Source organism: Triticum aestivum, chromosome 7D (genome assembly GCF_018294505.1).
Source record: "Triticum aestivum cultivar Chinese Spring chromosome 7D, IWGSC CS RefSeq v2.1, whole genome shotgun sequence".
NCBI classification, from domain to species: Eukaryota; Viridiplantae; Streptophyta; class Magnoliopsida; order Poales; family Poaceae; genus Triticum; species Triticum aestivum.
Window position 1 is genome coordinate 233,588,739 of NC_057814.1, and position 144,179 is coordinate 233,732,917.

General features: G+C 47.5%; 1 long non-coding RNA gene and 2 other non-coding genes across 3 annotated transcripts in view; all 3 read right to left on the reverse strand.

The window, feature by feature from the left end:
- LOC123164171 (uncharacterized) overlaps positions 1 to 124 on the reverse strand; it is a 91,192-nt gene extending 91,068 nt beyond the window's left edge. The window contains exon 1 of the long non-coding RNA XR_006482197.1: positions 1 to 124. This exon is cut by the window's left edge and continues 339 nt beyond it. This is a non-coding gene — a long non-coding RNA (uncharacterized lncRNA).
- Positions 125 to 2,279: 2,155 nt separating this feature from the next.
- On the reverse strand, positions 2,280 to 2,351 carry TRNAN-GUU (transfer RNA asparagine (anticodon GUU)). The gene has a single exon. It is a non-coding gene; the product is annotated as a tRNA-Asn (tRNA).
- A 2,113-nt stretch (positions 2,352 to 4,464) lies between these two features.
- Positions 4,465 to 4,545, reverse strand: TRNAL-CAA (transfer RNA leucine (anticodon CAA)). The gene has a single exon. It is a non-coding gene; the product is annotated as a tRNA-Leu (tRNA).
- Between the last annotated feature and the right edge of the window lie 139,634 nt (positions 4,546 to 144,179).

Here is a 144,179-nt window from a genome sequence, read left to right on the forward strand (position 1 = left end):
AAAAGGATCTTTCGTGTATAATCCTGCATAATCTCGAATGTTATCAGTTCCGGTACGTAGACCAAATAATACAATGCAAGCAAAAGTTCCTAGATTCATGGAGATATAGAACAGCATATAAGTTATCATGTCCTTCCTTCCTACAGCTGATAGGGAAAAATCGTTGTTTTTACGATCCCTATGTAGAAAGCCCTTTTTTCTAGTATTTACTAGAAAATTTGATCCTCTCTTTTTTTTCTATAGTGGAGATAGTCGCACGTAATGACAGATCACGGCCATATTATTAAAAGCTTGCGGTAAGAAGGGGTTTCGTTCTAGTGCCCGGAAATAATATTCCAAAGCCTTTGTATGCTCTCCATTGCTTGTGTGTATAAGGCCTATGTTATAGAGTATATAACTTCGTGCTTTTCCAGCGATATGTACATATCTAAGTAATTGTCGTTCTGTCAGACCATAATGAAAACGCAATTTCTGTTTTTCTTGAAGACGAATACGATATTGCTCCTTTTTCCCAGAATTGAATTTTTTTTAAGATTACTTCCGGATTTAGGTGTTTTTCTAGTGAGTCGTGTTATTGCTCTTCGTCCTGCTTCTATCTGTCTCGCCGTGATCCAAGCGGGCTCAAGTGCTTGAAGAGCATATCTAGAAATTCTCTATAGCAAATTACTGTGGTATGTAAAATACACATAGAGGAAAAAAGAAAAAAGGATCCTAATCCTAGGGGTACTATATCTAGAAATCCCCGTCGATTCCTCATTGGCACCTTTTCGAAAGTTTCTCAAATTGATAGAGAAAGCACCGTAAAGATCAATTAGTGAGCGACTGGGTCGATACAACTAAAAAAACTGCTTACTTATCCCATGATATGGGGCAAAATTTAGGAATCCGCTGACTTAAAGATATTTTGGAGGCTCACAAGGGCCCATTTACAGGACAAGGCCATAAGGGTCTTTATGAAATCTTAACAACGTCATGGCATGCTCAATTATCTCTTAACCTAGCTATGCTAGGCTCTACAACCATTGTTGTAGCTCATCATATGTATTCTATGCCTCCCTATCCATACCTAGCTACTGACTCCCTATAGGGCGCGGTCAGCGAGAGTTAATTATTGGGGACAGACAGACTGGCAAAACAGCAGTAGCCACAGATACAATTCTCAATCAAAAAGGGCTCCGCCTGGGATCATGTTTTCTTAGGTTTATTCTGGATGTACAATGCAATTTCGGCCAATGCTTCCATAGATTCGATCCTGGTTTATTTACAATTATAACTTCCACACCTATTCATTTGTCATTTGGGAGAATTTCCCATATAAAGAAAGAAAAAGAGTCAAAGAAAGGATGGGAGATGTTTCCCATGTCAAATCAAAAAAGAGAGGTGAAAGATACTATAACAATGTGTATCATAAAATAAAAATAAAGAACTCTATTTCAGAACTATGAGACAGAATATTCTGTTTTCTTATTTACTCTTTACTTTATTTTTTCTAACTAAAAACAAAGAAAACTTTTTTGCATGATTCAAATGAAAAAGCTTTCTGAGGATCTTCCTATGTTATACTATATAACTCTCATCCGTGAAATATAACTCTCATCCATGAATTGATTTGATAGATCCGATATTCATAATATTGAATTGATTCAGTGATCTTAAGAATGCTGGTTTTAAGAACGAGTGATTGCCCTTCTCCGACCCTTACTGCCCAACCGGAGAGCGGACGGCTAATGTGTTCCACTTATTGAACGAAATAAGAAAAAGATCCAAATCTAAAATGCAAAGGTCGTCTTATTCAAAACCTCAATCATCACATCCCCTCTCTCCCACTTCACACCTCGGAACGCACTGTTCTTATAGAGAGAAAGGCGCTTTCCCATCTTCTTAACCTGAAATGAAGGGGTACCCCCGGGAAGAGATCCAGTGAAGACAGCTAGGCCTGTAGCTCAGAGGATTAGAGCACGTGGCTACGAACCACGGTGTCGGGGGTTCGAATCCCTCCTCGCCCACAGCCTTCCAAAGGGGGAAGGGCCTTTACTTTCCCCCTGAGGGTAGGAAAATCATGATCGGGATAGCGGACGTAAAGCTATTGAACTTAGGTATGCTCTTTCCTTTTGTCGAAGTGGAATCGTAGAACAGAATGTGATACGATGAGATAGAATGCAATAGAAATAGAAACAAGGATAGCGAACGGGTTACCTACTCCTAAGGGTCAAAGCAAGCCCTTTAATTCAATTCTTTATTCTTACATTAAAATTCTTACATTAAAGAATGAATAAAATCTCCCCAAGTAGGATTCGAACCTACGACCAGTCAGTTAACAGCCGACCGCTCTACCACTGAGCTACTGAGGAACAAGGGGGGATTCGACCTCCTAGAGTTTAACTCCCGCTCTCAACCCATGAACAATATGAGTCCGAAGCTTCTTTCGTAACTCCCATAATTTCTTCGTAGTGGCTCCGTTCCATGCCTCATTTCATAGGGAAGCCCAAAGTGGCTCTATTTCATTCTATTTCACTTCCTAGCACTTCCTTCTACCAATGGGAGCTTTCCCTTCACCGCCCCCATGGGGGTGGTCCACAGGGTTCATAACTACCCCTCTTACTACGGGGCGTTTACCTAGCCAACACTTAGATCCGGCTCTACCCAAACTTTTTTGGTTCACCCCAACATTACCCACTTGTCCGACTGTTGCTAAGGAGTTTTGGGATACTAAACGGACCTCCCCAGATGGTAATCTTAAAGTGGCCGATTTACCCTCTTTTGCAATGAGTTTCGCTACAGCACCTGCTGCTCTAGCTAAGTGCCCACCCCTTCCACGTGTGATTTCTATGTTATGCATGGCCGTGCCTAAGGGCATATCGGTTGAAGTAGATTCTTCTTTTCTCTCAAAAAACCCCTTCCCATGGTATCCTTCCAAATGGGATAAGAGAATTCTTATTAGTCTCTTTCTTTCTCTCAAGCGCAAAGGAGTTGCGATTTCTTCTTATTCCTATAGAACATCTAGTAACAAGAATATGAAATCATAAATAGCGAAAAATTCTTGTCTTGCGCGGTCTAAGTCTAAGGAAATAAAAAAAATTCGCAGGAAGCATTGGTTTATACGTTCCTTTTAGTTTCGACTTTAGGGATAATTTTTTTCGCTATCTTCTTCCGAGAACCACCTAAGGTTCCACCAACTCCAACTAAAAGAATAAAATAATTTCATTTAAGTAAGAAGTCCCTGTTTCTTTCTCCTCCTTCATATTGACCTTTTCTATCTTTGCCAATAAATGATGAGCTACATGTTCCATTAAAACACTCAAGGGGTTATACGATATATCGGGTGTAGAAGTAGGCCAACACTTCGATTGGCAAATAGGAGGTTTCCAAAGAGCAGAGGACTGAAAATCCTCGTGTCACCAGTTCAAATCTGGTTCCTGGCAGAGAAAAAAAAAAGATCCACCGAATAGGTATTGATCCAAATACCTCGAGATGGATTGTGATACCCATAAAGAAGCTATCATATCTCATTTAAGTTGGGCTAGCCTCTTTCTAGGATTCCATACCTTGGGCCTTTATGTTGATTCTTGATCCCTCTCAATCTCTCTTTCAATTCGAGGATCCAGAGAGGTGTTTTCATAGTCATCTCCGAATATTTGCCATCTCGGAATATTTTCGATTTCATTTTTCTATGATATGTCTTTCTAGAATACTCCTTTTATACAGAATGGAGCGGGTAGCGGGAATCAAACCCGCATCGTTAGCTTGGAAGGCTAGGGGTTATAGTCGATGTTGGTTGATTATTTTTAACGTCTCTAATTCAAAACCGAACATGAAATTTTGATTTCATTCGTCTCCTTTATGGATATTCTCACCACTTAACATCTATGTCAGCTTTTCTATTTGAATGGAACCAAAGCTCTCCGCTTTCTAGATGATCCTTATAGAGTAGGAGATAGAAATTCTATCTAAATCCATCTAATCTACTTACTTCGTTCCCTAATTTCATTCAAGAGATCCTGAGGAAAAGAATTGGGTTTCCACCGAGCTGAAACAATATGCGGATGGTTCTAGTAAACCAAACTATTATGACTTTATGCTTAATCCGTGTATAGGTAAACTTTAGGTCCGAACAGCATTATTATCCAAAGATCCCCTTTATGTACATATCTCTATGGGGAATCATGCTTTAATTTTTCAAAGTATTAAATTAAATATCTTGAATAAAAAAAGGAAATTTGCTCTGCTATAGAGTATAACCAAGGAATTTACAACAAGTCTCTTGCAAAAATAACTATCCTATCCCTTTCTACAATCTCTCTATATCCTTGTTACATAAGGTAAGTATTGTATAATAGTTCGGTTTTCCGCGATTTTTTCCATTCCTCTGTGTAAATAGCCTAATATGGGTTCACAATCAATAACATCCTCACCATCGAGAGTAACGATCAGTCGAAGAACACCATGCGAGCATTCTCCATATTATGCCTTGAAGAGGACTCGAACCTCCACGCTCTTCAGCACGAGATTTTGAGTCTCGCGTGTCTACCATTTCACCATCAAGGCATCTTGAAAGTGAATCGTATTCCATGAATATGATATCTATCTAATGTGATATATGGAATATATGACAAAGGTGGAGTCTTGGAGTATTTCGATCGATCGGTCATATAGGCCTGAGTCAGACATCAAATAGCTTCGATTTGCATTATCCGTAGGACACCTTATATGTATCAAAATCGATATCAAAATCAAAAAGATGAAAGATGTACAATCCAATTTCTCGATTCAATAGAAGCCCAAAGAGGTGCATATGGTACCCAAATAAGAATAGGATAGATATGTCAAAAGCAGGTCTGATTACACCTATTCCTAATCCTAAATAGAATGTAAGGACGTAGGGATTTCTATGTAAACAGAGTATCCTATTTCCATTGTACCCTGGTTTTTCTCGGAAAACCCTATGGTTCTTTATGGATCCTCTTATGCATTATGTTCGATATCAAGGAAAGGCAATTCTTGCATCAAAAGGCACTTTTTTTTGAAGAAGAAATGGAAATGCTACCTCATACGTCAATCGAAACCGACTCCCCAAACTTTGGTAACTCCAACTTCAACTTCAATTTAGCGAAATGTAGCAAAAGGAAGGAAAGTCCATGGACCGACCCCATTGTCTCCACCCCGTAGGAACTACGAGATCACCCCAAGGACGCCCTCGGCGTCCAGGGGTCACGGACAGACCATAGACCCTGTTCAATAAGTGGAACACATTAGCCGTCCGCTCTCCGAAATCCAAAAAGCCTTTTCCATTTATCCATTTTAATTTCATCATTAAATAGAAACCCTTTTGGATTTTTTTCATTGTATTGAAAGAATTTTCAAAATGTAAACGAGAAATTAATTAGAAAAAATTAGTTCTACAATTGCAAGTTAGAAAAAAGAAATTCCAACTCTAGTCATTTTCCATTTCAGTTGGAAAATGCAGTCGGATGTTTGGGGTACTATAAGTGATCAAGGGGTGGTAACTCATATTACAGGGGGAAACTTTGCAATAAATCCATTCTAGAAAAAAATACAATTAGATTAGCTCTTCATAGACAAACTTGGGGTTTGCGAGCCAAGGTAAGATCGGCTCGGGATCATGGGACCCTTTTCTATCAGATAGGAGGGGCTCTTGTACAAAATAGACTTACTAAGTAATAACCCCATAGAATCTATCTATATAAAGATAAAGAGGCAATCGTGTCAGGAAGCGGGTTTTTCTTTGGCCAAAAGGTACTTCGAACTTGGAACGAGCATGAAGAGATTAACGAGACTTCTTCGACAAAGCGAATTTATTTATTACTAAAGCCGAAGTCAGTAGGAGTACTCGAGTAGGAGAAATGGAAGTTTGGGCTTTAGAAGGATTTGGTGTTGCTCATATTTTACAAGAGATACTTACTTATAAATCTGACCATCTTATAGCTCGCCAAGAAATACTTAATGCTACGATCTGGGGAAAAAGAATACCTAATAATTTTTGTAATCCAATAATCGATCTTGGTTAGGATGATTAACCGAGTTATCCAAAAAATTCTGCTGATACATTCGAATAATTAAACGTTTCACAAGTAGTGAACTAAATTTCTTGTTATTACGACGGTGGAATAGCGATTTTCGAACCATTTCCTATAAGAGAATGGTTTCCATTACTTTGAGAAATGGATTCTTATATCAAACTATAGCTATTGCATTAAAGAAGAAAAGAAACTAATAGAAGTCATCTATGTAATATGACGTTTTAAGCCGGTAAGTTCTGTGGTGACCTCTTGCAAAGAAGCTTCAGCATTTTCTGCTCTCTGCACCAAGGCAGTCTTTTCTTCAGCCCACGCGGCTCTCTCTGCATCAAAACCGGTTTTAAGCTTTTCCGTCTCATCCAAGCTAAATTTGAACTTGGAGTCAGCTTTCCGGGTCTCAGCCTCGTGCAGTTCGAGTTAGGTATTTAAATCAGCCAATTCAGATTGAAATTGAGTTGAGGCCTCCTGCAAGCAAGAGGTTGAACAATTATCAGCAGCTATGTCACAGTATAATACAAAAAAGTCCCAAGCCCTTTGCAAGCAATAGCACCTGGCACTTGGGGGCTAATGGGTGCAGAAGTTTCTTTTATAAAGCAGTGGTACACAAACTCGGTTCATCTTTTTCAAAGATAACCCGACCTGTGAGGGCTATGAAGTGAGATTTATTCGAAAGATAATTTAACTGATCCGGCTCATCTTTTTTCAAAGAAAGTCGGTTGATGGGGGCTATGGCTCGAAGTTCTTACTATGATATAATGATTGAAGTCTTTGCCATAGTCATCACAATCTTTCCTATGACTAAGAATTGGGGGCTGAAGGAATATAGCTTAAACAGACGAAGCCGAAGTTTATACCTCATATTTCTGGTGCATTTGTTTGACCATGTCAATCTCAAGATCACGGCTAGTATGCACTTGACTGAATAGCCGAAGAGTATTTCACTGATGCCCAGATGAGACTAATTGGCCATATGAAACTTGACCTTGCGCTTCTCAATCAACTCTTCCTTGGCAGAGTGTTTGGCCAGGATAGTGGGATTCCCCGGCTCTTGGAAGCCAGTGCCGGTGATCAGAACATCTTCAGTGCTTTGATCAGAAGACTTGATCGGGCTTGGTGGCTTAGCACCCAATGGATCAATATTCACATGGTCAGTGAGGCGCCAGGGTTTTCTGGAGGCGGATCATCAGCAATTTCCTCCGGGTGTTGCACGGAGGCTTCAGATACTGGTGTTTGCTTTTCTCGCTCATGATCTTTTGGGTCTTCGGCCGTTTTATTTGTTCTTGCCTTCTTACCAGGCTTTGCCATTGCACTGCAAGATAAGGTTGAAGAGGTTAGTATATGTGTACAAGTGTTAAACAACGAAGGCAAAGGTTATTACCCAGCGGCAGTCTTGAAAGCTGGCAGCCCGGTCTGAGATGAATCGCCAGAAGAAGAATGGGAAGTTCCCTGACAATTTGAGTCAGAAGGATTAAGTGGTTGGCGAATAAGACCCACCTTTGGATAAAAAGAGTTTGAATTTGAGGCACCTCTTTCCGGCGCTTGCTCGGGGCTGGTGTGTTGGGTAACCCGGAGGATAGCTCTCCGCCTCCGCTAGTCTGAGTTCTGCACCGGTTCTCATGCTGTTTTTGCTTCAAAATAAAGTTGGGATCCAACTAAGCTAAGGGGTGAGAAAACCTTACTTTCCGGGTTACTTGTCGGATTTTTTGTCTTGGCAAAGGCTCTAAGTCGGAGGAAATAATAGTTACCTCTTCATCACCTGCCTGGCTGGTTTCCGCGTCGTCCTAATAGCAATCAGTGTCAATAAGATAATTGAAAAAGCAGCTGAGAGAATCAAGGTCTACTTCCGACTCATCATCATCGTCTAAAGTAATCAGTTCTAAGGTGGTTGATTTCTTCTTATTCTTCTTTAGGGCTTTAGTCTTAGCCCTGGCTTTCTTGGCCGCCTTCTCGTCATACTTCTTGTTCCAAAAGGCAGATCCAGCCCGTATAAGTCAAATGAAGATAAGGGTTTTGCAGATTATATAAACAGTGAGCAAAACAAATGGATTGGAGAACTTACATCTAGTGGCGGGTTAAGTTTGCAAAAGGGGTTCAACCCCACTTTGCTACAACTCTCTAAGCTTTCCCCAAGAAGGGTCCTGGTCATGTCATTGATTGCTTTATCAGTTAAACGTATTTGGCAATGGCACTGTGGATCTTTGACATCACCAGTGTACGTGCACATTAAGTCGGACCGGTGGCTCAAGGGTATAACTCTCCAAGCAACCCAGAAACAGACCAGGTCGACGCCAGTCAACCCATTGGCCAGCAACGCTCTAACCTTTGAAAAGGTAGGCATGTATTTGGCTCGTTCAGTGGTGGTAAGCCGGTCTGGAAGAGGGTGCTTTGGGCTGAGCCGGCGGGCACGATAACCCGGCAAAGGATTTTCTTCAGCTGGAGAGGTATCTTGGCAGTAGAACCAAGTTTAATTCTAGTCCTTAGGATGACTTGGAAGCATAGTAGAAGGGAAAATGGCATCTCTTCGCCGTTGAATCGAGACTCCCCCAAGCTCTAAGTTTGGCCCGTCGGTGAACTCATTCTAGCGGTTCAAGTAAAAGTACTCTCTGAAAAGTTCAACGATGGGTTATTCTTGAAGATACACTTTGTAGAAAACTTGGAAATTGCAGATATTTGAAACGGAATTGGGTCCGATGTCTTGAGGATGGAGTTGAAAGAAATGCAGAACGTCACGGAAGAATTTTGACCCGGGGGGTGAGAAGCCCCTGTTTATGTGATCAGTAAAAATGATAACCTCATTTTCCTTTGGCCGGGGTCTAGCTTCACCTGGGTTTGGAACACGCCAGTGAATGACATTCTTTGCTGACAAGATGCCTGTTTTGACATAGTCATCAAGCATTTCTTCTGTGATGATGGAAGGGACCCAGTCGCATGAAGTGACGGTCTTAGTCATGATTACAAGGTACGACCTAAAAGAGAGGAATTGAAGCATGGTTAAACCGGCAAGGTGTAGCCGGGTTATGTCAACATTAATTGACAATGCGAGAAGGGATTCAAAGTTAAGCCGGCAGGTACTTGGCGGATTACAAGTCATCCTTTAAACCACCATGAAGGGCTAATAGCTACAGATCCGGAGCGGAGCAAAATTTTACTAAGTGCTGGAGAAACAGGTTCTACATGGTTTGCTTATGGTTTTGGATCTACGGCGGCCCCAGAAAATAAAAGTAATTCCTCAACCTCTTCTGGCGAAGAGATGGTGATACAAGTGCAATATGGATGGTAGATATAGGTATTTATAATCTGAAAATATAAAAACAGCAAGGTAACAAGTGGTAAAAGTGAGCGTAAACGGTATTACAATGCTAGGAAACAAGGCCTAGGGTTCATACTTTCACTAGTGCAAGTTCTCTCAACAATAATAACATACTTGGATCATATAACAATTCCTCGACATGCAACAAAGAGTCACTCCAAAGTCACTAATAGCGGAGAACAAACGAAGAGATTATGGTAGGGTACGAAACCACCTCAAAGTTATTCTTTCCAATCAATCCATTGGGCTATTCCTATAAGTGTCACAAACAACCCTAGAGTTCATACTAGAATAACACCTTAAGACACAAATCAACCAAAACCCTAATGTCACCTAGATACTCCAATGTCACCTCAAGTATCAGTGGGTATGATTATACGATATGCATCACGCAATCTCAGATTCATCTATTCAACCAACACAAAGTACTTCATAGAGTGCCCCAAAGTTTATACTGGAGAGTCAAGACGAAAATGTGTGCCAACCCCTATGCATAGGTTCATGGGCGGAACCCGCAAGTTGATCACCAAAACATACATCAAGTGGATCACGTGATATCCCATTGTCACCACAGATAAGCACGGCAAGACATACATCAAGTGTTCTCAAATCCTTAAGGACTCACTCCGATAAGATAACTTCAAAGGGAAAACTCAATCCATTACAAGGGAGTAGAGGGGGATAAACATCATAAGATCCAACTATAATAGCAAAGCTCGCGATACATCAAGATCATGCCAAATCAAGAACACGAAAGAGAGAGAGAGATCAAACACATAGCTACTGGTACATACCCTCAGCCCCGAGGGTGAACTACTCCCTCCTCGTCATGGAGATCGCCGGGATGATGAAGATGGCCACCGACGAGGGATCACCCCTCCGGCAGGGTGCCGGAACAGGGTCCCAATTGGTTTTTGGTGGCTACAGAGGCTTGCGGCGGTGGAACTCCCGATCTATTCTGTTCCCCGAAGGTTTTAGGGTATATGGATATATATAGGCGGCAGAAATACGTCAGGGGAGCCACGAGGGGCCCCCGAGGGTGGAGGGCGCGCCCAGGGGGTGGGCGCGCCCCCCTGCCTCGTGCCTTCCTCGTTGCTTTCTTGACGTGGACTCCAAGTCTCCCAGGTTGCTTTCTTTCCAAAAATAACTTCTCCAGAAGGTTTCATTCCGTTTCGACTCCGTTTGATATTCCTTTTCTTCGAAACACTGAAACAAGGGAAAAAACAGGAACTGGCACTGGGCTCTGGGTCAATAGGTTAGTCCCAAAAGTAATATAAAAGTGCATAGTAAAGCCCATAAGACATTCAAGATGGATAATATAATAGCATGAATACTTCATAAATTATAAATACGTTGGATACGTATCAGCATCCCCAAGCTTAATTCCTGCTCGTCGTCGAGTAGGTAAATGATAAAAGAAAGAATTTATGAAGTGTGAATGCTAGCAGGTGCACAAGTTTGATCAATGATAATTTCAATCACCTTTTCTAGCATCATTATATGTCATAACAGTAGCTCATATCATAAAACTTTGCATGATCAAGTAACAAACTATTCACATGTTAAAGTATAGAACATAAACTTTCTTGAAAACTAACAAACCATGTTATTAGTCATCAAAAAATTACAATTCATCTTATTTTTAGGAAGAGTCTATGTCAGAGCTTTGATTCCGCAAACTTGACATACTCAACTATCATTTAGTCTTCCATGATTGCTACCACTCAAAACATATTTTTAGAACAAATAGTATTCATCGAACACAGAGAAAGATAGGGGCTTAATGTTTCGCCTCCCAACCTTTTACCTCAGGGGTAATGTCAAATGTAATAATGCATGCTCAAATATATTTGAATGGCCATATATGCCTAGATCTTTCCATCACATGATGCTTGCCAACTAAAGAGTAGGTTGGAATGAGAAGGAATACTACTAACTCTTGCATAAAAGTAAAAGATAGGTCCTTCACAGAGGGAAGAAGGGATTTGCAGAGGTGCCAGAGCTCGAAGCAAAAACAAAGATGAAAATAATTTTGAGAGGTATGCTTTCATTGTCAACATAACGACCAAGAGTTCCCAATATCTTCCATACTACATACATTATAGGCGGTTCCCAAACAGAAAGGTAAAGATTTTTACTCCCCCTCCACCAACAATCATCAATCCATGGCTTGCCCGAAACAACGGGTGCCTCCAACTAAAATCAAACCTGGGGGAGTTTTGTTTGCAATTATTTTTTATTTGATTTCGATCTTTTGATCATGGGACTGGGCATCCCAGTTACCAGCCATTTTTCTCGTGAATGATGAGCGGAGTCCACACATCGTGAGAATAACCCACCTAGCATGGAAGATACTGCTAGCCCCTAGTCGCTACATGAGCGATTCGGGCATACAAAACAGATTATTATTTGAAGGTTTAGAGTTTGGCACATGCAAATTTACTTGGAATGGTAGGTAAATACCGCATATAGGTAGATATGGTGGACACTCATGGAAGAAACTTGGTTCAAGGAATTTGGATGCACAAGCAGTATTCCCGCTTAGTACAGATATTTTGGCTAGCAAAGGATTCTAAATAGCAAGCACCACATGTTAGAGGATCCATAACAATATAACTTCTATACAAATATACCCAAGCATAACTCATTATGTTGTCTTCCTTGTCCAACTTCAACTAATTTGCTCAGGTTTGAAAATAATTAATGGGGCTCACAATCATAGAATATGTCCAAGATAGTATATTTATATGTGAAATCTCTCTTCCTTCAATATTCTTTCATGAATTGTTCAAGTGACCAATACAATGTTTGCTAACCTTCAATAAATTTACCACCTCTACTTCTTATATGTGAAGGCATTACTCCCCATGGAAAGGCATATGAAACATATATAATTTCAGATTTATGATATTCAAATCATTCAACCATTTACACATAGGATATAAGTGAAGCACACGAGTAAATGACAAACTACTCCAAAAAGATATGAGTGGAGATCAAAGAGTAGTTAAATAATTATGTAGCTATATGAAGACTCTCTCTCATTTAAGAATTTAAGATCTTGGTATTTTATTCAAACAGCAAGCAAGGCTAAAGAAAATAAAATGACGCTCCAAGCAAAACACATATCATGTGGTGAATAAAAATATAGCTCCAAGTAAAGTTACCGATGAACGAAGACGAAAGAGGGGATGCCATCCGGGGAATCCCCAAGCTTAGGCTCTTGGTTGTACTTGAATATTACCTTGGGGTTCCTTGGGAATCCCCAAGCTTAGGCTCTTTCAACTCCTTATTCCATAGTCCATCGAATCTTTACCCAAAACTTGAAAACTTCACAACACAAAACTTAACAGAAAACTCGTAAGCTCCGTTAGTATAAGAAAATAAATCACCACTTAGGTACTGTAATGAACTCATTCTTTATTTCTATTGGTGTTAAACCTACTGTATTCCAACTTCTCTATGGTTTATAAACTATTTTACTTGCCATAGATTCATCAAAATAAGCAAGCAACACAATGAAAACAGAATCTGTCAAAAACAGAACAGACTGTAGTAATCTGTATCAAACGCAAACTTCTGGAACTCCAAAAATTATAAAATAAATTGGTGGACCTGAGTAATTTGTCTAGTAATCATCTGAAAAAAGAATCAACTAAATAGAACTCTCCAGTAAAAAGTTTTAGCTAATCTCGTGAGCGCTAAAGTTTCTGTTTTTTACAGCATGATCATAAAGACTTCACCCAAGTCTTCCCAAAGGTTCTACTTGGCACAAACACTAATTAAAACACAAAACCACATATAAACAGAAGCTAGATGGATTATTTATTCCTAAACAGAACCACAAATCAAGAAACTAAAATAAAATTTGGTTGCCTCCCAACAAGCGCTAACGTTTAACGCCCCTAGCTAGGCATGATGATTTCAATGATGCTCGCATAAAAGATAAGAATTGAAACATAAAGAGAGCATCATGAAGAATATGACTAGCACATTTAAGTCTAACCCACTTCCTATGCATAGGGATTTTGTGAGAAAAAAACTTATGGGAACAAGAATCAACTTGCATAGGAAGGTAAAACAAGCATAACTTCAAAACTTTAAGCATATAGAGAGGAAACTTGATATTATTGCAATTCCTACAAGCATACATTCCTCCCTCATAATAACTTTCAGTAGCATCATGAATGAATTCAACAATATAACCAGCACCTAAATCATTCTTTTCATGATCTACTTGAATAGTGGGAGTATCATAAGAGACTGGAATACTATAAATCGTTTCCACATTAAAAGAGTAATGTTCAGAGAAAGGGTACTCATAATCATGATAAGTTTTATAAATATAATCATCACTACTTCTTATAGCATAAGTTTCATCACAATAATCATCATAAGTAGCAACTTTGTTCTCATCATAATCGATTGAAACCTCTTCCGAAATAGTGGATACATCACTAAATAAAGTCATGACCTCTCCAAATCCACTTTCATAAATATTATAAGATTCAACATCCTCCAAAATTGTGGGATCATTACTTCCTAAAGTTGACACTCTTCCAAACCCACTTGCATCAATATAATCATCATAGGTAGAAGGCATGCTATCATCATAACGACTTTGCATATCAAAACTTGGGAGGCTGAAAATATCATCTTCATCAAACATAGCATCCCCAAGCTTGTGGCTTTGCATATCATTAGCATCATGGGTATTCAAAGAATTCATACTAACAACATTGCAATCATGCTCATCATTCAAATATTAAGTGCCAAACATTCTAATGCATTCTTCTTCTAGCACTTGAGCACAATTATCGGAATCCTTATTTCCACGAAAGACATTAAAAAGATGAAGCATATGAGGCACCCTTAATTCCATTTTTATTGTACTTTTCTTTTATAAACTAAACTAGTGATAAAACAAGAAACTAAAAGATTCGATTGCAAGATCTAAAGATATACCTTCAAGCACTCACCTCCCCGGCAACGGCGCCAGAAAAGAGCTTAGTTGACGGGGTGTGAGTGCCGCTTACCTAGCCTCCCCGGCAACGGCGCCAGAAAAGAGCTTAGTTGACGGGGTGTGAGTGCCGCTTACCTAGCCTCCCTGGCAACGGCGCCAGAAACTGCTTGATGTCTACTACGCAACCTTCTTCTTGTAGACGTTGTTGGGCCTCCAAGTGTAGAGGTTTGTAGGACAGTAGCAAATTTCCCTCAAGTGGATGACCTAAGGTTTATCAATCCGTGGGAGCATACGATGAAGATGGTCTCTCTCAAGCAACCCTGCAACTAAATAACAAAGGGTCTCTTGTGTCCCCAACACACCCAATACAATGGTAAATTGTATAGGTGCACTAGTTCGGCGAAGAGATGGTGATGCAAGTGCAATATGGATGGTAGATATAGGTATTTATAATATGAAAATATAAAAACAGCAAGGTAACAAGTGGTAAAAGTAAGCGTAAACGGTATTGCAATGCTAGGAAACAAGGCCTAGGGTTCATACTTTCACTAGTGCAAGTTCTCTCAACAATAATAACATACTTGGATCATATAACTATTCCTCAACATGCAACAAAGAGTCACTCCAAAGTCACTAATAGCGGAGAACAAACGAAGAGACTATGGTAGGGTACGAAACCACCTCAAAGTTATTCTTTCCAATCATTTTGTTGGGCTATTCCTATAAGTGTCACAAACAGCCCTAGATTTCGTACTAGAATAACACCTTAAGACACAAATCAACCAAAACCCTAATGTCACCTAGATACTCCAATGTCACCTCAAGTATCCGTGGGTATGATTATACGATATGCATGACACAATCTCAGATTCATCTATTCAACCAACACAAAGTACTTCAAAGAGTGCCCCAAAGTTTATACTGGAGAGTCAAGACGAAAACGTGTGCCAACCCCTATGGATAGGTTCATGGGCGGAACTCGCAAGTTGATCACCAAAACATACATCAAGTGGATCATGTGATATCCCATTGTCACCATAGATAAGCACGGCAAGACATACATCAAGTGTTCTCAAATCCTTAAAGACTCAATCCGATAAGATAACTTCAAAGGGAAAACTCAATCCATTACAAGGGAGTAGAGGGGGAGAAACATCATAAGATCCAACTATAATAGCAAAGCCCGAGATACATCAAGATCGTGCCAAATCAAGAACACGAGAGAGAGAGAGAGAGAGAGAGAGAGAGAGAGAGAGAGAGAGAGATCAAACACATAGCTACTGATACATACCCTCAGCCCCGAGGGTGAACTACTCCCTCCTCGTCTTGAAGATCGCCGGGATGATGAAGATGGCCACCGGCGAGGGATCCCCCCTCCGGCAAGGTGCCGGAACAGGGCCCCGATTGGTTTTTGGTGGCTACAGAGGCTTGCGGCGGCGGAACTCCCCATCTATTCTGTTCCCCGAAGGTTTTAGGGTATATGGATATATATATAGGCGGAAGAAATACGTCAGGGGAGCCACGAGGGGCCCACGAGGGTGGAGGGCGCGCCCCCTGCCTCGTGCCTTCCTCGTTGCTTTCTTGACGTGGACTCCAAGTCTCCCGGGTTGCTTTCTTTCCAAAAATAACTTCTCCAGAAGGTTTCATTCCGTTTTAACTCCGTTTGATATTCCGTTTCTTCAAAACACTGAAACAAGGGAAAAAACAGGAACTGGCACTGGGCTCTGGGTCAATAGGTTAGTCCCAAAAGTAATATAAAAGTGCATAGTAAAGCCCATAAAACATCCAAGATGGATAATATAATAGCATGAATACTTCATAAATTATAGATACGTTGGAGACGTATCAAACACCGACGAACAAAGTGAAAACCCTAGTGCATATCTGTTAGGGAGTGAAGTTCGAGCCTACTGATGCTAATGAATAGCGGTAGGGCGCCACTTTTCTCTGGTCTAATCAGGTTGATGCAGCGGCTAGTGTGGTCGTCACTGAAGGGGGACGGCGGCGGCGGAGCTCGATAGCAGCGAGGTCGCAGGGAAGAAGACGCAGAGGCGGCGGGGGGTAAAAGCGAAAACAGAGGCCCCATGTCCCTATTTATAAGGACAAATGAGGTGGCTGGTGAGGGAGTCCTGGACTAAGGGGTCCTCTGGCGTCCGGCCTGTTTGGCATGGGCCGGACTGGGCTGTGAAGATACAAGACCGAAGACTCTCACCCGTGTCCGGATGGGACTCTCCTGGGCGTGGAGGGCAAGCTTGGCATCCGGATATGAAGATTCCTTTCTCTGTAACCGACTTTTTACAAACCCTAGTCCCCTCCGGTGTCTATATAAACCGGAGGGTTAGGTCCATAGTGACAATCATAATCATACAGGCTAGACTTCTAGGGTTTTAGCCATTACGATCTCGTGGTAGATCAACTCTTGTAATACTCATATTCATCAAGATCAATCAAGCAGGAAGTAGGGTATTACCTCCATAGAGAGGGCCCAAACCCAGGTAAACATCGTGTCCCATGTCTCCTGTTACCATCGACCTTAGACGCATAGTTCGAGACCCCCTACCCGAGATCCGCCAGTTTTGACACCGACATTGGTGCTTTCATTGAGAGTTCCGCTGTGACGTCGAAGACAAGATTTATGGCTCGCCTTGTTATCAAGGACGGTATCATCTGTTGGCATTCTGGGAAAGGGGGTCCCCAGACTTTCCTACCTGCAGCCCACGGCGTGGCTGTGCTAGCAGGCCTGTACGACCCATCTTCATCAACAAGGCATTCAAGACCCTCGCGAGGGGCCAAGCCTCGCGAGGCGGATGGCATAAGACCTCCTCAGGAGCGGCCTCACCGGGTCGCCTCGCGAGGAGCGGAGAGATCAAGGCAGGGCAAACCTCACGAGGTTCTCGTGACGTGAGCCATGACGATCGAGACCAGGCGGGCGCCAGCGCGCGCAACGTCCTTGTTTCCCCTTTGGTGCTAAAGGAGCAAGCGCAGGCGCAGAGTACCAAGGCGTCAAGAAAAGGTTTCCATATCGGTGCAACGAGACCAAGACCAGCAGGACGGCAAGACGGAGGTCACCATGGAGCCCAAGACGGCGTCACCACCACAGCCTTTTGCAGGCAAAGACCGCTTTTGTCAGGATAAGCTGTACTAGCTGTCCCCTTTCAAATTGGCCGTTGTTGGCTCCCTTCCCGCTCAATATTTGGGAAGAGGACCAGGGCCTATATAAATAGGACTAGCCACCACAGTAGAGGGCATCCTATCTTGGGCCAACCCTTAGCCGCTTACCGAGCACAAGAACACCTCACCCTGAGGAGGCTGTTCTTCCCCTTGTACTGTTCATCATCAGCTCAAGAGGCAATCCAGCACCACCACACTGGAGTAGGGTATTACACCACAACGGTGGCCCGAACCAGTATAAATCCTGCATCTTTTTTGCTGTGAGTTCGTCGAGTTCATCCGCGAGATCTTAGCAAGCTAGGGCGTAGATCGGTAGGGGGGAAGGAACTTCGCGCGCACCCCAGAGTTCGAACCTTAAGGGTTTTGCCGGGACCCGTGATCCGACATTTGGCGCGCCAGGTAGGGGTGCGCCGAAACTTCCGTTTCGTTGATCTGTGCTTCGTCGCCGCCGCGCTCCACCCGCATGGCAGGTGTCTCGCTCCCAGCTCCGACGGCAGGTGCCGACGACAGGGCCAGGGGGCTCCGAGCCCTGGCCCACGCCTTGCGGCAGGTGCGATGGCCGCCCAAGTTCAAGCCCGAGATACCGCCACGCTACGACGGCACGGCAAACCCGTCAGCTTTCCTGGTGGCCGTTCTCGAGGCCGGAGGGGACGACAAGGTCATGGCCAACTGGTTTCCCATGGCCCTCATGGGCGCGCCGCGCGCCTGGCTGCTCAACCTCCCCGGATCTGCGGTGGCATCTAGGGAGGAGCAGCGCGACCTCTTCACTACGCGATAGGTGGCACCGGCGCATCACGCGGTCGCGGCCCTGCTAGGCGGCTCTCAAGCACCGCCTACAGATCGCCATGCCAAGCCGTTCCTTCGCCAGATCGGCGCCGCTTCCAAGCGCTCGGGGGCTCCGCTAGGCTGGGCTGCGCCTGAGGCCGACCTCACCTTCGACTCAGAAGACCACCCCGCCACCACCGCTGGCTCGGGCATGCTTCCCATGCTCTGCATGCCCACCATCTGCAACGTGGCCGTCACCAAGACCCTCATCGACGGCGGCGCCGGCCTCAACCTACTCTCCGTGGAGGCCTTCGGCCTTCTTCATGTGCCGCTCGAGTGGCTCAGTCTCAGCAAGCCTTTCTCGGGGGTTGGCGGCGGCACCTCCCACTCCTTGGGGTAGATCCGCCTCCCTGTCACCTTCGGCACGCACGACAACTACCGCAATGAGCTGGTCGACTTCGACATCGCCCGCATCGCCTCCCGTACAACGCCATCCTTGGGTACCCGGTGTTGGCCTAGTTCATGGCAGCGACCCATCCCGCTGAGAACCTCATGAAGATGCCTCGAAGCAAGGGCGTCCTCACCGTCAAGGGGGACGCCAAGGAGGCCCTGCCGGCGCTTAAGCTCGCCCTCAAGACCGCCACGGCAGCGCAGCCCGCCGGTGCGGGCACCCTCGAGGCCAAGGGAGCCGCACCAACCAAGAAGAAGCATCTGTTCACCCAAGACAAGGCGGAAACCAAGCACGTGCCAGTCAACGAGGACGGGTCCTCAGGAGCCACCTTTATCATAGGTGTCGGCCTCGACCCGAACCAAGAGGAAGCGTTGGTGAAGTTCTTGTGCGCAAACAAGGATATATTTGCATGGGAGCCCAATCAGCTGGTGGGGTTCCCGAGAGAGGTGATTCAGCATCACTTAAGGGTATGCCCCAATGTGCGCCCCGTGAAGCAGCGGGCGAGACGGCAGTCCACGGAGAAGCAGGCCTTCATCGTCCAAGAGACCCGCAAGTTGGAGGTAGCGGGTGCCATTCGCGAGGTTCGGTACCCTGAATGGCTGGTGAACCCCGTCGTAGTGCCGAAGAAAGGCGGGAAGGAGCGAATGTGCATCGACTTCACCAACCTCAACAAGGACTGCCCCCAAGATCCGTTCCCGCTCCCACGCATCGACCAGATCGTTGACTCCACCGCCGAGTGCGACCTGCTGTGCTTCCTGGACGCGTTCTCAGGGTATCACCAGATCAAGATGGCGGTACAAGATGTAGAGAAGACAGCCTTCCTGACCCCGTGTGGGGTGTACTGCTACACCTGCATGCCCTTCGGACTATGCAACGCGGGCGCGACCTTCCAGCGGCTGATGCACATCGCCTTAGGGCGGCAGCTCGGGAGAAACACGGAGGCCTACGTCGACAACATTGTGGTGAAGTCTCGGGAGGCAAGGACCTTGATCCAAGATCTGGAGGAGACCTTCGCGAGCCTGCGCCAGGTGAACTTGTGGCTTAACCCGGAGAAGTGCGTGTTCGGTGTCCCTTCCGGTAAGCTGCTGGGATTCCTCGTGTCCCACAGAGGGATCGAGGCAAACCCAGAGAAGATCAAGGCCATTGAGGACATGAGCCCACCGCAGACCCTCAAGGAAATGCAGAAGCTGGCTGGTCGGGTAAGTGCGTTGGGACGCTTCATCTCCAAGCTGGGAGAGCGCGCCCTACCCTTCTTCAAGCTGATGAAGAAGAAGGGCCTATTCGAGTGGACCCCAGAGGCCGACCGAGCTTTTCAAGACCTCAAGAGATACCTGACCAGCCCTCCGGTGATGGTGGCGCCACGACCTCTCGAACCTCTAGTACTCTACCTTGCCTCCACCCCGTACTCCGCCAGCGCGGCACTGGTGGCGGTTTGGGAAGAGCACCAGGCCAAGGGCGCGTTGCGCCAAGCTACACCGCCAGCTGGGATGACGCAAGATTAGGAAGGCACAGCAAGAGTTGTGGCGGCATCAACGGAAGACCAAGCTCGGCAGGACGACGTCGCCGAGATTCCCGCAAGTGACCAGGCGTTAGGAGTTCCACCACCTCAGGAGACGCCCCAACTTCCGCAAGATACCAGCCTCACCAACGCGCCAGCCCTTGCCGAGCACCCGGTGTATTTCGTCAGCACGGTGTTGCGGGACACGAGAGCACGATACCCCATGCCTCAGAAGCTCCTGCTCGTGCTCTTGGTGGCCTCGCGCAAATTGCGGCACTACTTCCAGGGCCACCCCATCAAGGTCGTCTCAGCCTACCCATTGGAGAGAGTGCTCGGGAGCCCCAACTCTGCCGAAAGGGTCGCTGATTGGAACATCGAGCTGCAGGCATTCCAGTTGGAGTTCAGCACTACGAGAGTCATCAAGGGAGCCGCGCTCGCTGACTTTGTGGCGGAATGGACAGATGCCCCGACGCTTGAAGTAGGCGAGGACCGGTCCACCTCGCTGGGGAGTGAGGCGCCAGACGGCTGGGTCATGTATTTCGATGGTGCCTTCGCGCACCAGGGCGCGGGGGCCGGAGCAGTACTCGTCTCCCCCGCTCAAGACAAACTCTACTACGCCGTGCAGCTCTGCTTTCAGCAAGGCGAAAAGGTCTCCAACAACATCGCAGAATACGAAGGCCTCATAGTTGGCCTGAAGGCCGCGGCAGCTCTGGGGGTGAAGCGCCTCACTATTAGGGGCGACTCGCAGCTCCTTGTCAACTTCTCCAACAAGGTATACGAGCCGAAGGACGAGCACATGGAGGCATACCTCGCGGAGGTACGCAAGATGGAGAAGCGGTTCTTGGGCCTGGAGTTGCAGCACGTGCCCCGGGGCACCAAAAAGGAAGCAGACGACATCGCGAAGAGGGCATCCAAGCGGCAGCCCCAAGAGCCCAGCGTCTTTGAGGAACGGCTCTTCAAGCAATCAGCGACACCACCACTTTCAAGAACAGCTCAGCCTCGGGAGGAGCTCCCGCAGCCGCCTGCCACATGAACCCCAGCCTGTGGCCCGACCTCAGGAGCGCGCCTGCTCTTGGTGCTCGAGCCCCAAGAGGGATGCTGGACCAAGGAATTCAGGGAATATCTGATGCGAGGGGCGCTGCCGGAGAAGGAGGAGGATGCGGAGCGCGTGGCCCGGCAAGCCACAGCATACTGCATCCAGGACGGTGAGCTGTACAGGAAGCGACCAAATGATGTTTCACTGTGTTGCATCTCCAGAGACCTACGGAAGGAGTTACTATCTAACATACACGGAGGGGACTGCGGGCACCACTCCTCATCACGGACCCTCATTGGCAAGGCATTCCGCAGCAGATTCTACTGGCCCATAGCGCTCAACGACGCAGCCGATCTGGTGAAGTCCTGTGAAGCCTGCCAGTTTCATGCCAAGCAGATCCATCAGCTGGCTCAGGGCCTCCAGACCATCCCACTCACATGGCCGTTCGCGGTCTAGGGACTGGATATCTTGGGCCCGTTCCCTCGAGTGCCTGGGGGCTATTGCTACCTCTACGTAGCCATTGACAAGTTCACCAAGTGGGCGGAGGTGGAAGCCGTCCGCACCATCCCAGCTGGTTCCGCGGTCAAATTCATCAGGGGTCTCGTGAGTCGCTTCGGGGTCCCCAACCGCATCATCACCGACAACGGCTCGCAGTTCACTAGTAACCTCTTCAAAACATACCATGCTAACCTTGGAACGCAGATCTGCTACGCTTCGGTGGCGCACCCCAGGAGCAATGGTCAGGCCGAACGCGCCAACGCAGAGGTCCTGAGGGGCGTCAAGACCGGGACCTTCAAGAAGAAGCTCGAAGCCTGCGGCAGGGGCTGGCACGACGAGCTCCAGTCCGTGTTGTGGTCCATCCGCACCACCGCCACCAAGCCGACGGGCAAGACCCCGTTCTTCCTCGTCTATGGAGCCGAAGTGGTCCTCCCTCACGAAGTCAAGCATCGCTCCGCACGGGTCCTGGTGGTTGATGAAACACAGCAGGACGCCACGCGGGGGATGAACCTCGTGCTGGGGGAGGAACGTCGCCGCGAAGCTTCACTGAGGGCGACAAGGTACCAGCAGGCGCTGCGGCGATACCACTGCCGCAACATCCGCTCCAGGACGCTCGAGGCGGATGACCTCGTCCTGAGGCGGGTCCTCTCCAGGGAAGGGCTGCACAAGCTATCACCTATGTGGGAGGGCCCGTTCAAGGCCGTCCATGTCTCCAGGCCAGGCGCCGCGCGCCTGGAGACGCAGGACGGGGTACCCATCCAGAAGACCTGGAACATCCAGCACCTCCGGAAGTTCTACCCATGAAGCAAGGCCCAGTGCCTGTGAAGAAAGGCCCCGTGCCTGTGAAGAAGGCCCGGTGACAGTGAAGAATCGCCGCCCATGACACTCTCACGTGATAATGAGTAGGGCTGTACACGCCCCGGAGTCTCAGGAGTGCCGCCCTCGGGCCTCGAGGGCTCCCTCCCACGCCTAGTGGTAGCACTTAGCTCCGCGCTGGTGAGAAGACTTGAAGACTAGACTAGGTGCCAGACGCGGCTTTTCATTTGCTTTCCGTAGTTGGCTCGCCTTCTTTTAATCGAAGTTTGCTTTTGGTGTTCCTTGCTAATTTGGTTCCGTGGCCTTTTGCTGCTATTTCCGACTCTAATTAGCCTGTGTTCTCTCTCTCGCATACCTCGCAAGGGGGCTAGGCACGTGCCCTCGCGAGCGTTTTTCCTTCTCTCCGCCTTCCGTCTGCTTTCTCGCGAGGCACCCTCGTTCAAGCCCACAAGCTGGTGCATCTCTCCTAATCTGTGCCCCTCGGGTACCGCGATATGAAGCATTGGGTGAAAGCTTGGGTGAACGATAAGTTTCCTAGCGAGCTTCCTAACAATTTTTTTGCAATTCCTAAGGGACCACTAAGTCAAGACGGGCACGAGGAAATGAGTGCCTCGTGAATAGGAGGCCACCCCGAACGCGCCAAGCTAAGTTATCTCTGCACAAAATAACGACACAACATGGAAACAACAAACATAGCATAATGGTTGAGGAACCATAGTTCGATACATGCCCCTCCGGGCCCATACTGGTTTCATTTTTGATGCAGGAAGGAAAAGAAAAACAAAACAGAAGCGGCGCTTGCCCCTACAGCGGTCCACGGGGGCAGGCCCTTGGCAATGGCCCGAGCTTAGCCAGATCCCTCCTCGTGCTTCACAGAGGCGCGGCGACAAGACGACCCGCTACCACCTTCGAAGCGAGCGCAGCGGCTGGTCGTAGCCGTCGCTGCTGGAGCTGTCGCCGAGAGAAGAGCCACCGTAGCTGGACGAGGCGCGGCCGGCGGGCTCGCCCTCGCCCTCGTCGCGTCCATCGCCGAGGCCGAGCATCTCCTCGCCGTCGATCACCTCGGGGCAGCACCCGGCGCGGTGACCATCTTCCCCAAACACCCTCACATAGAGGGTTGCATCACCGTCATACTTGAAGTGGAGGGTCCACCGCCTGCCCAGGCCGCGCGCGGGGGCGAACGTCTGCCAACCGTGGGCTAGAGCTATTTTGCCCGCAACGAAGACCTCAACCACAACCCAAGAAGCCCAGCTGCAGCAACCGTCCGCCTGCAGCCAGAGCTACCTGGACCGGAGGCCGGCAGCTCGTCGGCAATGAAGCGGGGAAGCTGGAGCCAGCTGTCGGCCGGATCCTCCGACCAGACAACGAACTGCGGCAGCACCTCAGCTAAGTGGAAGCGCGCCCGGGGAGGCCGCGCAACCACGGCGCGTCTCCCTTCATCGACGGGGCTGCCGCGACCGGAGCGACCCCTGCCATGCGCAGCGGAGCCACCCCGGGAGCGGGGAGCCGCGGCGGGGGTCGCGGTGTGCTTGCGGGGACAGCCGCGTCCGCGCTTGGGCACAGGGGAGCCGGGCCCCTCGCGGGGGGCCTTCCCCTTCTCCGTGGCAGAGAACCTCTTCGACGGCGCCATTGCTACTAGCGGTGGAGCAAGGAGGAAGAAGCAAGCGGACGGGGAAGAGATGGGCGACAGGGGCTCTGCCCCCCTCCCCATTTATAGCGGAAGAAGGCCAGCCGGCGCCTCCCACGATCTCAGGTAATGATGGTTTTCCTTGCATGTCGCAGGTACTTGTCAAGTCGGGCAGTTGCTGAGGCAGCGTGGGGAAGCGGAGACGCCCACGTCCAATCAACCGCCACGCATCGACCAAGGCCGCAGGCTTTTGGGGCCCGCGACGCTCCGTACTTGACCTTTGGCTTCGCCTCGAAGCCAAGCCCGAGCGCGCCTTGGGCCCGGGGGCTACTGATGACCGACAAGTATAGGGGATCTATCGTAGTCCTTTCGATAAGTAAGAGTGTCGAACCCAACGAGGAGCAGAAGGAAATGATAAGCGGTTTTCAGCAAGGTATTCTCTGCAAGTACTGAAATAAGTGGTAACAGATAGTTTTTGTGATAAGATAATTTGTAACGAGCAACAAGTAACAAAAGTAAATAACATGCAGCAAGGTGGCCCAATCCTTTTTGTAGCAAAGGACAAGCCTGGACAAACTCTTATATGGAGAAAAGCGCTCCCGAGGACACATGGGAATTATTGTCAAGCTAGTTTTCATCATGCTCATATGATTCGCGTTCGGTACTTTGATAATTTGATATGTGGGTGGACCGATGCTTGGGTGCTGTTCTTACTTGAACAAGCATCCCACTTATGATTAACCTCTATTGCAAGCATCCGCAACTACAACAACAGTATTAAGGTAACCTAACCATAGCATGAAACATATGGATCCAAATCAGCCCCTTACGAAGCAACACATAAACTAGGGTTTAAGCTTCTGTCACTCTAGCAACCCATCATCTACTTATTACTTCCCAATGCCTTCCTCTAGGCCCAAATAATGGTGAAGTGTTATGTAGTCGACGTTCACATAACACCACTAGAGGCTAGACAACATACATCTCATCAAAATATCGAACGAATACCAAATTCACATGACTACTAATAGCAAGACTTCTCCCATGTCCTCAGGAACAAACGTAACTACTCACAAAGCATATTCATGTTCATAATCAGAGGGGTATTAATATGCATAAAGGATCTGAACATATGATCTTCCACCAAATAAACCAACTAGCATCAACTACAAGGAGTAATCAACACTACTAGCAACCTACTAGTACCAATCCCGGACTTGGAGACAAGAATTGGATACAAGAGATGAACTAGGGTTTTGAGAGGAGATGGTGCTAGTGAAGATGTTGATGGAGATTGCCCTCTCCCGATGAGAGGAGCGTTGGTGATGACGATGGCGATGATTTCCCCCTCCCGGAGGGAAGTGTCCCCGGCAGAACAGCTCTGCCGGAGCCCTAGATTGGTTCCACCAAGGTTCCGCCTCGTGGCGGCGGAGTCTCGTCCCGAAAGGTTGCTTCTGATTTTTCCCTTGACGAAAGACTTCATATAGCAGAAGATGGCCACCGGAGAGCCAACAGGGGGCCCACGAGGCAGGGGCGCTCCCCCCACCCTCGTGGCCAGGTGGGGCCCCTCTGACGTACTTCTTCTGCTCAATATTTTTTATTATTTCCAAAAATAACTTTCGTGGAGTTTCAGGACTTTTGGAGTTGTGCAGAATAAGTCTCTAATATTTGCTCCTTTTTCCAGCCCAGAATTCCAGCTGCCGGCATTCTCCCTCCTTATGTAAACCTTGTAAAATAAGAGAGAATAGGCATAAGTATTGTGACATAACGTGTAGTAACAGCCCATAATGCAATAAATATCGATATAAAAGTATGATGCAAAATGGATGTATCAACTCCCCCAAGCTTAGACCTCGCTTGTCCTCAAGCAGAAACCGAGAACGATAAATATGTCCACATGTTTAGAGGTAGAGGTGTCGATAAAATAAAATACGGACATGAGGGCATCATGGTTATTATCATAACAACAACATATATGGATATTGTCATATGATTTCTTATGCTCAAGTAATTTTCTATTCATAATGCAAAAGTACGAATCATAAACTTTATTGAGAACTAACAAACTATAATCTCGGTCATTGAAGCAATTGCAATTTATCATAACATCAGAAAGAGTCTATGTCAGAGCTTTTCTAGCAAGTCCACATACTCAACTATCATTTAGTCTTTCATAATTGCTAGCACTCACGCAATACTTGTGGTTATGGAGTTTTAATTGGACACAGAGAAAGATAGGGGTTTATAGTTTCGCCTCCCAACCTTTTACCTCAAGGGTAATGTCAACAATAATAACTCATGCTGACTTACATCCAATTAGATATATCTATCAGGATCTTTCCAACACCCTGTGCTTGCCAAAGGATAAAATGTAAAAAGGAAAGGTGAAGATCACCATGACTCTTGCATAAGGTAGAAGATGATAGTAACAGATAGGCCCTTTGCAGAGGGAAGCAGAGGTTGCCATGCGCTTTCAGGGTTGGATGCACAAAATCTTAATGCGAAAGAACGTCACTTTATATTGCCACTTGTGATATGAACCTTTATTATGCAGTCCGTCGCTTTTATTTCTTCCACATCACAAGATCGTATAAAGCTTATTTCCTCCACACCAATCAATCATACATATTTAGAGAGCAATTTTTATTGCTTGCACCGATGACAACTTACTTGAAGGATCTTACTCAATCCATAGGTAGATATGGTGGACTCTCATGGCAAAACTGGTTTAAGGGTTTTTGGAAGCACAAGTAGTATCTCTACTTGGTGCTAAGAATTTGGCTAGCATGAGGGGGAAAGGCAAGCTCAACATGTTGGATGATCCATGACAACATACTTTATCTCAGATATAAGAAAACATAACCCATTACGTTGTCTTCCTTGTCCAACATCAACTCTTTAGCATGTCATATTTTAACGAGTGCTCCCAATCAAAAAAGATGTCTATGATGGTATATTTATATGTGAAACCTCTCTTTCTTTTTTACTTCCTATTAATTGCAACCATGACCAAAGCTATGTTTGCCAACTCTCAACAATTTTTAATCATCATACTCTTTCTATGTGAAGTCATTACTCTCAATAAGATCAATATGATCTCTTTGTTTCTTTTTTATCTTTTCTTTTATTCACTCAAGATGATAGCAAGATAATCAAGCCCTTGACTCAACACTAATCTTTATTATATATCTCACGGACTCGATTACATTGAGAGATCATAAAGCAAAACTCAAAACTAGATCATGCCATAAACTTTATTCTACTAGATCAAGATACTACTAATAGGATCGAACTAAGAGAAACGGTAAAGATAGGAGTGTGATGGTGATACGATACCGCGGCATCTCCCCCAAGCTTGGCAGTTGCCAAGGGGAGTGCCCATACCCATGTGATTATATCTCCTTTGTTGATGAAGAAGGTGGAGGTGATGATGGATAGTCGCACATCGAGCGTAAGAGGTCCTCCACCATGCGGATAATGCCCTTGAGTGCAATGATATGCTCCTTCAACAAAATATTTTCACGTGTGAGATACTTATTTTGTATACGAGCTAACTCAATCATCTTGAAAGCTTAAATCTCAGTTGGGGTAAGAAGATTGTGATCAAGTTGAAGGGTGTCTCTTGCTGCCGGAACTTGGTCCTCCGTGGCCTTCTTGATCCCTTCATCCTTGTTGATCTTCATGGGTTCTTCTCTCTTCAGCTCTATCTTCATTAGCCAAGCGTCGTTGTCACCGTTGTTGGAGGAGGGGGACGACATGATGCTCGGCCTTGACAACCCTGACAGAAAATAGCTCGAAACAAGAACAGAGGATAATTGCGTGATACACGAGTCAAAACCTTCGGGAGATTATATAATGAATTTTTACCGACCAAAATACGTATCGTGCAAGAAAACGGAGTCCGGAGAGCACACGAGGTTCCCACGAGGTAGGGGGCGCGCCCTCCACCCTCGTGGAGCCCACGTGTTCTTCCTGTACTGCTTCTTATTTTTCTATTTTTCTAAATATTCCAAAACGGAGAAATATTGCCGTAAAAACTGTTTTGGAATCGGTTTACTTACCATACCACATACCTATTGCTTTTCGGAGTCTGAAACGTTCCCGAAAGTGTCCCTTATGTATTCCTCCGGGGTTACGGTTTCAATAACATTGGTTTCAACATTTATGGGATTACCTGAGATATAATGTTTAATTCTTTGACCGTTCACCACCTTCGGATTTGCCTTCGAAGTTGTTGATTTTTATGGCACCGGAACGATAGACCTCCTCGATAACGTAAGGACCTTCCCATTTAGAGAGAAGTTTTCCTGCAAAAAATCTTAAACGGGAGTTGTATAACAATACATAATCACCTACATTAAACTCACGCTTTTGTATCCTTTTGTCATGCCATCTTTTAACTTTTTCTTTAAACAACTTGGCGTTTTCATAGGCTTGGGTTCTCCATTCATCAAGTGAGCTAATATCAAATAACCTCTTCTCACCGGCAAGTTTGAAATCATAATTGAGCTCTTTAACAGCCCAATAAGCCTTATGTTCTAGTTCGAGAGGTAAGTGACATGCTTTTCCATACACCATTTTATACGGAGACATACCCATAGGATTTTTATATGCAGTTCTATAGGCCCACAATGCATCATCAAGTTTCTTGGACCAATTCTTTCTAGATCTATTAACAGTCTTTTGCAAAATTAATTTGAGCTCTCTATTACTCCATTCTACTTGACCACTAGATTGCGGGTGATAAGGAGATGCAATTCTATGATTAACATCATACTTAGCAAGCATTTTACGGAAAGCACCATGAATAAAATGTGAACCGCCATCAGTCATTAAATATCTAGGGACTCCAAACCTCAGAAAAATAACTTCTTTAAGCATTTTAATAGAAGTGTTATGATCAGCACTACTAGTTGGAATAGCTTCTACCCACTTAGTAACGTAATCAACAGCAACTAAAATATGTGTATAACCATTGGAGGCAGGAAAAGGTCCCATATAATCAAAGCCCCAAACATCAAATGGTTCAATAACAAGTGAATAATTCATAGGCATTTCTTGATGTCTACTAATATTACCAATTCTTTGACATTCATCACAAGATAAGACAAACTTACGGGCATCCTTGAAGAGAGTAGGCCAATAGAAACCGGATTGCAATACCTTATGTGCAGTTCTATCTCCAGCGTGGTGTCCTCCATAAGCTTCGGAGTGACACTTGCGTAGGATCTGTTCTTGTTCATGCTCAGGTACACAACGTCTAATAACACCATCTACTCCTTCTTTATAAATACGTGGGTCATCCCAAAAGTAATGCCTCAAATCATAGAAAACCTTTTTCTTTTACAGGTATGTGAAACTAGGTGGTATAAATTTAGCAACAATATAATTAGCATAATCAGCATACCATGGAGCAGTACGAGAAGCATTTATGACATTTAATTGCTCATCAGGAAAGCTATCATCAATAGGTAGTGGGTCATCAAGAACATTTTCTAACCTAGACAAGTTGTCTGCAACGGGGTTCTCAGCTCCCTTTCTATCAACAATATGCAAATCAAATTCTTGTAGCAAGAGAACCCATCTAATAAGTCTAGGTTTAGCATCTTTCTTTTCCATAAGATATTTAATAGCAGCATGATCCGTGTGAATAGTTACTTTAGAATCAACAATATAAGGTCTGAACTTATCACAAGCAAATACAACTGCTAAGAATTCTTTTTCAGTAGTAGCATAATTTCTCTGAGCATTGTCTAGAGTCTTACTAGCATATTGAATAACATTTAATTTCTTATCCACTCTTTGCCCTAGAACAGCACCTACATCATAATCACTAGCATCACACATAATTTCAAAGGGTAAATTCCAATCAGGTGGCTGAACAATAGGTGCAGCGATCAATGCTTTCTTAAGTATTTCAAATGCTTCGACACAATCATCATCAAAGACAAATGGTATATCTTTTTGTAATAAATTAGTCAGAGGCCGAGAAATTTTTGAGAAGTCCTTAATGAACCTCCTATAAAATCCGGCGTGACCAAGGAAACTTCTTATACCTTTGATGTCCTTGGTACATGGCATCTTTTCAATAGCGTCAACCTTGGCTTTATCAACTTCAATACCTCTTTCAGAAACTTTATGCCCCAAGACAATACCTTCATTAACCATAAAGTGGCACTTCTCCCAATTCAAGACAAGATTAGTTTCTTCACATCTCTGCAAAACTCGATCAAGGTTGCTCAAGCAATCGTCAAAAGAGGATCCATAGACGGAAAAGTCGTCCATGAAAACCTCACAAATCTTTTCACAAAAGTCAGAGAATATAGCCATCATGCATATTTGAAAGGTAGCAGGTGCATTACATAAACCAAAAGGCATACGTCTATAAGCAAAAGTACCAAAAGGGCAAGTAAAAGTAGTCTTTGATTGATCATTGGCTGACACAGGTATTTGAGAGAAACCAGAATAACCATCTAGAAAGCAAAAATGTGTATGTTTGGATAATCTTTCTAGCATTTGATCGATAAAAGGTAAGGGGTAATGATCCTTTTTAGTAGCCTTATTTAATTTGCGGAAATCAATTACCATCCTATAACCTGTAATAATTCTTTGCGGAATCAATTCATCTTTATCATTAGGAACTACGGTGATACCTCCCTTCTTAGGGACACAATGGACAGGACTTACCCAATGACTATCAGCAACGGGATAAATTATACCTGCCTCCAGAAGCTTTAGTATTTCTTTTCTTACCACTTCTTTCATCTTAGGATTCAACCTTCGTTGATGATCAACAACTGGTTTGGCATCTTCTTCCAAATTTATTTTATGTTGACATAGAGTGGGGCTAATGCCCTTAAGATCATCAAGAGTATATCCAATGGCAGCACGGTGCTTCTTCAGAGTTTTCAATAATCTCTCTTCTTCATGCTCTGAAAGGTTAGCACTAATAATAACAGGATATATCTTCTTTTCATCAAGATAAGCATATTTAAGAGTATCAGGCAACAGTTTAAGCTCAAACACGGGATCACCCTTGGGTGGAGGAGGATCCCCTAGGATTTCAACAGGCAAATTGTGTTTCAGGATAGGTTCCTGTTTAAAGAATACTTCATCTATTTCCCTTCTTTCATTCATAAACATATCATTTCCATGGTCAAGCAAATATTGTTCTAAAGGATCACTAGGAGGTATGGCAATAGAAGCAAGACCAATAATTTCATCCTTACTAGGCAATTCTTCTTCACGGTGTTATCTACTAAACTTAGAGAAATTAAACTCATGAGACATATCACCCAAACCAATAGTAACAACACTCTTTTCGCAGTCTATCCTAGCATTAACTGTGTTCAAGAAGGGTCTACCAAATATAATGGGACAAAAGCTATCTTGTGGGGAACCAAGAACAAGAAAATCAGCAGGATATTTAGTTTTCCCACACGAGACTTCAACATCTCTAACAATTCCAATGGGTGATATTGTATCTATATTAGCAAGTTTGATGGTAACATCAATACCTTCTATCTCAGCAGGTGCAATTTCATGCATAATTTCTTTGTATAAGTCATGAGGTATAGCACTAGCACCCATATCACATAAGCCATGATAACAATGATCTCCTATTTTAACAGAAATAACAAGCATGCCTACCACAGGTCTATGTTTATCTTTAGCACAAGGTTTGGCAATTCTAGCAGTTTCACCGCAAAAATAGATAACATTTCCATCAATATTATCAGCCAAGAGATCTTTAACAATAGCAATATTAGGTTCAACTTTAATCTACTCAGGAGGTGTATAATTTCTAATATTGCTTTTACGAACCACAGTTGAAGCTTTAGCATGATCCTTTATCCTAATAGGGAAAGGTGGTCTCTCAACATAAGAAGTAGGAACAATAGGATCATTATAAGTGACAGTCTTTTCTTCAACTTTAGTAGGTGCAGCTACTTTTACTTCTATGGGAGGATGATATTTAAACCACTTCTCCTTGGGGAGATCAACATAAGTAGCAAAAGATTCACAGAAAACTATCTCAGAGTCAAGTCCATATTTAGTGCTAAATTTATGGAAAACATCGGTATCCATAAAAGACTTAACACAATCAAACTTAGGTGTCATACCTGACTCCTTACCTTCGTCGAGATCCCAATCTTCAGATTTGCGTTTAATTCTATCCAATAAATTCCATTTGAATTCAATAGTCTTCATCATAAAAGAGCCAGCACAAGAAGTATCGAGCATGGTGCGATTGTTATCAGAAAGCCGAGCATAAAAACTTTGAATAATTATTTCTCTTGGGAGCTCATGATTGGGGCATGAATATAACATTGATTTAAGCCTCCCCCAAGCTTGAGCGATGCTTTCTCCTTTGCGAGGCCAAAAATTATATATATAATTGCGATCACGATGACTAAGATGCATAGGATAAAACTTCTGATGAAATTCCAATTTCAATCGTTTGTAGTTCCATGACCCCGTATCATCACATAGCCTATACCATGTCGATGCATCTCCCTCCAAAGATAAATGGAAGACCTTCTTCTTAACAACATCATTGGGTATACCCGCAAGCTTAAATAATCCACAAACTTCATCCACATAGATTAGGTGCTCATCAGGATGCTTTGTTCCATCTCCTGCAAAAGGATTAGCTAGCAGTTTTTTCTAACATACCCGAAGGAACTTCAAAGGGAACATTTTCATTTTCAGTAGATTCAGTAGGTTGAGGAGCAACTCTTTGCTCTACTGGTCGGGGTGAAGATACCCCAAACAAGCCCCTCAGAGGATTAGTTTCCATAGTAACAAGTGACAGTAAATTTCAGCACACTATATAAATTTTTCCTTAATAATTCCACCTACCAAAGGCGCTTCACTCCACGGAAACGGCGCCAGAAAAGAGTCTTGATGACCCACAAGTATAGGGGATCTATCGTAGTCCTTTTGATAAGTAAGAGTGTCGAACCCAACAAGGAGCAGAAGGAAATGATAAGCGGTTTTCAGCAAGGTATTCTCTGCAAGTACTGTAATAAGTGGTAACAGATAGTTTTGTGATAAGATAATTTGTAACGAGCAACAAGTAACAAAAGTAAATAAAGTGCAGCAAGGTGGCCCAATCCTTTTTGTAGCAAAGGACAAGCCTGGACAAACTCTTATATGGAGAAAAGCGCTCCCGAGGACACATGGGAATTATTGTCAAGCTAGTTTTCATCACGTTCATATGATTCGCGTTCGGTACTTTGATAATTTGATATGTGGGTGGACCGGTGCTTGGGTGCTGTTCTTACTTGAACAAGCATGCCACTTATGATTAACCTCTATTGCAAGCATCCGCAACTACAACAAAAGTATTAAGGTAAACCTAACCATAGCATGAAACATATGGATCCAAATCAGCACCTTACGAAGCAACGCATAAACTAGGGTTTAAGCTTCTATCACTCTAGCAACCCATCATCTACTTATTACTTCCCAATGCCTTCCTCTAGGCCCAAATAATGGTGAAGTGTTATGTAGTCGACGTTCACATAACACCACTAGAGGCTAGACAACATACATCTCATCAAAATATCGAACGAATACCAAATTCACATGACTACTAATAGCAAGACTTCTCCCATGTCCTCAGGAACAAACGTAACTACTCACAAAGCATATTCATGTTCATAATCAGAGGGGTATTAATATGCATAAAGGATCCGAACATATGATCTTCCACCAAATAAACCAACTAGCATCAACTACAAGGAGTAATCAACACTACTAGCAACCTACTAGTACCAATCCCGGACTTGGAGACATGAATTGGATGGCCACCGGAGAGCCAACAGGGGGCCCACGAGGCAGGGGGCGCACCCTGGGAGGTAGGGCGCGCCACCGCCCTCGTGGCCAGGTGGGGCCCCCTCTGACATACTTCTTCCGCTCAATATTTTTTATTATTTCCAAAAATAACTTTCATGCAGTTTCAGGACTTTTGGAGTTGTGCAGAATAGGTCTCTAATATTTGCTCCTTTTCTAGCTCAGAATTCCAGCTGACGGCATTCTCCCTCCTTATGTAAACCTTGTAAAATAAGAGAGAATAGGCATAAGTATTGTGACATAACGTGTAGTAATAGCCCATAATGCAATAAATATTGATATAAAAGCATGATGCAAAATGGACGTATCAGCTACTGTCGGCGTTCTGGGAACGGGGGTCCCCAGACTTTCCTGCCTGCGGCCCACGGCGTGGCTGTGCTCGCAGGCCTGTACGGCCCATCTTCATCAACAAGGCATTCAAGACCCTCGCGAGGAGCCAAGCCTCGTGAGGCGGACGGCACAAGACCTCCTCAGGAGCGGGCTCACCGGGTCGCCTCGCGAGGAGCGGAGAGATCAAGGCAGGGTAAACCTCGCGAGGTTCTCGTGACGTGAGCCATGACGATCGAGACCAGGTGGGCACCAGCGCGCGCAGCGTCCTTGTTTCCCCTTTGGTGCTAAAGGAGCAAGCGCAGGCGCAGAGTACCGAGGCGTCAAGCAAAGGTTTCCATATCGGTGCAACGAGACCAAGACCAGCAGGACGGCAAGACGGAGGTCACCATGGAGCCCAAGACGGCGTCACCACCAGAGCCTTTTGCAGGCGAACACCGCTTTTGTCAGGATAAGCTGTCCTAGCTGTCCCCTTTCAAATTGGCCGTTGTTGGCTCCCTTCCCGCTCAATATTTGGGAAAAGGACCAGGGCCTATATAAATAGGACTAGCCACCACAGTAGAGGGCATCCTATCTTGGGCCATCCCTTAGCCGCTTACCGAGCACAAGAACACCTCACCCTCAGGAGGCTGTTCTTCCCCTTGTACTATTCATCATCAGCCCAAGATGCAATCCACCACCACCATACTGGAGTAGGGTATTACACCACAACGGTGGCCCGAACCAGTATAAATCCTGCGTCTTTTGTGATGTGAGCTCGTCGAGTTCGTCCGCGAGATCTTAGCAAGCTAGGGCGTAGATCGGTAGGGGGAAGGAACTTCGCCCGCACCCCAGAGTTCGAACCTTAAGGGTTTTGCCAAGACCCGTGATCCGACATCACCTCCGAAGGAGCCCTGGCCTCAGGCCAAACCCTCCGGCTGGGCAGTTTTACCATAACCGCCCGTACGGACGTCAAGCCGACGATGACTTCTCGGGTCATCGAAAATCACCTCCGTGTTGACTCCGAATACTCCAAACGGATGGATCCGACGAAGTTGTCATCTTTAAACGAACTCCTAGATCGCATCGCCGCCTTGGGGGTCGCTATAGACTACGATCGGATTGGGCTTAAACCCGATCAGAGAGAAATCAAATCTCCTCCGATCACCCATCAGATGGCGGTAGTAGAGGAGCAAAACAACAACTCTTCCTCTATATTGAGGACGAACTTTTTTTGGATTTCCGAGCTCGAAGAGCCGGATACTTGTCCACAGAACGACGCGCCCTGTCCTCCGAACCTAGAATCAGATGATGGGTCTGAAAAATCAGTTGATATCCCGGAACCCGAACCATTAAGCTCGGAGATTCCTCAAACTCCGGATCCTAAATTGGGTCTGGTTTTGGATTTAAAGGCACCCACCCACCCAGATATACGCGATCTCATGTACATACCGCAACAGTCTCAGGAAATAGTGCATCACTTTTGGGCCAGATTCCTCCTTGTCATAGACAAGATTAAAGATTGTCGCGACGAAGACGTGATCTCAGCATTCTGCAATAATTGCACGGACGCAGGAATCCTTAACGCCATCAACCGCCGTCGCGTATTACACTTTGCTGACTTGGCAACCATCATACAGAAGTACCGCGCAATGGAAAGCGCCCGGAAAACTTAGGAAGCCCTCTGGAAACCACCGGTTTCCACTCAACCCTTCGCCCGGGCAAAAAGGATGCACCCTCGCGGAGCACCCGAACCAATAGTAAAGAAATCTAAACACATTATGGGGTGCAGAACTGTTCTGGAGGGATGGCTCGATAGGCCATGCAAAATACACACAACACCGGATACCATACCAACCCGTAGCCTTAGAGCATGTTGGATACTCCGGCAAGAAGCCAAGAGCGGCAAGGATATCCTCACCAAAAATACCCCCGGAGCAACACCCCCTGGAAGACGACGACCTCAGCGTATTGACGGTCTTCGAGACTTTTGCTTCAAACAATCGACACAAAAGGGCCCTTCGCAACCTCGCCGAAGTCTGCCAAGTCACGGCAACAAACCCTTGGAACGACACGGCCATAACTTTCAATGGCAGTGACGAACCAAAATTCTGGACAGTCCGGGCACCGGCCGCCTTGGTCCTCAATCCAATTGTGGATGGTTTTCGGCTCACCAAAGTGCTCATGGACGGCGGGAGCGGACGAAACCTCATATACGAGGATACACTCAACAAAATGGAAATAGACAGGAGCCGCATCGAGCAAAGCAGCATGACCTTCCGAGGAATCATTCCCACCCGGGAGGCGCGATGTGTGGGAAAAATCACACTTGACGTGGTATTCGGCACGTCGGAGAATTATCGGTCCGAAGAAATGACCTTCCAAGTGGCCCCTTTCAATAGCGGATATCACGCCCTATTGGGGCGAGATGCATTTACACACTTCCAAGCCATACCTCATTACGGGTACATGAAGCTCAAGATGCCCGGGCCCAAAGGTATCATCACCCTTGCCAGTAATCCAGACATAGCACTCCACACCGAAAACAAAACCGCATCCCTGACCCTCGAGGCACTGTCTGAAGCCCTCACGGCCGAAGAGCTAACCGCGCCGCGCTCCACTGTGGATAGGGACGACGTAATCCTGGACAAGCGACCCAAATCCACCTCCTTTAAACCAGCAGATGAAATACTCAAATTTCAAGTCCGACGGATCCCAAGAAGACAACATCCATCAGGGCACAGCTCGACCCAACGGTTGACGCCGCGCTACGAGAGTTCCTGCGTGAAAACTGGGACATATCCGCCTGGCACCCTTCTGATATGCCAGGAATCCCACGCAGGTTGGCCGAACACAACCTCAACATACTGAAGGGATATAAGCCGGTCAAGCAAGCACTATGGCGCTTTTCCGAACCCAAACAATAAGCCATGGGGGAGGAGCTAGCCAAGTTAATCGAGGCCGGATTCATCAGAGAAATAAAACATCCAGACTGGCTAGCAAACCTGGTGATGGTGCCAAAGAAGGATAAATCCTAACGCCTATGCGTCGATTTCAAAGACCTCAACATGGCCTGCCCTAAGGATCCCTTCCCCCTCCCTCACATCGATCAGATTATTGATGCTACCGCAGGAAACGACTCACTGTGTTTCCTCGACGTATACTCCGGATACCATCAAATCAAAATGAAGGAGTCCGGCCAAGCCGCAACGGCATTCATTACCCCATATGGGCCATTCTACTTCAACACTATCCCCTTGGGGCTCAAAAACGCCGGGGCCACCTACCAAGGCATGATTCAAACATGCCTGGAGAAACAGATCGGCAAGACAGTTGAAGCATATGTGGATGACGTCGTCAGCAAAACTAAACACGTCGAGTCATTGATAGACTATCTGTGTCTCACATTCGACAACCTCCGTACATACGACATCAAGCTTAATCCGGAAAAGTGTGTTTTTGGCGTCCCCGCTGGAAAACTGATGGGCTTCATCATTTCCAGTAGAGGAATTGAAGCAAACCCAGCCAAAATCCGAGCTTTGTCACAATTGGCTACGCCAACAGACCTTAAACAGGTCCAAAAACTAGCCGGATGTGTGGCAGCTTTAAGCCGCTTTCTCTCCAGACTAGGAGAAAAAGCACGGCCACTCTATCGCCTTCTCCGACGCACCGACTACTTCGAGTGGACGGATGCGGCAACGGCCGGACCGGAAGAAATAAAGGTTGTTTTAGCAAGAAACCCAATCCTGGCCACACCGGACATCGGCGAACCCATGCTATTATACATATCGGCAACGCACCAAGTGGTGAGCGCGGTGCTCGTCGTCGAGCGAGAGGAGGACAAACACAAATTCCCGCTTTAGAAGCTGATATACTACATATCCACCGTCCACACACCATGCAAATCCCGGTACCCTCATTACCAAAAGATAGCATACGCGGTCTTCATGGCATCCCGGAAGCTGCGACACTACTTCTAAGAGTGCTCGATCACGGTGGCTTCCGAAGTACCACTGAATGACATAATAAACAACCGGATGCCACAGGCCGGATTGCTAAGTGGGCCATTGAGCTCCTTCCATTCGACATAACATACAAACCGCGCCGGGCCATTAAATCCCAAGTACTGGCCGACTTCGTCGCCTAATGGACAGAGGCCGAACTCCCTAAAGAGTACGGCACATATTCTAATTGGGTCATGCTCTTCGATGGCTCCAAAATGCTGGCGGGCTTGGGAGCGAGCGTTGTCTTAACATCCCCCACTGGAGACACAGTTCAGTACGTACTCCAAATATTATACACAGACTCCAACAATGCAGCCGAGTACGAGGCCTTACTGCATGGTCTTCGGATGGCCGTCTCCATGGGCATACAACGCCTGGAGCTGCGCGGGGATTCAAACCTCGCAATATCCCAAATAAATGGAGACTACGACGCCAAAGATCCGAAGATGGCGGCCTATCGTAACGCCGTTCTCAAAATGTCAGCTCGGTTCGAGGGGCTCGAGTTTCATCATGTGGCTCGAGAAAGTAATCAAGCAGTGGATGTCCTTGCTCACATTGGTGCCTAGCGCGACCCCGTCCCGCCTAACACATTCCTCGAAAGGCTCTTCAAGCCATCCGTGGTGTGGCAAGGGGAGATCGGTGAGGGAGTCCTGGACTAAGGGGTCCTCGGGCGTCCGGCCTGTTATCCATGGGCCGGACTGATGGGCTGTGAAGATATGAAGGCCGAAGATTATACCCGTGTCCGGATTGGACTCTCCTTGGCGTGGAAGGCAAGCTAGGCGATCGACTATGAAGATTCCCTCTTATGTAACTGACCCCATGTAACCCTAGATCTCTCCGGTGCCTATATAAATCGGAGAGCATAGTCCGGATAGGGACAAATTCATTACCATATTCACATAGGCTGGGCTCCTAGGGTTTAGCCATTACGATCTCGTGGCAGATCAACTCTTGTAACACTCATATTCATCAAGATCAATCAAGCAGGAAGTAGGGTATTACCTCCATAGAGAGGGCCCAAACCTGGGTAAACATCGTGTCCCACGTCTCCTGTTACCATCGATCCTAGACGCACAGTTCGGGACCCCCTACCCGAGATCCGCCGGTTTTGACACCGACATTGGTGCTTTTATTGAGAGTTCCACTGTGCCGTCGACAAAAGGTTTGATGGCCCCTTCAATCGTCGATAATGACGCCGTCCAAGGAGGAACCTTCCTCCCCGGACAGATCTTCGTGTTCGGCGGCTTTGTACTGCGGGCCAACTCGCTTGGCCGTCTAGAGCAGATTGATAGCTACGCCCCTGGCCACCAGGTCAGATTTGGAAGCTTGAACTACGTCGCGGATATCCGTGGAGACTTGATCTTCAATGGATTCGAGACTGCGGTGATTGCTTCCCCACGCTCCGATGAACACGACCTAAATCTGTTATCGGATTGAGATGGATCCTGTTGCTGCAACGGCTTCAGAACCGAAGCAGATCGTGCCCTCCGAAGCCACAAAGTCCACGGTGTTGGAGCCGCACACGGACTTGATATTCTGCAGTGTTTGTGTCAATGGAACTCCAGACTCGTTGTGGCACCCTGGCTCAGAGAAAACCGGAACGCCCTGTATTCCAGCCCAGAGATCGAGGTGAAGTCTTCTGGAATACGGCACTACTTAGCATAGAACAAACCGGCTCTCTAGTACAACATGAGTATGAATACAAGCGTTCTGATATTACAATGAATAACATCGGCACGGCGACACTATGCCAACCACGCTTGCTCTATACAAGCAGCATAGCAACTCGAAGCAGCGGAACAACTACTGGCAGCGGAACAACGAACGGCGATGATGGACTCCAATCCACAGGGACTCTACCTGGAACGTTTTCCTAGCTTTCGGACACAAGAACAACACCAAACAAGCAAGCAATCCAGACACGACCTACAAACTAGCATGACACGCCAGGTCAGTACATTGAATGTACTTGCAAGCTCACAATAACCAGAAGCATTCAAGACAAACAACAGCATGGCAATTACAGGCTAAGCAAGAATTATCATGAGATCATCAGAATAACATGGCATGAACAACATGAACATGATACAGGTAGAACAACATGAGCATGGCATGAACATAGAGATCTGACGCTACTAGCATGCAACATGATGACACTATATGCACTATTTATTCTACTCGGGTTACTACGTAACCACCACATGCATCACTTACCAACCTCGGACATCACAGGATTATCTCAAGATCAAATCAAGCTTGGTATAAACAATACCGTAGTAATCATTAAATGACCACAAGGAGCTTGATTTTTACCCACGATTCTCGCACAACATCACGAATATACAACAACTCAGTGATCATTCATGGACCACAACCGGAACCACTCTGGGTTCAACGGGCTACCTCGTAGCCAAACGGTGATCTTTCCGGCGATCACAACCATGACCAACACTTGGTCTCAAACGGTGATCTTTCCGGTGATCACAACCAAATTATCTCATCATCGAACCGGGGTTGTCATTAATCAAGTTATTATTAATACTGTTGACTCCGGTGTGACCGACATGAACTGGGCCCTTATCCGCAGGCGCGGCTATCGATAGATTTAATATACACTCTCCAGAGGTTAGTACATTGCACCCACACTACGGAACCCATGGCCTCGCATTCCCATTCGGGTGTACCAACGGCGTTCCGACAAAACCGATCTACTGCCATGACACTCTCCCGGCCACTCCGACTCACTCCCCACTGGGCTAGTCCTGGGTGGCCCCGTGTCTACCAAAGACACAACGACCACCGTTGTGGCGAAAACGTCTCTCACGGGGACCGGATCCATAATAACAACAACGGGCACACAAGGTTATGTCTGCCTACCTGATCAGGGTAGCGCGCACCCATAACCTTCCCTCGTTGGAGGCACCGGCGAGAGGCACGACAATAGACCCAGTTAGGACATTTCCATAAAGGTAAGCGTGGTTGCACTGGTCAGTTTCGATATGGTGGCACCATGACTCAGCCAACAGTTGTTCAAGTTCAATTAAATCCGATTAAACTTGAATGCAATATGTTGAGCCATGATAAAATAACATGATGCATATACAAAGCATGAGCATGATATCAACATAAGCACGGGATGCAACATAACTATCCACCATATCAACTATGACTAATCTCCAACTGAACATGGCATAATGATGAACATAAATATTACAAGTGCAACACTACTCATAGTATAACATGACCACTAGCATCAACCATAAATACCATGCAAGAACTCATCAATAACATTACCGAGTAACACTTAACCAACTAACAGCAAAGGAACAACGCATATTAACAGTACTCGATAACCGACGTTAGTCATGCACCGAAGAACATGACCAACCCAACATGTACTACTATCAAGCATGGCAATATGAAAGTAATACTAGCAACTAGCAGGGCATGCTAACCAGGTGCATAACAACATAGCAAGCAAGTAAGCACTAACCCAGAAGCATTACCGAAACAACGATAACCATATTTTAAACAAGCCATCATTTAATAAATATTCAAGTTGAAAACCAGGGCTACTGCATGACTATCATGCAAGTGGGTATTGTGGCTTGCCTGGGGATGAAGAAGGCACCGGGAAGAAGTGCGGTGAAGCCGCGGAAAGTTTTGCCGGAAACAGTTCTCTCTTGGAGGGGCTGTTTACGTGCAAGGGCAAAAAGATCATTTTCAGAATGTTAAAACATAGTGAAAATGATACCAACAGAACAGGCTCAACGATACGAAGAAGTGGGCTTTGGAATCACCTCATTTGGAGTCTCGAGCAAAAAGTTATCGCCCGACGAAGTTCAGGGACCAATCTATAAAAATATCTCTACAAACAGGCCCCTGAGCTGAAAAACAGAAAACGTATTTCAGACAATACACTTTCAGAACTGGAAAACGCATTCTGAGCTGAAAGGGAAAGAAAGTGCGCTTTCCAGCTGGGAAGACGTATTCCGAGGAATATGCCTCCACTTATCCAGCGTGGCAAGGCGGGACCGGTCGGCTGTGAGACTTACAGGAGGGGCCCACTTTATCCTTTCTCTCTCCTGGCTCCCTTCTTCTTCCTCCCGCGTACGCGCGCCTGGCCGAAGGAGGAGCTCACCCCGACGGTGATTGTCGGCGGCACAGGTCACCTCAGACGGCGCCCGACCTACCGACGGGTTCAGGAGACCGAGGCGCGCACGCCCATGTAGGTCTCGACCGCTGTGGAGCTTGGGGAAGAGCAGAACGTCGACCGCAGCGGAGCATGCCGTCGGCCACCGGTGGGCTCATGACTACAAGCCACTAGAGGAGGAGGAGAGGTGACGAGGTGGTTTGGTAGTGGTGGTGGAGGCCTCGGGAGGTGGTGGAGCGGAGGGAGAAGGTTAGGGTCGCCGGAATCGGAGGGACCCGAGGCGGCGGCGGAGGCGGCGATGGAAGAGCAGGGGGAGCAGCTTGAGCTCAAACGAGAGGCTGGGGAGGTTTCTGGGAGTGGTGTGAGGCTGGCAGTGCGGTCGAACGGCCTCGGGGTTGGCTATATATAGTCGGGCGAGGGAGGCCGTGGCCGAGTGCCGCCGCTCGAGCTCGGCCAAAGCTCTGGCGAGGCTCAGCGAGCACGGGCAAGCACGGGAACACGACGAGGGAGAAGCGGACGCGCTACAGCAGTGCACAGGGTGAGGGGGGAACCGAGGGCGTAGAGGAGAAGCGGTCGAACTCCATTAAAGCCTCGCTCGGCCATAGTGCGTCCGTGGGCGCGCGACGACGAGAGTTGACGGAGGGGCTGACGGAGGGGGAGAAGGCTCCAGGAGGACGGCAACGACGCGGTGAAGCTGTTGGACAGGCTCACTAGTGCGAAGGCGACGAGAGGAGGAGGGGCCCGAGCAAGAAAACGCCCTGGACGTGGCCAACGCCAGCAGAGCGCGCGCAATGCATGCCAAGGCTCGTGATCACCGCGTTCACTGGTGCCCACAGTGCCACAAGCTAAGCCAAACGATGTCTGCGGTGGAGTCCTTCCCAGGGTGGTTGCAACTGCGGTGGTAGTTTGGTTAAAAGTGCTCTGGTTAAAAGGTAATTAACCTCTGAAGTTTACTGCAGTAAACTTGGATGAGAACTGCTGATCAACAGGAAGGAGTTTGGAAGCAATGGAGTTGTCTGGTAGGTTTAGGGTAAGAAGGACTTTCACCCTGGTAACTTGGAGAAGATTAGGATCAAGATTTTATGTAGTTGCTTAACAACCACATGAACTGGTCCAGAAACTAGATTAGGATGATGCAATCTGATGAAGCATCAACTTGAGCTGCAATTTGGCAAGGCCTAATGATTTGGTCATAGTAAGATGCTGCAAAAATTTCATACCAATTGGATTCACCAAAATGGTACTTCCTTCACAACTATCTTCACTGACCAGAATCTTGCAAAAATTCTAGAGGAATAATGGCTTGATGAACCATGCCCAAAATGGGTGGAGGTAGGTTATATGGATAATAGAAGGCCTAGAAAAATTGGCAGCCATAATGGAGCAAGATAAAGTATACTTGCTTCACAAACTGAAATTTTGGACAGAATCAAAGAATTGAAGATGAGCTCACATGGTTGCATGACATGAGCTCTACTTTGGTGGAGGGCTATGATATGATGATATGAGGGATCGTGCAAAATGGCAACTCATTTGGATATGCCTAGCTTGCACCTCCTTCACAAAGCTTCTTTTTGGATAGAAACTTTGGAAAATCATAATTAAATAATTACTAGGCCAATGAGGTTGCATTTTGGCATGTGGCAATGATATGGACAGGAAAAGGTGTCCAAGGAGTTTGAGGTCAATTGGTAAAAGGAAAATAGCACTTGCTTCACAATGTGCCATTTAGGGCAGAATAGGAAATGAATTATTTGAGCATGATGATAAACATGACAAATGAAATATTTTGCCATATTTGAGAAAGATATGACCCAAACAATTTATGAGAATTCTTTGGGAATTTTAGGAGTGATGGAAATAAAGGTTGCTTCACAACCTAGGGCAATTTGAGTTATTCCTTTAATAGAAAAGGAATATTCCCAATAAAAAGAATATTGGGATTTGGGCTAAGATGAAAATGACAGGGTCTAGGGAAGGATTTGGGTATGACAAGCCACTCTGGAAGCAAAGAAGAGTTCATCTTCTTCCGTTTCCAGACCACATAGCCACGGAAAAAGGAAACTCAAGCAAAAACCTCAGAAAAACAAAAGAAAAAGAAAGGGCCAAAAATCAGGCTGTCACACTCGTCTCCGGCTATACGTTCCGGGCCAGGCACGCCTGTGGACATCGAGCTGGATTGGTTATCGATTTTCGAATTTAGCGCCGCAGAGGTCTTCCAGCATTCACCTTTGGGTGATGTGCTAAACTCTTTATAGAACTTGTCCTTGGAGAAGGACTCGCGGCTGAACTATATTCGGTTCGAGCTAGAGGCGGACGACAAGGAATTTTGCTTCCCACCTGCCACCCACTTCATAGCCATCGTCGATGACTTAACCGACGTGCCTGACTATGGCTCCGAAGACATCGGCGATATGGACGATGATGCCGACAAGGAGCAAGGCCAAGACCCGCCATTTACTGGACGTTGGACGGCCACCTCTTCGTACAACGTGTACATGGTTGATACAGCTAAAGAATCTGGTGACGACAAAGAAGAGCCAGACGCGAATAAACGCTCTGAGACGCAGTCCAAGCGCCGGCGCCCCAAACACCGTTCTAAGCCTCGTCGCTCAAAAGATAGCAACACTGGCACTGGAGAAAATAGTACTCCGGGCGACGCCGAAGACCCTGTCGGAGCTACACCCGAACAGGAGGAACATGATAACAGGCAAGACATCCCTGATGAACAGGCCATAGAAGATGACTCGGAGGACGATAGTTACCATCCACCCTCTGAGGAGGAGACAATCCTCGGCAACGAAGACTTCATTGTGCCCGAGGATCCTCTAAAGCAGGAGCGCTTTAAGCTTCAGCTCATAGCCACTGCAAGGAGCCTGAAAAAGAAACAGCATCAGCTTCAAACTGAACAAGACCTGCTCGTCGACAGATGGATTGACGTCCTGACAGCCGAAGAATACGACCTCAAGCGCCCAGCCAAGAGCTATCCGAAACGCAGACTGCTACCTCAATTCGATGAGGAAGCACCGAAGCACACGTCTCCCTCGCGTAATGCGGAACGACCACCACGTGGTTGAGACAGGGCGGCCGACCGGCCACCCCGCGGTCGGGATAAAGCGGCAACTCAGGCTGAACAGCAGCCTGCCCCACCGCCCTGAAAAAATAGAGACGAAAGAGTTCGGGGTCACACGTACGACCTCCGGCAGACACTGGATAGTAGAGCAGGACATACAAGATCGATATACGGATCGACAGGACGTGCTTCGAGGCACGACGACGGCTACCTATTCGGACGTGACAAACCTAACCACGCCTGAGCTGAATGCCGCAGATGGACTCCATCAGAGCTCCGTCGCGATGCGGCCCGCTATAGAGGCACCGCACACCCTCTCTGCTTCACAGACGAGGTGCTGGATAACGAATTCCTCGAGGGGTTCAAGCCTGTCAACATTGAAGCATACAATGGCACAACTGATCCCGCAGTATGGATCGAGGATTTTATTCTCCATATCCATATGGCTCGAGGAGATGACCTCCACGCCATCAAATACCTCCCATTAAAGCTCAAAGGACCAGCTCGACACTGGTTAAATAGCCTGCCCGAGAATTCCATCGGCAGCTGGGAGGACTTAGAAGAGGCTTTCCTTGATAACTTCCAAGGAACTTATGTCCGGCCACCAGATGCCGATGACTTAAGCCGCATAGTTCAACAACCTGGAGAATCAGCCAGAAAATTCTGGACTAGGTTCCTAACCAAAAAGAACCAGATCATTGACTGTCCGGATGCCGAGGCCCTGGCAGCCTTCAAACACAGCATCCGTGATGAATGGCTAGCACGCCACCTCTGCCAAGAAAAGCCGAGGTCCATGGCAGCCCTCACGGCACTTATGACCCGCTTCTGCGGGGGAGAGGATAGTTGGTTGTCTCGCAGTACAAACACAACCAGCGAGGCAGGCCCCTGCTAGGCCAAAAGTAGCACCAGCCAGCTCCGGCGCAACAGACACAAACGCCGAAGCAATGGCGATAACACCGCTGACACTACAGTTCACGCCGGATTCAGTGGCTCCAAGTCCGGCTAGCGAAAGAAGCCCTATAAAAGGAGCAGCGGAGGACCATCCAGCTTGGACCGCATACTCGATCGTCCTTGCCAGATACACGGCACCCCAGACAAACCGGCCAACCATACTAACAGAGATTGCCGGGCCTTTAAACAAGCTAGCAAGATAAACAGCAGAAACAAGGAAGGGGAATCACAGAGCGAGGACGATGACAAGGAGCCCCGGCAGCCGAACACTGGGGGGCAAAAGAAACTTCCCCCTCAAGTCAAAACGGTAAACATGATATACGCTACACACATCCCCAAAAGGGAGCGCAAACGCGCACTTAGGGACGTCTATGCGTTAGAGCCAGTCGCCCCGAAATTCAATCCGTGGTCGTCATTCCCGATCACCTTCGATCACCAAGATCATCCAACCAGCATCTGCCATGGCGGTTCAGCCGCACTGGTCCTCGACCCAATCATCGACGGATTTCACTGGACACGAGTCCTAATGGACGGCGGTAGCAGCCTCAACCTGCTCTATCGGGATATAGCACGCAAAATGAGCATAGACCCCTCACGAGTCAAGCCCACAAAGACTACTTTTAGAGGAGTCATACCAGGCGTAGAGGCTCGTTGTACGGGCTCAATAACGCTGGAGGTAGTATTCGGTTCCCCGAATAACTTCCGAAGCGAAGAACTAACCTTCGATATCGTCCCATTTCGTAGCGGCTACCACGCCCTGCTTGGAGGAACCGCATTCGCTAGATTTAACGCGTTGCCACATTACGCTTATCTCAAGCTCAAGATGCCCAGTCCACGTGGCGTCATTACAGTAAATGGAAACACGGAACGCTCCCTCGGTACAGAGGAGCACACCGCCGCCCTAGCAGCAGAAGTACAGAGCAGCCTTCTCAAGCAGCATTATAATCCGGCTGCCGAGCCCCTAGACATCATTAAGAGTGTCTGGACCACACCGCAATAGGACAGCTCGGCTCGTCGCGAGCCGAATTAGCAATTTGGCCTCCGTCCCAGCCCCGATGAGGCCATGGCATTAAATACCGTGCGTACATAAATTACGCACTCAAAACCCCATGGGTATTGATGGAGGCATAACTCGTTCGCAATCCACAGTACGGCTTGACCGACCCTGGGATTCGCATGCTTTTACTTTTTCTTTTTTTATGAATTTCCTTCTCTTTTCAAGGTCTACATGGACAACCCGCCAGCAGAACACACCAAGGAAGCAAGGAGCTCTGGCTTACATGGGAATCCCTAGGTGGTCTCTACTAAACTATTGCCATAATTACTTTTCATACTCGCATGTAGCTCGCCCTTGGTGGCGGTGTGTTAAATAGCCTTACTTGCTTATCGCATTACTTGTAAAAAGTACGCCTCGACGTACTAGTTACACCAGAATGGTGAATACACGGTAGCGTCAGGTTATTACTTCATTTTCCCGTTTCCTCACCTCGGTATTAATTACTCATTGCACACGTACACCATGGTACGTATTACTATGCCAGGGGCTTCATTACACCCCGCATCACGGCAATAAAAGTCTGAACACTTTTACAGTATAGTTCGGCAGCCCGAACTTATAGCATTATATGCATCGGCTACGAATCATGTCTTTGGTCAATAGTTGGGTTGCCCGGCTCCTGTGATTACTACCTTACGTTCTGCTACATCAGCTAGGGTAGTAAAGGGAGAACTACTGCAATTGTGTCCCGGTTCTTCCGGACGAGCACCTCAGTAGAGGAAGCCGAAAACTGACTGTCATGATGCGGCGAGAGCCGGTCAGCTGTTCGAGAGGTTCCAAATCGTTGGAGATTTTTTCCGCTTCTTGCGAAGAATCGGTTCTTCCGATTAGGCATGAATAAACACCCCTAATTCGGCCTTCCGAACACCAGGGGCTTCGTCAACTTTCTTAATTGTCAAACTCCTATGGCTAAGTGAGGGCGGTAAAGGCCGCATAGTCTGATTGCCTTGTTCGTTGCGCTAAACACCTCCTTTAAGGACCAGAATGTGGAGTAAAGAGTGTTTAGATTCATCCCGAACACCCCCGTACTATCTACGTGGGGGCAGAAGCCGACGACTGGTCAACCCTCAGATTTAATAAACGGCCGCACAGGAGGTAAATTCTAAATGATAAGCATTATGCTACATAACATCCTTGTTCCATATTACAGGACAAAGTAATATACATGTTCTCATGGGAATATAACATCCTTCGAACATTGCTCCGCCACAAGGCGGGACCCTCCAGAACACCATCAAAATAGTGCTCGGGTTGACGATGCTCCTTGCCTTCCGGCGGTCCCTCAGTCATCAGCTTCTTGGCATCCAGCTTCGCCCAATGCGTCTTGACACGGGCAAAGGCCATATGCGCACATTCAATGCAGACCGACTGCTTCACGGCTTCGAGTCGCGGACAGGCACACACAAGCCGCTACACAAGTCCGAAGTAGCTGCTAGGTATAGGATCGGTAGGCCAAAGCCGGACTATCAGGTCCTTCATGGCTAGCTCTGCCAACCTGTGCAGCTCGACCAACTGCTTTAGCTGGTCGCTGAAGGGCACCGGATGTTCGGATCCCAGATGTTGGGACCAGAATAGCTTCTCCGTAGCCATCCCTTCTTCAGCTCTGTAATGCTCGGCAGCATCTGATACACTGTGCGGCAGATCCGTAAATGCCCCTGTAAAATCCAAATTCAGGATAAGTACAAGGAACGTTTCTTCTATATACTTGCTATGCATGGTGAAAGACTTACCCGCGGTAATCTTCTTGGCTGCCTAAATTTCCTGGAGGGCGCTCTGGGCTTCAGCTCCAGGGACTCTTGCGCCTTACAATCGCACTCCAGGGACTCAAATCTCTCTATCGCGCCCTGAAGTTGTTGCTGCGCCTCAACAACCCGGGCCTCGTGCTTCTCGCGCGAGGCGCGTTCCTTGGCCGCTTTGTCCTCGGCCTTGGCTAGCGCCTTCTTAAGGGTTGCCACCACGGTCGTGGCCTCTAATAAAGTTTATGACACTTTAGTCCAGTCAGACTATTCATTTTTTCAAAATATACCCACAGGTTACTGCATACCTTGGCCATCCTCCAACTGCTTCTTCACGAGGCCGAGCTCCTCCTCGGCCCGCTCCAGTTTCTGCTTCAGTCCGGAGACCTCCGCAGCATGAGCAATGGCAGCCTGCAGCGATACCTGCTTATTCACATAGACAACTCATGTTAGACTCCTGTGATATTTATTCTTGATCCTCTGTTCGGCTTTTCTTCCTGAACACCAAACAGAGCATGAGGGGCTACTGTCTATACTGTGATATTTTTCCTACAACCACATTACTTACCTCAAAGCCCGTTAGAAGGCTAGTGCAGGCTTCGGTCAGTCCGGTTTTGATGAACTGAACCATTTCTATTACCGTGTCCATAAGGACACGATGTTCATCTCCGATAGAGGCGCCTCGTAGCGCCTCCAGCAGATTATCCGGTGCCTCTGGCTGGACAGAGGTCACCGGTGGAACAAGCACGTTCCCTCCTTGTGGAGAGTGCCGTTCGCTGGACCCCGGAGCCATGTGGATCTCCGGAATGGTATCCGGCTGAGGCCCGAAGGGAACTCGGGCCCCGTCACCAGTCCCCGTGGGAACTTTTTCCCCCATGTGTCCGGCGACTGAAGAATCATCCTGGGGCGCCACCCCGATGATCTCCGGAAGCTCCCCCCAGTTGGGGAAGGTCTTTTGCGACACCACCTCATCATCACCCTTGGGAGAGACGGAATGAGAAGGTGACGGAGACATGCTAGCCATCTCCTTTGAGTCTAGCGATTCCTCTATCCAGGATCACGGGGAGCCATTGCGTGCCGGACAATAATAACATGGTTTAAGGTATATCAATATCACAGACCAGAAAGGCCAGATGTTTTCAGATTCTGGTACTTACGAGGCGGCCTGAGGCTTGGTCCGATGAGGTCGCTCCGGACTGCTATCAACATCCCACACGGAGTTATCCACGAGGGAGCCTCTAACCCTCTTGGGCGTTTTCGCCCCCGGACATGTGGGGGTCGCTCTCTTCCTCCTCCCCACTTCGGGTGGGGAGTCGTTTTCTTCTTCTTCGTCGTCGTCGTCAGCGGACGAGGGGGAAGTCTCGCTCCTGGACGTCACGTCCGGAGTGCTTTTACGGCGAGGGCCCTTCTTGGCCCCTTGAGCCGCCTTCTTAGCCGTCTTCTCTGGCACCTCATAAGGCGCAGGGAATAACATTTTCTCCAATAATGGAAATTCTTGGTCCTCGGGCAACGGAGCCGGACAGTTGATCTCCTCTGCCACCTTGATCCAGACCTGAAAACAGGGGATGGAAGCTTAAATTTCCTCTCAAAACATGCTAAGTAGGGGGGTACTCCTTGAAAACATTAAAGGAACTGACCAGGTTGGGCTGGCGTTTTAAGCTAAGCCCGCGATCTTCGGTCGTAGGCGGTGGCGTCTCGCCGGCCTTGAAGAGCACTTTCCAGATTTCTTCGTGTGTCGTGCCGAAGAGCTCTAGTAGCGTCTGCTGCTTGGCCGGATCAAACTCCCACAGATAACAAGTCTGGCGTTGGCACGAAAGGACTCAACGAATAAGCATGACCTGGACCACGTTGACGAGCTTGATTTTCCTGTCTATCATGTTCTGGATGCACGTCTGGAGCCCGGTCAGCTCATCCGAAGGACCCCAGGTTAGGCCCCTCTCTTGCCAGGAGGTGACCCGCATCGGGATTCCGGATCGAAATTCGGGGGCCGCCGCCCAGTCAGCATCGCCCGGCTCGGTGATGTAGAACCACCCCGATTGCCACCCCTTCACCGTCTCCGCAAATGAGCCTTCGGGCCAGGTGACGTTGGGCATCTTGCCCACCATAGCGCCTCTGCACTCTGCTTGTTGCCCGCTCACTACTTTCGGCCTCACATTGAAGGTCTTCAGCCACAGGCCGAAGTGAGGCGGGATGCGGAGAAAAGCCTCGCAAACGACGATAAATGCGGAAATGTTGAGGATAAAGTTGGGGGCTAGGTCATGAAAATCCAGCCCGTAGTAAAACATCAACCCACGGACGAATGGATGAAGAGGGAACCCCAGCCCGCGGACGAAATGTGTAAGAAACACAACCCTCTCGTGGGGCTCGGGAGTAGGGACGATCTGTCCCTTGGCCGGGAGTCGATGAGCGATCTCCTTGGCCAGATATCCGGCCTCCCGGAGCTCCTTGATGTCCTTCTTCTTGACGGAAGAGGCCATCCACTTACCTCTAGCTCCGGATCCGGACATCTTTGGAGTGCTTTCTTGAACAAGGGAAAAGCTAAAGCTTGGGCGCTGGAGCTCAGGGACGGAAGGGCTAAGGAGGAACCAAGGTATGGGAAAAGAAAGGGGATCCTTACCCCCTTATAAAGGCCATGAATGTCAAGCGCCTCCCCACTCGCCTTAAACTCGCCTATTCCCAAGGGCTGTAAAACGACACGGTTGGGTTACCCATGCCCGCGTTGATGAGAATGCCGTAATAAGGGGACACGATCTCTGCTTCGACAAGACGTGACAATGGCAACCGCGTCTCGGAACATGGAGCGACAAACGGAAAACGGTTCAAAATTATGACCGGGCAGACGTGCTGTCATGTTGTAAAAAGCTGTCAGCGGATGGAACTCGTGTAAAATATATATACTCTCTCTGCGGTTGTATGGTGTGTGTAACAGGTCTGGACACAATCATCGCATCCGAAGACTATCTTGGAGTTCGGAAAAAGGGGAACCCGCCTTGCAATGCCGAAGACAATCTGCGCGCTGGACTCCTCGTCATTGAAGCCAGGTTCAGGGGCTACTGAGGGAGTCCTGGACTAAGGGGTCCTCGGGCGTCCGGCCTGTTGTCCATGGGCCGGACTGATGGGCTGTGAAGATATGAAGGCCGAAGATTATACCCGTGTCCGGATTGGACTCTCCTTGGCGTGGAAGGCAAGCTAGGCGATCGACTATGAAGATTCCCTCTTATGTAACTGACCCCATGTAACCCTAGATCTCTCCGGTGCCTATATAAACCGGAGAGCATAGTCCGGATAGGGACAGATTCATTACCATATTCACATAGGCTAGGCTCCTAGGGTTTAGCCATTACAATCTCGTGGTAGATCAACTCTTGTAACACTCATATTCATCAAGATCAATCAAGCAGGAAGTAGGGTATTATCTCCATAGAGAGGGCCCGAACCTGGGTAAACATCATGTCCCCCGTCTCATGTTACCATCGATCCTAGACGCACAGCTCGGGACCCCCTACCCGAGATCCGCCGGTTTTGACACTAACAAGCGGCAACACCACTCCAGACCCAATTATACCCCCAGATTCCGAACACAATACTGATATCATCGGGGGCTTAGCCACCGAAATAACACCATCGGCCCATCTTATCATGGCAGTCATTGCCCCATGGACCGAACCCTTCTTGGCCTACCTTAACAGGTGAGAGCTCCTTGAGGATCAGAATGAGGCTCGCTGCATTGTCCGGCACTCGAAAGCCTACAAGGTCCATGACGGAGAACTCTACAAGAAAAGCGCTACCGGAGTACTTCAAAGATGTATCTCTGAAGAAGAGGAACGACAGCTCTTGGCTGAAATTCATGCGGTCTCGGGGGTCACCACACTGCGGCTCGGGCCCGTGTAAGTAAGGCCTTCCGTACAGGTTTCTATTGGTCGACGGCCCGAGCAGACGCACATGACCTTGTCCAACGGTGCGTCTGTTGCCAGCTTTTCGCCAACCAAAGCCATATGCCACCCACCACTCTACAAACAATCCCCATCACTTGGCCTTTTGCGGTCTGGGGGCTTGATATGGTCGGACCCCTTAAAGGAGGAAGCCACAAGAAAAAATACCTGCTGGTCATGGTGGATAAATTCACTAAGTGGATAGAGGCCAAACCAGTTAAAACGACCGAAGCCGGACCAGTGATAGACTTCATATCCAGTGTCGTGCACCGTTATGGCGTCCCATACAACATCATCACCGATAACGGCTCCAATTTAACAGCCGATGAGGTGAAAACATGGTGTGCTAATCTGGGCATTAAGCTCGATTACGCCTCCGTCTATCACCTGCAAACAAATGGTCAAGTCAAACAAGCCAATGGTCTTATTATGAGCGGCTTCAAACCTAGACTAGTGCGGTCTTTGAAAGAATCAGACAAGCACTGGGTTGAGGAGCTCGACTCCGTACTCTGGGGGCTGCGGACCACGCCCAATCGCACTACTGGATACACACCCTTCTTCATGGTGTACGACGCAGAGGCTGTGTTACCCTGCGATATTATTCATGACTGACCTCACGTGCGCATGTATGAAGAGAGAGAGGCCGAGCTTGATTGGCAGGACAGCTTAGATGCCCTGGAGGAGGAGCGCGATGTCGCAAAAGCCCATTCCGCATTTTATCAACAACAGGCTCACAGATATCAAAGCAGAGAAGTGCGGGCCAAGACTTATAATGTTGGCGCACTCATTCTACCCTTGCCAGAGAAGAAAAAGGACAAACTCATGCCCAAGTGGGAGGGTCCCTTCATCATTGACGAATTTCTCACCGGAGGAGCATACCGCTTGCATGATGCATCAGACAATCGCCTAGAGCCGAACCCATGGAACGCGGCCAGACTCCGAAGATTCTACGCCTAGCATCGAACTCTTTGTTTGTCTTCTTCTCCCTTTCGTTTCCATTACTTTTTCCTCTATTTTCACTTTTTTAGCTTTAAAGCTTTCGTGCGGCTAAACCGCGCACCTACGACATACACATCCTTAAATATGTATGCCCATAATACCTGGGGGCTTCTTGTACAGAAGCTTATTATTATTTTCTGGGCATCAAGCTCACCACATATGTGTTTTTTACTCATATGTACCTTTTCTTCGCCATTATATGCATCGTTATGACTTAAGTTTTGGCCAAGCTGGGTTGCCTGGCTCCTGTGCTTATGCCCTACGTTCCCGTTTGTTCTGCTAGGGCATAAAGGGAGCACCTCTACGATTGTTACTGTCGGGCCATCCGGATGTGTACCTCAGACTGGGTGAAGCCGAAAGCTAGCGTTCTTAAGGGAATATTCGGTCGGTGGACTAAAGATGTTTTCACGTTCATTACACTATGAATCCCCAGATGTTGCTCATACTACGATTTTCTCAAATCACAGTTCGGGCCTGCACGTGTACGCATGTTCACCCGGGGAAAGGAACCCTTAACGAAACTATTCTCTCTGGAAGATGTTTCTTACAATTACAATGTAATATAACATAGCTAGCCGGATACAACTTGTCTGTTCAAGCAACTATGACCCCTACGCCTGGTTTCCACACATACCCTGGTCTATCTTGCCGCTCAGGTATTCGGAAACACCCCACACCTTCGGGTATAGAGGTTGAAGCGAAAAGGTCTACCATGACGATCGTTTTACAATCCGGCCAGGGACAAATATGTCAAGGAAAGTACATAGTCACTGCGACTCAAAAATTTCCTCCTCTATGCCATCTAACAGGCTGTCTAACTTACAATCCTGTTGGGAATATTTTGTGGCTACTTTTACCTAGTCATATACCAAACTAACGGGAATTTCCTTTCCGTCCGACCCTAGAGGTCCAACCCGGGCCATATGATTTGGATCAAGCTTGGTGTACTGTGTCTTCACCATGGCCCAGGCCTCTCACGCACCTTCTCGGTAGGCTGATATCTTCCATAATCGAATACACAGTCGGGCTCCTTTGAATAGCTCCACGACCTCCGCCATACTTCTTGGAGGGGAGGCGGATGGCCATACAGCCTTGGCAACACTCCACATTGCTTGACGAATTAGCTCGTGCCTTTGGGAAAGCTCTTGTAGCAGGTCGCCTTGAGATCCGCACATTTCCTCTTCGGGACGGCCAGTCAGCATACCTGCAGACATAAATTTGTCAGTTCCTGCCCTCGTCGAATTACAGGGAGACAAGTTCGAAAAGCATACTGAATATGCCGCCTCATAGCTTTTTATTCTCCTTCACGGAGTCGGCTAGCTGGGCTCGCACATCTTTTAGTTCTTCGCCCAGCAGAGTGTTGGAATGCTATAGCTTATTCTTCTCATCCCTGACCCGTGTCAGCACACGATCGCCCGCGGCCAGTTGCCTTTTGGCTTTTGCGTGACTTGCAGGGCCTCCTTCAGTTGATCTAACGATCCTACCATGGGAGATACAAAAAGTATTAATATTGCTGGTACATGATTATATTTTTTCGATGGAGGGGAACATTACCAGGCGATGCCTCCTTGGATTTCTCTAGTTTGGCGGTAGCAGCAGCCAGCTGGGCTGGATATTTTTCCAGCTCTTGAGACAATATGTTGTTCTTCTCTGTGAGCACCTGGGTATACAATGATCCTTAAATAGTTATATCAACTGCTTCAAGTCTCGGGGGCTAGTGGTATATATTTATCAGATTTATACAAATATGTACTTACCCGCATGTCTTTCAAATACTGGTCTATGGCTCTAGTAAGCCCATCTCGAGCAGCTCGGATGTATGCATCAGCCGAGCTGAAGGCGTTGAATGCCTCCTTCGTAAAGCCGGGGTCGCATAGAGTGGTCCGCCGGCGCCAATGATTCATGGCACTTTCCACTTCAGAGTTTGTGACGGATACATCATCCGACTCCTCTGCCGAAGGACAATCCGGCGTCACCCCTGTATCAGCCCTCGCCTTTAAAGCAGGGTCGGGAACCTGACTTGTGGAGGTGCGGCCGGCAAGATCCCCGGACATAGTCCGGTGAACGTTTTTCCTGATAAGACACAGCGAATAATGTCACAGTTTGATGTGACTGCCAGGGGGCATGATCAAAAACCATACCTCTTTGTTGAAGGCTCTGTCGTGTTGTCGTTCCCTTTCCTCTTCGAAGATTTGCTTGGTGTGGGCGCTGCTCTCTTAGGAGATGCTTCTGGCGCATGTTGGGGCATCGGACGCCTCCCCTTTAGAGCACAAAATAGTGCGGTGAGTGAGGCGTAATAAGGAAGCCCTCTCGAAGAAGGTTTCTCTTGATCACTTACATGCGAGGCAGGGTGGAGACCGGGATAGTCTGCGGTGATGGCCACTTCCGTGTCGTCATAGCTCGCCTGGTAGAACACCCCATCATCAATCTCCACGAATATGTCTGGATCCTCTTCAAATCCGGGGTCAAGGTCCCGATTGTGATCCTCTGGCTGTTGGGCGGGGCTGTGGATCCCCTTGGTAACCTTCCGCCATTCCTGTTACAAATGCATGGGTTAATGTCCATTAAAAGTGACTCAGGGAGAGGATTGAGTAAAGTGGTGGGATTAGAACTCACCCAGCTAGGAGGATTGTACATGGAAAATCAATCTCGATGTTTAATACGAGTGAACTCCTCTTTCTCCCCTTTGTACAGTTCGGCCAATATTTTGGCCAAAGCAGCGGGGGTGTCCGGACCTTTCCGACCGTAGCGGGAGGTGTCATCTTCCCCATTATAGTGCCACAAGGGAAGCCCTCGGTATTGGAGTGGCTGAACCCCCCGCACTATGGAAGTCGCCATTACCTCGACTATTGATAGTCCGGACTGGGCGAGCGTCTTTATCTTGCCCATCAATTGATGGACTTCTGCGCTATCTTCCTCCTCGAGGCTCCGAGGGCGCCAGCTGTGGCGTTTCTTCAACGAAGCGCTTGAAAATTCGGGAAGACCCATTTGGACTGGGTCAGGGAGGGCGACGTCCTCAATATAGAACCACTCGGAAGGCCACTCTTCAGACGCCTTCTTCGGCGTGCCGGACAGGTATCCGGTCCCGGCGATGCGCCATACCTCGGTTCCACCCACTTCGAATATTGATCCCTCTTGGTTGCGAAGGACGAGGCAGAATAGTTTCCTCCATAATTCAAAATGGGCCTCGCAACCAAGGAATAGCTCACAAAGAGCAACGTAACCCGCGATGTGCAGGATGGAGGCAGGAGTGAAATTATGCAGTTGGAGGCCATAATACTCCAGAAGTCCTTGGAGGAACAGATGGATTGGAAATCCGACGCCTCTTAGCCAGTACGGAACGAAGCACACTCGTTCCCCTAGATGGATTGGGGAAATTCTCCGCCTGAACCCCGCCATTGAAGGAAGTCAATCCTGCTCGAACGGGGACTAGATCCGCGGGGGGATGAAATCCCTATGTTTGCAGCATCACTAGCTGACCGTGGGATACGGAACATGTCTCCCAATGGCCTGTTTCGGAACCGTGGGGATGGGAGGAAGAGATGGGAGCGCTAGCCATGTTGGAGTGGTTCCTCCTAGCAAGCTCTGAGGATTTTCCGCGTGGTGTGGAACGGATCTGAGATCCAATATCTTTAAATAGACACTATTCTTACATGGCCGGGGTGTTATGTGCAAAAATACCCTGACCTCTCGTATTCGCTCGACACGTGGAAGCTGTAGCCATGGATGCACAGAAGCCGATGGGTACGACATTAAATGGAAGGCCGAATACAGCTCTTTGAAGTCATCGGAGGAGGAACCTGCCTTGCAACACCGAAGATAATCTGCGCGCCGGACACATCATCATTGAAAGCCTGGTTCGGGGTCTACTGAGGGAGTCCTGGACTAAGGGGTCCTCGAGCGTCCGGCCTATTTGGCATGGGCCGGACGGGGCTGTGAAGATACAAGACCGAAGACTCTCACCCGAGTCCGGATGGGACTCTCCTTGGCGTGGAGGGCAAGCTTGGCATCCGGCTATGAAGATTCCTTTCTCTGTAACCAACTTTGTACAAACCCTAGTCCCCTCCGGTGCTTATATAAACCGGAGGGTTAGGTCCATAGTGACAATCATAATCATACAGGCTAGACTTCTAGGGTTTTAGCCATTACGATCTTGTGGTAGATCAACTCTTGTAATATTCATATTCATCAAGATCAATCAAGCAGGAAGTAGGGTATTACCTCCATAGAGAGGGCCCGGACCTGGGTAAACATCGTGTCCCCTGTCTCCTGTTACCATCGACCTTAGACGCACAGTTCGGGACCCCCTACCCGAGATCCGCCGGTTTTGACACCGACAGCTGGCATGGAAATCGAGGAGACGAGGTGATTAGGTTAACAAAAAAGGCGCCTCGATTCTCGGGAAGGTTATTAATGATAAGGATCTATTAAAGATATACTTGGTTTTTTGCACGTAATTAATGCGCCTGATGTCATGGTGGGTTACCATGGTTCTGTGAGCTGACGTCATGGCGGGTTATAACAAGTTCATAAAAGTCGAAGATGGAAGGCTCTGCTAAAGACAAGTGTTGAAGATAGATGTGAACAAGTTCAAATCAACTAGGGGCCTAATGTTGGGGATATAACTACTGGGTATGACCCGCCCAGGTGGGGACGAGTCATGCCACTGGCGGCTTAAGATGAAGAGGCCCAAGAAGGTATGAAGATGGCGGTTCATAGAGCAAGCTTATTGAAGGCCCAAGACCCGGCCGACTTGAGGCCCATGGGTGTGAGCCGCCATATGTTTAACTTGTATTGTAAGGCAAGCTTAGCTAGTTACCGAGTCGGACACATTGTGTATGAGCAGGACGGGACACTGTTAGCCACCGGGCGTCAACCTGTATATAAAGGGGTGACCCGGCGGCGGGTTAACTCAAGAAACAACTCATCGAGAACTAGCTCAAGCGTATTCGCTCCCTGGTAATCGAAACCCGAGCAATACAACCTAAAGCAGGAGTAGGCTTTTACCTCGTTGAGAGGGGCCGAACCTTGGTAAACTCTTTGTGTCCTTTGTCCTATTTAACCCCTTCAAGCTAACCTAGCTGTGATGGCTCCACACCTAAGTCCTTTTGCTAGGGCATCTGCCGTGTTAAGTCCACGACAAAAGCCGAGTTGAAAAGGGCAACAATATCTAACTCTAGCTTACAAATGGTCCAAAAGCACGAGGATTAATTGTTCATCAGGTTTAGACAAAACCCAGATTGAACATGGCAATAATATCTAACTACACCAAAGTTTTGGGCAGTAACAATCAAATGGATCGGCCTGATCCATAAAATCAAGATCCCCACACAAAAATTCTACTAGTCCTTGATGACGACAAGTTGTTGTAAATAGAAGCCAAGCATGTTCAGCAGCCCTTAGGTCGACCTTAAACTTCTTTTTATGATGTTCAACATATCCATCCGTGAGAAAATTCTTGTTCAAAAACTTAATCCTCACGGACCATAGTAGCCTCGCATTCATCATGAAGAATGTGACAAAGCTAGTGTTTGCAGGGTTGGATGCATATCCTTCCAATGTTATTGTCTTCAAACGAATGTCATGACATCTAAGAAAATACTTGTGCTTCCTCACCCATTGAAAACTAGTAATGTCTAAAATAGAGTATGTCAAAGGAGTGACAGCTGAACCGTTAATTCTAGTACATTATATATGGGCTTTCAATGTGCGTGAAATCATCACCTTTATATACAAATTCTCTAGACATGGAAAGCATCGCAACAAGCCAATACTTGTTTTCGGATCAAGACACCACATACTGATATAAGGTCTTGACAGAATCCAGCACCATTGATAGGATATCCATGGACAAGCTCTTCAGTTCGCATAGAACACAATATTAGCACCGAAAGTGTACTCCAAGATGATATTTAACTTATGCACACAAATGAAAAATGCAGATTACAAAAGTGTACATGAATAATATACGGTAATTGAATAAGTGTGGAGCCAAACACCATCTTGAATGATTTAAATGGATCATCAATCACACCCACGGTCTCCAGTTTAGGCGCAGAGACCACAGTTATTTGCAAAGGTTTATAACACTAATGAAGGAGCAACCTTTGAAGTGAAGGGGCATTTTCGATGATGAGCTCCTATCCTTCAAAACAAATTCCAGTGCATACAAGGTGAGGCAACTTAATTTTGAGACAAGGGATATGGATTCCATTTCCAAAAACAAGCACCAAGCACTCCAGGGCCGGGCAGCTAGAGTGGATGATGCTGTGCAGTGAGCCCTCCAACAGGTCAACCAACATAAGCACAAGTTTTTTTAGCAGTGGGAGTCGAAGCATTTGTACCACATTGTCTGCTGGATGGTACCGGGTCAAGGTGGCAGTGTGGAGAGAGGAGGAAAACCATGAGATGGACATCGGTGGTGAGGCCACAGATACAACGAATGGTAGTAACCTATTGTTGTAATAATGGTAGAATTCAAGTTGCTGGAGTTTTTTGAATCAGTTCTCAAAATCTAGAAGAAGAAAAAGGCACAAACATATATGTAGGACATTCAAAATCAATTCTCAAGATCTGGCCACGAATTATTAGAACGCACGCTAACCCTAGCCAGATTATTAGCAAAAATCATTTGTACAGAACAAACAATTAATCACTAACCCTATATGGATACCATTCAAACAATCAATACACTACATGCATCTAGCGGATCTTAATTACTCTGATTTCATGGACTGAGAGAACATAACCATATAATTTGTATTCCAAAAAATTTAGAGGGGGTGGGGGGGAATCGGAAAAAACACATGATATGTTTGCCGCACAAATGGGTATAGATGACTAACCGGTTTTTCGTCGGAGTCGCAGTCATTGCTAGAGTTGCTATTGACCTCTGGCTCCGGCTGGGGGGCATGACAGCACCGGCGAAGTCAAGGTCGTGATGCTGCCTGCACAAGACCTCCTCGGCGGCGACGACAACCTCTGTGCCCAGCTTCACGCCTTGCGCGGGTGCTTCACCTACCCCGGGGTCGCCACTCCCTACGATGGTGCGCTTCAGCGGCATCCCCATACACTCCAGACATTGGTGTCCACTTTGGACCGAGGGTGCGGCCTCCTATTATGACCAGTGGCTCGGGCGCACCATTAATACGGAGAAGTGAGAGTGAGGCGGGCAACGGTCAAAGGCTATCTCGCCTCCCGGTGAGCCTGCGTGGCAGACTTCTGGCATGCCTACCATCATTTCACACAGCTATTCGCATGCCTCCCGGTGAGACTGTGCAACGAGAACGCCTCCCGTCAATTCACACACCTGCACGCGCACCTCCCGGTGTGCCTGCATGACGGACTGCTCGCATGCGTCCTGTCAACTCACACCTGCTCGCACGGCACACGGGGCGTGTGGCGACACGTATATTGTTTTTATTTTTTTGATGATTAATTATGTCGCTTTATTGCTTAACCGAAGCATGACACGGTCTAATGCACACTGTCTGAATAAATAATCCGTATGCGATATTGGTTGTCAATTATTAACATTCTCCCATTTGTAAGAAGATTATATCAAAACTTGTCTCAAATTTGACGGAAAAAATACAATATCACAGTCTACTGGTGTCCATACGACACAACGATAAGTTTCATGAATTTCAACTAAGTTTTGGATTTACTAAATTTTAAAAATCAATATTCTCAATGTTTTGAAATCTCTTGCACGGTGAAACATGCACCCAGGGACACACATATGATTTTCCAATCCATTTTGGTGCACATGTAGCTCAAATTTGATTTTTGCACATTAAATCCGTAGGAAATCAATCAATGTATAAAAACGGTCGAATGATCTCTATTTTTTTCATATTTTAACATGACACTCCTTTGGTCACATGTTCATTGCAGAAAAAGTTTGACATGCCTCAAAGTGACAGTGGTGGTTGATACGTCTCCAACGTATCTATAATTTTTTATTGTTCCATGTTGTTATCAAATGGAGTCCAAACGCGGCAAAACTTTGTGTGGATTGTTTTGGACCAGAAGACATCCAGTGGGCCAAAGAAGTACCAAAGAGGGAGCCCGAGGTGAGCACAAGACACCAGGGCGCGCTTGGTGTTGGTTGTGCCCATCTCGGTGGCCTCCCGGGCCGCTTCTTTGCTCTATAAATACCCCAATATTCCAGAAACCCTAGGGGAGTCGACAAAAATCAATTCTAGCCGCCGCAAGTTCCAGAACCACCAGATCCAATCTAGACACCATCACGGAGGGGTTCATCATGTCCATTGGAGCCTCTTCGATGATGCGTGAGTAGTTCTTTGTAGACCTACGGGTCCGTAATTAGTAGCTAGATGGCTTCCTCTCTCTCTCTTCTGATCTTCAATACAATGGTCTCTTGGGGATCCATATGATGTAACTCTTTTTGCGGTGTGTTTGTTGGAATCCGATGAACTTTGAGTTTATGATCAGATCTATCTTTTTATCCATGAAAGTTATTTGAGTCTTCTTTGATCTCTTATATGCATGATTGCTTATAGCCTCGTATTTCTTCTCCGATATTTGGGTTTTGTTTGGCCAACTTGATCTATTTATCTTGCAATGGGAAGAGGTGCTTTGTGATGGGTTCGATCTTACGGTGCTTGATCCCAGTGACAGAAGGGGAACCGACATGTATGTATCATTGCCATTAAGGATAACAAGATGGGGTCTATTTCTACATAAATAGATCTTGTCTACATCATGTCATCATTCTTATTGCATTACTATGTTTCTCCATGAACTTAATACACTAGATGCATGCTGGATAGCGGTCGATGCGTGGAGTAATAGTAGTAGATGCAGGCAGGAGTCGGTCAACTAATGTTGGACATGATGCCTATATAATGATCATTGCATGGATATCGTCATGATTATTTGAAGTTCTATCAATTGCCCAATAGTAATTTGTTTACCCACCGTTTGCTATTTTTCTCGAGAGAATCCACTAGTGGAATCTACGGCCCCCGGGTCTCTTCTTTAATATATTTGCCTTCGTGATCTATTTTATTTGCTTTTTCAGATCTATTGAAACCAAAAGTACAAAAATACCTTGCTGCACTTTATTTTGTTTGGGGTTCGATCTAGCAATTTATTACAACTTTCTCATTTCCGTTTGCCAATCTCTGGCGCCGTTGCCCGAAAGGGATTGACAACCCCTTTAATACGTTGGGTTGCGAGTATTTGTTATTTGTGTGCAGGTGCCGTTCACGTAGTGTTGCGTGGTTCTCCTACTGGTTCGATAACTTTGGTCTCATCACTGAGGGAAATACCTACCATTGTTGTGCTGCATCATCCCTTCCTCTTTGGAGAAATACCGACGTAGTTCAACCAAAGCAAACATCAAAAGGAATTGCTGGCGCCGTTGCCAGGGAGACATCATCAACATCTAACGGGTTCCTAATCACAAATCTCATCTCCTTGCAATTTACATTATTTGCCATTTGCCTCTAGTTTTCCTCTCCCCCACTTCACAAAAATTTGCCTTTTTATTCTCCCTCTTTCTCGTTCGCCGTTTTCTCATCAGATCTATCTTTTTGCTTGCAATCATGAGTGATTTCGGTATTGCAGAAACATATGATGGCCTAACTCCTAAAATTGGACGATCAGACAATTTTGATGCTAAAACTTTTGTTTTGGGGCAAGGAAATGTTATAGGGAAAGAACGTATCCAAGAATTCTTCAATTGTGTTGGAAATTTAAGTCTTGATGATGTTCCTATACTTAAGAGGACAAAATCTTATGCGAAGCTATTTCAGCACTAGTTCTTAAACTTGAAAATAAATTTATCCGCACTCACCCTACCTTGCAAAGATTGTTTTTTAGTTGCCCGTTATAAAGAATCCCAAGGCTAAAAAGTTGGCCACCCTTGTTCTTATGAACGAATTTGATTACATTATACGGGAAGCAATGGAAATCTTTGATTTTTATGGTATGAATCGTGAAAAACCGGTGATTGATGAAATTCTCTATAATAGTGATTATGCGTTAAGACATTTGCTTGGGGATAATCTAATTTTTTAGGACAATCTTAAAAAGGAAGTCCCTATTCTAGATATAATCCAACAAGTTTTTAATAATGTTAATCAACATTATTCTTTAATTATTGTTGGAAACAACAAGGTTATAACGATAAGCAACTTGATAGTGCTAAGGTTTCCATGGATAATATATTTTATATTGTTTTTGTCGGCGTTCTGGGAACGGGGGTCCCCAGACTTGCCTGCTTGCGGCCCACAGCATGGCTGCGCTAGCAGGCCTGTACGGCCCATCTTCATCAACAAGGCAATCAAGACCCTCGCGAGGGGCCAAGCCTCGCGAGGCGGACGACGCAAGACCTCCTCAGGAGCGGCCTCACCAGGTTGCCTCGCGAAGAGCAGAGATATCAAGGCAGGGCAAACCTCGCGAGGCTCTCGTGACGTGAGCCATGACGATCAAGATCAGGCGGGCGCCAGTGCGTGCAGCGTCCTTGTTTCCTCTTTGGTGCTAAGGAGGCTAGCACAGGCGCGGAGTACCAAGGCATCTGGCAAAGGTTTCCATATCCGTGCAACAAGACCAAGACCAGCCAGACGGCAGGACGGAGGTCACCATGGAGCCCGAGACGGCGTCACCACCAGAGCTTTTCGCAGGCGAAGACCGCTTTTGTCAGGATAAGCTGTACTAGTTGTCCCCTTTCAAATTGGCCATTGTTGGCTCCCTTCCAGCTCAATATTTGGGGAGAGGACCAGGGCCTATATAAGTAGAACTAGCCACCACAGTAGGGCAGAGGATCTTGAACCAGATCATCTTGGACTAGATCCACTCCATCCTTGCACCCACTAGTTGGTAGAGCACAAGAGCACCTCAACCTCAGGAGGCTGTTCTTCCCCTTGTACTGTTCATCATTAGCCCAAGAGGCAATCCACCACCACCACACTGGAGTAGGATATTACACCACAACGGTGGCCCGAACCAGTATAAATCTTGTGTCTTTGTGTTGTGAGTTCGTCGAGTTCGTCCACGAGATCTTAGCGAGCTAGGGCGTAGATCGGTAGGGAGGAAATCTCCACGTGCACCCCAGTGTTCGAACCTTGAGGGTTTTGCCGGAACCCATGATCCGACATTTGGCGCGCCAGGTAGGGGTGTGCCCGAGCCTCTTTCCTGCCGATCGACCCATCGACGCTCCGCGGCCATGATGTCCGGCGACCCGAGGGCCGACTCCAACCGCTAGGCAGCCTGGCCAGCCCGGGCGGCGCCATCTGCCCATGAAGACCTTAACCGTGCGCTTCAGGCAGCCCGAGCGCCGCCTAACGCCGCAGGGCGCGAGCGGCGTGGCGGGGCGTCGTCCACCCTCACTCCACGACAAGCGCGAGCCACTGCAAGGGCTGCAAGCCACGCCGCGGCAGTGGCGCCGCACACATGGCGGGAGCAGGCGAACATGCGGGCCGCGCTCACGGTGGCGCGGGAGTTGCTGCGGTGCCGGCTGATGGAGAGTGGTCGGGATGCCCTGCTGGAACGCGTCGCCGAGCTGCTGGATGCGGCGGCGTCAGGAGCGCCGCCCTTCTGTTATCTACTTCCTTCTCAGGCCGCTACGGGATCTCACGGCGGGCCTCGCCGCAACCACGCGCCCTCAGGTGTGCCTGTGGGCTTCGTCAACACCAGCACGGCCGGCGGTGCCGGGGGCTCCACCGCCCCCGTGCCGCCCGCGACAAGCATGGGCGCAAGCGTCGCCTCCCATGGTCCCAGTGAGATGCCGTGCTACCATCCTCAGGACGCCGCTCTAGGCCGGGCAACATGGAGTGTGGGGCACTACGGAGAGGTGTTCGGGGTAACGGCCCCGGAAGCCTACGTGCCCCGCATGATGGACCAGGAGTACGCGCCGGAGGACGACCCTGGCTCGTTCCTCGGAGAAGATTGGGAAGAAGGGACGCTAGAAGTTGAAGCCTTCCAGGAACCAACGGAGAACCGCGACGATCGCGCCAGCAACAACAACTACAGGGTACCACTAATCTCTCAGGAGCAGGCTTACGCTAACCATGGGCTGCAAGTGAATCAGGTCACAGCGTCGGTCGACGACCCCGGCACAGCAGCATCCCTTCCGCCGGGGGGAAGCATGCTGGGGGGCGCACGGAGGGAGCCAGGAGCAAGGCCCCTCCCCACGTCACGCGAAGCCAGGAAACGCCCGGAGGTAGGCCCTCTACCGGGGAGGTGTCGGCGAGCCTTCCCCCGGCAGAGGACCCGTGGTCGCCGAGGGCACCGCTGGCGTCCCCTTTCCCCCCTTTGTGTCGTCCAGGTTGCCGGTCGGCTCAAAGAAGGTCGAGGGTGGCGCAAGGCGGGGCCCTCGTCTGGCGATATGAAGCAAGGCCGGTTCCTGTGAAGAAGGCCCAATGCCTGTGAAGCTCGCCGCCTGTGACACTCTCACGTAATAATGAGTGGGGCTGTACACGCCCCGGAGTCTCAGGGGTGCCGGCCTTAGGCCCTGGGGCTCCCTCCCACGCCTAGTGGCAGCACTTAGCTCCGCGCTGGTGAGAAGACTCGAAGACCAGAAGACTAGACTAGGCACCGGACGCGGCCATTTGCTTTGGATCTCTTCTTCTGCAGCCTTGCTTTCTAGTTTTGGATTTAAGTTGAAGTTGAGTTTTCTTTGATGCTCGCGGGGGGTACCTTTTCTTGTTCGAGTGATTTATTGCCGTCCGGCTCTTGCTTTGTCACGAAGCGCACGATCGTCGCCTCCCCCTTGCGGGCCCCTCGCGAGCGGGGCTAGGCGCAGCACGCGTGCCGATACCATTATTGGCACCTGATTCTCGCGAGGCCCACTCGGGTGAGTCTGTGGGCCCTTTAGGAATTCCTCAGGAGCTCAAGACCTCGCGATCCCATTCGAGGCGCACCACGACCAAGGAAAGCTGATGCGGCAAACCCGCTGCCAGACTCATGAATTCACAGAGGTACACATTCAGCTTGACACAAAAGAATAAAGGCGTCGGTCTGCTTGCACGAGGCGCTCCCCCTCTCAAAATGCTCTCACAATCTTTAGGCGCCATGCCCAAGTTTTTGAGTACAGGATAAAACGACAGGAGAACCTGGGATCAGCCAGATATGTCACTCGCTACATCGCCCTCGGACACGTCACTCGCATCGTCGTCATCTTCGCCGGCACCGTCGCCGCCTTCGGCGACGCCTTCGTCGCCGTCGTCAACCATGTCGCCTTCGTCCGCGACGACCACCACCGCGTCGTCGTTGGAAGCAAAGGCTCTGACCAGCACATCCACGTTGTCCTCCACCCACCGCGCTAGGTCGCCCCGGACAGCCTGTGGTACGGGGGCAATGGCGGCGTCGAAGTCGAAGTTGGGGAAGGTGTTCCGGAGATGGCTGAAGACACGGGAGAATGCGCGCCCGAGCAGGCCCCGACTTCTTTCTTCCATGAGCTGGCGAGCCCTATCAGACTGGGCTTCCAGGTGCGTCAACACGTTGGTGAAGTAGATCAGGTGACTGGCGTAGTCATTCGAGTGGGGGTGTGGTGCATTCTCATCGCAGATGAAGCCCGGGGCAGTGTTAGCCCTGTTCCGGAGATCCCGAAGCATGGGGGCGTGCTCGCGCTCCAGCGTCCGCCGTTGAAGCACTTCCTCCTCGTTCTGCCGCGCGACGGCCTCGGCATCATCAACCCGTCTCCGAAGCAAAAGCAGCTCGGCGCGGGCGGATGCCAAGTTTGCCTGCGCCGTGACCAGGACGGCAGTCGTGGCCTCCCCACGCCTCTCTGCCTCGTCTAGCCTGGGCCTGAGGGCGGCGGTCCTGCCCGCGGCCTCAGTCCCCGCGAGCTTCAGCTGCAGGTTGCTCCGACCTTGAAGATCCACGTGAACCTCGGCCACCCGGCGGTCGACCTCCTCCTGGACCCTGGCCTCGCGAACCCCAACGGCATCCTCTGCCTGGGCAACTTGGCGTTCCCTCGTCTCCAACTGCTCGAGCTCGAGGCTGCGCTCCACGGCTTCCAGGGCCAACGCCTCCTCGCGCTTCCGGACCTCTTCTTCCTTGGCGGACGTCCCCCTTAGCGACGCAAGGGCGGCTCTGCGCGCCTCCACCTGCTGCTCGAGGGACGCACTCCAGGCCTGGAGCTCCCACGCGTGCTTTTCTGCAGCCTCGCGACGGCGGTCGGCCTCGCGAGCCTCCTCCAAGGCTCAGGAGCGAGCTTCGCGGGAAACCTTGAGGGACGCCTCGGCCTTCGCATTGTCAAGATCACGCTGGTAGCGGCCAAGGTTGACGGCCACCCTCAGCTTACGCCATTCCTCCGCCAGCCGAAGACCTCCAGCCTCAAGACGCGAGTCGACACCCGCGAGTTCTTCACCAAGTCGGCTCATCGCGCCCATCGCCTCTTGGAAGAGCTCATGGCGAACGACGCTTCGCCCGCGCTCAGACTCTAATGCGTGGCCCACCTCGTCCTCCACCTCGGGGGCTGCAGGTGGGACATCAAGTGGTGCACCGCCTCCCGACAGGGGGCTGGGGGCTGGTGCTGCCCCAGGCGCCAGCCAGACCTCGCGGGGGGCCCTAGCTGGTCGGGGCTCGCTGCTTGAAGAGGAACCGAAGACTGAAGCCAACCAGCCACTGTCCATGACCGGAGGAGAGGTCCTGGGCACACCCGCCAAGCTCCATGCCAAGTCGTGGGGGAGGAACGACAAGGTCGCAGAATCAACGCGCCACGAAGGCAAGCGGGCCCCTTCAACCAACCCGGCTCCAGGGGCAGCAAGCAGACTCGGAGCGCTCAAGGCCAATGGGGGAGTCGAGGAAAGAGGAGGACGTTTCTCAGGAGGCGCGGCAGCCTCGACGGAAGTAGCCCTAAAGAACTGACGTCAGGAGATGGAAACAGCACACAAGAAGCCATAGCGGTACGGTACTTACACGTCAACGGTGATGTACTTCCTTCGTTTCAGCGGCCCGAAGATGCTGTTGCCGCTCGGGGATCCTTTCCTCTTGAGGAGCTCCTCGAAGTCCATGCAAAGCCGACCGAAGCACTGGACGTGGCGGCCAGCGCGGGGCGAGGCCAAGGAAGAGCTTGGAGGGACAACTTCAGGGGTGCCCGGCTGCGGTGAACAGTCGGGCACCGTCTCACCACGACCTCCCGAGGCTTCCGGGGCTTTGACCTCGGGAGCCGCATGCTGCGTCGCCTTAGTGACCGATGCCCCCGAGGAGGAATCGCGAGCTCCCGAGGACGATGCCCCAGGATCACCAGGCGGCATAAGCTCCTCAGCACTCAAGCCGCCGACCTCCATCGGAGCTTGCCCCCCTGCGCCCACACTTGGGACGAGCTCAGAACCGGCGGCGAGGAAGGAAACCACGTCGACGGGGTTCTCGCGGGGCCCCACCAGGCCGATCGGGCATAGCCCCCACTCATCAAAGGAGGGCATGCTTTCGGCAAATTCAGCGTTGTTCTCGCAGCGGTACAGCAGACAGCTCTTCCTGGGCATGTCGTCCGGCAAAGGGGCACCCGTCACCACCGCAAGCATCATTTGCCGCGTCTTAAGAGGAAGCCCCTCCTCCTGAAACCTCATATGGTCCTGACTGCTGAGCAAGGCCCACATCGAGCGGGAATGGCGCTGAAGCGGAGCAACTCGCGCTTGACGAACTCCTTCACCACCATAGGCGCGGTCACGCAGCGGTCCTTCAACCTCCTCAGCCTGAGCCAGACGGGAACGAGATGGGGGCTCGCGAGCCTCTGGTGGCCCCAACTGGAGTTGGGAATGGCAGGCCCTGGTGGAGCACGGAGCAGAGGGCTGAGCACACCGGCGTCGACAAACACCCACTGTGTCCGAAACTCGCTCGTAGATGGAGGAAGCTCAAAGTCGATCCTCGCGCCCGTTGTCGCGGCCACGGCCTGGAAGCTCATGCACCCCGAGCTCTGCCGAGGGTCAGTCAGATGCAATGAGAAGAAATGGCGGAACAGGGCCACCGAAGGAGCGATGCCCACCATGGCTTCGCACACAAAGGCAAAGACGGCAAGAAGAGTCATAGATTGAGGGTCGAGATGCAGCATGTGGATCTGATAATGCTCGAGCACCGCGTTGAAGAAGGCGGAGAAGGGAGTAATCAGACCAACCCAAAGGGCATCAATGAAGATTGGGATCTCGGTGGCTGCCCGGATGATGCGAGCGCGAGACGCAGGCCAAGCCACCGTCTCCCCCCACTCGTTGAAGCTGGAAGCGAGCATTGGGCGCACCTTGTCCATGGCCTCGTCATTGAGCACCAGGGGTCGGCCGAGCGCAGGCTCGAAAGACGGAGGTGCACTTGGCGAAGGCAGGGGCTTCTTCCCCTTGTCTGCTTGTTCCGGTGTCATAGCGACGAGGCAGGCAGGGCGCAGATCAGACTGGAAGGGAGGAGCAGAGTCTCGAGAAACCAGAGAGATTGGGGGAGCCAGGCGTGGACGATGGAAGAATAACTGTGTAGGCTGCGGGGGCCGCATAGCCAGGCGGATTCAAAGGCAGCATGGGGAAGTGGAGACGCCCACGTCCAATCAACCGCCACGCGTCGGCCAAGGCCGCAGGCTTTTGGGGCCCGCAGCGCTCCGCGCTTGACCTTTGGCTTCACCACGAAGCCAAGCCCGAGCGCACCTCGGGCCCGGGGGCTACTGTCGGCGTTCTGGGAACGGGGGTCCCCAGACTTGCTTGCCTGCGGCCCACGGCGTGGCTGCGCTAGCAGGCCTGTATGGCACATCTTCATCAACAAGGCAATCGAGACCCTCGTGAGGGGCCAAGCCTCGCGAGGCGGACGATGCAAGACCTCCTCAGGAGCGGCCTCACCAGGCTGCCTCGTGAGGAGCGGAGATATCAAGGCAGGGCAAACCTCGCGAGGCTCTCGTGACGTGAGCCATGACGATCAAGATCAGGCGGGCGCCAGCGCGCGCAGCGTCCTTGTTTCCTCTTTGGTGCTAAGGAGGCCAGCGCAGGCGCGGAGTACCAAGGCATCAGGCAAAGGTTTCCATATCCGTGCAACAAGACCAAGACCAGTCGGACGGCGGGACGGAGGTCACCATGGAGCCCAAGACGGCGTCACCACCAGAGCTTTCCGCACGCGAAGACCGCTTTTGTCAGGATAAGCTGTACTAGCTGTCCCCTTTCAAATTTGCCGTTGCTGGCTCCCTTCCCGCTCAATATTTGGGGAGAGGACCAGGGCCTATATAAGTAGAACTAGCCACCACAGTAGGGCAGAGGAACTTGGACCAGATCATCTTGGACTAGATCCACTCCATCCTTGCACCCACTAGTTGGTAGAGCACAACAACACTTCAACCTCAGGAGGCTGTTCTTCCCCTTGTACTGTTCATCATCGGCCCAAGAGGCAATCCACCACCACCGCACTGGAGTAGGGTATTACACCACAACGGTGGCCCGAACCAGTATAAATCTTGTGTCTTTGTGTTGTGAGTTCGTCGAGTTCGTCCGCGAGATCTTAGCGAGCTAGGGCGTAGACCAGTAGGGAGGAAATCTCTGCGTGCACCCCAGTGTTCAAACCTTGAGTGTTTTGCCGGAACCCGTGATCCGACAGTTTTCATAAAACCTCATGACAAAAATACCCCTAAGGAAATTAAGGAGAAGGATGACAAAACTTAGATCTTTTGCATTATGCCTAGCTAGGGGCGTAAAACGATAGCGCTTGTTGGGAGGCAACCCAATGAATAAAATTTAATTTTGCATTTTGCTTTCTGTTCTTGATTGTTTGCACAATTATTCTACTGTTATGATTGTGTTTTTTCTGTTTTAATTAGTGTTTGTGCCAAGCAAAGCCTTTAGTATTATGTTGGGCGATAGTTACTTTGATCTTGCTGAAAACCAAAAACTTTTGCGTCCAGAGTTTGAATTTCTAAAAATCACAGAAGTGAAGAAATTTTTTGAATTATTTACACAAGATTGATATACAAATGTTTCATGTTGTCCTAATTTTTCAGAATTTTTGGAGTTACAGAAGTATTTGAAATATCCAGATTGCTACTGTTCTGTTTTTTCACAGATTCTGTTTTCTTTGCGTTAGGTGCTTGTATTGATGATTCTATGGTTTTCTTTGATGAGTTTTTGCCATGGAATAGTTGGAATGCAGTAGATATAATGCAAAAATAAAATATGAATGGGTTTGCAACACTACTTATAGTAGTGATTTGTTTTCTTATACTAACGGATCTCACGAAGGTTTTGTTGAGTTTTGTGTGATTGAAGTTTTCAAGTTTTGGGTGATGTTATGATGGATGAAGGAATAAGGAGTAAGAAGAGTCTAAGCTTGGGGATGCCCATGGCATCCCAAGCTATTATCCAAAGAGAAGCAAGCAACTAAGCTTGGGGATGCCCCAAGTAGCATCCCCTCCTTCCTCTAACGAACATCGGTATTTTACTCGAAACTATATTTTTATTCGTCACATACTATGAGTTTTGCTTGGAGCGTCTTGTATGATATGAGTCTTTGCTTGTTTTGATTTTTATTTTAAGTCATGAATCCTTGATGGACACACCTATTTGAGAGAGCCAAAATTATGCCATGACTTGTTAGAATTGCTCTCTATGCTTCACTTAAATCTTTATGAGCTATGGAATTGCTCTAGTGCTTCACTTATATCTTTTTGAGCACGGTGTGCTTTTGTATTTTTGAAGAAATGCTCTCTTGCTTCACTTAGATTTATTTGAGAGTTAGTAATTTTTTCAAGAAATTCTCTCTTGCTTCACTTAAATTAATTTCAGAGAAAGAAATATTATGCTCATGATCTTCAGTTATATTTGTTGGAGCTTATCAAAAGCAACATATGAAAATTAGTCCCAAAGTGATAGATATCCAAGGGAGATATTATAAAAACTTTCATGAAGATCATTGGACAAAATAAACTTGATTCTTAGAAATAATTTTGAGATATGATGATGTGATATGTGAGTCATGTTGATGAGTAATTATGCTTTAGTAGGAATATTGGTGTTAAGGTTTGTGATTCCCTATGCAAGCACGGAAGTCAATAATTATGCAATGAAATTACATCCTACTTGTGATGCATTATTCGGTGTTAATTATGCTTAATGCTCGCTTATGAGATTTTTCGTTTCTTGGTTGGTCGCTTCTCAATCTTTTGCTAGCCTTCATTTTGCACTAAGTATGATCACTACTTGTGCATCCAAAATCCTTTAAACCAGTTTTACCACATGAGTCCACTATATCTACCTATATGTGGTATTCTTTTGCCGTCTTAAGCAAATTTGTATGTGCCATCTCTAATTTTCAAAACAAATTTCTCTTTTGTGTGCTCATGCCGCTCATGAAACGGTAGGGGTGGCTAATATATTTCCATGCTAGATATGTTATTCTCACGATGAGTGTTTATTCACTTGTCATTGCACGAGATTAAGGCAAAGGTATTAGGGATGACCAGTCCCGAAACGAAAAATGAATTTACTTTATGTTGTCAAATAATAAATTCCTTTGAAAGTGTTGGTATGGAAGGCACCCGTGGATACGGCTAGCCATGGAAAGTGAAATTATGGTTGAAAAAGGAATAAACTTTTAATTTCTGTTTGGGAACCGCCTATGATATAACTAGCATGGAAAGTATTGGGAACTACACGATCGTTCTCGTTGACAGGAAAGGCATGCCTCCCAAAATGTTTTTATCTCTATCTTTTGCGCTTTGAGATCTGGCACCTCTACAAATCCCTACTTCCCTCCGCGAAGGGCCTTTCTTTTACTTTATGCAATTTTTACTTTTTATTCGAGTCTCCATCGTCTCTTATAAAGCACCAACTAAGGGGCACTATGATCGTACTTGAGCATTGGGTGAAGCTAATATGCGAGTGTGTTTCATGAATGGATCAATGATTGAGCATAATGGGCTAGGGATAACTTATTTTAGCGTTGATATTTTAAAATACATGGTTGCTTGTTGATATGCTTGAGTATTTAAGTCCTCATGTCAAAACTAGACTATTGCTTTGAACCATATAAAAGTCCAAATGCCCATGCTATAAAGAAAAGAATATGAGATGACATGTTAGGCAGCATTCCACATCAAAATTTTTATCATTTACCTACTTGAGGACGAGCAGGAATTAAGCTTGGGGATGTTGATACGTCTCCAACGTATCTATAATTTTTGATTGTTCCATGCTGTTATATTATCATTCTTGGATGTTGTATAATCATTTTATAGTCATTTTATATCATTTTTTGGTACTAACCTATTGACACAGTGCCAAGTGCCAGTTGTTGTTTTCTGCATGTTTTTTACATTGCAGGAAATCAATACCAAACGGAGTCCAAACAAAGCTAAACTTTTTGTATTTTTTTTGGACCAGAAGACATCCAGTGGGCCAAAGAAGTATCGAAGAGGGAGCCCGAGGTGAGCACAAGACACCAGGGCGCGCCTGGAGGCCCAGGCGCACCCTGGTGGATTGTGCCCACCTCGGTGGCCTCCCGAACCGCCTCTTTGCTCTATAAATACCCCAATATTCCAAAAACCCTAGGGGAGTCGACGGAAATCAATTCCAGCCGCCGCAAGTTTCAGAACGACCAGATCCAATCTAGACCCCATCACGGAGGGGTTCATCATGTCCATTGGTGCCTCTCCAATGATGCGTGAGTAGTTCTTTGTAGACCTACGGGTTCGTAGTTAGTACTTAGATGGATTCCTCTCTCTCTCTCTTTTGATCTTCAATACATTGGTCTCTTGGAGATCCATATGATGTAACTCTTTTTGCGGTGTGTTTGTTGGGATCCGATGAACTTTGAGTTTATGATCAGATCTATCTTTTTATCTATAAACGTTATTTGAGTCTTCTTTGATCTCTTATATATGCATGATTTCTTATAGCCTCGTATTTCTTCTCCGATATTTGGGTTTTGTTTGGACAACTTGATCTATTTATCGTGCAATGGGAAGAGGTGCTTTGTGATGGGTTCGATCTTACGGTGCTTGATCCCAGTGATAGAAGGGGAACCGACACGTATGTATCGTTGCCATAAGGATAACAAGATGGGTCTATTTCTACATAAATAGATCTTGTCTACATCATGTCATCGTTCTTATTGCATTAGTCCATTTCTCCATGAACTTAATACACTTGATGCATGATGGATAACGGTCGATGTGTGGAGTAATAGTAGTAGGTGCAGGCAGGAGTCGGTCTACTAATCTTGGACATGATGCCTATATAATGATCATTGCCTGGATATCGTCATGATTATTTGAAGTTCTACCAATTGCCCAACACTAATTTGTTTACCCACTATTTGCTATCTCGAGAGAAGCCACTAGTGGAATCTATGCCCCCGGGTATCTTCTTTGATATATTTGCCTTGGCGATCTATTTTATTTGCTTTTATTTTCAGATCTATTAACACCAAAAATACAAAAATACCTTAATGCACTTTATTTTATTCGGTGTTCGATCTATAAATCCATTACAACTTTCCCACGTCCGTTTGCCAATTTCTGGCGCCGTTCCCGAAAGGGATTGACAACCCCTTTAATACGCCGGGTTGCGAGTGTTTGTTATTTGTGTGCAGGTGTCGTTCACGTAGTGTTGTGTGGTTCTCCTACTGGTTCGATAACCTTGGTCTCATCATTGAGGGAAATACCTACCGTTGCCATGTTGCATCATCCCTTCCTCTTTGGGGAAATACCGACGTAGTTCAAGCAAACATCAGTGGTGAGGGATGTGTGTATGTGTGTGGGGGGGGGGTCTGGCAGTACACTACGAGTCGTGAGCCTCCATGTGGGATTGATCATTTTGTGAGTCATATATGCCACATCAAAGACTTGAATTGGTTATTTAAAACATTACACAGCCCTTTCATACATACATGTTCGGGCCACATGTATGCATTGGTGGTGCTCTCAGACACTCCCTCGTGCGGTTATCAGCGATGTGCCGATTCGTTAGCCCGCCAAAGTTTTCAGTTTCCACCGACAACGAGAGGCATTTGACCAAAGGTGGATTCATCTTGGCATGTGTGTTATGGTGTGGATCATGGTGAGATTCCATATCAAAGTTCGGGCACGTGCGTACACATGAGTCCCTCCCACCGGCTCGAAGTGAGGGGGCTACACGTCGTGAACCTTTGTGTAGTGTGTTTCCGGTTTGCGAAGCATGTGCCACATTAAAGTTGTGCATTGGGTATTCAAACATCACACAGCACACCTCTTTTGGGCACATATATGCACGCGGTGGTTGTCCTATGACACTCACTCGCGTGTGACTCTCTCTGTGGGCCCACGAGGTCGTCGTCGATCAGTTGAACCTATAGTGAGAGAGAGGGGGGGTTAATTTGACCAGCAAGGATGGTTCTTTTTTGTTTTGTGTTACGTATATGCTCGGTAGGAGTATGTAGTACATGTCAAAGAGGGGGAAACATGTATACTATATATGTGTCATAACCTCGCTCCATGTGGGGACTTTCTAGTTTTCGAGGCACGTGCCTGATACGTCTCCAACGTATCTGTAATTTTTTATTGTTCCATTCTGTTATATTATCAATCTTGGATGTTTTACAATCATTTTATAGCAACTTTATATCATTTTTTGGGACTAACCTATCTATCATTCTTAAGAAGTTGCCCCCCACTACTCCCTATTCTCTCACCATGCACACTATCCACATCAGCAATCTATGTTCACAGACCCAACCGAGAGACATGAAGCCATATCCACCGTCGCTAATCGTGCGGACGTGTTTTCCTCAGTAAACCATTACCAACCCACGCTTGGCCTGCGAAGTTACAATTTTGCATTGGGCTGGCCGACCCCAAAGTTGGTCGTTGATGGTCCACAACCATGCAGCTAACGCAGGCCTGTACCTGCCTTTTTTGTTTGTGCTGTTAGCCCATATATGTGTCATTATGTCTTAGGGGTTATCTTTCCCCTAAAAAAAGGTGGGAGTCTCCTGCTCGCCGCCACCATGATCCACGCACGCATTCATCTCCATGAAACGGCATCCATAAATACACATGAAACAGCAGCATTCATTGTTTCAAATTGTTCACCTTCTGTTACCCTGCAAATGCGGAAGAAGGCTTAATCTCCCCATCGCAGATCGCATAGAGATCAACGCTACATGTGTCGAGCGGATAGCCCGGTGCTCCAACATCCAGTTGTACGCCTCATAGGCACCCGCACATATGCAGCACCTTCCATCGAGCGCAGCACGAACGGCTGGGCTGTTTACCGGCACCCGCTCTAGCAGCACGGAAGCGACCAGACGGATCCTGTTGATGTCAAGCTTGCGGATGCCAGCGGCGCGTATCGCGGTCGAGGAGGCTGTGGTAGGGCGCCTCGCAAAAGAGGAGCAAAGCATGCTTGGGACCATCCTGGGCATGTTTGCGTCGTTGGCGTTCTGGCAGGGTCCAGTATGGCGTTGAGCGTGTTGTTCGTCGTCTCGAACACATGTTCACTGACATTCACCAGGATGCGGCCGGCTAGCTGCCTGGCTATGGCATGCATATTGCCGGTTGTGTAGAAGACTTCCATCGAGGGAAACTCACGTGGGTTAAAAAAGCATGAACACAAAACTTTCTTTACACCCCCCGCATGCATCAGCAGGGTGCCTGAGGACCTCCACTTTCACATCAATACCAAGGTAAAGGCTATACATGAGAGTCCATATCACCAATCCCTCAAGAGTCAACGTGATCATCCATTCACGAAATTAAAGTTGGAGGCCACACACGCACACCACTTGAGGTACTCTTTCTCCCTCCACGACCTCATTGTTGTCCAATCCCAAAGCATTTATTCTCTATCTAACAACCTTTCCATCTCAAATTTTTTTAGATTTTGTTCCCTAAACATGCTATGTATGAATGGCATGTGAGCAAGGGCATCAAACAATACTAATTTGGCATTTGGCCATACATGCACTCGCGTAAGAATGACAATACATGCATATTTTGATATCATTTATATTTAGAAAAAGTGATTGTTATTCTTCGTAACTACAAATTTATGACCATTGTTGATTCAAGATACCTAGGTTGCTCAAAGGATGTTTGATTAAATGTCTCTACTCTCTACCAAATTAAAGATGTTTTGGAAGGTAAGAATGTTTGGTGCCTTCTATATTAAGGTTAACTCGCTATATATGTATGGAGTAAACTTGTGTTGAGGAGACAACGAAATGATTCAATCAAATTCACTCTATGTCTATCCAATAACTTTATGTTAACTAGACAATGAAATGGTTCAATCAGATTTTGAAATGGTTTTATTTGCTCAAGTATAGCCTATGGGTTTTAGCAGTATTAATGTTTTTTCATCAATTTCGCCAAACAGATATGTATGCAACAAGCATAAGCCGAATTAAAGGAGACAAGAGCAACATCCAAAAGAAATATGAGAGGAAGCTTTTCACAAATACTCACTACAAAAAAAGACACGTCTATGACATTTTGGGCCGAACGAAAAAATTCTGTCATACTTATGACACTTCTATGACGATAATTGTGACAAAACCTGGTATCATCATAGATGTGGTGGGCTCCTACTTCTATGACAAAAAATCATGACAGAAAATGGGCTTTTCGTCCTGGGCGGGCAGGAAACGCAGCTGCATGACATTCTTTGGGCCGTCCATGACAGAAAAAACCGTGGTAGAAGCAAGGGCGAGGAAAATATCGGGGTGTTCCCGGTTACGGTGGGTGGTCGGGGCCGAGCGATGCGCGTTTCTCTCGTACACGCACGAGCGTGGGTGCGAGGCGTTGGGCTCTAACTGAACCCGAGCGAGGCATTGGGCTCTAACTGAACCCGAGCGATTGCACTGCTGGCTACGCGTTACTGAACCCGAGCGATCGATCGATGGCTGTTAACTGAACCCGATCGAGCGATTCTTTCGCTACTGTTGCTAACTGAAGCCGATCGATGCTACCTCTGGATGAATAGTGAGCGTTGCTGGGGGGGTTTGGATGAACAGTTCCCAGTGGGGGTGGATGAACAGGACCCCGTGGTGTTGCCTCTGGATGAACAGGACCCCGATCGATCGAGCCGGTTGGCGCTGGATGAACAGGACCCCGTGGAGGGCTGGATGAACAGGACCATCCCATGGAGGGCTGGATGAACTGTAGACGGTGGAGGGCTGGATGAACAGTACCCGGTGGAGGGGTGGTTGAACAGGAGCCCGTGGAGAGGGCTGGTTGAACAGTGGTCGGTGGAGTAGCGCGAGGTGGAGGCTGGACGAACAGGAGCACTTGGATGAACAGTCGCAGGTCGAGGCTGGAGGAGGTCGACGGTGGATGAACAGTAGCCCGTGGAGGCTGGAGGGGGTCGACGGTGGAGATGAACAGTATCCCGTGGAGTCCCGTTTTGCGGTACGCCACACCCCTCCCGATGAACAGGACCCCCGTTTCGACTGTAGCGCTCCAACACAAGTCCGTTTCCTCCGTTTTGTTGTACGCCACACCCCTCCTGATCAACAGGACCCCCGTTTCGACCGTAGGAGGTCCGTTTCCTCCGTTTTGCGGTACGCCAGACCCCTCCCGATGAACAGGATCCCGTTCCGACCATGGCCGGTCGAACATAAGGTCGTTTCCTCCGTTCTGCGGTAGCCAGGCCTCGTTTCCATCGGCTGTTCCGTCCAAGCCCTCCCGATGAACACGACGACGCATTCCGTTCCGACCCAGCCGGTTGGCTCCCCATGAACATGACGACGACGCTGTTTCCCCGTTCCGACCCATCCATGTACACGAGCCCTGGCCGTACGTATGCGCGAGTAGGCGTTCGAGACCCTGCCCGTATGTACGTACGTGGCCGTATTTTCTTTCTTGCACACTGGCCGTTGTATGTACGTGTACATGCTACGTACGCGCCTCTACTACGACACGTGCGCGCCTCTACATGGACCAGTATGTACGTACACGTTCGCGACCAGAATGACAACGCTACGTACGCTTCGACCAGGTGGGTCCCGACTGTCAGGCACTTCCTTGCGTGCGAAGATGTAGCTGGTGGGTCCCAGCAGTCAGGGGGCGAATCGTTTTTTTTGCCCGGACACACTTCCTTGCGTGCGAAGATATAGCTGGTAGGTCCCAGCAGTCAGGGGGAACAATTTTTTTCGCGAAATACGGTTGCCCATCCGGTGGGTCCCTACTGTCAGCTGGAGGAATCATTATTTTCCGCGTAATAAGGAGGCACTTCCTTGCTACGGCCGTGGACCCAGCTGTCAGCCTCTCCACGTATAGTCCACGTCCGATGGAAGCCGTTCCTTGACCACGTTGACCATGTCGCGCCGAGAGCACCAGGGTGGTTGACGACGGCGAGGCCTAGGAAGGGGACGACGCGGAGCCGGGGAAGACGCGGCAGTGGATGCCCACGCGGAGAGGAGTATGAGGGTTTACTGGTTCGCTGCGGTGTGAAGATGTCGTCGCCGCAGAATAATAAGGGGTGTGGGTGAGTAGAGGGATGGCCTGGCCAGCGGTGGGAGTAGTAGGGGCGGTGAGGCCTCCGCAGTATCGCAGCCGGCCACGGGAGGCAGGAGCACGAGGCACGACCGGCGCTGGTTTGGGCGGCTGGAGAAAGAAGACCAGAGGTTGAAGAAGCACTATGGTCGTTGGATGGACATCGTACGGTCACTGGAGCTAGAATCTTTCATATTGACTAAGTTGACAAAGCCCTCCGTCCCCGTCAACTTAGTTGGCCCACAAGTCAGCCTCCCACTATTGTGGGTCCCAGCTAGCAGGGGGTATTCATTTTTTTGTGCGTAATAAGGAGGCACTTCCTTGCGTGCGTAGATATAGCTGGTGGGTCCGACCTGTCAGTGGTGGGAACGTTTTTTCATGAAATACAGAGGCCCTTCTGGTGGGTCCCAGCTGTCAGGTGGAGGAATCATTATTTTGCGCATAATAAGGAGGCATTTCCTTGCGTGCGGCCGTGGACCCAGCTGTCAGCCTCTCCACGCACAGTCTACTTCCGATGGTGTCGTTGGTTGACCACGGTTTCCATTCCGCGCCGAGCGCATCCATGGTGGTGAGGCCTCCGCGGGAGCACAGCCGGCCACGGGCGGCAGGAGCAGGCGGCATGACCGGCGCTGCTTTGGGCGGCTGGAGCAAGAAGACCAGAGGTTGAAGAAGCACTACGGCCGTTGGATGGACATCATACGATCACTGCAGCTAGAATCGTTTATGTTGACTAAGTTGACAAAGCCCTTGGTACGCGTCAACTTAGTAGGCCCATAGGTCAGGTTCCGAAACGGTGCGCCCCAGATGTCAGGGGGAGGAATCATTTTTTGGGCGGGTGAAGCTAGAATATCCGAGATTGAAGAAGAAGCACGGCATCCGTTGGATGGACATCCAACGGCCACTGCTGCTAGAACCGTGTGTTGACTATAATAAGTTGACAAAGCCTTGCATACGCGTCAACTTCTTTTTTTTAGGGAACGCGTCAACTTAGTAGGCCCACAAGTGTGTGGCAGAGAACTTATAGCTCATTTGCGATTTGTAAGAATGTACAGCCCATTTTTGAATTCTAATGGAATTTACTACAGCCCATTTACAATTTGTTAAAATTACAGCCCATTTTCTAGTTAGGACAACGATTAATAATTTCAACCAACCCTTCAAGACAGAATTCAATAAAATTTCCCACATTTTGATGGGATCCGAAATATTTTTATCCCGAAATTTCTAGTCAGATTAAATATAAATTTGTATTATGTAAAAATCTAACGAAACATTGCGTGCGCAACAATTAAAAATTAAGATTTTCAAAATCCATAAATAATATTTTATAAACAAATTTCGTGTTTGGTGCATTTTTTATAGTTACTGCCCGGTTTTTATAGTTACATCCCATTTATTATTTTTTTAAAGCCCATTTTCCTGTTAAGCCTAATGCATCCCTCCTAGGAAAGATTTGCAGCCTAGCGGGGCGGAGAATAACAAGTTGACCTTGCCTGGGTATTCCTCAAAAAAACGTATAGCTGGGCTAGCCATTTTCATCTTGAAAAAAATTAATATCTGGGCTGGATATCTGTCCTGGGCTAGACGGGCCACAACCCGCCCAGTTAATACCCTGCTCTCCTCTGAACAACAACGAAAACATCGCCAAGAAAAACTCTGCAGTGCTCACGCCTCAAAAACACAAATACTGCTCGAGCTGCTTGGTCCTAGCTGTCGGCCGCACCTTGTGCAATTCTCTCATTTATATTGACTACATAGGTTGACAATCGTGTGGGACCGTGATGTCAGGAAACCAGGAGGAAGCAAAAAAATAGTTGTACATAATAAGGAGGCACTTGCGTACGTACGGCTATGGCCCTAGTGGGTCCCTACTGTCATCCAGTCAAAATAAAGTCATCTCCTGAATCCTCATGTCCGTTGACCATGTTGACAACGCGAGACGGCGGCGCCACGGCGAGCGCAACAACTCGAAGGAAGATGGAGAGGGCCTCGCGGGCCCTAAGGATGGTCTGATACAGCGCCCGCTGCTCATTCAGGAAGCCAGGATCATCGGACACCTATGAGCACCTTCGAGAGACTAAGACGGCATGAAACGGTAAGGCCGCGCTTGGGAGCTCTGGTTTATTTCACACATGTACTAAGATACAAGTGTAATTTACTCGTCATCGGAAACAACGCGTAAAATACACGCGTAATGAAACCGAGGGCCCAAGGTTTGTAAGTAAAACCGGCGGGTTACGCGTGTAATTTGAGAGACCAGTGTATATTCTACTAGTCGAAATCGACAAACCAAGCGCTTCGCCCGAGACCATCTGCTTTTATTTACAAGCGTCAGTTTTACAAGCGGTTTTGGTTGGAAAATGACGATCCAATCACGGCCTAAGATGATGAGTTAGTCGAAAGATCATATGGTTTCACATCTAACCTACCCGACTTGTCGTATAGGCTATGAATGAAACATAAGACGATGAACTTCTTAAGCACGGAAACAACAAAAGAGGATGATCTTCCTAACAAGCAAATCACTGGCATTAGATCGACATGCAAAACAATACGAAGCATTATTCTCAGGAGGCACGGTGAACAGCTCGTGATGCCGCATGCCACAACATTCCAAGCTCAACTTTGCAATCAAACACAAGGCCTGGCATTACATAGACAATATTCAGAACAAACTCTTAAAATATCTTACATAAGTCAACATTCATGTGACTATGCATCTCAGCAGAGTAAATATTTACTTCTGAACTGAAGACAGGAATAGGAAAAAACGATCGACGTTGCTCACAGCAAAGGGCGTCCCACTCAAAAATATCAAATGCATGTCTTCTGGCTAACATCAATGAGCAAAAATTGACAAGGTTTTCCAATTCCAATATATTAAACTAATGTCAACTTTGACAAGCTTTTCCCATTCAAAATATGTAATGCCTATGATTGTGGAACGGGTAGGGTTTGTCATCAGTTTGTCATCTGATAGTCCGGTGGCTCAAGGTGACGACGAATGATTAGAGAACTATTCGATGTATTGTGCATGATGAAGTATTATGGAGGACACGAACCATCTGAACATTTTGTGCAGTTCCACTAAAATCAAGCTGAGCATCCCTGTGGATTTCGTATTTATATGCTGCCAGGAAACAAAGACACATCAGCACACACATGAATATTGGCCCCAGTGTCAACCCACCAATCGGTGGACTAACAAACTGAAAGTACGGTAAACAGATTACCATACCCAGATGCCCCATCATTGTTGCTTAGAGTGACATTGACAGACTTGGAGTCCTGTCCTGGCTTCTTGGTACTTGTTTGGGCACTTGTTTGCCCAGTGTTCCTCCGAACCACAAGTAAAGCAGCCATCTCTCTTTTTGTCTTTCTTCTTACCCTTCTTAATGGCCGACGCTGGCAGCACCATTCAAACATATAGTCCGGTGGCTCAAGGTGATGACGAATGATTAGAGAACCATTCGATGTATTGTGCATGATGAAGTATTATGGAGGACACAAACCATCTGGACATTTTGTGCAGTTCCACTAAAATCAAGCTGAGCATCCCTGTGGATATCGTATTTATATGCTGCAAGAAAACAAAGACACAGCACACACACATGAATATTGGCCCCAGTGTCAACCCACCAATCGGTGGACTAACAAACTGAAAGTACGGTAAACAGATTACCATACCCAGATGCCCCATCATTGTTGCTTAGAATGACATTGACAGATTTGGAGTCTTGTCCTGGCTTCCTGTACTTGTTTGGGCACTTTTTGCCCAGTGCACTCCACGTGTTGTAGAGTTTCCTATGCTCTCTGCAGACTAGTCATGTCACCAGTGTCTACTAATACTCTGTAAAGCTTCTCGATCATTCCTTGTGTAATGCAGCGCAAACAGTGACAGCTTCTTTCTGCAAAGTGGTAAGACCAACTGGACCCACTAATGCAGTTTGCCTTAGAAACATTGGCTCCTTTTGTGCAGTTCAACTAAAATCAAAGTCAGAATAAAACCGAGCTTTAATTTTGATATCCCTGTAAGCAACAATAGGTATAAGGGAAACAATTACTGAGAAATAACGGTTCATGACTTGTACTCCCAGAAGAAAAATATCTATTGATCTACCTTATCTTAATAGGAAACAAAGCAGGAGAGTAGCAATTATCAATCAGTGTGATTCATTCATATTAACTGAGACATTATCTTAACAATGCCTTGTTTCAACATGTATAAAGAACGACAAAGCAGAAAAGTATCATTCCTAAAACAATGTGACTGATTCATTTTAACAGACATTATCTTAACAATACCTTGGTTAAACATGTAGAAAGAACTACAAAGCAGGATAGTACCATTTGTAAAAAACTGTAACTGATATATAATAACAGAGACATTATCTGAACAATACATTTCTTAAACATGTACTCCGGCCGATCCCTAACAGAAATGGTACTCCCGCCGATCCCTAACAAGTGTTGCAGTTTTGAACTAAGATTCAGTAGTTAATTCTGAGGAAAGTAGGTACTGACCTTTCAAGACCAAGATTTGAAACAACTCCTGAGGAAGATCTAAAAGAGATCTCAACACATATATGGAAATCCGGTCTCATTTTGTGCAGTTCCACCAAAATTAAGCGAAGCAAAATGTCGCAATAGCAACAAGTTGAATAGATATCCCTGTTTTAACAGAGGCAAAAAAGGAATCAATTACTGGCCAATAAAGGAGGATGAAACATGCAGCCACAAAAATGGTAATCCCGCCAATCCCTAACAAGTGTTGCAGTTTTGAAATAAGATTCAGTAGTTAATTCTGAGAGTGGCATTGCTTAATTTTACCAACGGCATTAGATTAACAAAAAGCATAAACAGTTCCAGGGGAGAGTGGGCGCAACAACAACATGTGCTTCCATCTACTTATAAAGGGGGTGAAGCAGAGTTTGTTGTAACAAAGCAACAAGCATAATGTCTGGGTTGGTCCCATTTTTGTTCACTGCTTAATGGGAAAAGACAACAATAAAATAGGTTCAATTCAACATTTATTTAAAACAGTACCAATACAAGTAGCACAACATCTCAAAACACACTGCACGATCATGTGGACGAAGGCAAGTACCAACCTGTCATGACGCACACAAGATCACAGGAAATCCAATCTCGTTTTGTGCAGTTGCACTGAAATCAAGTAAAGTCGCCGGTGTGACATTTAAGTTTGCTATAGCAACAAGTTGAATAGATATCCCTAATTTAACAGAGGCAAAAAAGGAAACAATTACTGCCAATAAAGGAGGATGAAACATGCGGCCACAAAAAGAAGCATCTACCTTATCTTGATGGAAAACAAAGTATAGGACAGTAGCATTTCTAAAATGGTTGCATTGATTCATATTAACAGAGAAATTCATTTAAAATAGTTTAGTAGTTAATTCTGAGAGTGGCATTGCTTAATTTTACCATCATCATTAGATTAAGAAAAAGCATAAACAGTTCCAGGGGCGAGTGGGCGCAACAACACCATGTGCTTCCATCTACTTATAAAGGGGGTGATGCAGAGTTTGTTGTAACAAAGCAACAAGCATCATGTCTGGGTTGGTACCATTGTTGTTCACTACTTAATGGGAAAAGAGAGCAATACAATAGCTTCAATTCAACATTTATTTAAAACAGTAGCAATACAAGTAGCACAACATCTCAAAACACACTGCACGATCACGTGGATGGGACATGGGACATGCCAGCACCATGTGCATCCACACGTATAAATGAATGATGCAGAGTATGTAGCCAAGCAGCATATCTGCGTTGGTCCCATATTTGTTCTCTTTGAAACTTTTTCCTATGTGATGGCAGCAAATCTAGTCCTGCACAAACTACCCGACCCCCCAGTTTCTTTCCCTTTTCAACAAAGAGTTCGGTTCCTTACAAATGTGTGTACTGGGTTACCCCCTTTTTCCCTTTTCGACCAACAAAGCGGCTGGATAGCTCGTCTATACTACTTTCCCTCCCTCCTTTCCTCGTTGAACCACGTCCTAGATTCATGCTCCACCCCACCGCACCCTTATTTCCTCTTTGAACCAAGACCTAGATTCGACTACAGAATCGAAAAAGATCCGCATGCAGCTAGACCAATGACGGTTTCAAAGAAACTTATACCTTAGGGTCGTCGAGATGTGGCAAGGCGTGCGGCGGGAGGTCGGATCTGCCCACACTACGTACGGCAGCGAGGAAGAAGGGGTCGGTAGCCCTCCCGCACAGGCGCTGGGTGAAAGAGAAAAGCGCAGCCGGCAGTGGATTGCCTCCCTCGCCGAAGGCGATAGAGTGAACGCTGCACCTCCTCCCCTTCCCGGTGCGACGGGATCCGAACGCCTCCTTCGCCAGCTGTGAGGTGGGTGAGAGAGATAGAGGCCACAACACAGTCTTGTTTAGATCTGGTGAAGAGGGTGAGAGACTGTGAATATAGCAAACCCTAGCAAAGGAACGCTGAGCCTCCAGCGTGTATATATATGTAGTGCGGCAAGAGTGTGGAGAGTGCAAACCCTAGTGAACAAGCACTGAGGCTCCAGCTTATATATACTATAGTACGGACTGAGCTCCGGTGCCTTAACTGCACCTGCTTTTGGCTGTATGAAGGTGGGCCAGCCACATTTTGGGCCCACCTGTCATAAACCCAAAGGCAGGTGCACTAAAGTCAATGAAGCTGCGTCCATATAGTACTCGTGTATATTAATATATAGTGGAGTGGTTTTCTTATTCTCTCCATAACAATTGTTTTAAATTGTGTAAGTACGAAAAGAAACTCTTTATTTAATGTACCAGTGAAGAAAACTACTACTACTTCCGATGAACTAACGTTCCACGCGTCCTGGTCGCACTTCCTGTCCTTCACGTGCGGTACACTACCCTCCCTTAAGTGAACAACCACACATGCGCCAAATTATCGAAAACGTGTGAGAGTGTGTACAAATAAAGAATTTTAATTTCAATTATCGGAAAGGTTTGAGAGTATGTACTGTTTTCCCTCTCTAATAATTATGGTTTGTTGTGTTCGGCCTAAACTTGGTCCAACTACAAAGTTTGACTTCAGTCAAATCTAATATGTGGAGTAAATAAAAATGGAGGGCTACTACGTCCATCCGGGTTTTTAGTCCACATCATTTTTGTAATCAAAGTTAATAGCTGGACAAAAAAATTACAGGGGAGCTGGAGACAAAGTTGTGAGAAGGCTTAGAAATCAATACAAAACTTATGCTCTTAGTACCAACGTCGATCCTTCTTCGAGGAAACATTTGGTTCATAGCCAATTGTGTCATAAAATTGCACCAACGTGAAAGACGACTGCGCCTCCAACGCAACCAAGGTGAACTGACGAAGGATATCATCTTTGTGGGTAACAAGCAAAGAGCACTGATGGAAGACAACTTGTTTTTCATTGAAAATCGATCAGCTTCACCAGCCGACGCAACCATGAGGCGCAACCATGAGCATCGATAGGTCATGGTGGTGATGCATCATCCATTTGGCATCAAGTTTGGTGAGGCACCTATGAAGTTCGACAAATCCTCACTGTGGTCTGTTTCTTCTCAGTAATCAAGCTCGAGGAAGGAAGAACTACGTGGCAGAGCACAGTGAGGCGGAACAACAATGGCCATCCAATTTTGTGCAGTTCCACTAAAATTGAGGAAGACATGCCCGAGTATGGAGATACGCATCGCTGTTTCCAAAAATATAAAAAAAGGATATAGTGTTGTTACTTTGTTTTACAAGATTAACAATGACATCTCAATTGTCAATAAGAATTATGAAAAGTACACCAACAAACAGAAGCATCATGATTATCTTGATGGGAACTAAACCAGGATACCCGAGAAAAAAAGCATTTCTTCATTTAACCAGTGATAGTATTAGATTAGCAGCAGCAATAGGAGCATATGGACAATGACCGCACAACCACCATGTACTTTTTGTCGAAACAACATGTATACCTCCACCAAGGCATAAATCATGACAACTTTTTGAGTGGCATTTCCTCTATAATAGTAGGTGATGTTGGACCAGCCGACGAACCCTAGCTACTATACATGGGGACCTGGGGAGTAGTCGCATAGAAGAAAACCCGCATGCAGCGACCTGGGGAGCTGGACCAGTACAACAAGTTATACCTCAGGTGCGCGAGATGTCGCTTAGGCGGGCAGGCGGGATCTGCCCACACGACGGCAGCGAACAAGGGCGCGGAGGACCTTCGTCCGCGTCAGCGCCGGCTCCGAGAGGACGGTGCGCATCGGGTTCCTCCATCGCTGACGGCGACAACGTCAACGCTGCACCTCCTCACCTCCCGCAGTGGACGGGATTCGGCCGGATCTATGACCACCGGTGAGGAGAGAGATAGTGTGGACACTGTGATCTTGTTTTGATATGGAGAGGGTGAGAGAGCGAGACGCGAGAAACTATATCAAACAAGAGGCTATAATGGAGTAAAACAATCTCTCCATAGCAGTAGTTTTAAATAGAATATGCGCGTTCCCGGAAAAAAGAAACGAAAACTGGCGGACAATTTTTTAACGTTCCAAGAAAGAAAACTCGATCAAAAACACGTCCCCGCTTCTAGGTCGCGAGAGTCATCGCGCACACACACACAGACATAGACATGCATATCCGTGTTTACGTAAAATTCCATTTCCATCTCCATCTCCAATCATATTTGTCCAACTGGCACATTATTTACGTTGTTAATTATATACGCGGCAATATTAACGTATAACATCTCTTGTTTGCGGGCGTCCGGACCGCTGCCACGGCCGCTCCTGACCAACCCGAACCCTCTTCATCACCCGTGCGTGATTCCCGCCCGAAACGGTCAGTGCCCCATTCATGCCCAGCCAAAGCGGACGCGGCCTCTCACTGGCGCCGGCATTGAAGCGACGCACCGACCGAGAGAGCGTCACCCGCGCCGCTTCCTTGTGCACACGACTGCTCCACGTTCAAAGGTCGCAATAGCCGGCCACAACATGCATGTAAAAAGTTCTTGGGAGTCCGTGCTACAACTAGCTGTCCTCCCCCAACTCGTCAATCTCTTCCAGTAGTACTTGTACTCCATGGCGCGATCCATCGACAAGCAGGCGGGAAAGTTATCGTATACTCGGTTTGCGGTGAGTGGCATGCCGAGCGATCGTGTGGGGTCGAGCCGTGGAGGAGGGTGAGACACGAACGCGACAGACGTGATTTAAACGTTGGTTTTGCTCGATGGCACGATCCAACGAAACGAAACGTTGGTTTCTCTCCGTTTCCATTTTTTCTCCGGAAAAACGGAAACTTTCCAATCCATTTTCATTCCTACTCCAAGGTTGCCCCGTTACAACATTCCATCAAATACAAAGGAAAACTAACACGCATGCTGATGCATCTCAATGATTCACAGATCATAGCCAATATTTACTTCACAACTAAAGACAAAAGTTGTGAGAGCGTGTATGAAAGAAAAACTACTGATGGGGTCACTACAACTTAAACCCTAAACCCTAAACAGGATTTAATTTCCTGGCCAGGTAGAACCTGTTGAAGGAAAGACGGCTGGCACCCTCGGATCATATGATGCTTTTGTGCAGTTCCACTAAAATTGAGCTGCGCATCCCTGATGGCAAAGATATTGAAGAAGTGTGATTGGAATAATAGTACTGGCACTAGTTCATGAGACATAAACTCATCACAATTAGAAGCCGGTAGAAGTAGAGAAAGATCGACATGGAGATGGAGCTACGTGGGGAGCTGCGGCAGTGGAGCAAGCCGGCTCCAAAAGGAAGATGGACTACCTGGGACGTCGGGCTGTAGCTAGAAGGGCAGTTGGGACACGGCATCGGCCCATACCGTGGTGACCCCTGATTGGGACGCACCGACTGTGGATTTTCTCCCTCGCCGATGTCGGCCGCGTCTACGCAGAACATTGTTCCCTTCCCCAGCTGCGGGATCAGGCCGGATATGTGACCAGCGGTGTGGCCACTGTTGTTCTATGCTTGTGAAGAGAGCAACCCAAGCAAACAGGCTTGTAGCTTAGGCTCCTGCTAGTGTATATATAGTGGTTTTCTTTTTCTCTCCATATCAACCATTTTATATTGCGTACGTGTCATTGAAGAGTGAAATGATGGTTGCTTCTTCCGACTAACTTACTGTGTGATTTGACTGCTCCTTTAGTGGCCCCTACACGTACCCCCCCTACGTGTATGCAACAGTCACACGTACACATGGAGGCAAAAACACGCGCGACACCCTAATGCATGCATGTCCGCGCACACGACGGAACACACACAGTCACGCTCAAGTGCTCAACCTACACGTGCATGCACACACATACTCAGTCAGGGTGACCTAGTGACCATATAAACACCAGAAAATGTATATATTGAGCGTAATGAGCGTATTATGAAGTCCACTGACTGTATTTTTACAAATATACAGTGATAGACAGTGTATTTATCTCGTTTGAAATTAAGCCATATTAACCGGTGAGGAGGCAGTATGGACTAGCATTACTTTGTTGTGTCCCGTCAACTTGCTGAACAAGGAGAAGCTTGCAGGACGGGAGAAGCTTGCGCGTGGTGGCTTGCAGGACAAGGAGAAACTTTTGACTAATGCAAGCTCTCTCTCGCTCAGGCGGTGGACGTGCAACAGTTAATTCGGTGTCAGATTGCCAGAAGCATACACTATACTAGCACTATTATTGTTCGACTTCCCAAAGAGGCGAACAGCCAAGCGCAAAGTTTACTAGTACTAGTACTACTACTATAGTCTATAGAGGTATGTACTATACTAGTACTAGGAACCGGATGGAGGAGCGGCTGCACTCTTATTATATTTTTAAAATGTGATAAAGCAATCTTCAACACATTTGGTTCTCTTCGAGGGTTCTCGCATGTGATAATGGAAGTTGATTGCATGGAACACTCGCCACAATTCTCGCTTAACTCTGGCTCATATCTTGTTACAAATAGGAGCGCTCGGTAATATTTCCTCTTTTTTTGTTATTCAGCATGTAAACAGGTCAGCAAACCTTGCGGCGCATCTTTGTGCGAACCGTGCTTGCTGCACTTTGATTGTGGCCGAGAGCTGGCTTGATGAAACACCTCGCTTCCTTTCTTTTTTTGCGGGGTACCTCGCTTCCTAGTGATCAGTGTCTTGGCTGATCGTCCTAAGAATGCTTATATATGAATAAAGCTCTCTCATTTACCCGCAAAAAAGATTAAGCCATATTAACCGGAAAGGAGGGAGTATGGACTAGCACTACTTCTTGGTGTGTCCCGTCAACTCGCAAAACGAGGAGAAGCTTGCAGGACAAGGTGAAGCTCGCTTACGCCTTTTGACTAATGCAACGTACCCTAGCCCAGGCGGTGGACATGCATCAGTTCATTCGGTGTCAGATTGCCAGAGGCATACACTGTAGTACCGAACATGCGGAGTACCATCATTGTTCGACTTCACGAAGAGGCGAAAAGCCAAGTGCAAGGTTTAGTAGTACGAGTAGTACTACTACTAGAACCGCACAGTGGAGCCTCTGTACTCTTATTTTTTTTAATCTCTGATAAAGTACACATTTATTCCGGAGAAGGGCGGAAAACGGCAGCCCAACATGTAATGATGACATCGATCAACCATGCTCAAATATATCTTGGCCTCCGTGCGAGCCCGTCTGTGTGTTCTCGCTCCTCGTCTCTCTCAAGGAATGGTGGGTTGGCCATTTTGCCGTCAATTGAGATCGGTTTACTCACACTCCGGTCCCACATGTCAGTGATATGCCAAGAGGAGGTGCGTTGACCAACTGGCCATACGCGTACTTGGTTTTGCACCTTCATACTACTCCTCCCTCCGTCACAGTTTACAGGGCGCGCTTCATTATGATGCATTTCTCTTAATGCATTTCCACCACCAGAGAGACTTTAGACGCGTTTGGTTTAATGCTCAATTAATTAGGGCGTGGTAACCGCAATCAAGTCCACAATTTTCTCTCGATGTACTACGGAGTGGAGTAAGTGCATGCATGTGTGTACCCGGGGTGGAAGCACTGCATGGATGTCTGTACGCATTATTTCCTCTAGTAATAGACGCCGTGCTATAACTACCAATGCTATTTTTCAGGCCGATCGCTAGTCGCCTTGGTCCCAGAGATTTTTTCTTTTTCTGAAGCGCACTCTATAAGCAGTGACGAATGGAGTAGTATGAGTGGATTGAAAGAAGAGCGTATTGATGGTTGCTTCTTCCGAGCAACTTACACTGGGAAAGGTGGGGCTTATGATTTGACTGCTGATTACTCACTATTAATGCGGCGCAACGACCGGGCTGAGTCTCCCATGCGGCTGTGCACTACCCCCTCGGTTCTTAAATATACTCCGGAGTATTTGTCTTTCTAGAGATTTCAACGAGTGACTACTCAAATATTTGTCTTTTTAGAGATTCAAATGGACTACTACATACGGATGTATATAGACATATTTTAGAGTGTAGATTCACTCATTTTGCTCCGTATGTAGTCACTTGTTGAAATCTCTAGAAAGAAAAATATTTAGGAACGGAGGGAGTACACATACGAAGCAAAGTGAGTGAATCTACACTCTAAAATATGCCCATTTGAAATTTGTAAAAAGACAAATATTTAGGAACGAAGGAGTATAATTTTGTGCATGGCACATGGACCCGGATGCCAAAGAGGCTTCTGGCAATGCTATCAAGCTTCCAGCATTTGTTTATATAATTGACGTACTATACAAATAATTTTCCAGCGACATGAAATTGTACAATGGTGTGAGCTTTCAGCTTTTGTTTCGTGTGTCTTGCCATCGATGCTCTTTCGGAAACAATAAAAAACTAACTTCCTTGCTAATGCATCTCAATTATGAGCAGATCAGAGCTAATATTTACATCACAACTGAAGACAAAGTAGTGAGAAGGTGTTAAATTAAAATTGATCCATGCTTTCATTGGCAGCAACGTCCCCCCAGCTCTGTCTAAATCAACAAGGCATGTTGGGGGAAAAAGTAGCTGTCTGGAGCATGCAACATTCCGATCATTTTGTGCAGTTCCACAAAAATAGAGCTGAGCGTCCCTGTTCCAAAGATATTAAGTGTGATTACGATAATAGAGGACTGCTCATGAAACAATAAACACACAAATAGAAGCCGGTCACCTTTGCAGTCTCTCTTAAGACCAACTAGTTGGAGAAGATTAGGCTCGGAGTTGGATGAGGAGGATAGAGCAAAACCAATCTCCCTTTGTGCAGTTGCACTGAAATGTAGAGACGTTGCCCATGTGACATTTTAGTGTAACTGCACAAAACACTCTTAAGAAAAAAGTGATTTGTGCAGTTCACCAAAAGGTCGCAATAGCAACGAGGTGAAATGGATAGCCCTGTTTGCAAAAAAGAGGTAGAAAGGAAATAGTTACTGGCCAATAACAGTTGATGACACATGCGACGACAAAAAAGAAGCATATTCCTTGTCCTAAGGGAAGATAACAACACGGTTGTGTTTGTCTAAAACGGTGTGAGGACAAGATTTCAATATGGAAAGTACGCCGGACGAGCTACGTTTTGGGCAAAGAACTATACAAGATCCACATGCAGCGACGTGGGAAGACGGGCAGTGGAGCAAGGCCGGAGGGGATACCTGGAGGTCATTGGGATGTAAATAGGTGAGAGGCGGCGGGTGGAATCTGCCCATACTGCGGCAGCGAGCAGGTGGCGTAGGCCCTACCGTGCCGGAGCTTGGTCAGAGAGAACGGCGTGTACCGCAGATCGGGATGTGCTGCCTCGGCGCCGTCGAACGGAGAAACGATGCACGTCATCCCTTTCCGCCGGCGGACGGGATGCGGCCGGATCAGTGATCAACGGTGAGAGAGAGAGAGAGAGGCCACCACAGCCTTGTGTGAGATACTCTGAAGAGAGACAAACCAGGCAGGCAGGCTCCATTGTATATAGTGGAGCGGACTACCTTTTTCTCCATAAAAATCATTTTATATTCTGTGTACGTGCCATTGAGCGATATAACTTTATTTAAAAATAACGCGCCAACGCATCAAGTCGAACTTTGTTTCGTGCATGCGTGGTACACGACCTCCGTAGGTAAACAACCGCTACACGCGTTCAAATTAGCACGTGGGCTGCCATTTCGTACAGAAATGACCTCCACCGTGTACCCGCGCGGGTGTGGCTGGGCATGAAGCGTGAGTACCTGCACGGTGCACCTATTCTCTTCTTGTATACGTACACCACCTACGTGGGGTTGTGTGAGAGAGATACAAACATAGAGAGATATAGTGTGTGGGTTCGTGAGAGTTTTTTTGGGGGGGTCAATCAAAAAATGTAACATATGCAATGTGTGTGAAATAGAGTCCTGGATATATCATATATATAGAGGGGGCGATCCACGAGAAGAGAGTGGAGGTATCATCGGCTTGAGGTGTCCATAGAATCGAAGAGAGGGATGATGTGTGTGTGTGCGCGCGCACACGATCGATAAAGAGTTCCATCGAATTTGTGTGTGCCCACGTCAAAGATATAGAGTGGCTGGTCTACTAGAACGTGAGAGGGGACAGGTGCAGTTTGTCTTTGTGGCATGGATACCTACCTACAGCGCTCGACTATCGGTGTGTGGTGGGGGGGAGGGAGGCCTAATTAACTATAGAGGTACAATGGCTGGTATATGTGTGGAGGAGGAGAGAGGTCTACCTCATGTATTAAGGGAGATCGATCTACCTCATGTATTAAGGGAGATCGATCGGCATCCATGCATATGTGTAGGAGAGGAATAAGGTTGGGAGAGAGACAGAGCTAGAGTGTTGGAGGGGGTGGTAGTGGAGTTGCTTCTAACAAATGGTGGGATAGGCTTGCTAGACAACCGGAGGGCACGCCTGCAATATCAATAAGAGAGGGGATGGTAGCCTGTCTGTGCACGTGCGTGTGAGAGACGGGTCAGGAGGCATGCACGAATGATGAGGGGGATGATATGATTGTGGTAAGCAGACATAACTACATAGGAAGATCAATCGTCCTTTGTCAGAGAAAGGAGAGACATAACTTGTGAGGTACGTCGATCGATGGGGGGAATAGTTAAAGTCGACCTAGGTATATGTTGGGAGATCGATCGGTATACATGCATGTGTGTGTTAGAAGCAAATGAGGCACGGGGAGAAGGATATAGAGAGAGGGATGCATCTAGGAGGTGGTGCGAGAGTCATACTATATCGAGGGGGAAGGAGTGTGCAAGTACGAGATCGATGAAAAGAGTGGTGGGACTGAGGCATGGACGGTGATAAGAGAAGAGGTGAAGCGTGTGTTTGTGCTAGGCACACCTGGCTAGAGAGGCATATCGATCGATGTGTGCCGTAAAGAAGGAGCTGGCGGGGCCTACACACACCATGGGTGAATGACCTAAAGTGAAAAGATGAATTTGCGCGATGGAGCTAGAGAATGCTGAGGGAGGGTGAGAGGGATGCGGGCGTGTGCATGCACGAGAGAAAGTTAGTGCTAGCTACAAAGATAAGAGGATTGTGTGGGTGTAAAAGACGAATAGAGATCATACTTCATTATAAAAAGCGAATTCGGATATTTGAAGAATTTATCATAGTGTTTTAAACCGACGCATGTGTGAATATATATAATGGTGATACACATGGTGTGGTTATGAACATGTTATACTACATATAATATATTTTATCTCTACTCTTATAAAAAACGGAGTTGTTGATGATGGCGTGCCTGCCATCCTGCAATATAGGCCGTCCGATTTATATCTGATGGATAGGAAGGAAACTATGGAAATTTTGAAAAAAGATACCCACACCCCTCTCCATATTTGCAAATTAGGCCTCCCCTTGATCATGTTGATGTTCTGTGGAACGCATGGGCATCTTGCTAGTACTACGTATAATATATAGAACATTGATCATAATTTGGGCTAATGTGTGGCTTTTACAGCTCAGGTCTAAATACATGTCATAATGTAGGGGGAGGGGCACTATACTATGTGTGATAAACACGGTGTACGTATGGAACATGGTTTAGATTATGAATATATAGTTAGTACATCAAATGTACTATTATTTGGAATCAACATCAAGTGTATTCAAAAAATAGAATTCGAGTTCATGTAGTACACATAGTTCATATCTATCTCTATAGTAATCATGTGGTGTGTTATTAAGGTAATACACGAATGATGGTTGAAGTTGGCAACAATCATGATTGTAGATTCTTATTGAAATAGAGAAACGAATTCAAATTCAGTTCGAATTGCAGCGGCAGTATAGACATTTGGAATGCACTAAAATGTTGGTATGAGTAGGTTACATGCATTATACAACAAGCGGAAAAATTTAATTGGACATAACATGGATTCATACTCCCTCCTTCCATCTATATAGGGCGTAATGCATTTTTTAAGACCGCCTTTGACTATTGACAAGATTAATAGTACATGACATGCACAATGTGAAAATTATATCATTGAAAGAACCTTTCACAGACGAATTTAACGGTGTGCTTTGTGTAAGTTGCATGTCGTATATTATTGCTCTAATATTGGTCAAAGTTAGCATCAAAAAACGCATTAGGCCCTATATAGATGGAAGGAGGGAGTAGCTTTGAATAGCATTTTTATAGTAAAATGGGGCAAGACTCTCTCTTTGTGTGGTGTGAATAGTTTTATTTTTTTCGTTTTCTTTTTGGTTGAGGGAAGTGCGAATTGATTTGGTACGTACAAGTACAATATTACACGTTAGGCTTGTCCCTAAAATTCAACCCGCGCCTTGTTATATCCCAAAAATTCAGATATCGTGCTCCCAAAACTGGCGCCTTCACAACCCGCGCCTTGCTATCCCGAAATTACAACGCGCGCGAAAACACCCTCCAGCTGCCAAATCCCGACACGCGAAATCCCCCTTCTAACCCTGAGCCAAAAGGGCCGCTAGTTCAAATCGGTGGGGGGTACTTTTGTAACACACCCTACATTTTTGACAAGCGCGTCCCTAAGTCATGGTTCACCCCCTCCCATTGCCTCCTTTTTGCCATTCGAAATCCCAGGCCGCCATAACCTCTCCGCTCCAGCCGCGAAACCCCACCCTCCTCCGTCCGCCACCTCATCGCTGCCCAGCCGGAGCCTCTTCCCCGACGACGTCGTCCACCGCAACAGCTCGACGTCCCTCGTCCACCTCCCCGGATGAGGATCCGTCGTCCATCTCGTCGTCCCGCCGGTTCAGCTGCCCCGTCCTCGACCTCCAAGGAGCTGCTCCGACGATCACCTCATCTATCGCGGCTGCTCCATCCCCACAGCGCCGCCTTAACCTGCTCCACCGGAACCGCAACATCCTCACCGACTCCTCGGACGAAGCCGAGGCCTACTCGGCGCCACCAAACATGATGTACACTCATCACATCGCACCTTCTCCTTAACTCGACCTCCCGGCGTCGACGGTGCTCCATCCCGCACCCCCATGGAGCGGCTACCTTGAAGCCGGCGCCGCGGGCAACATCTCCACGGCGGCTCTCCCCACAGTGCGAGGCCCCTTCGGCGGCGGCGTCCATACCAGCCGGATCTGCTGCTGCTGCTCCGGCTCTCGCTCGCTCGCGCTGCTGCTACTGCTCTGGCTCTCGCTCGATCGCTCGCTCGCCCAGCTGCTGCTGCTCCGGCTCTCGCTCGCTCGCGCTGCTGCTGCTGCTCTCCCCCTCTCTCGTGCTGCTGCTCTGCTCTGATTTAGCTACACTTCAGTCGACTGAATCGACTTTTGGGTCAGTCGATTTTCAGGGGGTGGGGGGCTCGCCGGAGTTAAGGAAGAACCACCCACAGCGGGGACGGGGGCTTGCCGAAGAGGTACCCCACCATCTATCTTAGGGTTCAGCGTGGGGGTGGGGGCCTAGAGGGCTGGCCGGGGCGGGGGCGGACCGGCGGTGGGGAGTTGTTTCGGGGCGGCGAGACGGCGCTGGGGCCGGCGGTTCGGCCGGTGGTGGCTGGCGGCTCAGGGGGTGCAGGTTGAAGATGAACTGGAGGCCCTCCCTAAACTACATGTCAAGTGCCTCTCTGCTACCATTGCGTTCAGTTTCGGCAGTAACATTCAGATTCCACAGTAAATTTCAGTTTCGACAGTTAAGTTCAGAGTCAACAGTTTTTACCTTATCTGTTGTAGTCAGGTGGTTTGTGGTGATGTAAATTTTACATCATCTATTGGAGATGCCATTAGAATCCCACTTGAGATTGACGATGTATGTCCTGTGCTGCTTCAGCCTTGACGTCTTACGGCTCACCGGAGCTGCTCCAACGACAGAACGATCCATCACAACAGAGCAGTGCCCTGGACGCCATCTACAGATTCCTCAGATCTTCCTCCACACCTCCGACAGCCACCTCTGCGTCTACTGCTTCAGCGACCAACCCAATGATGCTGAGGTCGACACGGCTACGGCAAAGAGGTTGTGCACTTGTTGCATCACTTATTACTATACATTCATGTCGATCCATTAGGGCTATTTTGGTTCAACGGAAAAACATAGCAATAGGGAATTTTCCAATGGCACTCTACTATTCAATTATTCATGCATTTTGAAAGGAATGAACCAAAACATCCACATGGACCTACTTTTCAAAATCCTATGCATGAAAACAAGACCAAGTGCATTAGTGGCAGAATAACATTCTAACTATACACGCCTCCATATGGTTTCACTTTATTTTGGCCATGTTTCTTTGCATTCCTCTGCTCTTCCAATTCCTCTAAACCAAACACCCAAGTTGACAGAAATCCTGTGGTTACAAATGCTCTGTTTACCATGTGCATTCCTATCCTATTCCGGTGTTTTTCATATCCCTGCATTTTTAGAATCATGCAAGCCAAATGAGCCCTTATAGAATTACTTCAGGTACAGGTAGGTGTCGAAGGGAACTCTGTGTGGTTTGTCCTGCTCCTGCGGCGATGTCGTCCACCTCACCTGGGCTGCTCCATCGACAGAAACATCCACCAAACCAGACATCACGACTCCTGGCCGTCTTTCGCCGCCTCAGATCTCCTTCCCTGCCGCCGGCACCCACCGCAACAGCATCACCATCATCGACTCAGCAGATGAACCTGAGGAGTACACGGGTCCACAAGAGAGGTCGCACTCTTTTATTTCTGCTTATGTTATGCATTGCTTAAAATTACCTGCTAATTTATCGTCATGTCCAAATTAATGTTCAAACTTGTGTTCTAAATTAGTTGTGGGGCACATATCATGGAAGCAATGAATAGTATCTATGTCTAATATCTGGTTCACCTAGGGTATGCCTATGTTGTTCATCTTGGGTGGGAAACAAATAGTAAAGCAATCATCATCTGTCTTTTTATTAAATTAAAGCAATCATCAGCCTGCTATCATTATTTTTGGATCCAACCACTGGTTGTTACCATCACTCTAAATTTCTGCATGCTCTCCTTACATAATCTCACCATATTTTTTCGTATGCATGTCAGATATTGTACACAGTCATGTTGAACATGTAGAGAAAAAGAGAAGAGTTTTGCGCGGCAATACAATGTCATGTAGACATCGCCCCATGGTGGGTTCAATGGCAAACCCTCCCCACCCCTCTCCAGATTGTAATCCAGAGGAAGATATCTTTTCTCAGGCGGATTCAGACGCCGCTGACCACTCCTATTTACCCCCCAAGGTGTTTGCTCTACCTTGGCATGATGATGTTAGTCATATCATGCATATATTGCCTTGCAGTGCCTACTTTTGACATCATATATGTCATCTGCTTAGTTTAGACATGTTCTGTAATGCCACATGTTTAGTTTCTATATCATATATGCGAATTATGCAGTCTCATGTCTTTTAGCCAGCCATAATATATGTGAAATGTGCAATGCCATCCTGTTTAACCAGGCATCATATATTTGAATGATATCTTGCCCATCCTTTTCTTCATTACATTTCCATTTGTCGACAATGTTTGTACATTAAACTACTCTTCCTGTGAATCAGCCATTTGGGTGGGAGATTGAAAAATCTGGAGTGAAAACAAGGCCTTCAGAGCAGACAGTGCTACCTGTCGAAGCAGATCTCTTGTTGGGTCCCGATAGCTCCTCAGAGATGGATTCAGAGACAGATGACCAGTCCTATTCCCCCACCGAGGTGTATGCTCTAACTTGGCACGATTATACTGCTCATATCATGCATATGGTGTCTTGCATTGCATAGTTTAGACATCATATACACAATATTCAACACCATGTTCTTAGTTCAGACATCATATCTAATGCCCTCCGTTTAGCATATAAATCACACATGTGAATTAAATGATGCGATCCTGATTACTTAGATAACATGTAGGTAAATTATGTCATGCGATCCTGTTTAGTTATTCATCATATCTTAGAATTATGTTATGCTATGCTATCCAGTTTAGATAGACATCATATATGTGAAATTATGTCATGCTATCTGTTTTAGTTAAACAATATACATGTCAACTATTTCATGTCCTCTTTTTTCCACACTATCTATTGCATCTATCTCTCATACAATGTCTGTACATTCAACTATGTTTCCTGTTTATCAGCCATTTGAATTGGAGCGGGTGATGCCATTATCTAGCGGACTAAAAACATGGTCTTCAAATAAAACAGTGCTACCTCTTGGTGGAGATAGCACCCCAGTTGTACATGCACGAGAACCAGCCCTACCACACATAACCCAAACTCTCGCAGATTGTACCCCTACTGCGATGGACAGAGAACCAGCTTCACCCAATCTAACCCCAACCCCAGCAGATAGTAACCCAGTTCCTGTTGACACAGCACAATCTCCACCAGAGAGCTCCCAAACAAGAGCAGTTAGTAAGGCAGCTCCAGTGCCCAAAGGGCCAGTACTACCACGGCGAACCCCAACTCCACCAGTTAGTACGCTTATTCCTGTGGAGGAAGCACAACCAGCTAGTCGTAGTTTAGCATCTATCGCATTTGATGTTGTTAAATCGTATGTGTGTATCTTCCCATCTTGGAAATATTATCTGAAGATGAAGGAAAATGCCAGTTGCAGGTGTTTGTCCAGGAGTTATGTGTAAGTAATGTTATTCATGGCAATTACTTTGCTTTGTCCCATACATCCTACCTCCATGATGGTTATAATACAGCAAATGTTCCCATTTTTCTCTATAGAGAAGAACCGATTTGGAACCTCAGGATGAGGTAACCTGTGCTAATACCTCTACTATCTTCAAGAATGCTTGGTGGTAGTATCAGAATTACCTGAAGAAAACGTACTTCACTGGCAAAGAAACTCATCAAATTCCATTACGTTCTCCAGAGACACATTTACTGGACGATGACTGGGAACGCCTTGTTCTGTACTGGTCCCGAACCAAGAATGTGGTAAGGTCTATGAGCTCATTTTCTATTTTTAAGTACTATATTCTTGTGTATTACTGTACTCTATTCATGTAGAACAAGTGCCTAAACCTGAAGAACAACTGTTCTAATTTAAGATTCCATTGCTATCATAGTTCAAAAAAGCGCTAGGCATTAATTGTGTGTTTTGCCACCACCTTGCGCTTTACTGACCAAAGCGCATGCTTATGTGCAGTTATGCACAAATTAAGCATAGTTATGTGCAATGCGTTTTGCCAATGCCTAGAGCCTAGGCACGCTTAAGCGCTCGCTTAGGCGCGCCTTTTTAACTATGATTGCTATCGTGCATACTGCTTTGCTCTTGTATCACTGTATTTACTCATGCAAACTTATTTTTAAATTGAAGGATCCAATCGAAACTCCAATGGCACAGCAGGTATGTTCACGCATGTTTCTTTAACAGGCTTGCTCTTATCATTAGCTCTGTTGATTTCAATTTCAATTGTGTATATAGTTGACTTCTCATATCATGCACATTACTAGCATCACAACAGAGCCAATAGTGTTGTTGTACATGTAGACCCGTGGTACCCATCTGAAATCTTATTGTGCCATGTAGTTTCCCATGCTTTGTATTCTTTCACTGCTGCTTTGTCTTGAGCTGATATGATTTGAACCGTGTCTCTATTTTGATTTGGCAAGACAATGCAGTAACCATAGGACATAGATATATGTTTGTTTGGTGCTTTTATTATGTACTAGTACTTGGAAATAGAAGACTTGGTAGTTTAATCCTGTCCACCTTACTAATGAACTGGTTCACCGAAATGAGTTTCATATACTAGTACATGCTAAACCTGTTATGTGTCTGCTTGTTTCTTCTTTTAGAATGCTGACAGAATATTGGGGAAGAGTACCTTATTAAGCAATGGTAAAGGAAGTAATGCAGATAAGGTTCAGGATAGTGACACATCCTTGTTGGTCTCCAACAAAGCTAATAAAACAGCTAAGGAAGACTATCTCGAAGACAGTGAGACAACCCCAAAGTCCTGTCTTGGTTTAGTGTTCGAGTTACTGACCACTACCGCTTGCACAAGATATTCAAACTCACTGTCTGAATCAGTTCGGTTTCTTGAGTCTCAACTACAAGCTGAAAGACATCGATCAGCTGTGCTGCGACAATAAGCGGAAGGACTATGGAAGTCCCTGGAGCATTCAGATGCATACTTTCTGGTGCAACAGCAAGCCTTAGAGGATTTTAGCGCCAAACAGGACAAAGCTAATAAGCTTCCTAAGCTTATTGCCAGCATGGTGGATACCCAGGATAACGTTTCTTGAGCTCTTCTGAAGTTGTTTCAGTTATGCTCTTGTTTTGCTGCCGCGTTTATTTGCACTGGTGGCCAATTTTGATGGCCAGTGTATGTAATATGCTGCTTTGTTCCCTATATTTGCACTGGTGGCGAACTTTGATGCCCAGTGGATGTAATATGTGTAATAGCGCTAATAGGCTAGTGTTAATTGCTTGCTTATTTATTTCCTTATTGTCTTGTTTAGTTGTTTGCTTGTAGTCACTGTAGTTCTTTTTCTGTGTTTTTCTAGTGGCCACAATAACCTTTTTTTGGAAACTAGGCCAAAATAATCATGGCAACACACGGACTGTTGTAACCATGGGCCTCCCGCGGGCCGTATGATCCATGGGCCTTCTATGGGCCGTAGGATCCATTAGCCTTCTATACGGGCATATCATCATTTCGCCATTCATGGTCCATACTATTCGTGGACAACAATGGGTCGTTAATAGGCCATATTTGGTAACTCTATGTAAACAGCCCAACGGGTTTTTTTGACATGAAAACGGCCCAACGTATTAACGGGCCACAAACGGGCCGACTGTAACCACGGGCTGAATTTGGCCCACAAGCAGAAAATGACAGTAACGGGCCGTAAGTAAACGAATGCTAGAAATGAGCCCAAGAATAAATGGGCCCTGAGAAGGCCGAAAGATAACATGGGCTGGAAACGGCCCAACGGAATAATGGGTCGTTAATGGGTATAAAGTGATACACTGTTCATTACGGGTCAGTTTTACCACGGGCCGTTAAGGGGCCGAGGGTTACTAAGGGCCTCATATGGGACGAAAGAAGTAATGGGCCATACATGGGCCGGAAGTTAAAACGGGCTGGAATTATATTGGACGGCCCAGATGACGCTACTGGGCCTAATTCGGATAGGCCGTAAACGGGCCCTGGGTTAGCGGGCTATAAATGGGCTATATGCGAACAGGCCGTTAACAGGCTTGCCGTGGGCCGGCCCGCCACCTTTTGACCAAGTCAAACGGGCCAGCCTTTTCACAGGAATGGGCCTCTGTTGGGCCGTGCCACGTGTCGGCGTACCATAGGCGCTTTGGGTCCAATGAGTAGATGACATCTGTCCCAACGGTGAGCCGACACGTGTTTCCTCCAGCCAATGATGATTTTACACGTGGAAAATCCCCATTGGTCGGGGCTGTTAACGGGTTATCGGATCCAAAACCGGACCCGATAGCTTAACGGCGTTCTGTTACGGTGTATGCCACGTGTCGGTCACCCTTGACGAAAGCACTTCTGTGACGCGTGATTTATCATCATGGAAGTGGACACTTCCGTGATGATAATTTTGGTAATGTCATGGAACACTTCTACGACAGCACAGGTATGACTATCTTGATTTTGTCATAAAATCGTCATGGATGTACATGCATGACAGAAAACGTGACCTACTGTGACAAACACGTATCATCACGGAAGTGTATTTTTTTGTAGTGACTACGCTCGTAATGTTTTAATTTTCGCTTGATATATTAAACTTTGACAACATCTATCTCATATTATTGCAGTCAAAATAAACTTGGTTACCTCACTTGATTGCTTTAGGCAATGTGCGTGTGGCACTCAAGTATCCAACATACAGATTGCACCTCTCATTTTAGGGGCACCGACAGGTTGAGGTTAGCATGACTAGATCTGGCTATTTTCTCTGTTGCAATGTTTTTTTCTATGACATTCATACTGAATGGAGAAAAGGGGAAGATGTGGCAAAAAAAAGATTCGTAACTCAGGACCAATGTTTAATTAATGCCACATGCACAATTTCAATCGTTGAAACATTTATATTTCCTTTTTATGTGTCCATTATAAGAAAAAAAATGTTATGTGCTTAATCTAGATGATCAGGTTCTCATATTTTTTCAATCATGATTGCATTATATATTTTTATGTTTTTATACTTAATGCACTTTTTCATAGGTTCACGCTGCAGCACGCGGGGTATCTACTAGTTGACATAGTGCCCAGTGCCAGTTGCAGTTTTTTGCTTGTTTTTTACTTCTCTGCTTCTGCTTTTTCTCTGCCTCAAGGGAAGGTGTTCTTTATCTAGGAGATACATGCCTTTACCCATCTTGGAGTTGATGAGCATCTGAATGTGTGGAGCATAACCACATGATCTCTTCTGATCTGTTGCAGTTCTTTTGATTGTTTCAACTATCAAACTCATCACCTTGAATTTCTGTGGCATCAAATATTTGAAGCAAGTTGATGGAGTGGCATATGATCATCCTGTGATCCCCTGACTTGGGCAGCAAGGTGTGCCTCAATATGGTGTTCATGGTGGTCAATCCAGACAACCGATATTACACTGAGCCTAGCTTGTGTGTCTCCAAGGCCTTGTCAGGTATTTCTTTGTACATATTGGCCATGGAGTTGTGATCTTTCCTGGGATTTGCATAGACACCAATGTCATCCTCAGCTTCTTCTGGAGCATTGATAAGCTTGGCCCACTCAGCAATAGTAGACTGGTACCTAGTACCTTCTGTCATCCATACAATCTTTCCATCTGGGTAGAAGTGAGCAGTAGAGTAAACTGCATGATCAGCTCATCATTCCATTTGGCCAATTTCTAACCCACAAAGGTGTCAACTCCATTCAGTCTGAAGATCTCATGCACTCTAGGGAAATGATCTTCATTGCTATCAATATATTTCCAGTCCACCCATTTCATGTCACACACAATGGGCTTCTTATCCAAGAGAAATGTCTCATAGAAGTTCCATTGTTCCTTAGTGTGAAATCTATAGTCCACAGCAGTTCTTCTCCTCACAGCATAGAGATCTGGCTGTCTCCACAATCTGAGACATGCATCCTTTCTTTCCTTCATGTTTTCAGCTATAGGATGATTGTCATCATGATCAGGAATCTTTGGCTTCAATTCCCTAAGCACTTGGGCTTCTTCTTCTTCTTCCACTTCAGGCACTTGGGCCTTATTCTTTTCAGTAGCTGGTATGTTTCTGGAGCTTCTCTTTGGTGCAGACTTAGTAGTAGCAGCAGAAGTCTTGGGGGCAGTCTTTGGCTTTGATGGAGCAGCCCCTGACTTGATGGCATCCCCCATCAACTTCTGAGTATTTGGTTTTGGTGCAGCATTTTCCTCATCTTCAGCTGGGTCTCTCATCATAGAGGATCTGCCAATTACTCTGGCCATGGTCTTCTTGACCCTTTCCTTTCTCTTCTTGCCCTCACCAGCTTCCTTTGGTTCAAGAGTGAACTCAATGGTTTCCTGGGTTGAGGCTCTGGCTTTGGACATGGGCACTCTCTTGGCAGGAGCTTTCTTGTGCAGACCAGGCTTGGTTGCGGCAGCAGCAGCATACTCCTTTTTCATCACTTTCTTCTTAGAGCTGACCTCCTCCTCAGCAGCAACATAGTCCTCATCTTCAGAATCTGAGGTTCTCTTCCTCCTTGTCCTGGTTGCAGCTTTGGGCAAGTTGCTTGGGGTGTTTTTTCTCAGATTTGTTCTGGCAGTCACTTTGATCTGACATGGCTGACACTGCAAACTGAAAGCTGACCCTGTGAATAGATATAGTTGAGATAGAGTGGATGAGCATCACAAAGTACAGAATTTTTGCAAAACAATTGAGTTAAAAACTTAGTTTTAGTTTTCTACAGAAAGCATTTTGGAGCTACCGATTTGTTAAACTCGATGACACCAAAGCAATATTAGAGTCTAAACTAGTGGAATCAGTCAGACCGAGACACAGTTCGGTGACTCCGGGATTGCTAGGGTTTCACTGAGAATCAAACTCAGTCACACCGATTTGTAAGTTTCGGTCAGACTGAAAATTACACGTGCAATGGCCTAGGCCAAATTGGTGAGATCGATTTCTACAACTCGGTCGGTCCGAGATGAGTTCGACGGAAACCTAACCCTAAATTTTTAAATCAAAATTAATCTAAAGGAAGTTTCTGCTGGATAGAGTAATCTCATACGTGGTAAGAATCATCGCATTGACCTAAGTGCAAGAATCAGAGGTTAGGACTGCACATAGGGTCAAGTTCATACCCTAACTCGGCGGTGAACTTTCTACGACGACAACGGCGGCGAAGATTCCCGTTGACGGCGGCGGAGACCAGCGGCGGGGGGTCGCTGGCGATGAGGAGACGATCCGGAGACCTCGAGTCGGCAGAGCTAGATACGCGCGGGCGAAGAGTTTTGGAGGAATTTCCAAATTTTGACCCATGGGTATATATATCCAGTCCCTGTCGGTGTGAACGAGTGGAACGACTCGGTGGCACCGAGATGCAGAATCGGAAGCGGTTACTGCAACTCGGTGTGACCGAATTGTTCAAATCGGTTGCACCGAGATCGAAACCTAGATCAACTCAATGAACTCGGTATGACCGAAAGGAATGAATCAGTCAGACCGAAATACATAGAGAGGTTTTGGAAGTTAAAGTCTATGACGAATCGGTGGCTCCGAGTGCTCCTCACCCAGAGGGTTCGAATCTGACTTGATCAAACTTTGTGATGTAGCATGAATAGAGTTTGAGACGGGAAAAGCATAGATAGCTAGAGGGAGTTCTTAGGCATTCTTGTCCATCCATTTGGCAAAAGAAAAGACCAAACAATCAAAGCAACAAATGGATGTCCTCGAATGATAAAAATATGCACTCAACATGCTCACACAATAATATGGCAAATGAAATATGTGGCAAAGCATGCACAAACACTCTAGCATCTATCAAGCAATTGGCGATGACTAGGTCATCCACATATGAGTATATTGACTGAGGAGTCAAATGAGAACATTTGATCGTAGGTCATACTCGTCATTTAAGCACAAGTGGGGTTACCACTTCTACATAAAGCATTGTTGTGTTAGTTGCTTTAGCTCAATTCTTATAGTAAAGCTCCCCCTAGATGTGATATCCCCCTAAGAGGGATGAACTAACCTTGGTTTTTGTCGATGATGACTTCATGTAGGTGTTGAAGATGTAGATGCTCAATGTTGATGTAGATCATTTGGAGCAATTCATTGGAGTGAGTTGCACTTTCAATACCTACATGGGTTAGTCCCACAAGGAACAAACAAGGATATCCACAGACATAGAGTGAAGTACACACAAGATGATGTCCATGAAAGCATTAGGTTACCTTGTCCCTTGACTTACTAACAAGAGGGTTTGTGACTCCTTGAACTAGTGCAAGATGTGGAAGTTGTTTGCACTTGTCCTTGCCAAAATGAATATGAGTGAAGTGTGTTGGCGGAGTCACCCTCAAGAACTCTCTAGTTATTCTTCTTCGGGATCCACATCATCTTAATGGGAATTGTAGTCGTACTTGATGAAGTAGAACTTCTTGGGAACCCACTTGACCAAGGCCTGATGTGGACATCTCTTCTACTGTTACACCCGTCACAACTCCTGCATTAGTTATTCCACTCGGTCCTATGACTAGAGCGCGTGCACGACAAATACATGGCCAGGTACTATCACTCCTTTATACACATGATTTGACTGACGCAAATACGATGCTACACTCATGATATGATTTGCTTGTACTCAGAAATAAAGGAGATATTAGAGATGAAGACAACTATGCACTCAAATCAGATGAATTAACAGTGCATGCATGTCCACCACCGAATCAATTCCATTCACCAAGCATGTCACATGCATGCACATGCATGAAGTGCACAAGGACCAATGGATTTGGGTTAATGAGCCAGGATCAGCCACAAACTTGGGCCATGGACTTTTTGGCTGCGCCAGGTGCTTCTACACATGCGCCGTCTTGCAATCTGCATGCCACGTCAGTCTCTACAGCCAGACCACGACCAACAGTCCGGATGGGACACAACGACGGACGTGGCCGCACATCTACTCTTAATAAATAGTAGTCTAGATTAGGGTTTAGACTCGGGTTTTTATTGTATTGTTTAGCCATCGGTACAATTTCGCATCTACGAGATGTGTAGGACTACCGCCTTGTCAGATCCACAGTGGAACCCCAACTTTTGATCTAGTTCGTGTGCTTAATTTTTCATCCGCAATTTCAGATTGCAATTCACCTTTGTTCTTGCCGGTTCTTCGCTTGCTTGCAGGAACTCGAACCTCGTTGTTCAGGCTGATCGTGCCTACGGCAAGGTCAATAACCATCGGAGATTGGTTTAGCGATTATCGAGGCGTATCGTTGGGTACGGTATAGCCGGATCGTCAAGGTCAAAATCCACCAAATCTATAGTTATCCCCACTCTCATCGAAAGATCCGGCCGCTGTCACATCAAGTGGTATCAGTTTTCAGGTTCATCGGTGAGAGATTTATAGTTTTATTAGAGTCGTTTATTTTCTTTCCTATAACCCCAAAAAGAAAAAGAAAAAATAGATTAGATCATCCATTATGTCGGCGTTCTGGGAACGGGGGTCCCCAGACTTGCCTGCCTGCGGCCCATGGTGTGGCTCTGCGAGCGGGCCCGTATGGCTCATCTTCACCAACAAGCTTTCAAGACCCTCGCGAGGGGCCAAGCCTCACGAGGCGTACGACACAAGACCTCCTCGGGAGCGTCCTCACCAGGCTGGCTCGCGAGGGGCGGAGAGATCAAGGCAAGTCAAACCTCGTGAGGTTCTCATGACGTGAGCCATGACGATCGAGACCAGGCGGGCGCCAGCGCGCACAGTGTCCTTGTTTCCTCTTTGGTCCTAAGGAGGCAAGCGCAGACGAGGAGTACCGAGGCGTCAAGCAAAGGTTTCCCTATCAGTGCAACGAGACCAAGGCCAGCAGGATGGCAGGATGGAGGTCATCGTGGAGCCCAAGACGGCGTCACCACCAGAGCCTTTAGCAGGCGAAGACTACTTTTGTCAGGATAAGCTCTACTAGCTGTCCCCTTTCAAATTGGCCGTTGTGGGATCCCTTCCCGCTCAATATTTGGGAAGAGGACTAGGGCCTCTATAAATAGGACTAGCCACCATACTAGGAGGAGAGATCTCATCTTGATCGATTCCTCATTCACGCAAGATCACCAAGCACAAGATAACCTCGCCTCAGGAGGCTGTTCTTCCCCTTGTACTGTTATCCTCAGCCCAAGAGGCAATCCACCACCACCACACTGGTGTAGGGTATTACACCACAACGGTGGCCCGAACCAGTATAAATCTTGTGTCCCTTGTGCTGCGAGTTCGTTGAGCTAGTCTAGAGATCGCGAAGCGTGTGAGGGCGTGATCTGTGAGGGAGAGATCTTCGCGCGCACCCCAGGGTTCGAACCTTAAGGGTTTTGCCGGAACCCAAGATCCGACAATTGCCGCGCCAGGTAGGGGTGCGCCGGAGTTTTCCTTCCGTTGATCTACTCCACGCTGCCACCGCGCTCCGCCCCCATGGCGAGCGCGGCGCTTCCTGCTCCGGCGACTGATGTCGGTGACGGGGCCAGGGGCCTCCGAGCCCTTGCTCCCGCCTTGCGGCGGGTGCAGTGGCCACCCAAGTCCAAGCCGGAGATGCCGCCGCGCTACGACGGCGCGGCGGACCCGGCGGCTTTCCTGCTGGCATACGAGGAAGCCGCCTCAAGGCCGGAGGCGACGACAAGGTCATGGCCAACTGGCTCCCCATGGCGCTGGCCGGTGTGCCGCGCGCCTGGCTGCTCGACCTCCCCAGATCCACAGTGGCATCTTGGGAGGAGCTGCGCGATCTCTTTGTCGCGCGCTTCGCGCCACCGGCACCCCACGCGGTCGCGGCCCTCCTCGGCGGCTCGCAAGCACCGCCCTCGGACCGCCACATTAAGTCGTTCCTCTGCCGGATCAGCGCCGCTTCCAAACGCCCGGGGGCTCCGCCGGGCTGGGCCGCGCCCGAGGCCGACCTCACCTTCGACTCAGGGGATCATCCCGTCTCCACCGCCAGCTCGGGTATGCTCCCAATACTCTGCACTCCCACCATCTGCAACATGGCCGTCACCAAGACCCTCATCGACGGCGGCGCCGGCCTCAACGTGCTCTCCGTGGAAGCCTTCGGCCTCCTTCACGTACCACTCGAGCAGCTCCGCCTTAGCAAGTCCTTCTCAGGAGTTGGCGGCGACACCGCCCACTCCCTGGGGCAGATCCACCTTCCTGTCACCTTCGGCACGCGCAACAATTACCGCACTGAGCTGGTCGACTTCGACATCGCCCGCATCGGCCTCCCGTACAACGCCATCCTCGGTTACCCAGCTCTGGCCCAGTTTATGGCAGCAACCCATCTGGCTTACAACCTCATGAAGATGCCTGGGAGCAAGGCTGTCCTCACCGTCGAGGGGGACACCAAGGAGGCTCTACAGGCACTCAAGCTTACTTTCAAGACCACCGTGGTTGCGCAGCCCGCCGGCGCAGGCGCCTCCGAGGCCAAGGGAGCCGCACCAACCAAGAAGAAGAAGTTGTTCACCCAAGACAAGGCAGAAACCAAGCAGGTGCCCGTCGATGAGGACGGGTCCTCAGGAGCCACCTTTATCATAGGTGTCGACCTCGACCCTGACCAAGAGGAAGCGTTGGTGATGTTCTTGCGCGCAAACAAGGAGATATTCGCATGGGAACCCAAGCAGCTGGTGGGGGTCCCGAGAGAGGTGATTCAGCATCCCTTAAGGGTGTGCCCCAACGTACGCCCTGTGAAGCAGCGGGCAAGATGACAGTCCATGGAGAAGCAGGCCTTCATTGTTCAAGAAACCCGCAAGCTGGAGGCGGCGAGTGCCATTCGCGAAGTTCGGTACCCCGAGTGGTTGGCAAACCCCGTTGTTGTGCCGAAGAAAGGCGGGAAGGAGCGCATGTGTGTCGACTTCACCAACCTCAACAAAGCCTGCCCCCAAGATCCGTTCCCGCTTCCACGCATCGACCAGATCGTCGACTCCACCGCAGAGTGCGATTTGCTGTGCTTCCTAGATGCGTTCTCGGGCTACCACCAGATCAAGATGGCGGTAGAAGATGTGGAGAAGACCGCCTTCCTGACCCCGTGTGGGGTGTACTGCTATACTTGCATGCCTTTCGGACTGCGCAACGCGGGCGCGACCATTCAGCGGCTGATGCACATCGCCTTGGGGCGGTAGCTCGGGAGAAACGTGGAGGCCTACGTCGACGACATCGTGGTGAAGTATCGGGAGGCGAGAACCTTGATCCAACATCTGGAGGAGACGTTCGCAAGCCTACGCCAGGTGAACTTACGGCTCAACCCGGAGAAGTGCGTGTTCGGTGTCCCTTCCGGCAAGCTGCTGGGTTTCCTCGTATCCCACAGAGGGATCGAGGCGAACCCAGAGAAGGTCAAGGCAATCGAAGACATGAGCCCGCCGCAGACCCTCAAGGAGATGCAGAAGCTTACTGGTCATGTGACTGCATTGGGCCGCTTTATCTCCAAACTGGGAGAGCAATCCCTACCGTTCTTCAAGCTGATGAAGAAAAAGGGCCCATCGAGTTGACTCCGGAAGCCGACCAAGCGTTTCAAGACCTCAAGAGACACCTGACCAGCCCGCCAGTGATGGTGGCGCCTCGACCCCTCAAGCCCTTGGTGCTCTACCTGTGTGCCACACCCCACTCCGCCAGCGCAGCGCTGGTGGCCCTCAGAGAAGAGCGCCAGATCAAGGGCCCGCCGGGGGGAGACCCCATGTGACGACCGGGTAATTAAGCTATAGTAATCCCCTCCTAATGTTGCCATGTCATCGTAGTTAATTTGCTAAACCTCACTTTGATCAAAACCCAATTCAAATTCAAGGTTAAAATAAAGTTAGATTATTATTTCTTCAAACGGTAAGACAAAAATGTTCGGTCGGTTGGAAATATTCACTAGGTAATTAACATGTAGGAACCAACATTAAATATATTTTTAAGTTTCCCCTATAAATAATTAAAGTGGTCAGGCAGCACCTATTATGCCCTTTAAAATATGAACTTGTTTTCCAACAATTCCAAATAACCCCAAACTTTTTGGACAACACCCAAAATATCAGTAGGTAATTATGTCAGGAGTTCCAACATTAACTAAAATCGTTTAGTACCTAAACTAAGTACAAAATAGTAGCTACATAAATAAAACAGTAAAGTAAATGAAAAGGTACTAAGTAAAAGGAAAGAAACCTAATTTACTGGGCCCCTTGGCCCATCTAGCAAAACGACCCAGGCTAACCCCCACTTGCCTCCCACCTATCGCTACAGGAGGCAGGGGTGCCGTGGCAGCCATCCGCCGGCGATGGCCGTGCGTGGCGACCATCCGTCCCCTGCCCCTGCTTATATAGTCGTCGCCCGACATCTCCCGAACCCTAGATCGCCTCCCTGCTCTCGCCCCTCTCCCACGCTCGCTTTCTTCTTTCCCCACGTATGCCCGACGCCGTCGGCACCATGGCCCTACCATAGCCGTGGCCACTGACCTCCCCGGCGCTCGGAAGTTCGCCCAGGAGATGCGTCGTTGTTGTCTGCATCGACTACGGGGATCCATTCGGCCGGAGCCTCGCTCCATCGTCGCCATCGTCACCATCGTCGCCATCGTCACCTCCTCCCTCCTCAGTCGTCCGAGTCCCCCTACTTCGCTAGTGCCCCCTCTCGCGCATCGCGTCCGCCCACTCGCGCCGACACCGTGCTCCGCTCGCCGCTGCCCTTGCTGCAGCGCTGCTGCTGATGCTTCTGCGCTGCTGCCCTTGCTGCTAGCCGCCGGTCGTCTGCGCCGTCCACTACCTAGCCCCGCACCACTGTGGCCCCGCCCACTGGCCGCGCTTGGTGCCGCCCCGCTCCTGCAGCCCCCACCTCGCCGCCGCCCGGTCCGGCCCCGACCGCACGCCCGTCCTGCATCGTGGCCGCTGCTCTGCCGCACCGGCCCTGCCGGCAACCATTCGCCCCGAAGCCGCCACCGGCCGTGGGCATGGCCTCGCCGTCCCTGCGGACGAGCGCCGGCTCAGCCCTCATACGGGTCGGACGCCTGCAGCGCCCCAGCACCCGTACCCGCCCCGATAGGCCTCTGTGCCACTAGACAACGGGGCCTACGCCCCTGAGAACGATTAAAAAAGAAATAAAGTAAATAATAATAATAGTATTAGAAATAAAATAATTAATTAACTTGATTAAATTAAACTAATTAAACCTAATTAGTCTGATATCCTAATTAGTCCAACTAATCTGTTAGGTTCGAAAAACGGAGAATGACATGTGGGACCTAGTGGTCTGTTGACTAGTCAAAGCCCATAGTTGACTGTTGACTAGGCAGTCAACTGGGTCCCACTGTCAGCCTCTTTGTTGCCCTGTCGTGTACACTTTGCGTGTGCACGTAGAAAATTCTTCTTTATTTTTGAATTTGAATTAATTCCAGAAAATCATATAAGACTTCGAAAAATCATAGGAAATAATCCGTAACTCGGATGAAAAAACTTTATACATGAAAGTTGCTCAGAATGACGAGAAGAACATAGCTACACTCTCCGTTCATCTGCCACACATCCCTAGTATAGCGAACATGCAACAATCCACCTCCGGTTCATCTGTCCGAAAACGTCAAACACCGGGAATACTTTCGCGTATTGCCATGTTATGCTTTGTATTGCTTTGATTGCTCTATTATTTATTTGTGTTCCCCCTCCGTTACTTCTTTCCAGTAGACCCCGAGACCGCTGCCGATACCCCTGTGATCGACTATGGTGTTGACGACCCTTCCTTCTTGCCAGAGCAACCAGGCAACCCCCCTTGATCACCAGATATCGCCTATTCCTTCTCTCTACTGCTTGCATTACAGTAGTGTAGCATGTTACTGCTTTCGTTTAGTCCTACTCTGCTGCATAGCCTGTCATTGTTGCTACAGTTGTTACCTTTACCTGCAATCCTAAATGCTTAGTATAGGATGCTAGTATTCCATCAGTGGCCCTACATTCTTGTCTGTCTTCCATGCTATACTACCGGGCCATGATCACTTGGGAGGCGATTGCGGGTATATACTTACATACATATTATATGATACATGTGGTGACTAAAGTTGGGTCAGCTCGTAGAGTACCCGCATGTGATTCCGATGTGGGGGCTGAAAGGACAGGTGGCTCCATCCAGGTAGTGGTGGGCCTAAGTTTCCAACGGCCCCCGACTGTTACTTTGTGGCGGAGCGACAGGGCAGGTTAAGACCACCTAGGAGAGAGGTGGGCCTGGCCCTGGTCGGCGTCCGTGGTTACTCCATTATAACACGTTTAACGAGATCTTGGTATTTGATCTGAGTTGGGTCGTTGACCTTATACACACTAACCGCCACGTGGGACAAGATATGGGCAACCGGCGTCGTGGTATCAGCCGTCGCCTTCGTGACGTCAGCGACTGAGTGGCGCGCGCCGGATTGGACTGGAATGCCTACTCTTGTATTAGGGAGGCTAGGTCTGCTTCTGGCCGCGTTCGCAACATGCAGGTGTGCAATGGGCGATGTGCCCAGACCTCTGCGCCATAGGATTTAGACCGACGTGCTGACCTCTCTGTTGTGCCTAGTAGGGCTGCAACGTGTTGATCTTCCGAGGCCGGGCATGACCCAGGAAAGTGTGTCCGGCCAAAGGGGATCGAGCATGTCGGGTAATGTGGTGCACCCCTGTAGGGAAGTTTATCTATTCGAATAGCCGTGATCTTCGGTAACATGACGACTTGGAGTTGTACCTTGACCTTATGACAACTAGAACCGGATACTTAATAAAACACACCCTTCCAAGTGCCAGATATAACCCGGTGATCGCTCTCACACAGGGCGACGAGGAGAGGATCGCCGGGTAGGATTATGCTATGCGATGATACTTGGTGAACTTACCATCTACTCTCTTCTACATGCTGCAAGTTGGAGGCTGCCAGAAGCATAGTCTTTGATAGGATTAGCTACCCCCCTCTTATCTGGCATTCTTCAGTTCAGTCCACCGATATTGCCCCTTTACACAGATACCCATGCATATGTAGAGTAGATCCTTGCTTGCGAGTACTTTGGATGAGTACTCACGGTTGCTTTTCTCCCTCTTTTCCCCCTTTCCATTCTACCTGGTTGTTGCAACCAGATGCTAGAGCCCAGGAGCCAGACGCCACCGTCGACGAAGGCTCCTACTACACCGGAGGTGCCTACTACTACGTGCAGGCCACTGACGACGACCAAGAGTAGTTTAGGAGGATCCCAGGCAGGAGGCATGTGCCTCTTTCGATCTGTATCCCAGTTTGTGCTAGCCATCTTATGGCACCTTGTTTGCTTTATGTCTGTACTCAGATATTGTTGCTTCCGCTGACTCGTCTATGATCGAGCACTTGTATTCGAGCCCTCGAGGCCCCTGGCTTGTATTATGATGCTTGTATGACTTATTTTATTTTTAGAGTTGTGTTGTGATATCTTCCCGTGAGTCCCTGATCTTGATCGTACACGTTTGCGTGTATGATTAGTGTACGATTGAATCAGGGGCGTCACAAGTTGGTATCAGAGCCGACTGCCTATAGGAATCCCCCTTCCACACTCCTTGGCCGAAGTCAAGTCTAGTCATTTCAAAACTTTTACTAACATGGTTGTGTGGCTTATGGGCCCACGTGGCCATTGGGTGGCATTAGGATCTTTTATTTCTTGTCTATACTCTGGGACTCTGAGCTCTCTTCTATTCGGGTTAAATGATTTTGCTAAAAACAAAACTAACTTTAGGTTCTCGAAAATACTTTGTCCCAGAGAGCCCCTCACTTCAGATGATCGCCTGCTCCACTAGAAGATTTCGAAGTTACTCTACGATGTTCTCTCGAGTCTTTGTGCCATCGCATTTGCGATTTCCTACCACCGTCAACCCCTATGAAAACGGCATACACTTGCCATTCATACAATCATTCCCCGTTGATCTTTTTATTACAAGATACCTCAAAATTCTTTCGATTGTTCTGAGAACCGTTTGTGCCTACTGCCTTGCAGTTCTTTGCCACATGAATACCCCTGCGGATAATTCTTCACAATTGCCGAGTATTCGCTCATCCCAGGTTGTTCATATGTTTCACAAAGGTCTACGAAATACAATCCGATCTTTCTAAAATCCTTAGCAACTTATTGCTATTGAAATTCTTACGTGCTTGCGTTATGATTAATCCCATAAGTCTGGTAATCTTATTGTCATCCTTTGTCATTATCATTTTGAGTCCGTTGATTCAATATGTGTGAATGCACACAATCATCAATTGACCCTTCTAAATTATCTTTTCGGCTCAGACGTCATTTTAAACATGAGCTGGTTCTCGACCAAACTATTTGTCATCGAATGTGCCTCTGGTCTATTCAACTTATCCATCCTTGATCAGAGCGTCTCCTTCCGATCCTTCGTTTTGGAAATCATAATTCCTCTGTTATCTAAGCATCAAATTATTCAGATGTTCTATAATCCAATGCCCTTGCATTCATTCTTCCTCTGATTGAGTACCGATACTCACATCCGCTCCGTTGTGGATCGCCCGATCCATTGTTGGATTTCATCTGACATCGTCCTTCATATTCAATAACCTTGTGAGCATTTCCATGGGTATATAATGCCTTTGGTAATTTGTATCCTCTGCTTTGATAACCATACTCTACTTTTGAGCTTGTATTATTTACTCTGAAGTTTGTGGTATATGTTCCTAAGATGCCCCGATGGGTTGAACCAACGCCTTCCCTAATCTATGTGAACCCGGAAGATTTCACGGGTCATACTTATCTGGTATTGCACCAGGTAAAACTTTGAACAACTAATGTCATTTTCGAAATACGAGAGGTGAATGGAAGGTTATACATTGGGAGTCGACCTTGAACTTGTGTTCATGCCCATGGACCCGATGTGGAACTTATCATGGAAGCTTCTTCCAAAATATTTAATCATTTGGGTAATTCTTTCGCTGTCATTAAATTGGATCCCCTGCAGCTATGGTTCCGACCATATTCTTCTTCTTTTATCCCGTTTCTCGGACAAGTTGAAGTACTTGTCTTCTGCAGGTCAATACATCTATCCAACCTCTATTCTGCTGTACCTTCGAGTATACCCTCAGGTATCTTGAGAATATCACGGAACTACATAACTTCTTATGAGTTCTTCATCAACTATTATTCTCGCCAATTCCAGTGCCCCCCGGGTTATGAGTTAATAGTCACTTGAGAACACCGATAAGTGAATCGATTCAACACGCCGATTCAATAACTCTTAAGTAATTTTCGTGGCTTATGAGTTTAATAATCCTTCAAGTCATTCCTAGCCTGATTGGCTATATCATTATCGTGCTAAATTTTAACTATGCCGCCCGTTCCTTATTACCGGAGCACATCTTTCGACAATAAGCTAAGTTTATGTCGATTTCCTTTTCTTATCGTTTCACCTCGAAGCACAATCTGGATTCTAAGTTTATGTCGTACCCATGGTTCCAATAACCGTTCGCTTCATCATTCCTTTGGCCTGATGTCGTCGCTGATTGATTACATCTTCATGAAATCTCTCGACAAATGTGTCGTGATCATCATCAACCTTATGAGCTCTTCCAGGATATCAATCGAATTCATGATTAGAAATACCATCCTTGCCCTCGATGAATTGTGTTATCATCGGCCACTCTATTGCCTTCCCTCCAACACAAACTTGTTCGTGTTTTGTGTTATACCTTGAGTTCCTTGCTATCCAGCATTTGTTCTTCTTTACCTTGGAATATTACCACCTTTTATGTCAAGAATGTCATGGGAATTTTACCACCTCTTGAGAATTCTTGATACAAGTAATACTTCTCACCATCACCATTCCTTCTTGGTCCCCGTGTTGTTTCCAATCGAAAAACCGACAATTGAACTTGGATGTGCGAATTCAAAACTTCTAGCAATCCTATTGCTTTGAAGTTAATGGTCGACCGTTCATTCTTAGGCTATTTATTATTGAATCGCCATTCTAGCATTGATCGTGCTACCTAAGCCCATATTTCGGGTGCACTTTTCAACCAATGTTTAATTGTGTATGTTTTCCTGGAGCATACCTCATTATATCATTTGATCCGACAAATGTTATCTCCTTGTTCACATAATTGTGGAAATCTATTTTTTCAGATCCCAATGAATTTTCGCTGATATCATCAGCCACCTCCTCATCCTCTCCTTGGTTTAATGATGAACGCATGATTCAGAACTTGCTTCCATAATTCATTTCCCGAGAATCTTACAATGTCATCTCGTCAATTTGTGTTGCACCTTTTCTTCTCAGGCATCTTGAGTCTGAGGTATCCTAACACCAATCGGATCTGAATCTCGGTCAGATATGATTGTTAGAACATATTCCCAGGAGTTATCACATTGGTCTTTATATGATCCGATAAGGTGATGTCATGCCTAGCACAACTGGCCGGAGGACCTATTGTTATAGTTTCCATTTTAGCAAGGTTACTCATTCTTCCATGAGGGATTTGTAAGACTTATTCTATAAGTTGATCCCGATGGATCCCGTGTGTATCCAAGGTCTGACCTTTGCTTGAAGACCATGTCAGTGCTATCTCGAAGCATGTCTATGGTACTCCGATTTTCAATAAGAACATTTGAAGCCCAATGCTAAATTAATGTTTCTTGTTGAAATTACCTAAACACCGTTGTATGGGTAATGTCATGAATTTCTCTCCTCTTATCTAAAGGGTTTTCTACTTTATATCCTGTCTTGGATATCATCCTCTGCTTGACTTTGGGAAGGATATACCCCTGATATATGTGTTTAAACACGTTTTCCTTTCCATTGTTTTGTTCAAACTTCTTGTAATCTACTTAACTGAGCAGTGGTAATTCCCTGCTTAGGTAAGCACCTCGTGGTACAACTCTGCCAGTAAGACCCTATTACTACAATTGATGACATTTCGGTAGCCACCGATGGACGAGAACTTTGCCTAATGGTCCGCCTCGTTCAACGAGCAGGAAAATGGTTCTCTTCGTCCCTCGCCCTTGGTATCGACATTGTTGCCAACATAACTGATAGGCTACCCTCTGGCATGTCTTTATCATGACCATGCAAGATGTCAACGCTTTTCCTACTTTTAACTACATGGTGGGCCCATAACCCACAGTTCCACAAGATCGAAACCTAACTCTCCTGTACCCCCTGCTCCCAAGGTTGTTCCGTGCGCATGGCCTTGTAAGTAATTCATGAGCCACCTTCCGAGAGATCATCAATTCTTGTATTAGAGGCAATACTTATTCCCGTTGCTTTGAACCCCTTTCATGCCCTGTAACAGGCATCGAATGATTGCCTACCCGCTCGAAACTTCCCATGATGCCTCCTTACTTTGCTCTCGATAATTTCTTAAGTTTCAATTCGAGAGTTGCTTTCCGCCACCTTCCTCGATGTTATCGACCAGATAGTCAACCTTGCAGAGGTATGTTCTCCCAGAATAACCACCCTTTATTCTTTCGTATGTACGATGGAGTTCCCGAAGAAAGGATGTTGACTTCATCATGATGACTTGAAGCAGAGAAATGGAGACATCAACATAATGGATCGACCTCTTCAAGAAAAGCAACCAAGGCCGAAAAGATTCGTTAGAATTTCGTAAACCGATCTCCCCCCCCCCTTACTCCACCTCTTAAAATCTCGGGATGAGATTTCTTGCAGTGGAGGAGAATTGTGACGACTGGGTAATTAAGCTACAGTAATCCCCTCCTAATGTTGACATGTCATCGCACTTAATTTGCTAAACCTCACGTTGATCAAAACCCGATTCAAATTCAAGGTTAAAATAAAGTTAGATTATTATTTCTTCAAACGGTAAGACAAAAATGTTCGGTCGGTTGCAAATATTCACTAGGTAATTAACATGTAGGAACCAACATTAAATGTATTTTTAAGTTTCCCCTATAAATAATTAAAGTGGTCAAGCAGCACCTATTATGCCCTTTAAAATATGAACTTGTTTTCCAACAATTCCAAATAACCCCAAACTTTTTGGACAACACCCAAAATATCAGTAGGTAATTATGTCAGGAGTTCCAACATTAACTAAAATCGTTTAGTACCTAAACTAAGTACAAAACAGTAGCTACATAAATAAAATAGTAAAGTAAATGAAAAAGTACTAGTAAAAGGAAAGAAACCTAATTTACTGGGCCCCTTGGCCCATCTAGCGAAACGACCCAGGCTAACCCCACTTGCCTCCCACCTCTCGCTACAGGAGGCAGGGGTGCCGTGGCGGCCATCCGCCGGGGATGGCCGTGCGTGGAGACCATCCGTCCCCTGCCCCCGCTTATATAGTCATCGCCCGACATCTCCCGAACCCTAGATCGCCACCCTGCTCTCGCCCTCTCCCACGCTCGCTTTCTTCTTTCCCCACGTATGCGCGACGCCGTCGTCACCATGGGCCTACCATAGCCGTGGCCACTGACCTCCCCGGCGCTCGGGAGTTCACCCAGGAGATGCGTCGTCATCGTCTGCATCGACTACGGGGATCCATTCGGCCGGAGCCTCGCTCCACCGTCGCTATCGTCACCATCGTCACCTCCTCCCTCCTCTGTCGTCATCGCTGTGGCCTTCGATTCACGCCACCTCGTCCACCCCGTCCACGTACGAGCTCACCGTCGACCATCCCCCGGTGAGAAGCGTCAATTTCCCCTTTTTCCCATTGTTCTAGTCGTCGTAGTCCACCATCCGCCACCTACCGTGGCCGCGCCTGAAACTTACTATGTACGCGCGCTCGCCATGCTCACCGCGGTCGCCGTCCCGCTCGAGGTTGCCTGCTGCTGCTGCTGCACTACGACGGTTGCTCTTGGCCGCTCCGGGCCACGCCCGGCTCGCCCGTGCACCACCCAGCGCCCCACTTGCTTCCTGCTGTTGTCTGCGCGCTGCTGCTTCCGCTGAAACTGCAGCTGTTGCTTTTGCTGAAACTGCCGCCTGCGCCCGTCGCGCCCCGCCTCGTTCCTGGCCGCCACCGCCGCTCGCCGTAGCAAACCCGCAACTCGGGCTCCCTTGCATCATGGCCATGGCCGCCCGAGTCCCCCTACGTCACCCGTGCCCCCTCTCGCGCATCGCATCCGCCCGCTCGCGCCGACACCGCGCTCCGCTCGCCGCTGCCCTCGCTGCAGCGCTGCTGCTGATGCTTCTGCGCTGCTGCCCTTGCTGCTAGCCGCCGCTCGTCTGCGCCGTCCACTGCCTAGCCTCGCACCACTGTGGCTCCGCCCGCTGGCCGCGCTTGGTGCCGCCCCGCTCCTGCAGCCCCCACCTCGCCGCCGCCCGGTCCGGCCCCAACCGCACGCCCGCCCTGCATCGTGGCCACTGCTCCGCCGCACCGGCCCTGCCGGCAACCACCCGCCCCGAGGCCGCCACCGGCCGTGGGCATGGCCTCGCCGTCCCTGCGGACGAGTGCCCGCTCGGCCCTCATACGGGTCGGGCGCCTGCAGCGCCCCAGCACCCGTACCCGCCCTGATTGGCCTCTCTGCCACTGGACAACGGGGCCCACGCCCCTGAGAACGATTAAATAAAGAAATAAAGTAAATAATAATAGTATTAAAAATAAAATAATTAATTAGCTTAATTAACTTGATTAAATTAAACTAATTAAACCTAATTAGTATAATATCCTAATTAGTCCAACTAATTTGTTAGGTTCGAAAAACGGAGAATGACATGTGGGACCTAGTGGTCTGTTGACTAGTCAAAGCCCACAGTTGACTGCTGACTAGGCAGTCAACTGGGCCCCACTGTCAGCCTCTTTGTTGCCCTGCTGTGTACACTTTGCGTGTGCACGTAGCAAATTCTTCTTTATTTTCGAATTTGAATTAATTCCAGAAAATCATATAATACTTCGAAAAATCATAGGAAATAATGTGTAACTCGGATGAAAAAACTTTATACATGAAAGTTGCTTAGAACGACGAGACGGATATAGATACACTCTCCGTTCGTCTGCCACACATCCCTAGCATAGCGAACGTGCAACAATCCACCTCCGGTTCATCTGTCCGAAAACGTCAAACACCGGGAATTCTTTCGCGGATGTTTCCCCCCTTCGCGGGTATCGCCACTACGACATTAGGTCACCCCTAGCACCGCGTATTGCCATGTTATGCTTTGTATTGCTTTGGTTGCTCTATTATTTATTTGTGTTCCCCCTCCGTTACTTCTTTCCGATAGACCCCGAGACCGCTGCCGATACCCCTGTGATCGACTGCGGTGTTGATGACCCTTCCTTCTTGCCAGAGCAACCAGGAAAGCCCCCCTTGATCACCAGATATCGCCTATTCCTTCTCTCTACTGCTTGCATTAGAGTAGTGTAGCATGTTACTGCTTTCAGTTAATCCTATTCTGCTGCATAGCCTGTCATTGTTGCTACAGTTGTTACCTTTACCTGCAATCCTAAATGCTTAGTATAGGATGCTAGTATTCCATCAGTGGCCCTACATTCTTGTCTGTCTGCCATGCTATACTACCGGGCCGTGATCACTCGGGAGGTGATCGTGGGTATATACTTACATACATATTATATGATACATGTGGTGACTAAAGTCGGGTCGGCTCGTAGAGTACCCGCATGTGATTCCGATGTGGGGGCTGAAAGGACAGGTGGCTCCATCCAGGTAGTGGTGGGCCTGAGTTCCCGACGGCCCCCGACTGTTACTTTGTGGCGGAGCGACAGGGCAGGTTGAGACCACCTAGGAGAGAGGTGGGCCTGGCCGTGGTCGACGTCCGTGGTTACTTCATAATAACACGTTTAACGAGATCTTGGTATTTGATCTGAGTTGGGTCGTTGACCTTATACGCACTAACCGCCACGTGGGACAAGATATGGGCTACCGGCGTCGTGGTATCAGCAGAAGCCTTCGTGACGTCAGCGACTGAGCGGCGCGCGCCGGATTGGACTGGAACGCCTGCTCTTGTATTAGGGAGGCTAGGTGTTCTTCCGGCCGCGTTCGCAACGTGCAGGTGTGCAATGGGCGATGGGCCCAGACCCCTACGCCATAGGTTTTAGACCGACGTGCTGACCTCTCTGTTGTGCCTAGGTAGGGCTGCAATGTGTTGATCTTCCGAGGCCGGGCATGACCCAGGAAAGTGTGTCCGGCCAAAGGGGATCGAGCGTGTCGAGTAATGCGGTGCACCCCTGCAGGGAAGTTTATCTATTCGAATAGCTGTGATCTTCGGTAACAGGACGACTTGGAGTTGTACCTTGACCTTATGACAACTGAACCGGATACTTAATAAAACACACCCTTCCAAGTGCCAGATATAAACCGGTGATCGCTCTCACACAGGGCGACGAGGAGAGGATCGCCGGGTAGGATTATGCTATGCGATGATACTTGGTGAACTTACCATATACTCTCTTCTACATGCTGCAAGATGGAGGCTGCCACAAGTGTAGTCTTCAATAGGATTAGCTACCCCCCTCTTATTCTGGCATTCTGCAGTTCAGTCCACCGATATTGCCCCTTTACACAGATACCCATGCATATGTAGAGTAGATCCTTGCTTGCGAGTACTTTGGATGAGTACTCACGGTTGCTTTTCTCCCTCTTTTCCCCCTTTCCATTCTACCTGGTTGTCGCAACCAGATGCTGGAGCCTAGGTGCCAGACGCCACCGTCGATGACGACTCCTACTACACCGGAGGTGCCTACTACTACGTGCAGGCCACTGACGACGACTAGGAGTAGTTTAGGAGGATCCCAGGCAGGAGGCCTGCGCCTCTTTCGATCTGTATCCAAGTTTGTGCTAGCCATCTTAGGGCACCTTGTTTGCTTTATGTCTGTACTCAGATATTGTTGCTTCCACTGACTCGTCTATGATCGAGCACTTGTACTCGAGCCCTCGAGGCCCCTGGCTTGTATTACGATGCTTGTATGACTTATTTTATTTTTAGAGTTGTGTTGTGATATCTTCCCGTGAGTCCCTGATCTTGATCGTACACGTTTCCATGTATGATTAGTGTACGATTGAATCGGGGGCGTCACACCCCAGGCCGGACGAAGTGGCGCGACACCAAGGAGAAGCACCTGAAGCAGCAGCTGCTTCAGCGGACCACCAAGGCCCTGAAGCCGAAGCCCTTGCAGAGACACCTAAGCTCTTGGAAGCCAAAGACTTCATCAGCTCTCCCGCCCTCGTCGAGCACCCGGTGTACTTCATCAGCACAGTGCTACAGGATGCGAGGGCACGGTACCCCATGCCTCAGAAGATCCTGCTTGCGCTCCTGGTGGCCTTGCGCAAGCTGCGCCACTACTTCCAGGGTCACCCCATCAAGGTCGTCTCGGCTTACCCTCTGGAAAGAGTGCTCAGGAGCCCAATGCAGCCGGGCGGGTCGCCGAATGGAACATCGAGCTGCAAGCGTTTGACTTGGAGTTCAGCACAACCGGGGTCATCAAGGGGGCCGCGCTCGCAGATTTTGTGGCTGAAGGTACCGACGCCCCAGAACTTGAAGCAGGTGAGGACCAATCCCTATCTCCAGGAAGTGAAGCGCTGGACGGCTGGGTCATGTACTTCGACGGCGCATTCTCACGCTAGGGCGCGGGGGCTGGAGCGGTGCTCATCTCGCCCACCCAGGACAAGCTCTACTACGTCGTGCAGCTCTGCTTCCAGTAGGGCGAGAAGGTCTCCAAAAACATAGCAGAGTACGAAGGCCTCATAGCTGGCCTCAGGGCTGCGGTGGCCCTGGGGGTGAGGCGTCTCACCATCAATGGCGACTCGCAGCTCCTCGTCAACTTCTCCAACAAGGTTTATGAGCCAAAGGACGAGCACATGGAGGCATACCTCGCAGAGGTGCGCAAGATGGAGAAGCAGTACTCGGGTCTAGAGTTACAGCATGTGTCCCGTGGCACCAACAAGGAAGCTGATGACATCGCCAGAAGAGCATCCAAGTGACTACCCCAAGAGCCTGGCGTCTTTGAGGAGCGGCTCTTCAAGCCATTAGCAACGCCACCGCTCTCAAGAACAGTGCAGCCTCGCGAGGAGCTGCCTCAACCACCTGCCTCAGGAGCCCCGGCCTGCGGCCAGACCTCGGGAGTGCGCTTGCTCTTGGTGCTCGAACCTCAGGAGGGATGCTGGATCAAGGAATACCTGACGCAAGGAACATTGCCGGAAGAGGAGGAAGACATGGAGCGTGTGGCCCGACAAGCCACGGCATATTGCATCCGAGACGGTGAGTTATACAGGAAGCGACCAAATGACGTTTCCTTACGTTGCATCTCCAGGGAGCAAGGAAGAGAGCTGCTGGCCGACATACACGACGGGGACTGCAGGCACCACTCGTCGTCACGAACCCTCGTCAGCAAGGTGTTTCGCAGTGGATTCTACTGGTCCACGGCACTTAACGACGCGACTGAACTGGTGAAGTCCTGCGAGGCCTGCCAGTTCCACGCCAAGCAGATTCATCAACCGACCTAGGGCCTCCAGACCATCCCACTCACATGGCCGTTCGCGGTCTGGGGGCTGGACATCCTGGGCCCGTTCCCTCGAGCGCCAAGGGGCTACCGATACCTCTACGTTGCCATCGACAAGTTCACCAAGTGGGCGGAGGTGGAAGCCGTCCGCACCATCCAAGCCGGCTCTGCGGTCAAGTTCATCAAGGGTCTCGTGAGCCGCTTCGGGGTCCCCAACCGCATCATCACCGACAATTGCTCGCAGTTCACCAATAATCTCTTCAAAACATACTGTGCTAACCTTGGAACGCAGATCTGCTACGCTTCGGTGGCGCACCCCCGGAGCAATGGGCAGGCCGAACGCGCCAACGCAGAGGTCCTGAGGGGCCTCAAGACCAGGACCTTCAAAAAGAAGCTCGAGGCCTGCGGCAGGGGCTGGTATGACGAGCTCCAGTCCGTGCTGTGGTCCATCTGCACCACCGCCACCAAGCCAACGGGCGATACCCCGTTTTTCCTCGTCTAGGGAGCAGAAGCGGTCCTCCCTCACGAGGTCAAGCATCGCTCCGCACGGGTCCTGGCATTTGATGAAACGCAGCAGGATGCCACGCGGGGGGTGGACCTCGTGCTGGGGGAGGAACGCCGCCGCGAAGCTGCACTACGGGCGGCAAGGTATCAGCAGGCGCTGCGGCGGTACCACTGCCGCAACATCTGCCCCGGGATGCTCGAGGCGGGTGACCTCGTCCTGAGGCGGGTCCTCTCTAGGGAAGGGCTGCATAAGCTCTCACCCATGTGGGAGGGCCCGTTCAAGGTCGTCCATGTCTCCAGGCCTGGCGCCGCGCGCCTGGAGACACAGGACGGGGTACCCATCCAGAACGCCTGGAACATCCAACACCTCCGGAAGTTCTACCCATGAAGAAAAGCCCAGCGCCTGTGAACAAGGCCCAGTGCCTGTGAAGGTGTCCGCTCATGACACTCTCACGTAATAATGACTGGGGCTGTACACGCCCTGGAGTCTCAGGAGTGTCGCCCTCGGGCCTCGGGGGCTCCCTCCCACGTCTTAGTGGCAGCACTTAGCTCCGCGCTGGTGAGAAGACTTGAAGACTAGACTAGGTGCCGGACGTGGCTTTTCATTTGCTTTCCGTATTTGGCTCGCCCCTCTTTAATTGAAGTTTCCTTCTGGTGTTCTCGGCTAGTTTCGTTCCGTTGCCTTCTGCCTCTGTTTGCTTGTTCGGCTTGGCCTGTACTCTCTCACACATTCCTCGCGAGGGGGCTGGACAGGTGCCCTCACGAACGTTTTTCTTCCCTCGTGAGCATTTTTTCTTGTTCTGCCTTTCGTCTGCTTTTCGCGAGGCACCCTCATTCGAGCCCACAAGTTGCCGCACTTCTTCTAATTCGTGCCCCACGGGTACCGCGATACAAAGCGCAGGGTCAAGGCCAGCGGCGCCTGCGACCAAGGCTCGGGAAAACGTTAAGCCTCCTAACGAGTTTTTTCTATAGTTCCTAAGCGCCTACCAGGCCAAGGGGGCCTCGACAGGCACCAGGAAGCGAGCGCCTCATGGAGAGGAGACTGCTCCAAGCACGTCAAGCTAAGTTATCCTTACATAAGGCACGACACAACATAATGACGATAAACATAGCATAATAACTGGGAAATCATAGTTCGTTGCACGCCCCTCCGGGGCCCCATACCGGCTTCTTTCTCGATGCAGGAAGGAAAGGAAGAACAAAATAAAAGTGGCGCCTACCCCTACAGCGATCCACGGGGGCGGCTCTTGGCGCCGTCCTAAGCTCAGCCAGCCCCTCCTCGCGCTTCACGGAAGCGCGGCGACGAGACGACCCTCTGCCACCTTCGAAGCGGGCGCGGCGGCTGGTCGTAACCACCGCTGCTGGAGCTGTCGCCGGGGGAAGAGCCGCTGTAGCTGGACGAGACGCGGTCGACGCCAAGGGCGGGTTCGCCCTCATCCTCGTCGCGACCATCGCCAAGTCCGAGCACCTCGTCGCCGTTGTTGACCTCGGGGCAGCATCCGGCGCGGCGACCATCCTCCCCAAACACCCTCACATAGAGGGTTGCATCGCCGTCGTACTTGAAATGAAGGGTGCACCGCCTGCCCAGGTCACGCGCGCGGGCAAACGTCTGCCAGCCGCGGGCCAGGGCTATGTTGCCCGCGATAGAGACCTTAACCGCGACCCAGGAAGCCCTGCTGCTACAGCCGTCCGCCTGCAGCCATAGCCCACCTGGACCTGCGGCCGGCAGCTCATCGACAAAGAAGCGCGGGAGCTGAAGCCAGTTGCCGGCCGGGTCCTCCGACCAAACGACGAACTCCGTCAGCACCTTCGCCGAGTGGAAGCGCGGCCGGGGATGCCGTGCGACCACGGCGCGTCCCCCTTCATCAACAGGGCTGCCGTAACCGGAGCAACCCCTGCCATGCGAAGCGGCACCACCGCGGCCGCGGGGAGCCGCGGTGGGGGTCGCAGTGTGCTTGCGGGGACAGCCACATCCACGCTTGGGCACCGGAGAGCCGGGCCCTTCGCGAGAGGCCTTCCCCTTCTCCGCGGCGGAGAACCTCTTCGATGGCGCCATTGGTGTCGCTGCTGGCAATGGAGCAAGGGGGAAGAAGCGAGGGGAACGGGAAGAGATGGGCGACGGGGGCTCTGCCCCCCTCCCCATTTATAGTAGGAGAAGGCCAACCAACGCCCCCACGATCACAGGTAATGATGGTTTTTCCTTGCATGTCGCAGGGACTTGTCAAGTCGGGCAGTTGCCGAGGCAGCGTGGGGAAGTGGAGACGCCCACGTCCAATCAACCGCCACGCGTCGACCAAGGCTGCAGGTTGTTGGGGCCCGCGGCGCTCCGCACTTGCCCTTTGGCTTCGCCTCGAAGCCAAGTCCGAGCGCGCCTTGGGCCCGAGGGCTACTATCGGCATTCTAGGAACGGGGGTCCCCAGACTTACCTGCATGCGGCCCATGGTGTGGCTCTGCAAGCGGGCCCGTACGGCCCATCTTCACCAACAAGCTTTCAAGACCCTCGCGAGGGGCCAAGCCTCACGAGGCGTACGACACAAGACCTCCTCAGGAGCGGCCTCACCAGGCTGGCTCGCGAGGGGCGGAGAGATCAAGGCAAGGCAAACCTCGCGAGGTTCTCGTGACGTGAGCCATGACGATCGAGACCAAGCGGGCGCCAGCGCGCACAGTGTCCTTGTTTCCTCTTTGGTGCTAAGGAGGCAAGCGCAGGCGAGGAGTACCGAGGCGTCAAGCAAAGGTTTCCCTATCGGTGCAACGAGACCAAGACCAGCAGGACGGCAGGACGGAGGTCTTCATGGAGCCCAAGACGGCGTCACCACCAGAGCCTTTAGCAGGCGAAGACTACTTTTGTCAGGATAAGCTCTACTAGCTGTCACCTTTCCGCTCAATATTTGGGAAGAGGACCAGGGCCTCTATAAATAGGATTAGCCACCATAGTAGGAGGAGAGATCTCATCTTGATCGAATCCTCGTTCACGCAAGATCACCAAGCACAAGAGAACCTCACCTCAGGAGGCTGTTGTTCCCCTTGTACTGTTCATCCTCAGCCCGAGAGGCAATCCACCACCACCACACTAGAGTAGGGTATTACACCACAACGGTGGCCCAAACCAGTATAAATCTTGTGTCCCTTGTGCTGCGAGTTCATTGAGCTAGTCTAGAGATCGCGAAGCGTGTGAGGGCGTGATCTGTGAGGGAGAGATCTTCGCGCGCACCCCAGTGTTCGAACCTTAAGGGTTTTTCCGGAACCCGAGATCCGATACATTACACCTACCTTTTTAGCCTTTAGCAATTTTTGCATCTATTATTTGCGTAGTTGAATTTTTGGTTGCATCCATCCTAGAAATAGTGCTGGTTTAGATCAGTGTGAGAGAAAATTGTCTACTAGATCTAACCTTGTTTTTGTCCATCATATTTTTCCGCCACAACTTCGTTCCAAAAAAAACAAGATTGCATCGGATTGTTTTCAGTATTGCCTATTCTTACATGCAATCCGAGTCCACGGTCGCGTCAGTTTAAAAAGTCCTTTGTTGTCCGCCGTTTTCTAGGCATACACGCGTTTTTCTACGATAGTAATTAGGACAAGATCAACCCTTTGCGCGGTCTCTCAGACGCGGTGTCTGTCTCTCCGCGCCGCTTAGCCACTGGCTACCACGCCAGCCGGTAGACATCCCGCGCTGGTTGTCTGCCTCCACGCGCGCCTCAACCATCAATATCCCCCAGCTTCTCCTGTGCATTACGCACTAGTTGTACTACTCCTAGCTAATCTTAACTCCAAGTCACATCTAGCTAGCTTTCATAGTCTGCTTTCCTTGCTCTAGCACTCGGCCAAGGCACTTTTGTTTCTTCTTTTGGCCAATTTGTGTATGTGCCATCTCGGGTATACTCGCTAGTAACCGGCTTGAAAAAAGAGAGAAAAAAAGAAAAGAAAAAGAACAAAAAAAGTTAAAAGAAAAAGTTGCAAAAAACAGGCCGGCTAGCATCTGTTTTGGGCTGATATTTTCTTTTCTAGACATTCTTTTGCTGCTACAGTGTTCATCACCGCGTCATTTATGATCTGCTTTCGAGCTTTATTATACATGGCGTTTATACCTCACTTATATCTAGCTACTTAGAGCTATCATATTTTCATCGGTTTCCACTCCCTTGATTCAGTATCTAGGCTTAGATTGTTTTATCTCTTACTAGTCGACTGCCAGCACTAGTTAGGAGTTTGAGCAATTATTCAACTTGCAGTACTTTTTGCTTAATTGAGCCACATATTGTGAGTTGAGGAAACCTTCACCAAGCTTCACCAAGCTATATCAATCTTTTGATAACTTTGACATCGCCAACGGCCGGCGACCACTGCAGCACGGTAAGAATTGGTAAGAGCTTGGTAATTGCTCGAGAGTTGAGAGACATTTTACACCGCCTCACCATAGTTACCGTAGGAGCAATATACTTGTGATTTTGTTCTTGTTTCTTCCTAACCATGGCAGGTGATGAAGATAACATGAAAGCCACGGTGGCACGCCTTGAGGAGGATGTGCATGCATACACCGAGTGGTTCACATCGTTCGAGGGCGCACTTGATAAGCATCTCAAGTCGATCGAGGATGGCAATGAGACATTCACTCAAACACTTGCATCTATTATGAAACGTCTCGATGCCCAGGATGCTCGTTTGGGTGCCGCCTCCACTTCGGCTCCGCGTCTTCCAGCCACCAACACAGGTCTACAACGAGCTTGTCGGGTGCCCCCAGGAGACCCAAGGCACCCTCTTTCATACACTGATGCCATCGACAAGCCCCGTCCTCGCAACGCCAACTCGATGACAACCATGATGGTGATTCTGAGGATCCTGGTGCAGTTAACGCTAACAATGATCATGGTCATCGTCGACTACACAATAATCAACAAGGTATGGGACGACACCAGTGTCCTCAGGTATGTGGCCATGACGACTCTTTGGGTCGAATTAAATTTGTCATGCCTCCTTTTGATGGGAAATATGATCCGGATGTTTATCTTGACTGGGAATTATTAGTTGATCAAAAATTTGCTTTCCATGATTTTCCCGAGGATAAAAGAGTTAGGGCTGCAACTAGTGAGTTTAGTGATTTTTCTTCTGTTTGGTGGAGAGGACATTGTCGTAAACATCCTAATAATATTCCTGCCACTTGGGAAGCTTTGAAATTAATAATGCGTCACCGTTTTGTTCCTGGATATTATGAGCGTGACTTGCTAAATAAACTACAACGCTTGAACCAAGGATCTAAATCGGTGGAAGACTATTATCAAGAATTACAAATGGGCATGTTATGTTGTGGTTTAGTTGAGACCGAGGAAGCCTCTATGGCTAGGTTCTTGGGTGGATTGAATAGAGAAATTTATGACATACTTGCTTATAAGGATTATCATTCAATGACCCGTTTATTCCATCTTGCTATACATGTTGAACATGAAGTGCAGGGTCGCTCGAGAATACGTTCTAATTTTTCTGCAGGTTGTACCTCTACATGGGCGCCATGCACCCCTGCTGCCCCATCCACTCGCACCTCTACGACGGCACTTGCAACCTCTCGACCAGGGCCTACTTCATCAACTTTGGCATCACACACTTCGGCACCAATGAAAAGTACTCAGCCAACTCCAACAAAAAGTTCGTCATCATCATCCGCTTCCTCCAAAAGAACAAAGGATATCCAGTGCCACACTTGTAAGGGATTTGGCCATGTCATGAACGAGTGTCCTAATAAGTGTGTATTGATCATTCTTGAAGACGACGAGTACGACTCAGCTAGTGATTTTGATGAAGACACATATGCCTTGCTCACTGCACATGATGACGATGACACAAGGCCGGCGTAAGAGGAAGAACATGTGACCGCCGAAGACGCCGATAAGTACATGAGTCTCATATCACATCGTGTCCTTGGTGCTCAGATTGTCAAAGCAAAGAAGGATCAACGTCACAACCTTTTCCACATCAAAGGAGTCGTGAAGAAGCGTTCTGTTCGCATAATCATTGATGGAGGGAGTTGTAACAATTTAGCAAGCATTGACATGGTGGAGAAGCTCTCCCTACCTTCCCGACAACATCCACAACCTTACTACATTCAATGGTTTAATGATGGTGGAAAGGTAAAGGTAACACGCATGGTGAGAGTTCCCTTTTCTTTAGGTTAATACCATGATACTATTGACTGCGATATTGTGCCTATGCAAGCTTGTTCTATGTTACTAGGAAGGCCATGGCAATATGATAAACAATATTTACATGATGGTAGAACTAATCAGTACACTCTAACACATAATGGAAAGAAAATCATTCTACACCCTATATCTCCTGAGCAAATTTAAAAGATGATCTTGCTAGGGCTAGTAGAAACACAAATATTGAGCGTACTAAATCTGAAAATCAGAAAGTTGTTGATGAGTTAGAACAATTTAATAAGATACACAAATCTGATCCTAGCACATCTAAAGAAATTAAATTGAAAGGTGCTTCTTTCTTAGCTACATGTGCTGAAATTTTTGAGTTAGATGCTCAAACTGATGAATGTTATGCTCTTATATGCAAAGAAGTTTTGTTTTCATTTGAGGATATGCCTCCTTCTTTGCCTCCTGTTGTCGCTAACCTTTTGCAGGAGTATCATGATGTTTTCCCAAAGGAAGTACCACCGGGGCTGCCACCTATGAGAGGAATTGAACACCAAATTGACTTGATACCTGGCGCCTCATTACCCAACCGTGCGTCGTACCGGACTAATCCAGAGGTGACTAAGGAGATTCAGCGAGAAGTTCAAGAACTACTCGAAAAAGGTTACATTCATGAATCCCTTAGTCCATGTGTTGTACCAATTTTACTTGTTCCTAAAAAAGACGGTACTTTGCGTATGTGTGTTGATTGTAGAGCCATCAATAATATTACAATTCGATATCGTCATCCTATTCCTAGATTAGATGACATGCTTGATGAACTCAGTGGCTCAGTTGTGTTTCCTAAAGTGGACTTGCGTAGTGGCTACCATCAAATTCGTATGAAACTAGGTGATGAATGGAAAACTGCTTTCAAAACTAAATTTGGTTTATATGAGTGGTTAGTTATGCCTTTTGGATTGACTAATGCACCTAGTACTTTCATGAGACTAATGAATGAAGTTTTGCGAGCTTTCATTGGATGATTTGTGGTAGTATACTTTGATGATATTTTGATTTATAGTAAGTCACTAGAGGAACACTTAGACCATTTGTGTGTTGTTTTTTCTGCTTTGTGTGATGCACGTTTATTTGGTAATATTGAGAAGTGCACTTTTTGCACGGATCGAGTCGCTTTTCTTGGCTATGTTGTGACAGCACAGGGAATTGAAGTTGATAAAGCCAAGGTTGAAGCGGTCCAGAGTTGGCCGACCACTAACTCGGTCACACAGGTATGAAGTTTTCTCGGACTTGCTGGGTTCTACCAGCGGTTCGTGAAGGATTTTAGTACCATCGCAACGCCGCTCAACGAGCTCACAAAGAAAAATGTGCCATTTATCTGGAGCGACGCACAAGAAGAAGCCTTCAATATTCTTAAAGATAAGCTCACACACGCACCTTCGCTGCAATTACCTAATTTCAATAAGATGTTTAAATTTGAATGTCATGCTAGCGGCATTGGCCTAGGCGGTGTTTTATTGCAAGAAGGAAAACCAGTAGCATACTTTAGTGAAAAGATCAGTGGGCCTAGTCTGAATTATTCAACATATGATAAAGAACTTTATGCACTAGTTCGGACTTTGGAGACATGGCAACATTATTTATGGCCTAAGGAGTTTGTCATACATTCTGATCATGAATCACTCAAACATATTAGAAGTCAAAGTAAACTGAACCGTAGACATGCAAAATGGGTTGAATTTATTGAAACTTTTCCTTATGTTATTAAGCACAAGAAAGGGAAGGAGAATGTTATTGCCGATGCATTGTCTAGACGCTATACCATGTTATCACAACTTGACTTCAAAAAATTTGGACTTGAAACTATAAAAGAGCAATACGCTAATGATGTCGATTTTAAAGATATATTGCTCAACTGCAGAGAGGGAGAACTTGGAACAAGTTCGTCGTCAATGACAGATTTTTTTTGTGCTAATAAGCTATGCATCCCAGATATCTCTGTTCGTCTTTTGTTGTTTCAGGAGGCGCATGGTGGAGGACTTATGGGACATTTCGGCGTCAAGAAGACAGAAGACATTCTTGCTGGTCATTTCTTCTGGCCAAAAATGAGAAGGGATGTGGAGAGATATGTTGCACGCTACACGACATGCCAAAAAGCTAAGTCACATTTGAACCCACATGGTTTATATATGCCTCTTCCTGTTCCTAGCACTCCTTGGGAAAATATATCTATGGACTTTGTATTAGGACTGCCTAGAACACGACGGGGGAGGGATAGTATATTTGTTGTTGTCGATAGATTCTCTAAGATGGCACATTTTATACCTTGTCATAAAAGTGACGATGCTACTCACATTGCTGATTTGTTCTTTCACGAAGTAGTTCGTTTGCATGGTGTGCCATACAATTGTTTCTGATCGTGACACAAAATTTCTTAGCTACTTTTGGAGGGTGTTGCGAACAAAATTGGGGACTAAGCTTTTATTTAGTACTACATGTCATCCTCAAACTGATGGTCAAACGAAGTGGTTAATCGTTCATTGTCTACTATGCTTAGGGCTATTTTAAAAAATAATTTAAAAATGTGGGAAGAATGTACCTCATGTAGAGTTTGCTTATAATCGTTCAGTTCATTCTACCACAAAGTTATGCCCTTTTGAGATTGTTTATGGATTTATACCTCGTGCGCCTATTGATTTATTACCTATTCCATCTTCGGAGAAGGTAAACTTTAATGGTAAAGAACGTGCTGAGTTAGTATTAAAAATGCATGAGATGACTAAAAAATATTAAACGCATGAATGCCAAGTATAAACTTGCTGGTAGTCAGGGTCGAAAAAGAATTGTGTTTGAACCAGGTGATTTAGAATGGTTGCATTTGCGAAAAGAACTTTCCCTGATTTACGGAAGTCAAAATTAATGCCTCGTGCGGATGGACCATTTAAAGTGCTTGAAAAAATTAATGATAATGCATATGAGCTTGATCTAACTGCAGATTTTGGGGTTAGTCCCACATTTAAGATTACAGATTTAAAACCATACCTTGGTGAGGATGATGAGCTACCGTCGAGGACGACTTCAATTCAAGAAGGGGGGATGATGCGGACATCTCTTCTACTGTTAAACCCATCGCAAATCCTACATCAGTTATTCCACTTGGTCCTATGACTAGAGCGCATGCCTGACGATTACATGGCCAGGTACTATCGCTCCTTTATACACATGATTTGACTGACGCAAATACGATACTACACTCATGTTCTGATTTGCTTGTACTCAGAAATAAAGGAGAGATTAGAGATGAAGACAACTGTACACTCAAATCAGATGAATTAACAGTGCATGCATCTCCACCACCGAATCAATTCCATTCACCAAGCATGTCACGTGCATGCACATGCATGAAGTGCACAAGGACCAATGGATTTGGGTTAATGAGCCAGGATCAGCCACAAACGTGGTCTTGGACTTCTTGGCTGCGCCAGGTGCTTCTATACACGCGTCGTCTTGCAATCTGCATGCCACGTCAGCCTCTGTAGCCGGACCACGACCGCCAGTCCGGATGGGACACAACGACGGACGCGACCGCACGTCTACTCTTAATAAATAGTAGTCTAGATCAGGGTTTAGACTCGGGTTTTATTGTATTGTTTAGCCATCGCTATAATTTCGTATCTATGAGATGTGTAGGACTACCGCCTTATCAGATCCATAGTGGAACCCCAACTTTTGATCTAGTTCGTGTGCTTAATTTTTCATCCGCAATTTCAGATTGCAATTCACCTTTGTTCTTGCCGGTTCTTCAGTTTCTTGTAGGAACTCGAACCTCGTTGTTCAGGTTGATCGTGCCAACGGCAAGGTCAATAACCATCGGAGATTGGTTTAGCGATTGTCGAGCCGTATCGTTGGGTACGGTATAGCCGGATCATCAAGGTCAAAATCCAACAAATCGATAGTTATCCCCACTCTCATTGAAAGATCGGGCCGCCGTCACATCAAGGCCTTAGGAGCTTCTTCAAATGCATCAATCTCCTCTTAAAGCTTGTCCTTGCCTTTTAGCTTGTGGTCTTGTGGTGGAAGATCATCTTGAGCTTTTGTCCCTTTGAAGGAAGTAGGATCATACTTCTCTTGTTGAGCAACAAACTTCGTCTTGGGGTATTGATCTTCTTCCCACTCAACTCCATTGGCATTGAACTTTCGTTCAAAACCAACACCTCGATTCTTCCAGTGTCTTCCTTGCTTGCGTACAATTTCCTCAAATTGCTTACTTCCGGCAAGGCTCTTGTAAACACCTTTCTCTGTATTCCCTTCAATAAGCTATTTTCTTGCTCAAGTGTAACTTGGCTAAGAGAATCATTAGTGGAATCAAGAGAACTACTAGAAGCAACAATATTGGATTTAGCATGATTATTGTTACTACTAGAAGAAGAATCTTTCTTACTCTTGTTGCTAGATTCTATTTGTGGCATGTAAGTAGGCAAGAGTAAACACTTGGCAATGTAAGAAGAACTTTTCTTACGAAGATCATCATCAATTTCTTTTAAGAACCCATGCTCTTGCTCTAGGTTGGCTTTTCAAAGCGTAGCTTCTCATCTTCCAAGGTAGTTTCATGAGCTAACTTAAGAGTGTTTAGTTCTTTAGTAAGATGCTCAATCTCCTTCTTATCAGCGTCATTCGTTCTATCTTGATTAGCATGATTAATGGCAAGTTCATCATAGTTTTCATCACTAGATTTGTCAACAAGTAAATCATCATCACCTAGCAAATCATCTTCATCACTATTGACATCAACATACTCGGGATGTGATACCTTTGGGCCTTTAGCCATGAAGCATCTTCCAATTCCTTCATTTGGTAAGTCAAATATGTCATAGGAGTTGGTTAACGCAAGTGCTAGACCGGCAACACCTTCATCTTGAGTATATTCGGTGTCGGAGTGATAACTTCTCTCGAAGTGATGGTCGGAGTCGAAACCGGATACCCATTCACCAACATGAGCTTGATTTCTTTGTTTTGTATAGCTCCTTGATGACTTGTCCTACCTATCCAAATCCTTGCTTCTGCGAGAGGTTCTTTGTTCATAACTATCATCTCTACTTCTTCTCTCCCTTGGAGGTGATTCTTATCTCCTACTTCTCCTTTTAGGTGAGTCTTCTCTCCTTTTGTAGGGAGTCGTACACTCATTGGAGTAGTGTCCGGGTCTTCACAATTGTAGCAAATTCGTTCACGACTAGAAGATCTTTTGTCATTGTAGGACCTTGACTTGGAACTTCTTTCTTTGCTTCTACTCTTGTAGAACTTGTTGAAGTTCTTCACCATTAAGCTCAATTCTTCATTGAAGGCTTGTTTCTCACTTGATGATGTAGGAGCATCACATGAGGCTTTGTAAGCACCACTAGACTTGTTGTGAAGCTCTTCTTTATCCTTGAGTGACATCTCATGAGCAACAATTCTACCAATGACTTTGGTTGGCTTGAGATCTTTGTAATTGGGCATCATTTGGATCAATGTGCACACGGTGTCATATTTTCCATCCAAGGCTCTTAGGATCTTCTTGATGATGAATCTATCGGTCATCTCTTCTTGATGATTAGACTACTTGACCAAATAAAAATCTAACCTTTTCCCAACTTTAAGTCTTGGCAGATTTTAGCAACTTAACACAAGTCAAGCAATCAACCTACACATGCAATTCTAAGAGTATAGCAGCGGAATGTAAATCATTGCATATGAAGGTAAAGGGGAGGAGTTTGGAGGGAGCAAACGCAATGTAGACACGGAGATTTTTGGCGTGGTTCCAATAGGTGGTGCTATCGTACATCCACGTTGATGGAGACTTCAACCCATGAAGGATAACGGTTGCATGAGTCCACAGAGGGCTCCACCCACGAAGGGTCCACGAAGAAGCAACCTTGTCTATCCCACCATGGCCATTGCCCACGAAGTACTTGCCTCACTTGGGTAGATCTTCACGAAGTAGGCGATCTCCTTGCCCTTACAAACTCCTTGGTTCAACTCCACAATCTTGACGGAGGCTCCCAAGTGACACCTAACCAATCTAGGAGACACCACTCTCCAAAAGGTGACAGATGGTGTGTTGATGATGAACTCCTTGCTCTTGTGATTCAAATGATAGTCTCCCCAACACTCAACTCTCTCTCACAGATTTGGATATGGTGGAAAGATGATTTTAGTGGAAAGCAACTTGGGGAAGGCTAGAGATCAAGATTCTTGTGGTTGGATTGGAATGTCTCTGTCTCAACACATGAGTAGGTGGTTCACTCTCAGAAAATGAATGCTGGAAGTCTAGGCACGTTCTGATGGCTCTCCCCTCGAATGGATAATGGGTGGAGGGGTATATATAGCCTCCACACAAAATCTAACTGTTACACACAATTTACCAAACTCGGTGGGACCGAATAGTGAAACTCGGTCAGACCGATATGATTCAAAATGTGAACGTTAGGCTTTTCGGTGGGACCAATCCGCTAGGGTTAGGGCATAACTTGATCTCAGTTTGACCGATTACTTCAACTCGGTGAGACCGATTTCAGTAGCAAGCAAACAGAGAGTTGGTCAGGCAAACTCGGTGGGACCGATCGCTCATTTCGGTAAGATCAAAACGTTACGAAGAGGAAATAGAGAGTTTGCATTGCGAACTCGGTGGGACCGATCACTCATCTTGGTTAGACCGAAATGTTACGAAGGGAAACCGAGAGTTTGCAATCCCATCTCGGTGAGACCGAGATCCCTATCGGTGAGATCGAATTGATTAGGGTTTCTGGCAGTGGCTATGTCAAATGAACTCGGTGGCGCCGGATGGATCAAATCGGTGCGGCTGAATTTGACTTTAGGTTTAGGACATATGCGGAAATGAGAAAGTGGTTGAGGGCTTTTGGAGCATATCACTAAGCATTTTGAGCAAGCAAGCCATTAAGCAACACCTCATCCCCTTTTAATAGTATTGGCTTTTCCTATGGACTCAATGTGATCTTGGATCACTAAAATGAAAATGTAGAGTCTTGAGCTTTTGCCAATATGTGTCCTTAGCATTTTGAGGGGTCCACATCTCTAGTCCATGCCATGCCAATTGTTGAACTATCTAAAATGATTATCTTGAACTAATATTAGTTCAATGAGCTATATGTTGTTAAGAATTATCAAAACCACCCAGGGATTAGTTGCACTTTCAGTTGTCACTTGGGAGCCTCCGTCAAGATTGTGGAGTTGAACCAAGGAGTTTGTAAGGGCAAGCAGATCGCCTACTTCGTGAAGATCTACCCAAGTGAGGCAAGTCCTTTGTGGGCGATGGCCATGGTGGGATAGACAAGGTTGCTTCTTAGTGGACCCTTCGTGGGTGGAGCCCTCCGTGGACTAGCACAATCGTTACCCTTCGTGGGTTGAAGTCTCCATCAACGTGGATGTACGATAGCACCATCTATCAGAACCACGCCAAAAATCTCTGTGTCTACATTGCGTTTGCCACTCCAAACCCCTCCCTTTACCTTCATATGCAATGATTTACATTCCACTGCTATACTCTTAGAATTTCATGTGTAGGTTGATTGCTTGACTTGTGCTAAGTTGTTAAAATCTGCCAAGACTTAAAATTGGGAAAAGGCTAGATTTTTATTTGGTCAAGTAGTGTAATCACCCCCCCCTCTAGACCTACTTTCGATCCTACAAGTGGTATCAGAGCTTTTGGTCTCCATTTGCCTTGATTTCCATAGTTTTGGTGATCATAGCCTTGATTTCACAATCTAGGAGAGTATGGTGTCTAGTGAGGGAAATTACCACCATAGAGGTCCTTACTTTGATGGTACTAATTTTGTTAGTTGGAAGCATAAGATGAAAATGCATATTCTTTGACATAACCCCGCCATTTGGGCTATCGTGTCTATTGGTTTGCAAGGTGAATTCTTCGATTGAAGGGAACTGAATCGTGAAGCAACCGCTGAAGAATTGAGATGTCACAATACAATGCTCAAGATTGCGATATCCTCTTCAACGGATTACGCCCTGAAGAATTCAACAAAATCAGCCGTCTTGAGAATGCAAAGGAAATTTGGGATACTTTGATTGATATGCACGAAAGTATCGACTCCGTCAAGGAATCCAAATTGGATGTTCTTCAAAGTCAACTTGACAAGTTCAAAATGAAGGATGGTGAAGGTGTTGCTGAAATGTACTCTAGGCTTGCTCTCATCACAAATGAGATTGCCGGCTTAGGAAGTGAAGAGATGACCGACGGATTCATCATCAAGAAAATCCTAAGAGCCTAGGATGGAAAATATGACACCGTGTACACATTGATCCAAATGATGCCCAATTACAAAGATCCCAAGCCAACAGAAGTCATTGGTAGAATTGATGCTCATGAGATGTCACTCAAGGACAAAGAAGAGCTTCACAACAAGTCTAGTGGTTCTTACAAAGCTTCATGTGATGCTCCTACATCATCGCGTGAGAAACAAGTCTTCAGTGAGGAATTGAGCCTAATGGTGAAGAACTTCAACAAGTTCTAGAAGAGTAGAAGCAAAGAAAGAAGTTCCAAGTCAAGATCGTACAATGATAAAAGATCTTCTAGTCGTGATTGCAATTGCTACAATTGTGGAAGACCCAAACACTACTCAAGTGAGTGTACGGCTCCCTACAAAACAAGAGAAGACTCGCCTAAAAGGAGAAGCAAAAGAGAAGAATCACCACCAAGAAAAAGAAGGAGTAGAGATGATCGTTATGAACGAAGATCCTCTCGCAGAAGCAAGGATTCAGAAAGGAAAGACAAGTCATCAAAGAGCTACACAAGACGAAGACATCAAGCTCATGTTGGTGAATGGGTATCCGGTTCCGACTCTGACAACCACTCCGAGAGAAGCTATCACTCCGATTCTGAATATACTCAAGATGAAGGTGTTGCCGGTCTCGCACTTGTGTCATCCAACTCCTACGACATATTTGATTCACCAAATGAAGGGATTGGAAGATGCTTCATGGCTAAAGGCCCAAAGGTATCACACCCTGAGTATGTTGATTTCAATAGTGATGAACATGATTTGCTAGGTGATGATTTAATTGTTGACAACTCTTGTAATGAAAACTAGGATGAAATTGCTATTAATCATGCTAATCAAGATAAAATGAATGACGATGATAAGAAGGAGATTGAGCGTCTAACTAAAGAACTAGACACTCTTAAGTTAGCTCATGAAACTACCTTAGGAGATCATCGAGAGCTTTTAAGGACTCATGAGATGCTACGCTTTGAAAAGCTCAATCTGGAGCAAGATCATGGGTTCTTAAAAGGTATCAATGATGATCTTCGTAAGAAAAGTTATTCTTACATTGCCAAGCGTTTACTCTTGTCTACTTACATGCCACAAGTTAAATCTAGCAACAAGAGTAAGAAAGATTCTTCTTCTAGTAGTAACAATAACCATTTTAAATCCAATATTGTTGCTTCTAGTAGTTCTCTTGATTCCACTAATGATTCTCTTAGCCAAGTTACACTTGAGCAAGAAAATAGCTTATTGAAGGGAATTATAGAGAAGGGTGTTTACAAGAGCCTTGCCGGGAGTAAGCAATTTGAGGAAATTGTACGCAAGCAAGGAAGGCACCGGAAGAATCAAGGTGTTGGTTTTGAATGCAAGTTCAATGCCAATGGAGTTGAGTGGGAAGAAGATCAATACCCCAAGATGAAGTTTGTTCCTCAACAAGAGAAGTATGATCCCACTTCTTTCAAAGGAACACAAGCTCAAGATGATCTTCCACCACAAGACCACAGGCTAAAAGGCAAGGACAAGCTTCAAGAGGAGATTGATGCATTTGAAGAAGCTCCTAAGTCCTTGGTCAAGTGGGTTCCCAAGACTACATCAAGTTCTACTTCATCAAGTATGACTACAACTCCAAGGATTCACATCAAGATGATGTGGATCCCGAAGAAGAAGAACTATAGAGTTCTTGAGGGTGACTCCGCCAACATATTTCACTCATATTCTTTTGGCAAGGATGAGTGCAATCAACTTTCACATCTTGCACAAGTTCAAGGAGTCACAAACCCTCTTGTTGGTAAGACAAGGGACAAGGTAACCTAATGCTTTCATGGACAACATCATGTGTGAATTTCACTCTATGTTTATGGATATCCTTGTATGTTCCTTGTGGGACTAACCCATGTAGGTATTGAAAGTGCAACTCACTTCAATGGATTGCTCCAAATGATCTACATCAACATTGAGCATCTACATATTCAACACCTACATGAAGTCATCATCGACAAAACCCAAGGTTAGTTCGTCCCTCTCAGGGGGGATATCAAATCTAGGGGGAGCTTTGCTCTAAAGAATTGAGCTAATGCAACTCTAATGATGTGAACACAACAATGCTTTATGTAAAAGTGGTAACCCCACTTGTGCTTAAACGATGAGTATGACCTACGATCAAATGATCTCATTTGACTCCTCAGTCAATATACTCATATATAGATGACCTAGTCATCGCCAATTGCTTGATAGATGCTAGAGTGTTTGTGCATGCTTTGTCACATATTTTATTTGCTATCTTATTGTGTGAGCTTGTTGAGTGCATATATTTCTCATTCGAGGACATCCATTTGTTTATTTGGTTGTTTGGCTTTATCTTTTTGCCAAATGGATGGACAAGAATGCCTTGTTGGGGAGCGTAGCAATAATTCAAAATTTTCCTACGTGTCACCAACATCAATCTAGGAGATTCTAGCAACGAGAGAGAGGGAGTGCATCTTCATACCCTTGAAGATCGCTAAGCGGAAGCGTTACAAGAACGCGGTTGATGGAGTCGTACTCGCGGCGATTCAAATAGCGGAAGATCCGATCTAGCGCCGAACGGACGGCGCCTCCGCATTCAACACACGTACAGCCCAGGGATGTCTCCTCCTTCTTGATCCAGCAAGGGGAGAGGAGTA